Consider the following 142,662-nt stretch of genomic DNA (forward strand, 5'->3'; position numbering starts at 1 on the left):
TGATGTCTGCAGATCATTGCTGGTGGTGTGAATGGGATTACCTAAGAAAGTTCTGTGTGGACTTCGATTGATGATGTTATAGGGATTCTGTGTGATGTGTGAATGAAATGTGGGAAAATAGTGAGGTGGTGTGTGAAGATATGAAAGGAGAGATTACAATTACCAAATGTGTTGTATTTATAGAACACTAGTGTGAAGGAGGAATTTGTGAAGAATGAATATCTAAACCCCTGTATTATAAAAGAAAGAATGTAATTACAAAGACACAAAATACAACATTGATATGGACAATAATGCAGATTTTTTGGGGGGGGGGGTATACCTGTATTTTACAACTACAGTATTGCCGATTTATACTTCAGGTGTGCCTGTTTCAAGATAGGGAGCAAAAAGATAGAATGGGGACGTGTTGTAGTAAAAAACGAAAATACAAGTCGGGGCCTGCCAAAACGATGAGTCAGAAATTTGGGAATGGGGTGTTAGACCAAATAGTTAAATGGGCTAAATGGACAAATGGAGCATTCCCTTAAAGATGGGATACAGAGAGACATGTAGAAGCCAGAGAAAAACTGGAAGAGGCAGAGAAGCAGAATCGCTGAAATAGAAGGACAGAACAGTGAAAGTGTTAATGGTGACGCAAGTAGTCAAAAAAAAGGAAAGAAAGTGAGAAGGGCAAAGAAAAAAGAGAACAGCCTTTATCCAGAATTTCCAACAGCCCCACCTGAGGCACAGCCCTTACTGCAGCTGATGTGCTACAGTGGGGGAGGGAAAGAAGGAAGAGGAGGAGGAAGAGGAGCTTGAGGAAGAGGTGGAGGATGAGGGAAAGACGGGGGAGAGGTGGGAACCCGCAGAAAGAAACAGTCGGAAATGGTCGGAGGTGTTATATCTGTGGTAAACCAGGACATTTTGCCAGAGACTGCCAAGAAAATGAAGGCAGGGAGGAGTGGAATGGACCTCCCAGAAACATGAGGGTAAATGACCTTTTCGGAGACCAACAATAGGATGAGACAGAAACAGAAAATGGAGAAGAAGAAACACCCCTACAGATGTCACAACTAACTACTCTCTCAACAGAAAATCCACTAATTAACATTGAGATACTGGGAGACAAAAATCCATTCCTAGTAGACACTGATGCAGCAGTCTCTGCCCTGAAGAAATCAGCTGTTACGTTCATTGGATGAATTACACTAAGGTGCAGCGTGGTAGGCGAACATCTTACTTTATTAAAATGAACCCCGAAAAAAAAATGTATGCATCCTCATGCCCAGTAAATCTACTGTGAAGAGACCTCATGTGCTAAATTAATCTCACCCTATTGGGCATCAGCAAGAAGCCAGAAGAAAGAAACTACCTCTCCCCACCGAAGAAGTAATGGTGGTGGCTGAAACAAATGACACGATTCCATGGCTAAAGAAAGTACCAGACAAATTATGGGTCAAAGGGAAGATAGACATTGTCAAAACAAAAGGAGCAGCAACCGTGGTGAGCAAAGAGGCAGAAAAAAAAGGCATAATTCCAGTACATACAGCATTAGTGGAGGTGGGTGCTGTTATACCATGGCCAAGTTCACCTGGTAACACTCCACCTCCCAGGAAGAAAACCTCAGGGGATTTCAGATTGGTTAATGATGCTGTACATGGTCAAGTACCACTTGTGCCTAATACGGTGACCATTCTCTCTCAAGTTCTGTTGTTTTTCAGTGATTGATTTGGCTAATGCATTCTTCAGCATTCCAGTAGCTGAGGAATCGCGAGATAGGTTCTCTTTCACGTTCCTCTGCAAAAAAATGGACGTGGACTGTCATGCCCTAGGCTCAGGAAATGGCTAGAAACCTGGAGAGCTGGATGTCTCCATCAGGAAGTACGGTTATCCTGTTACTCCATGATCTGTTTCACCTGTCCTTGTGATTGTCTCCATCCCCTCCAAGTGTCGCCCATCGTCCGCAGCAGTGAGAGTGACAGCAGCGAGAGCGAGGCTGCATTGGAATCTGTTGACAAGCAAGTTGATGAGCAACATTCTGAAGTAAGATACATTGACACGGTTCCTGTTCTCCATCATGGATAGGCTTAGTCCTCCTACTCCTATGCAGTTAACAGGCAATTTAGCTGACAATTGGAAACGTTTCAAGCAGAGATTCAATATCTACCTAGCAGCTAGTGGTGTCTTCTGGAACAGAAAAATGAATGGGAATGGTCCCATGAACAGGAAAGCTGCTTCAAAAACCTAAAGAAGACAATCACAGAAGAGCCAGTGCTCAGGTTCTATGATCCAGAGAAAAGCACAAGGATTTCTGCAGACGCTTCACAGTTTGGCCTGGGAGCAGTTCTTCTGCAACAGCATGACGACACGTGGCAACCCGTCGCTTATGCAGCCAGAGCCTTGACAGGCGCAGAGACAAGGTATGCACAGATAGAGAAAGAACTACTGGCGAGCAGATACGCGTCTACAAATGAGACTTTGAAGTAGAAACCGACCACAAACCATTGGTGTCAATCATCTCTAAGCCACTGAATGATTGTCCAATGAGAATCCAGAGAATGTTGATCAGACTGCAAAAGTATGATGTGAAGATGATCTATACCCCGGGAAAGTTCATGTTCTCCGCCGACACTCTTTCTCCAGCAGCCGACAAGGAGAGCTTCGACACATAAAAAAACACTGAGAATCAGGCCTACGTCGACATGATCGTAGAATCACTTCCTGTGTCTTCTGAGAGAATGGAGCAGATCAAAAGAGAGACCGCAGCTGACCAAACAATGACAGAGTTGAAAGAAACAACACTGATAGGATGGCCTGCACAGAAAAACAACTGTCCAAGGAGAATACAGGATTACTGGATATGCAGAGCAGAGCTCACCGTTGTGGATGACATAGTGTTCAAAGGCAACAAGATTGTCATTCCCATGACACTACGCAAAGAAATGCTACAGAAAATACACAAGGGCCACTTGGGTGAGGAAAAATGCAAACGACAAGCACGAGAAGTAATGTACTGGCCAAGAATGAACCAGGAAATCAGCCAGACCACTGCTTCATGTGAACTGTGTTTCACCTACAGGCCAAAGCAGCAAGCAGAGCCGCTAATGCCTCATCCAGTACCCAACAGACCCTACTACAAAATTGTCAAAGGTCTGATGAAAAAGGCACATGATGGGAAGGAGTATTTCCTAATAAAACTGATGACCTACCGAAATGCACCACTGCAGAACGGACTTTCACCTGCACAAATGTTGATGGTACGTCGCATCAGAAACAATCTACCCATCCATGAGGACTCGCTAACACTAACACCCAGAGGTGATCACAAAGTCAAACTCGCAAAGGAAAGACAGAAAGACAAACAAAAACAGCGACACGACAAAAGTGCAAGACACTTACCTGAACTGAAACCTGGAGATCATGTGCGACTCCGAGACATCACCACAGGAATCTGGATGCAGCAAGGGTATGTGCAGAGAGAAGTTGCACCGCGATCCTATGAGATCCAAACGGAGCATGGATCACAACTGAGACGAAACAGAGTAGATCTAAGGCTGCAGCCATTCACTCAAGGGACTGAGGATCATCAGGAGGATACTGTTGAAGCGTCAAATGCCTTTAGAAATGGACAAATCAGTCAGAACACCCTGACTGACAATGAACGCTGTCCAACGGTTTCAGGAAGCAAAACAAAATTTGCAAAAAAAAATGTTTAAAAAAAATACTAAAATACATAAAAGGGGCATGTCACGCCCTGGTCGAAGTATTTTGTGTTTATCTTTATGTATTGGGCTAGGCCAGGGTGTGGCATGGGGTTTTTGTATTGTGGTGTGTTTTGTCTTGGGGTTTTGGTGTGTATATATTGGGATTGTAGCTAGTGGGGTGATCTAGCAAAGTCTATGGCTGTCTGGAGTGGTTCTCAATCAGAGGCAGGTATTTATCGTTGTCTCTGATTGGGAACCATATTTAGGCAGCCATATTCTTTGAGTTTGTCGTGGGTGATTGTCCTTAGTGTCCTTGTTCCTGTCTGTGTTAGTTTTCACTAGTATAGGCTGTTTCGGTTTTCGTTATGTTCTTTGTTTTGTAGTGTTTGTATTTTAGATTCGTGTTACGTTTTTTGTTCATTAAACATGGATCGCAATCTACACGCTGCGTTTTGGTCCGACTCTCCTTCACCACACCTAGAAACCCGTTACAGGGCACCTGGACTCAATGTTTTGTTAATGTGAAAAGAAATAGAGCCACAATAGAGTATTGTTGGACAGACTATATTTAGTTGAAACAAATATTTTATTTTTAAGGGGAAAAAAACGGTAAAGAAATGTGTGTTATTGAAAATTGCATGTTATGCAGGTTGAGTAAACAAATGTGACATGTGTAGTTACATAGAAAAGTAATTTTCTTTTAAAGGAAAGAAGATGTGTTGTTATCTGAGCCTGCCTGCCGACCTGTAACTTTGCCCCCCTGTGGATTATTGACCTCTGCCTACCCTGAACCTGAGCCTGCCTGCCGTCCGGTATCGTTGCCCCACCTCTGGTTTTCTGCCCTCTGCCCGCCTTGACTTGTCTATTGCCTGCCTTGACTTGTCTATTATTTCCCAGTGATATCGTCCCCCTGCAGCAGACAGGTGGAAGCGCTCACTGGCCGGGATTACTCATATACAAACTACCCTGTCATGATTAACTGGTGTAATGCTCCATAATTATGGAGTGGCATGTGCCCTTGATAAAATTCGAGATGTATCTTATTGATCTTAATGATAAAAAGAGTCTGGTTTTATGTGTTGATTTCGCTTACTTTTAATATGTGTTTTTATAGAACCTCCTTTAATAGTTTCAGCCATAATCTAATTCTTACCCTAAAATGTAACAATAGTTATCACAGAGTGATAAAAGGAGGGAGTGTGATGGAAATGTATTTTCATGCCTATGTAATCGTATGTCTAGCCGCTTTATTAAAACACCCTTTTCAGAGTTTCGTCAGGCTTCTATTGAGATTGTGAGCCTCTCTGGCCGTGATAGTAAAGCTTGTCTCGTTTACTTTAAGTTTGAGTCTTTAGTGGTGAATTTCCACGACACTATCTTAAATGATTTTAATGTTGTTTTTTAAATCTTACACAATACTGTAATTGCAGTCTTTGTGTTGATTGGTTAGGCACACAGTAGTAATTTATTAGAATAGCTGACGGAAGATGTACGGACATTATCACACTACTGGCAATGGGCTAGAATAAGAGGAAGTTTGCCAACATGGATCATATGTTGGCAAAGAGATATGTGAAGGTATGTAAAAAAAATTGTGGGGGGGGGGGGGCTTCCGTAAAACTTTATTTTTTTACCTGTATCTTCTTGTATTTATTTCTACATGTCTGATCTTCTGTCTGCAATCCTGACTCAGTTTCTTTTATTTTTACCAGTCATCTTTGTCGTGACTTTAACATTATTCTGAAGACTGTTGTTTATCTAATTAAATAACTATGTTTAATTGTTACCCAATTAAATTAATCATGCAACAGTTAACTAATTACGATCTGGGGCACCACGAGAGTGGATCTTTAAAGAGTTACCATTTTTTATTTTTCACCTTTATTTAACCAGGTAGGCAAGGCCATGGTGGCGAAGTAAATACAATATAGCAAGTAAAACACTGGAATTGTTGATTTGCAGTGTTTCCATTTTCAGAGATTTTTGTAGTTCGTTCCAGTCATTGGCAGCAGAGAACTGGAAGGAGAGGCGGCCAGAGGAATTGGTTTTGGGGGTGACCAGAGAGATATACCTGCTGGAGCGCGTGCTACAGGTGGGTGCTGCTATGGTGACCAGTGAGCTGAGATAAAGGGGCACTTTACCTAGCAGGGTCTTGTAGATGACCTGGAGCCAGTGGGTTTGGCGACGAGTATGAAGCGAGGGCCAGCCAACGAGAGCGTACAGGTCGCAGTGGTGGGTAGTATATGGGGCTTTGGTGACAAAACGGATGGCACTGTGATAGACTGCATCCAATTTATTGAGTGGGGTATTGGATGCTATTTTGTAAATGACATCGCCGAAGTCAAGGATTCAGTTTTACGAGGGTATGTTTGGCAGCATGAGTGAAGGATGCTTTGTTGTGAAATAGGAAGCTAATTCTAGATTTAACATAGGATTGGAGATGTTTGATGTGAGTCTGGAAGGAGAGTTTACAGTCTAACCAGACACCTAGGTATTTGTAGTTGTCCACATATTCTAAGTCAGAACCGTCCAGAGTAGTGATGTTGGACAGGCGGGCAGGTGCAGGCAGCGATCGGTTGAAGAGCATGCATTTAGTTTTACTTGTATTTAAGAGCAATTGGAGGCCATGGAAGGAGAGTTGTATGGCATCGAAGCTCGCCTGGAGGGTTGTTAAAACAGTGTCCAAAGAAGGGCCAGAAGAATACATAATGGTGTCATCAGTGTAGAGGTGGATCAGAGACTCACCAGCAGCAAGAGCGACATCATTGATGTATACAGAGAAGAGAATCGGTCCAAGAATTGAACCCTGTGGCACCCCCATAGAGACTGCCAGAGGCCCGGACAACAGGCCCTCCGATTTGACACACTGAACTCTATCAGATAAGTAGTTGGTGAACCAGGCGAGGCAGTCATTTGAGAAACCAAGGCTGTCGAGTCTGCCGATGAGGATGTGGTGATAGAGTCGAAAGCCTTGGCCAGGTCAATAAATACAGCTGCACAGTATTGTTTCTTATCAATGTCGTTTAAGATATCATTTAGGACCGTGAGCCTGGCTGAGGTGCAGCCATGACCAGTTCTGAAACCAGATTGCATAGCGGAGAAGGTATGGTGGGATTCAAAATGGTCGGTAATCTGTTTGTTGACTTGGCTTTTGAAGACCTTAGAAAGGCAGGGTAGGATAGATATAGGTCTGTAGCAGTTTGGGTGAAGGGTGTCCCCCCTGTTGAAGAGGGGAATGACCGCAGCTGCTTTCCGATCTTTAGGAATCTCAGACGACACGAAAGAGAGGTTGAACAGGCTAGTAATAGGGGTGGCCACAATTTCGGCAGATACTTTTAGAAAGAAAGGGTCCAGATTGTCTAGCCCGGCTGATTTGTAGGGGTCCAGATTTTACAGCTCTTTCATAACATCAGCCGACTGGATTTGGGAGAATGAGAAATGGGGAAGGCTTGGGCGAGTTGCTGTGGGAGGTGCAGTGCTGTTGACCGGGGTAGGGGTAGCCAGGTGGAAAGCATGGCCAGCCGTGGAAAAATGTTTCTTTAAATTCTCAATTATAGTGGATTTGTCGGTGGTGACAGTGTTTCCTATCCTCGGTGCAGTGGGCAGCTGGGAGTAGGTGGTCTTCTTCTCCGTGGACTTTACAAGTGTCCCGGAACTTTTTTGAGTTTGTGTTGCAGGAAGCACATTTCTGCTTGAAAAGGCTAGCCTTGGCTTTTCTAACAGCCTGTGTATATAGTTTTCTAGCTTCCCTAAAAAGTAGCATATAACGGGGGCTGTTCGATGCTAATGCAGAATGCCATAGGATGTTTTTGTGTTGGTTAAGGGCAGTCGGGTCTGGAGAGAAGGGCTATATCTGTTCCTGGTTCTAAATTTCTTGAATGGGGCATACTTATTTAAGTTGGTGAGGAAGGCTTTTTTTAAACCAGGCATCCTCTACTGACGGGATGAGATCAATATCCTTCCAGGATACCCAGGCCAAGTCGATTAGAAAGGCCTGCTCGCTGAAGTGTTTCAGGGAGCGTTTGACAGTGATTAGTGGAGGTCGTTTGACCGCTGACCCATTACGGATGCAGGCAATAAGGCAGTGATTGCTGAGATCAGCAGAGGTTGGTTAGGATGATATCTATGAGGGTGCCTGTGTTTACAGCTTTGGGGTGGTACCTGGTAGGTTCATTGATAATTTGTGTGAGATTGAGGGCATCAAGCTTAGATTGTAGGATGGCTGGGGTGTTAATTAAGCATGTTCCAGTTTAGGTCGCCTAGCAGCACGAGCTCTGAAGATAGATGGGGGGCAATCAGTTCACATATGGTGTCCAGAGCACAGCTGGGGGCAGAGGGTGGTCTATAGCAGGCGGCAACGGTGAGAGACTTGTTTTTAGAGAGGTGGATTTTTTAAAGTAGAAGTTCAAATTGTTTGGGTACATACCTGGATAGTAGGACAGAACTCTGCAGGCTATCTTTGCAGTAGATTGCAACACCGCCCCCTTTGGCCGTTCTATCTTGTCTGAAAATGTTGTAGTTAGGGATGAAGATTTCCAAATTTTTGTTGGTCTTCCGAAGCCAGGATTCAGACACGGCTAGAACATCCAGGTTGGCAGAGTGTGCTAAAGCAGTGAATAAAACAAACTTAGGGAGGAGGCTTCTAATGTTAACATGCATGAAACCAAGGATATTACGGTTACAGAAGTCATCAAAAGAGAGCGCCTGGGGAATCGGAGTGGAGCCAGGCATTGCAGGTCCTGGATTCACCTCTACATCACCAGAGGAACAGAGGAGGAATAGGATAAGGGTACGGCTAAAAGCTATGAGAATTGGTCGTCTAGAATTTCTGGAAACGAGAGTAAAAAGAGGTTTCTGGGGGCGATAAAATAGCTTCAAGGTATAATGTACAGACAAAGGTATGGTAGGATGTGAACAGTGGAGGTAAACCTAGGTATTGAGCGATGATGAGAGAGCTACTGTCTCTAGAACCATCATTGAAACCAGGTGATGTCATTGCAAGTGTGGGTGGTGGAACTGAAAGGTTGGATAAGGTATAGTGAGCAGGGCTAGTGGCTCTACAGTGAAATAAGCCAATAAAAACTTACCAGAACAGCAATGGACAAGGCATATTGACATTAAGGAGAGGCATGCTTAGTCAAGTGATCATAAGGGTCCAGTGAGTAGTGAGGTTGGTTGGGGTCACGGCGATTCAGACAGCTAGCCATCGATTGCAAGCTAGCATTGGATGGAGGTCTGATTTTAGCCACCTCATGCATTTCCGGCGGTAGATTAGTGGGGTTCCGTGTGGTAGAGGGGATCAATCCAATTGGCAAAATAGATATAGTTATAGTGACCCAAGACAAATTGTCTGATAGACCTATTCAGATAGCATCCGATAAGACAGCTAACGATTAGCGGACCGCAGATGGGCATTCAGGTAACGTCGCGACGGATTTCAGATTTTAGGTTATTTATTTATTTTTTAATTGGTGAGGCGGGTTGCAGGAGAGTGTTTTGAAGTTGAGTTTTTGGAAAAGAAAATATATAAAGGATATGCGAAGAAAGGTGTAAATATATATATACATGGGACACGACAAGATGAGGACAAAGGACGTCTGACTGCTATGCCATGTTGGGTAACCAACCATCTCCCAAATCAAACTCTAAAAGGTCTTTACCTATCACATCTATAAACAGTCAACCTATTAATCATAACCTTGTATCGTATCACCATTCTGAACAGTCGTAACCTCCTTGCATCTGCAAAAACCAAGCCTTACTTGTGATCCAGTACTTCACAAATTGGTTTAATTATTTATTGACTAGCTAATTAAATGGGAACACAGGATAAACATACCCACTTTACATCGGTTATTTACTGGAAACTTCACACGCTGAAAACAGGTCCCTAGCAGAACGACAACAACATTGATGCTTGTTAAAGAATCGATGGAGAGGGAGAGAAAGAGGGACAGAGACCTACAGTAACCAAATATTCCTTAATTGAATTGTATTTTTTTTCTGAATGTCAAAAGACTGAAGGAGGAGACAAGCCTAAATTTGAACCTTCACCTATGTTATTCCTTAATTGAATTGTATTTTTTTCAGAATGTCAAAAGACTGAAGGAGGAGACGAGCCTCCTTGAAGAAAAGCGGCACAGCTGGACATCAACGGCGCTGTGCTACAGGAGTGGGTTGCTGAGGTGCAGCAGTGGCCTGAAGGTATATTAGTTTCTGAACAAATAGAGCAAAAACTCAAAACGGACAACCAGAAAAAGTTTATTCAACCCACAAGCATGTATTTTTATACCTTACGACTAGGCACCACCTTGCATGTCTACGATAAAGCATCATTCTCTATTGTTAGGCAGAAACACAGTATGTTCCTCTCACTGGTAGTGTCATGACCTGCCTAAGTCTAGGACTTTCTTGGGCGTGGAAGTGTGTGTGTGTGTGTTAGTGTTTGTGTAACTGGCCTGCCTTATGAGGAACTGAAACTAAATTGTTGCTCTTTTGCCTCCTTCCTTAGAAATATTAATATTCAGCGACATGTTTTGAACAGAATGTGAACTTTCTGCACTTCCCCTAGTCTCAGTATCTTTCCATACATAAACTTCAAATTCACCATTCATTGACCTCCAAAATATACAAGTAAAGTAAAAACTATGTTCTAATATGATGACAGGACTAATTATATTTCAAGCCAGAATCCAACAGGTAGAAAAGTGAATGTTTCTGTCTCTCAACTTCATAATTGACTGATGTAAGTGGAGTTACGTTTGTAACATGCCCTATGTTTGACAACCACACTTCAGGATAGTCAGACAGGGCATCTCCAGAAGAAGACTGAGGGTGTCATGCAGGTGAAAGAGGACCCAAAAGCGACTTAACAGAAACAGAGTTTATTCAAGTCCAAACAGAAAACGACAAATCCTGAATCCTTAACAGGAAATGTCCAAACAGGGAATAACAGAAATCCTCTAGTCTGTAGAGGGGAATAACAGGAGAAGCGGCCACAGACTGCAGGTCGCTTCGGGTAGGCGCAGGCCGTAGCTGACAGAGACACCTGCTCACACGCAGCATCTGATGAAGGCAAAAACACGACAGGACAGGGCGATACACAATCACAGCACGGTGAATTCTAAACAAGGAACCGACAGGACAGGAACGGAACACAAAGGAAGAAATAGGGACTCTAATCAGGGGAAAGGATCGGGAACAGGTGTGGGAAGACTAAATGATGATTAGGGGAATAGGAACAGCTGGGAGCAGGAACGGAACGATAGAGAGAAGAGAGAGCGAGAGAGTGAGAGAGGGAGGGGGAGAGAGAGGGATAGAAAGAGGGAAAGAACCTAATAAGACCAGCAGAGGGAAACGAATAGAATGGGGAGCACAGGGACAAGACATGATAATAAATGACAAACATGACAGTACCCCCCCACTCACCGAGCGCCTCCTGGCGCACTCGAGGAGGAATCCTGGCGGCAACGGAGGAAATCATCGATGAGTGAACGGTCCAGCACGTCCCGAGACGGAACCCAACTCCTCTCCTCAGGACCGTAACCCTCCCAATCCACTAAGTATTGGTGACCCCGTCCCCGAGAACGCATGTCCATGATCTTATGTACCTTGTAAATAGGTGCGCTCTCGACAAGGACGGGAGGGGGGGAGGGAAGACGAACGGGGGTGCGAAGAAAGGGCTTAACACAGGAGACATGGAAGACAGGATGGACGCGACGAAGATGTCGCGGAAGAAGCAGTCGCACAGCGACAGGATTGACGACCTGGGAGACACGGAACGGACCAATGAACCGCGGAGTCAACTTACGAGAAGCTGTCGTAAGAGGAAGGTTGCGAGTGGAAAGCCACACTCTCTGGCCGCAACAATACCTTGGACTCTTAATCCTGCGTTTATTGGCGGCTCTCACCGTCTGTGCCCTGTAACGGCAAAGTGCAGACCTCACCCTCCTCCAGGTGCGCTCACAACGTTGGACAAACGCTTGAGCGGAGGGAACGCTGGACTCGGCAAGCTGGGATGAGAACAGAGGAGGCTGGTAACCCAGACTACTCTGAAACAGAGATAACCCGGTAGCAGACGAAGGAAGCGAATTGTGAGCGTATTCTGCCCAGGGGAGCTGTTCTGCCCAAGACGCAGGGTTTCTGAAAGAAAGGCTGCGTAGTATGCGACCAATCGTCTGATTGGCCCTCTCTGCTTGACCGTTAGACTGGGGATGAAACCCGGAAGAGAGACTGACGGACGCACCAATCAAACGACAGAACTCCCTCCAAAACTGTGACGTGAATTGCGGGCCTCTGTCTGAAACGGCGTCTAACGGGAGGCCATGAATTCTGAATACATTCTCAATAATGATTTGTGCCGTCTCCTTAGCGGAAGGAAGTTTAGCGAGGGGAATGAAATGTGCCGCCTTAGAGAACCTATCGACAACCGTAAGAATCACAGTCTTCCCCGCAGACAAAGGCAGACCGGTAATGAAGTCTAAGGCGATGTGAGACCATGGTCGAGAAGGAATGGGGAGCGGTCTGAGACGACCGGCAGGAGCAGAGTTACCCGACTTAGTCTGCGCGCAGTCCGAACAAGCAGCCACGAAACGGCGCGTGTCACGCTCCTGAGTCGGCCACCAAAAGCGCTGGCGAATAGACGCAAGAGTGCCTCGAACACCGGGATGACCAGCTAACTTGGCAGAGTGAGCCCACTGAAGAACAGCCAGACGAGTGGAAACAGGAACGAAAAGGAGGTTACTAGGACAAGCGCGCGGCGACGCAGTGTGCGTGAGTGCTTGCTTAACCTGTCTTTCAATTCCCCAGACTGTTAACCCGACAACACGCCCATAAGGAAGAATCCCCTCGGGATCAGTAGAAGCCACAGAAGAACTAAACAGACGGGATAAGGCATCAGGCTTGGTGTTCTTGCTACCCGGACGGTAAGAAATCACAAACTCGAAACGAGCGAAAAACAACGCCCAACGAGCTTGACGGGCATTAAGTCGTTTGGCAGAACGGATGTACTCAAGGTTCTTATGGTCTGTCCAAACGACAAAAGGAACGGTCGCCCCCTCCAACCACTGTCGCCATTCGCCTAGGGCTAAGCGGATGGCGAGCAGTTCACGGTTACCCACATCATAGTTGCGCTCAGATGGCGACAGGCGATGAGAAAAATAAGCGCAAGGATGAACCTTATCGTCAGACTGGAAGCGCTGGGATAGAATGGCTCCCACGCCTACCTCTGAAGCGTCAACCTCGACAATGAATTGTCTAGTGACGTCAGGAGTAACGAGGATAGGAGCGGACGTAAAACGTTCTTTTAGAAGATCAAAAGCTCCGTGGGCGGAACCGGACCACTTAAAACACGTCTTGACAGAAGTAAGAGCTGTGAGAGGGGCAGCAACTTGACCGAAATTACGAATGAAACGCCGATAGAAATTAGCGAAACCTAAAAAGCGCTGCAACTCGACACGTGACCTTGGAACGGGCCAATCACTGACAGCTTGGACCTTAGCGGAATCCATCTGAATGCCTTCAGCGGAAATAACGGAACCGAGAAAAGTAACGGAGGAGACATGAAAAGAGCACTTCTCAGCCTTTACGTAGAGACAATTCTCTAAAAGGCGCTGTAGAACACGTCGAACGTGCTGAACATGAATCTCGAGTGACGGAGAAAAAATCAGGATATCGTCAAGATAGACAAAAACAAAGATGTTCAGCATGTCTCTCAGAACATCATTAACTAATGCCTGAAAAACAGCTGGCGCATTGGCGAGACCGAACGGCAGAACCCGGTACTCAAAATGCCCTAACGGAGTGTTAAACGCCGTTTTCCACTCGTCCCCCTCTCTGATGCGCACGAGATGGTAAGCGTTACGAAGGTCCAACTTAGTAAAGCACCTGGCTCCCTGCAGAATCTCGAAGGCTGATGACATAAGGGGAAGCGGATAACGATTCTTAACCGTTATGTCATTCAGCCCTCGATAATCCACGCAGGGGCGCAGAGTACCGTCCTTCTTCTTAACAAAAAAGAACCCCGCCCCGGCCGGAGAGGAAGAAGGCACTATGGTACCGGCGTCAAGAGACACAGACAAATAATCCTCGAGAGCCTTACGTTCGGGAGCCGACAGAGAGTATAGTCTACCTCGAGGAGGAGTGGTCCCCGGAAGGAGATCAATACTACAATCATACGACCGGTGAGGAGGAAGGGAGTTGGCTCGGGACCGACTGAAGACCGTGCGCAGATCATGATATTCCTCCGGCACTCCTGTCAAATCGCCAGGTTCCTCCTGAGAAGTAGGGACAGAAGAAACGGGAGGGATGGCAGACATTAAACACTTCACATGACAAGAAACGTTCCAGGATAGGATAGAATTACTAGACCAATTAATAGAAGGATTATGACATACTAGCCAGGGATGACCCAAAACAACAGGTGTAAACGGTGAACGGAAAATCAAAAAAGAAATAGTCTCACTGTGGTTACCAGATACTGTGAGGGTTAAAGGTAGTGTCTCAAATCTGATACTGGGAAGATGACTACCATCTAAGGCGAACATGGGCGTAGGCTTCTCTAACTCTCTGAAAGGAATGTCATGTTTCCGAACCCATGCTTCGTCCATGAAACAACCCTCAGCCCCAGAGTCTATCAAGGCACTACATGTAGCACCCGAACCGGTCCAGCGTAGATGGACCGACAAAGTAGTACAGGATTTTGATGGAGAGACTTGAGTAGTTGCGCTCACCTGTAGCCCTCCGCTTACAGATGAGCTCTGGCTTTTACTGGACATGAATTAACAAAATGTCCAGCAACTCCGCAATAGAGGCACAGGCGGTTGGTGATCCTCCGTTCCCTCTCCTTAGTCGAGATGTGAATCCCTCCCAGCTGCATGGGCTCAGTCTCAAAGCCAGAGGAGGGAGATGGTTGCGATGCGGAGCAGGGAAACACCGTTGATGCGAGCTCTCTTCCACGAGCCCGGTGACGAAGATCTACCCGTCGTTCTATGCGGATGGCGAGAGCAATCAAAGAGTCCACATCTGAAGGAACCTCCCGGGAGAGAATCTCATCCTTAACCACTGCGTGGAGTCCCTCCAGAAAACGAGCGAGCAGCGCCGGCTCGTTCCACTCACTAGAGGCAGCAAGAGTGCGAAACTCAATAGAATAATCCGTTATGGACCGTTCACCTTGGCATAAGGAAGCCAGGGCCCTAGAAGCCTCCCCACCAAAAACTGAACGGTCAAAAACCCGAATCATCTCCTCTTTAAAGTTCTGGAACTTGTTAGAGCAATCAGCCCTTGCCTCCCAGATAGCTGTGCCCCATTCTCGAGCCCGGCCAGTAAGGAGTGAAATGACGTAAGCAACCCGAGCTCTCTCTCTAGAGTATGTGTTGGGTTGGAGAGAGAACACAATCTCACACTGCGTGAGAAAGGAGCGGCACTCAGTGGGCTGCCCGGAGTAGCAAGGTGGGTTATTAACCCTAGGTTCTGGAGGCTCGGCAGGCCAGGAAGTAACAGGTGGCACGAGACGTAGACTCTGGAACTGTCCAGAGAGGTCGGAAACCTGAGCGGCCAGGTTCTCCACGGCATGGCGAGCAGCAGACAATTCCTGCTCGTGTCTGCCGAGCATGGCTCCTTGGATCTCGACGGCAGTGTAACGAGCGTCTGAAGTCGCTGGGTCCATTACTGGTCGGTTCCTTCTGTCATGCAGGTGAAAGAGGACCCAAAAGCGACTTAACAGAAACAGAGTTTATTCAAGTCCAAACAGAAAACGACAAATCCTGAATCCTTAACAGGAAATGTCCAAACAGGGAATAACAGAAATCCTCTAGTCTGTAGAGGGGAATAACAGGAGAAGCGGCCACAGACTGCAGGTCGCTTCGGGTAGGCGCAGGCCGTAGCTGACAGAGACACCTGCTCACACGCAGCATCTGATGAAGGCAAAAACACGACAGGACAGGGCGATACACAATCACAGCACGGTGAATTCTAAACAAGGAACCGACAGGACAGGAACGGAACACAAAGGAAGAAATAGGGACTCTAATCAGGGGAAAGGATCGGGAACAGGTGTGGGAAGACTAAATGATGATTAGGGGAATAGGAACAGCTGGGAGCAGGAACGGAACGGAACGATAGAGAGAAGAGAGAGCGAGAGAGTGAGAGAGGGAGGGGGAGAGAGAGGGATAGAAAGAGGGAAAGAACCTAATAAGACCAGCAGAGGGAAACGAATAGAATGGGGAGCACAGGGACAAGACATGATAATAAATGACAAACATGACAGAGGGGCTTTACCTCAGTGTGACACTACCTATACTGTTTGCATGAGTTATACACATCATACCACTATCAAATGTAAGCATGGCCTATGTTATGAATTGATCTAATGTAAAACATTTCATTAAACTAAGAAATTACATCACCATAAACAGTACCTTGTGAGCCAAAACTCTGCATGGCTTGTATAATGTTATAACTGTATGACAACCAATGCTTTAGAAAGGAGTTGATTGCTTTGTACTCGCTTTGTTTGTGCCTCTATAGTAGCTCTACAACTTATAGTTATGTTACTGAGCAGCTCTGCCTGCTGTCAAGGCTGACTTGTGCTCAACAATTTCTCTGAATCTGATGCCTCCTCTTGTTGCCGTCTGAATACAATGGGGTGATTAGACGAACTGTAGATACAGATATGTTACATATTTAACATATCTGTATCTACATATCTGTATCTACAGTTCGTCTAATCACCCCATTGTATTCAGACGGCAACAAGAGGAGGCATCAGATTCAGAGAAATTGTTGAGCACAAGTCAGCCTTGACAGCAGGCAGAGCTGCTCAGTGGGTGAGCTGCTCAGTACTAACAACATTGTGGGGCCATGGGAGAGACTTGGCACCAGTAAGTATACGATTGCAGAAGCGTCTGCTAAATGACTTAAATGTAAATGTAAATGTATCTATTGTGATTACATTTTTACCTTCTCATTGCTGTTGCTCTGTTAAATACTGTACCTCAGAGTTTTACATCTCACAGGCAACCGCCATCTCGCCATCAAAAAGGCAATCTTCGACAGACTGATGTTGGTGAACGGACTGCAGGAGGTGAAGAGGCACTGGGGGAGCCTACAAAGAGCAGCCGGGAACTCTGGAGGCACTGTGCCTACAGCTGCAAGATCAGAGTAAGTTAAGGCTTATACTATTTTTGGACTGAACATTTTGTCTTGCTTTCCAAATACACTCCGCACGGTGTAGTGGAATTGTCAATAATTTAGCGCTTTACTTATTACTTTTAGGTAATGGCGGGGGTGTATGCCTCATGACTAACGAGACATGGTGTGATGAAAGAAACATACAGGAACTCAAATCCTTCTGTTCACCTGATTTAGAATTCCTCACAATCAAATGTAGACCGCATTATCTACCAAGAGAATTCTCTTCGATTATAATCACAGCCGTATATATCCCCCCCCCAAGCAGACACATCGATGGCTCTGAACGAACTTTATTTAACTCTTTGCAAACTGGAAACCATTTATCCGGAGGCTGCATTCATTGTAGCTGGGGATTTTAACAAGGCTAATCTGGAAACAAGACTCCCTAAATTTTATCAGCATATCGATTGCGCAACCAGGGGTGGTAAAACCTTGGATCATTGTTACACTAACTTCCGCGACGCATATAAGGCCCTGCCCCGCCCCCCTTTCGGAAAAGCTGACCACGACTCCAATTTGTTGATCCCTGCCTACAGACAGAAACTAAAACAAGAGGCTCCCACACTGAGGTCTGTCCAACGCTGGTCCGACCAAGCTGACTCCACACTCCAAGACTGCTTCCATCACGTGGACTGGGATATGTTTCGTATTGCGTCAGATAATAATATTGACGAATACGCTGATTCGGTGTGCGAGTTCATTAGAACGTGCGTTGAATATGTCGTTCCCATAGCAACGATTAAAACATTCCCTAACCAGAAACCGTGGATTGATGGCAGCATTCGCGTGAAACTGAAAGCGCGAACCACTGCTTTTAATCAGGGCAAGGTGTCTGGTAACATGACCGAATACAAACAGTGCAGCTATTCCCTCCGCAAGGCTATCAAACAAGCTAAGCGTCAGTACAGAGACAAAGTAGAATCTCAATTCAATGGCTCAGACACAAGAGGCATGTGGCAGGGTCTACAGTCAATCACGGACTACAAGAAGAAATCCAGCCCAGTCACGGACCAGGATGTCTTGCTCCCAGGCAGACTAAATAACTTTTTTGCCCGCTTTGAGGACAATACAGTGCCACTGACACGGCCTGCAACGAAAACATGCGGTCTCTCCTTCACTGCAGCCGAGGTGAGTAAGACATTTAAACGTGTTAACCCTCGCAAGGCTGCAGGCCCAGACGGCATCCCAAGCCGCGCCCTCAGAGCATGCGCAGACCAGCTGGCCGGTGTGTTTACGGACATATTTAATCAATCCCTATACCAGTCTGCTGTTCCCACCTGCTTCAAGAGGGCCACCATTGTTCCTGTTCCCAAGAAGCTAAGGTAACTGAGCTAAACGACTACTGCCCCGTAGCACTCACTTCCGTCATCATGAAGTGCTTTGAGAGACTAGTCAAGGACCATATCACCTCCACCCTACCTGGCACCCTAGACCCACTCCAATTTGCTTACCGCCCAAATAGGTCCACAGACGATGCAATCTCAACCACACTGCACACTGCCCTAACCCATCTGGACAAGAGGAATACCTATGTGAGAATGCTGTTCATCGACTACAGCTCGGCATTCAACACCATAGTACCCTCCAAGCTCATCATCAAGCTCGAGACCCTGGGTCTCGACCCCGCCCTGTGCAACTGGGTACTGGACTTCCTGACGGGCCGCCCCCAGGTGGTGAGGGTAGGCAACAACATCTCCTCCCCGCTGATCATCAACACGGGGGCCCCACAAGGGTGCGTTCTGAGCCCTCTCCTGTACTCCCTGTTCACCCACGACTGCGTGGCCATGCACGCCTCTAACTCAATCATCAAGTTTGCGGACGACACAACAGTGGTAGGCTTGATTACCAACAACGACGAGACGGCCTACAGGGAGGAGGTGAGGGCCCTCGGAGTGTGGTGTCAGGAAAATAACCTCACACTCAACGTCAACAAAACTAAGGAGATGATTGTGGACTTCAGGAAACAGCAGAGGGAACACCCCCCTATCCACATCGATGGAACAGTAGTGGAGAGGGTAGCAAGTTTTAAGTTCCTCGGCATACACATCACAGACAAACTGAATTGGTCCACTCACACAGACAGCATCGTGAAGAAGGCGTAGCAGCGCCTCTTCAACCTCAGGAGGCTGAAGAAATTCGGCTTGTCACCAAAAGCACTCACAAACTTCTACAGATGCACGATCAAGAGCATCCTGGCGGGCTGTATCACCGCCTGGTACGGCAACTGCTCCGCCCTCAACCGTAAGGCTCTCCAGAGGGTAGTGAGGTCTGCACAACGCATCACCGGGGGCAAACTACCTGCCCTCCAGGACACCTACACCACCCGATGTTACAGGAAGGCCATAAAGATCATCAAGGACATCAACCACCCGAGCCACTGTCTGTTCACCCCGCTATCATCCAGAAGGCGAGGTCAGTACAGGTGCATCAAAGCTGGGACCGAGAGACTGAATAACAGCTTCTATCTCAAGGCCATCAGACTGTTAAACAGCCACCACTAACATTGAGTGGCTGCTGCCAACACACTGACATTGACACTGACTCAACTCCAGCCACTTTAATAATGGGAATTGATAGGAAATGATGTAAATATATCACTAGCCACTTTAAACAATGCTACCTTATATAATGTTACTTACCCTACATTATTCATCTCATATGCATACGTATATACTGTACTCTATATCATCGACTGCATCCTTATGTAATACATGTATCACTAGCCACTTTAACTATGCCACTTTGTTTACATACTCATCTCATATGTAAATTCTGTACTCGATACCATCTACAGTATCTTGCCTATGCTGCCCTGTACCATCACTCATTCATATACCCTTATGTACATATTCTTTATCCCCTTACACTGTGTATAAGACAGTAGTTTTGGAATTGTTAGTTAGATTACTTGTTGGTTATTACTGCATTGTCGGAACTAGAAGCACAAGCATTTCGCTACACTCGCATTAACATCTGCTAACCATGTGTATGTGACAAATAAAGTTTGATTTGATTTAATGCAGTGGAGGGAGGAATGGCCTTCTCTGCCTCCTGAAGAGAAGATTGAGTGAACTGACACAAGTCCAAGGAAACACCAGGAACACCTAGCAAAAGCTAGTCCTATTGCTGAGAGCTCAGATGACAACTGCTATGCTTTCTGAAATCATTCACCACCCCTGCCTCTGCTCTCTCGGGAGCAGCCTGGTCTCCTGACGTTGACCCCTGACCCCTCACCTTCTGAACCCATCCAGAGAAAAATAATTTGCCCGGTGATGCGCTAGTGGAGAAGCAATGTGTTATTTCAGTGCATTTGTTGCCATGTTTCCTCTCCTCCCGTTTCTTCCTGTCGTAGACTATGGCGACATCATCAGCTTCTAAAATAAGTAAGTGACGTAAAGGTCTTCATAAATAAATGCATTGAGCACTAACAAGTTTGTGTGTGTGTGTGTGTGTGTGTGTGTGTGTGTGTGTGTGTGTGTGTGTGTGTGTGTGTGTGTGTGTGTGTGTGTGTGTGTGTGTGTGTGTGTGTGTGTGTGTGTGTGTGTGTGTGTGTGTGTGTGTGTGTGTGTGTGTGTGTGTGTGTGTGTGTGTGTGTGTGTGTGTGTGTTTCAATCGATTACATAGTATGAATTAATTATTTTGACATAATAAAAAGTTGATGCAGCCACTGATGCCCCTTGCAATGTCACAGCATATGATTTGATAGTTGTTTTGCCAAAATGAATTGATCTCTGTTTAATACACAGTTCACAAACTATAGCCTGCTAAGAAAGGCACCTGTACCAATGCTGATTGATATAGGTTATGAGCAGTGAGCCTATCTACTAGTTATCAGCAGTGGATTGGTCCTAGGATTGGTCCAACTTAGTAGACCTGGTGATTTTCTTGTGAGTAATGAGAAAATCATCAAAGATGGTGGGAATATTGCATTTTGAAAAGCAAATACTTAGATTGAATATGTAGGCAAATTCCGACATCAGTGGACCTGTATTAGGGGTGTCATGAAGAATTAGGGCATTTTGAGGGTGTTGATACAGTATTGCACTATTTAGGCAGCGCAGGGTTCCTGTTAACATTTGTAACAGGGAACAACTTATTAGGCTATAGCTTATTATATTACCAACTGACCTTCAAATAGGCTACAGACAATTTCTTCAACCTCATGGCTTGATTTTTGCTCTGACGTGCAAAGTCAACTGTGGGACCTTCTATAGATAGGTGTGTGCCTTTCCAAATCATGTCCAATCAATTGACTCCAATTAAGTTGAAGAAACATCTCAAGGATGATCAATGGAAACAGGATGTACCTGAGCTCAATTTCTCATAGCAAAGGGTCTGAATTCTTACAGGACCAGTCAAAAGTTTGGAAACACCTACTCATCTACTCAACTCAAGGGTTGTTCTTTACTTTTACTATTTGTATACATTGTATAATAATGGTGAAGAAATAATACTATGAAATAACACAGATGGAATCATGTAGTCTTCGTGAGACGCAGAGTAGGTGTGAATCCCACCGTGAAGCATGGAGGAGCATGGAGGAGGAGGTGTGATGGTGTGGGGGTGCTTTGCTGGTGACACTGTCTGTGATTTCTTTAGAATTGTGTCATCGGGAAAAGCCTCTATCAACCCTTGATACAGTTTGGAAATCAACTTTAGAGACTGCTTTAAAATAGCATCTGGCTTGTCCAGGGTTTGCTGCACAGAGAGAATAAAGTCTTGCATCTGAAAAATTTCCCTCAGCTCCGTCACAGAATAGTATTCTCTGGCTGCCTGACCCTGCTGAGACCCCTGTCCCAATCTGATTATCCTAAAATGAGGCATTATCCAATAATAGAATCAATGGTTCAATACATGAAATTATTTCCAGATCCCAGACTATAGCTTTAAGCTGACGCTGCTGTCCTGTAGCTACTGTAGGTCTACCCATATATTCAAGATGGACATTTTTATAATTCACAGATATTAATATACTGCAAAATTCACCTGAGCTCTGTAGACTGGTCTTCCCTGGCTGTCTGACCCTGCTGGGACCCCTATCACCATCTGATCCTGCTAAGACATGATGTTGTGTACTGACTGTGCACTAGAGGGTTGGTCGGCATCTTTCATGCTGCGGGAGGTCAAACAGATGACCTTGGGATGAAAATATTTTTGTTGTCCCGTAAATGATTTGGAAACAGTCCTCTTTCTGGATTACAATCACGTTTTTCGCATTATTCACACACTCAGAATTGGCTGCTTCAACATCAACCTCTTCGTGTTTACATTTTTTGCATGGATTTATTTTGGGCCATACTGGTACTGTCATAGCCCTATCTGTTTCCTTCCATATACTTCCTGTAATGAGGCTGTATGCTTTTTACAAAATAACTGTGATGTTCATCTCAAGCAGTCAGTCAACCACATAGAGAGCACACCCATGACAGTGAGTTGAGGGTTACATAGGAGCTGCAGCACAATGACTCTTGTGAGTAGCGTCCATATGGCTATATTTAAAGTGTATATTTTGTTGATACATTTTTTTACTAGGATCAATAACTGTTTTATTACTAAATTTAACAATTGGGACTTTCTATCTTTAGGAGAAGAGAATTGTGATTCATGTTTTAATGTAGACTAATAATAATGTAATATTGTGCCATAGGAGATCAAGGATTTAGGTTCAGGATTTATATTTATCAGCCTGTAAGGATTTGCATAAAATAAGTCTCCATTACACTTGAGGCATATAGTATACCATATGATTATTCCATATACTACCACAGCATAAACAGCATAGGCCTAGAATGTGAAGCTAGCACCAATGTGTAACTGTACCCTGAGATAATTTGGTTGATTTATAAATACATTTAAAAATATAAATAAATAAGAAGAACTAACATTGTAATTCTAATGACCAAGTAAAGAAGCTAAACAGACGCTCAACGAAAATAAATGACAGCAACTATCCAAAAGTATCACAAATGTTTTATCATTTTATCAGGCTTTTATTGGTTTATTCATAGCCGACAGTGGAGCATTTAATGTTTCTAATATGAACTAATTTAGTTTACTCATATTTGTGGCAGATTTCTCACCTTTTCCTAAATGATAGTAAAGGGAAAAAAGGGAGACCGCTCATGCCTAAGAGGAGTGAATAGCTTAAGTACTTCTAGCCAGCTATTTAAGAAGTGAGATATTTCGCAAGAGTTTGGGACAATTTCCCAGACCCAGATTAAACCTATTCCTGAATGAAGAGTACTCTCAATGTCCAGGAATTCAGCCCCATAACTTTGTAGACTCATATGTACTGAATGACTGATTGTCTTCCAATTCACAACCTGTTAGCTATACCGCGCTGGGCGGTAACATTAAAAAAAAATGTGTTCTTACATACCCGCCTGGATAAATAATGGTAATGAATCATTTAAATACTGGCAATGGAGGACATTTAATTTAACAACAGCTATGCTTTTGAAAGATAATTGTATCTCTTTTACTCTCTGTTCATATTAGTGGCTTTGTCTTCAGCAGGGAAGGCTCCTGTCACGTTCTGACCTTAGTTCCTTTTTTATGTCTTTATTTTAGTTGGTCAGGGTGTGAGTTGGGGTGGGCATTCTATGTTGTTTTTCTATGTTTTGTTCTGTCATTTCTATGTGTTTGGCCTAGTATGGTTCTCAATCAGAGGCAGGTGCCAGTCGTCTCTGTTTGGGAGCCATATTTAGGTAGCCTGTTTTCTATTGTGTTTTGTGGGTGGTTGTATTCTGTGTTAGTGTTTTCCCCATACGGGACTGTTTCAGCTTGTTTGTACTTTTGTTCTGTTGATTTATTAAATATATCATTATGGACACTTACCACGCTGCACATTGGTCTGATCCTTGCTACTCCTCCTCGGAGGAAGAAGAAACCCATTACAGCTCCTCAGTGGAGGAAGGGGAGGACTACCAAAATATATAGTGAAACATAAAAAGTGATCCTTTTTAGATAAAACGAAATAAATATAACTAAATGACTAATAATAACTAAATATAGTGCATTTGGAAAGTATTCAGACCCCGTCAATTTTTCCACTTTGAAGTCCAAGTCAAGGTAAGCTTTCGGTTTTATTAATTTATTGCCACCCGGGCCCGCCGGTGTTACTGCTACACTGTAGCGGATTTAATAACAGGTTAGTTCTAGTAGCTATTGACAATGACGTAAGCTAATATGGTGACACCGCTGTAGGGGCTGCATGAGGCGGTTGTGGTATAAAAAGTTTGGAGGGTTTTTTTGCCTGGTTACAGACAGCTGTTGTATTGGGCACTGAAGCAAAAGGAAAAACATGAGAGGAGGAGAGCATGTAGATGTGAGAAGGAATTATACAACTAGCATTCTGACGATGCTGTTTGTATGTGGCTGCTGTGAAGGATGCACTACGCAGAAAACGCTCCGCCATGTCCTGGTTGCTGAAAATCTAATAGTTATCCTAATTTCAGTTTGTGACAAAACGAAAAAGTGTAGTGTAATCATTGTACCATGTACACCGCTGTGAAATGTATTTTTCATAAACAAAAATATTGTATTTTCAGCTGTTTAAAGCTGGCGTACAAAACCGATAGTAGAAGACTCATAAGCGAAACTTGGAAACGGGAAGCGTAGATATAGCGCACATAAAACAGATCTATTGCTTCTTAAACTTGCTTTCAAGGACAGATCTATAACTCACATTTCTATATGAATTTTGTTGGGTCACCCAAAAAGTTACACATTACAGCTTGAACTCTGTGCTGGTTATCAGGGGTGTATTCATTCCGCCGATTCTGTTTGGGTGGAGGGGTGGGTAGATCTGCTTTAATATTGATGGATTGTGGCTTCCATCTAGAGTATATTTGTCTGCCTCATTTCCAAGCCCCCATATATATATATATATTTCTCCGTTTGGACACTTTGTAAAATTCTAAACCTGTTTTGACTTTATCGTTATGGAATATTGTGTGTACATTGCTGAGAATTTTTCTTATATTTAATAAATTTTAGAATAAGGCTGTTACGTAATGACGTGAGAAAAATCAAGGGGTCTGGATACTTTCCAAAGGCACTGTATATGCACGCAGTACCAGTCCAACGTTTGGACACACCTACTCATTCAAGGTGTGGCCACTAAATATTGACCCTCGGAGACAGTAGTTGATATTGCTCAGAATATAGAGTATTGGACAGTGGCCGTGTGTGTATCATATTCTAATAGTATAGGAGCTCTTACAGTGTACAGCTCTTACAGTGTGTTATCTACAGTGCACTTTTACTGATTGCTTGAATGGTAAATATAGATGACCGTAATGGTCTTTGACATTTGGTCACGATTGATGGAGTGACAATGGCTGTTCCCTCTTTCTGTCACCAGGAAATGTATCCGTGTGTGTCTCTCCTGCTCCTTCTGATGGGCAGAGGTGGTACGTTTTTAAAAAGTCAGCAAAATCACCTCTTGATTTTTTTAAAATACTCACAACTATAATATGAGTCATCCTGTGTGTGTCTCTGTGTGTGTGTGTGTCAGCCATTCCCCTAGTGCTCTCCGAGGAGGTGAAATTATGTTCCAAAACAGTGATCAACTCCTGCAATGACTGCATCAAATCAGGAGCGTACTGCACGTGGTGCAAACAACCGGTGAGGAGAGCTTTAAACAGTAAGAAGTCGGAAGTTTACATACACCATAGCCAAATACATTTAAACTCAGTTTTTCACAATTCCTGACATTTAATCCTAGTAAAAATTCCCTGTCTTAGGTCAGTTAGGATCACCACTTTATTTTAAGAATGTGATATGTCAGAATAATACTAGATATAATTATTTATTTCAGCTTTTATTTCTTTCATCACATTCCCAGTGGGTCAGAAGTTTACATACACTCAATTAGTATTTGGTAGCATTGCCTTTAAATTGTTTAACTTTGGTCAAACGTTTTGGGTAGCCTTCCGCAAGCTTCCCACAATAAGTTGGGTGAATTTTGGCCCATTGCTCCTGACAGAGCAGGTGTAACTAAGTCAGGTTTGTAGGCCTCCTTGCTCGCACACACTTTTTCAGTTCTGCCCACACATTTTCTGTAGGATTGAGGTCAGGGCTTTGTGATGGCCACTCCAATACATTGACTTTGTTGTCCTTAAGCCATTTTGCCACAACTTTGGATGTATGCTTGGGGTCAATGCCCTTGTGGAAGATCCATTTGCGACCAAGCTTTAACTTCCTGACTGATGTCTTGAGATGTTGCTTCAGTATAGCCACAATTTTCCCCCCTCATGATGCCATCTTGTCAGGATTTGGCCAGGGTTGTTCCGGTTTTTGGTCACTAGATGCCCCAATTGTGCCTTTTGACCTTTTGTTTTCCCTTGATCCCCATTATTATTTGCACCTGTGCCTCGTTTCCCCTGATTGTATTTAAACCCTTTGTTTTCCTCTGTTCTTTGCTCTGTGTTTGTATGTTATCACCCAGCCCTAGTACTCTGAGAACTCTTGTTGATCCCGGTGGACTCTTGTGGAATTCTGTTTTTTTGTTCTTGTGTGTTTGTTTTTTGAGTATCTTTTGAGGCTTTTTGTGCTTTACCTTCCACCTTGTGGATTTACCTTTTTTGTCTTGGAGGATTTCCTTTGTTCTTGTAGGATTCCTTTTGAGGTTGTGGAGTTACATGTTTTCCTGAAGAACTTCACTTTTTACTTCATTAAATACACCGTCTCAAGTATTGCTGTGTCTGCCTCATCTTCTGGGTTCTGCTGACTATTCGTGGCTCAGTTGGTTAAGTGACTGTTTCTCACTCTGGACACCCGGGTTCGTAACCGGGTCCTGACACATCTATTTTGTGAAATGCACCAGCCCCTCCTGCAGCAAAGTACCCCCACAACATGATGCTGCCACCCCTGTGCTTCACGGTTGGGATGATGTTCTTCGGTTTGCAAGCTTCCCCCTTTTCATTTACATTTACATTTACATTTAAGTCATTTAGCAGACGCTCTTATCCAGAGCCAAACAGTTATATTTTTGTTTCATCAGACCAGAGGACATTTCTCCAAAAAGTACGATCTTTGTCCCCATGTGCAGTTGCAAACCTTGTTCTTTATGGCAGATTAAGAAGCAGTCAAATCAAATCAAAATCAAATCAAATGTATTTATATAGCCCTTCGTACATCAGCTGATATCTAAAAGTGCTGTACAGAAACCCAGCCTAAAACCCCAAACAGCAAGCAATGCAGGTGTAGAAGCACGGTGACTAGGAAAAACTCCCTAGAAAGGCCAAAACCTAGGAAGAAACCTAGAGAGGAACCAGGCTATGTGGGGTGGCCAGTCCTCTTCTGGCTGTGCCGGGTGGAGATTATAACAGAACATGGCCAAGATGTTCAAATGTTCATAAATGACCAGCATGGTCGAATAATAGTAAGGCAGAACAGTTGAAACTGTGGCTTCTTTCTTGCTGATTGGCCTTTCAGGTTATGTCGATATAGGACTCGTTTTACTTTGGATATAGATACTTTTGTACCTGTTTCGTCCAGCATCTTCACAAGGTCCTTTGCTGTTCTGGTATTGATTTGCACTTTTCGCACCAAAGTACATTCATCTCTAAGAAAAGGAACAAGTCTCCTTCCTGAGCAGTATGACGGCTGCGTGGTCCCACGGTGTTTATACTTGCGTACTATTGTTTGTACAGGTGAAAGTGGTACCTTAAGGCATTTGGAAATTGCTCCCAAGAATGAACCAGACTTGTGGAGGTCTACAATTTTTTTCTGAAGTCTTGGCTGTTTTCTTTTGATTTTCTCATGATGTCAAGCAAAGTTTGAAGGTAGGACTTGAAATACATCCACAGGTACACCTCCAATTGACTCAAATTATGTCAATTAGCCTATCAGAAGCTTCTAAAGCCATGACATCATTTTCTGGAATTTTTCAAGCTGTTTAAAGGCACAGTCAACTTAGTGTATGTAAACTTCTGACCCAATGTAATTGTGATTAAGTGAAATAATCTGTCTGTAAACAATTGTTGGAAAAATGACTTGTACCATGCACAAAGTAGGTGTCCTAACCAACTTGCCAAAACTATAGTTTATTAACAAGAAATTTGTGGAGTGTTTGAAAAATGTGTTTTAATGACTCCGACATAAGTGTATGTAATCTTCCAACTTCAACTGTATCTATGTGTGATTGATTTCCAGTGGTGGAAAAAGTACTCAATTGTCATACTTGAGAAAAGGTCAAATTGGGTTTTAAATATACTTCAATATCAAAAGTAAATGTAATTGCTAAAATATACTTGCGTATCAAAAGCAAATGTACAAATAACTAGAAATTCCTTATATTAAGCAAATCAGAAGGCACAATGTTCTTGTTTTTTTTAATTTACAGATAGCCAGTGGCACACTTCAACACTCAGACATCATTTACAAACAAATAATTTGTGTTTAGTGATTCCGCCAGATCAGAGGCAGTAGGGAAGACCAGGGATGTTCTCTTGATAATTGTGTGAATTGAACCATTTCCTGTCCTGCTAAACATTCAAAATGTAACGAGTACTTTTGGGTGTCATTGAAAAAGTATGGAGTAAAAAGTACATGACTTTCTTTAAGAATGTAGTGAAGTAAAAGTTACCCTAAACTACTTAAATAGTACTTTACAACACTGCAAACAGAGCTGAGAATATGCATGAAGGTGCTAAGCCACAGCATGTGGGTGGGTGTGCTAACTGCAGTACTAAAATATATATGTGAAGGCCCATTTGTATTTCCATTTCTTGGTAACACTTCATTTGAATAATAGTCCCTTCGATCTAAATGTTCAACTAAGCACAAACTGTCAATTTATTTGTCAACTGCGGCATTGTTTGTAAACAACTACAGCGACAAAAAAATAACTAATTTTGAGTTGCTGGATATAGTTTGATATTCAGATCATTTGTAGAGGACTATCCACAGACAGTCAGACCTCTTGAAACCAACCGAGAGCGATGGACTTAACTAGGGGTCCTGCTAATTTAAAATTAACTCCAACACATTTTACTACAGATTCAGAGTGGATTACAGAGCAACTCCATCACTAGCTGCAGATTTGTAACTGGCTAATGTGATTCTCCATTTGCCATTACAGGATTGCTTCTGTTTGGCGTAGACAGAGAATTTTCAATCAGCCTTAACTTGGCGACACTATCTTTGTTCTCAAATTGGCCAAACATGTATATTCTAAAATGTCTGTGTCAAGTTGCAGGTAGTTGAAAAAGGTGACATTCTTAAAATATGTTTTTTGCTCCATGAAGTAATCCATTCATGTGTGTGCCACAAGCTTGTCTATTTCAAATCATGACAAGCGGCACTTCAGGGTGGACCCACCTGTATTAATCAATAAGAACAGATTTGAAATAGACAAGATGACGGCATGCACATAGTTGGATTACTTCATGGAGCAAAACATTCTCTCTTTTAACAACGGAGAATTGTCTAAATTCAAATGAATCACCAACATTTTAGAAGATACATGTTTGGCCGAATCACGAACGAAGATGGTATCGCCTATGCTGTAGGGTGATTGTCCTAAAAACAGTTTTTTTGAAAAATATATATATTTTTTTACTAATTTGAATAAAACACAAAACATTGCTGTGGATTGTCCATAAATCATAAAAAAATGTTTACATTGAACTGATATATTTATTGCGTATTACCGTAAAATAAATTCAAGTTCCTGTTAAAACTCCAGTCAGTTTTTGAATAGTTTTATTCACCCATGATGCATAATGTAGAAGAGTAGTCCTTAGATGAGCACAAGTTAAGTTAATTTGCTTACAATGCACTCAAAGTATTCAGTATTCAGATTTCCCACATTTTGTTACATTACATCCTTATTCTAAAATGTATTTGTTTTTTCTCATCAATCTACACACAATACCCCATAATGAGGTTTAGACATTTTTGCAAATGTATTTCAAAATAAAAAACTGAAATATTAAATGTACATAAATATTCACTCTTTACTTAGTACTTTGTTGAAGCACCTTTGGCAGCAATTACAGCCTCGAGTCTTCTTGGGTATGACACTACAAGCTTGGCATACCTGTATTTGGGGAGTTTCTCCCATTTCTTCTCTGCAGATCCTCTCAAGCTCTGTCAGGCTGGATGGGGAGCTTCGCTGCACAGCTATTTTCAGGTCTCTCCAGAAATATTAGAAATGTTTGGGTTCAAGTCCGGGCTCTGGCTGGGCCACACAAGGACATTCAGATACTTGTCCCAAAGCCACTCCTGCGTGGTCTTGGCTGTGTGCTTAGGGTCATTGTGCTGTTGGAAGGTGAACCTCAGTCTTGAGCGCTCTGAGCAGGTTTTCATAAAGGATCTCTCTGTACTTTGCTCCGTTCAACTTTTCCTCGATCCTGACTAGTCTGCCAGTTCCTGCCACTGAAAAACATCCTCACAGCATGATGCTGCCACCACCATGCTTCACTGTAGGGATGGTGCCAGGTTTTCTCCAGACATGACACTTGGCATTCAGACCAAAGAGTTCAATCTTGGTTTCATCAAACCATAGAATATTGTTTCTCATGGTCTGAGAGTCCTTTAGGTGCCTTTTGGCAAAGTCCAAGGGGGCTGTCATGTGCCTTTTAATGAGGAGTGTCTTCCGTCTGGCCACTCTATCATAATGGCCTGATTGGTGAAGTGCTGCAGAGATGGTTGTCCTTCTGGAAGGTTCACCCATCTCCACAGAGGAACTCTGGAGCTCTGTCAGAGTGACCATAGGGTTCCTGGTCACCTCCCTGACCAAGGCCCTTCTCTCCCTATTGCTCAGTTTTACCACTGTGTTCTTGGGGACCTTCAATGCTGCATACATTCTTTAGTACCCTTCCCCAGATCTGTGCCTCGACACAATCCTGTCTCGGAGCTCTATGGACAATTCCTTCGACCTCATGGCTTGGTTTTTGCTCTGATATGCACTTTCAACTGTGTGACCATATATAGGTGTGTGCCTTTCCAAATTATGTCTAATCAATTGAATTGACCACAGGTGGACTCCAATCAAGTTGTAGAAACATCTCAAAGATGATCAATGGAAACAGGATGCACCTGAGCTCAATTTTGAGTCTCATAGCAAAGGGTCTGAATACTTATTTAAAAAAGGTATCTTTTTTTATAGATTTCTAAAAACCAGTTTTCGCTTTGTCATTATGGGGTATTTTGTGTAGATTAATCAGGATTTAAAAAAAATCTGTTTTAGAATAAGACTGTAACGTAAAAATGATGGAAAAAGTCAAGGGGTCTGAATACTTACCGAATGCACTGTATATGTCTTCAGAATGATGTTCTTATTCTCAAACACCCCCTTTACCCCATGTGGCCTTCTCATTACCAAAATAGCTCAAATTGGGCAAAAGTCTGATTTAATTTGATCATAATTGTATAATTTAATTTGAAATATTTGTATTTTCAGTGTTATGTTTATCAGGCCTTTTCATTGGGGGAGCATTTTTAATTTTTTTATAGTAAAAATATGGATTTGTTTTACTTTTTTGGACATCTAAAACTGCTTCGGTAATTGGCATTTTGTGAAAATGTTGGTAAAATGTATAATATCTCATTAAAAAAACATAATAACAATTATGAAATAGATAAGTACAGATGCTCATCTCAGTGATTCAAGAGGACATTTCTTGATAAAATACACTTGAGAATTGTTTGGTTTTATGGACAGTTTTGTGAGAATGACCTTGTAACGGCTGATGGAGAATCACATTATCCCGCTGCAAATCTGTAGCTACTCCATCACAGTACTTTATTCATTGAAGCCAGTCTGTTCCATTCCCAGAACTTCATCAAACCAGGGGAGCAGGAAGCAGCTCGCTGTGACACCTGGGCTCAGCTCATAGAAAGGGGCTGCATGGAAGAAGACATCATATCTCCCAAGAATGACTTTTCTTCTTCTAAGAACATCTCCCTGTCCAACACTGCATTGGACAAGGGGGAACCCATCCAGCTCCGTCCTCAGGAGGTCAATCTGAAGCTCAGACCAGGTGAGGGTTCTCAATGGCCAAACTGGGTTGTAAAAGTGTTATGCAGGTGAATGAGGACCCAAAAGCGACTTGGCGAAAACAGAGTTTTTAATCCAGTAAGAAACTTTACAAAACAAAAAGCATAATACTACTCGTAAAGACGAGAACAGACTGGAGACTTGATCGAGAACTGCAGGTTGCCTCGGGAAGGCAAGAAACGAATAGAAGGGGAAGCACAGGGACAAGACATGATAATTAATGACAAAACATGACAGTACCCCCCCACTCACCGAGCGCCTCCTGGCGCACTCGAGGAGGAACCCTGGCGGCAACGGAGGAAATCATCAATAAGCGAACGGTCCAGCACGTCCCGAGACGGAACCCAACTCCTCTCCTCAGGACCGTAACCCTCCCAATCCACTAAGTATTGGTGACCCCGTCCCCGAGAACGCATGTCCATGATCTTACGTACCTTGTAAATAGGTGCGCTCTCGACAAGGACGGGAGGGGGGGAGGGAAGACGAACGGGGGTGCGAAGAAAGGGCTTGACACAGGAGACATGGAAGACAGGATGGACGCGACGAAGATGTCGCGGAAGAAGCAGTCGCACAGCGACAGGATTGACGACCTGGGAGACACGGAACGGACCAATGAACCGCGGAGTCAACTTACGAGAAGCTGTCGTAAGAGGAAGGTTGCGAGTGGAAAGCCACACTCTCTGGCCGCAACAATACCTTGGACTCTTAATCCTGCGTTTATTGGCGGCTCTCACAGTCTGTGCCCTGTAGCGGCAAAGTGCAGACCTCACCCTCCTCCAGGTGCGCTCACAACGTTGGACAAACGCTTGAGCGGAGGGAACGCTGGACTCGGCAAGCTGGGATGAGAACAGAGGAGGCTGGTAACCCAGACTACTCTGAAACGGAGATAACCCGGTAGCAGACGAAGGAAGCGAGTTGTGAGCGTATTCTGCCCAGGGGAGCTGTTCTGCCCAAGACGCAGGGTTTCTGAAAGAAAGGCTGCGTAGTATGCGACCAATCGTCTGATTGGCCCTCTCTGCTTGACCGTTAGACTGGGGATGAAACCCGGAAGAGAGACTGACGGACGCACCAATCAAACGACAGAACTCCCTCCAAAACTGTGACGTGAATTGCGGGCCTCTGTCTGAAACGCCGTCTAACGGGAGGCCATGAATTCTGAACACATTCTCGATAATGATTTGTGCCGTCTCCTTAGCGGAAGGAAGTTTAGCGAGGGGAATGAAATGTGCCGCCTTAGAGAACCTATCGACAACCGTAAGAATCACAGTCTTCCCCGCAGACAAAGGCAGACCGGTAATAAAGTCTAGGGCGATGTGAGACCATGGTCGAGAAGGAATGGGAGCGGTCTGAGACGACCGGCAGGAGGAGAGTTACCCGACTTAGTCTGCGCGCAGTCCGAACAAGCAGCCACGAAACGGCGCGTGTCACGCTCCTGAGTCGGCCACCAAAAGCGCTGGCGAATAGACGCAAGAGTGCCTCGAACACCGGGATGACCAGCTAACTTGGCAGAGTGAGCCCACTGAAGAACAGCCAGACGAGTGGAAACAGGAACGAAAAGGAGGTTACTAGGACAAGCGCGCGGCGACGCAGTGTGCGTGAGTGCTTGCTTAACCTGTCTTTCAATTCCCCAGACTGTCAACCCGACAACACGCCCATAAGGAAGAATCCCCTCGGGATCAGTAGAAGCCACAGAAGAACTAAACAGACGGGATAAGGCATCAGGCTTGGTGTTCTTGCTACCCGGACGGTAAGAAATCACAAACTCGAAACGAGCGAAAAACAACGCCCAACGAGCTTGACGGGCATTAAGTCGTTTGGCAGAACGGATGTACTCAAGGTTCTTATGGTCTGTCCAAACGACAAAAGGAACGGTCGCCCCCTCCAACCACTGTCGCCATTCGCCTAGGGCTAAGCGGATGGCGAGCAGTTCACGGTTACCCACATCATAGTTGCGCTCAGATGGCGACAGGCGATGAGAAAAATAAGCGCAAGGATGAACCTTATCGTCAGACTGGAAGCGCTGGGATAGAATGGCTCCCACGCCTACCTCTGAAGCGTCAACCTCGACAATGAATTGTCTAGTGACGTCAGGAGTAACGAGGATAGGAGCGGACGTAAAAGCTCCCTGGGCGGATCAAAAGCTCCCTGGGCGGAACCGGACCACTTAAAACACGTCTTGACAGAAGTAAGAGCTGTGAGAGGGGCAGCAATTTGACCGAAATTACGAATGAAACGCCGATAGAAATTAGCGAAACCTAAAAAGCGCTGCAACTCGACACGTGACCTTGGAACGGGCCAATCACTGACAGCTTGGACCTTAGCGGAATCCATCTGAATGCCTTCAGCGGAAATAACGGAACCGAGAAAAGTAACGGAGGAGACATGAAAAGAGCACTTCTCAGCCTTTACGTAGAGACAATTCTCTAAAAGGCGCTGTAGAACACGTCGAACGTGCTGAACATGAATCTCGAGTGACGGTGAAAAAATCAGGATATCGTCAAGATAGACAAAAACAAAGATGTTCAGCATGTCTCTCAGAACATCATTAACTAATGCCTGAAAAACAGCTGGCGCATTGGCGAGACCAAACGGCAGAACCCGGTACTCAAAATGCCCTAACGGAGTGTTAAACGCCGTTTTCCACTCGTCCCCCTCTCTGATGCGCACGAGATGGTAAGCGTTACGAAGGTCCAACTTAGTAAAGCACCTGGCTCCCTGCAGAATCTCGAAGGCTGATGACATAAGGGGAAGCGGATAACGATTCTTAACCGTTATGTCATTCAGCCCTCGATAATCCACGCAGGGGCGCAGAGTACCGTCCTTCTTCTTAACAAAAAAGAACCCCGCCCCGGCCGGAGAGGAAGAAGGCACTATGGTACCGGCGTCAAGAGACACAGATAAATAATCCTCGAGAGCCTTACGTTCGGGAGCCGACAGAGAGTATAGTCTACCCCAAGGAGGAGTGGTCCCCGGAAGGAGATCAATACTACAATCATACGACCGGTGAGGAGGAAGAGAGTTGGCTCGGGACCGACTGAAGACCGTGCGCAGATCATGATATTCCTCCGGCACTCCTGTCAAATCGCCAGGTTCCTCCTGAGAAGTGGGGACAGAAGAAATGGGAGGGATGGCAGACATTAAGCACTTCACATGACAAGATACGTTCCAGGATAGGATAGAATTACAAGACCAATTAATAGAAGGATTATGACATACTAGCCAGGGATGACCCAAAACAACTGGTGTAAAAGGTGAACGAAAAATCAAAAAAGAAATAGTCTCACTGTGGTTACCAGATACTGTGAGAGTTAAAGGTAGTGTCTCAAATCTGATACTGGGAAGATGACTACCATCTAAGGCAAACATGGGCGTAGGCTTGTCTAACTGTCTGAAAGGAATGTTATGTTTCCGAACCCATGCTTCGTCCATGAAACAACCCTCAGCCCCAGAGTCAATCAAGGCACTGCATGTAGCACCCGAACCGGTCCAGCGTAGATGGACCGACATAGTAGTACAGGATCTAGATGAAGAGACCTGAGTAGTAGCGCTCACCAGTAGCCCTCCGCTTACTGATGGGCTCTGGCCTCTTACTGGACATGAATTAACAAAATGTCCATCAAATCCGCAATAGAGGCACAGGCGGTTGGTGATCCTCCGTTCCCTCTCCTTAGTCGAGATGCGAATCCCTCCCAGCTGCATGGGCTCAGTCTCAGAGCCAGAGGAGGGAGATGGTTGCGATGCGGAGCAGGGAAACACCGTTGATGCGAGCTCTCTTCCACGAGCCTGGTGACGAAGATCTACCCGTCGTTCTATGCGGATGGCGAGAGCAATCAAAGAGTCCACACTGGAAGGAACCTCCCGAGAGAGAATCTCATCTTTGACCACTGTGTGGAGTCCCTCCAGAAAACGAGCGAGCAGCGCCGGCTCGTTCCAGTCACTAGAGGCAGCAAGAGTACGAAACTCTATAGAGTAATCCGTTATGGATCGATCACCTTGGCATAGGGAAGCCAGGGCCCTAGAAGCCTCCCCACCAAAAACTGAACGGTCAAAAACCCGAATCATCTCCTCTTTAAAGTTCTGGTAATTGTTAGAACAATCAGCCCTTGCCTCCCAGATAGCTGTGCCCCACTCTCGGGCCCGGCCAGTAAGGAGTGAAATGACGTAAGCAACCCGAGCTCTCTCACTAGAGTATGTGTTGGGTTGGAGAGAGAACACAATATCACACTGGGTGAGAAAGGAGCGGCACTCCGTGGGCTGCCCGGAGTAGCAAGGTGGGTTATTAACCCTAGGTTCCGGAGGCTCGGCAGGCCAGGAAGTAACAGGTGGCACGAGACGAAGACTCTGGAACTGTCCAGAGAGGTCGGAAACCTGAGCGGCCAGGTTCTCCACGGCATGGCGAGCAGCAGACAATTCCTGCTCGTGTCTGCCGAGCATGGCTCCTTGGATCTTGACGGCAGTGTTACGAGCCTCTGTAGTCGCTGGGTCCATTCCTTGGTCGGATCCTTCTGTTATGCAGGTGAATGAGGACCCAAAAGCGACTTGGCGAAAACAGAGTTTTTAATCCAGTAAGAAACTTTACAAAACAAAAAGCATAATACTACTCGTAAAGACGAGAACAGACTGGAGACTTGATCGAGAACTGCAGGTTGCCTCGGGAAGGCACTTGAACCTAGCAGACTCAGACACCTGCTCACCACGCAGCATCTGAGGGAAACACGACACGACAGGGCAAAACATAGACACAGCACGGTGAATTATAGATGAGGATCCGACGGGGCAGGAACGGAAAACAAGGAGAGAAATAGGGACTCTAATCAGGGAAAAGGAACGGGAACAGGTGTGGGAAGACTAAATGATTGATTAGGGGAATAGGAACAGCTGGGAGCAGGAACGGAACGATAGAGAGAAGAGAGAGCGAGAGAGTGAGAGAGGGAGGGGGAGAGAGAGGGATAGAAAGAGGGAAAGAACCTAATAAGACCAGCAGAGGGAAACGAATAGAAGGGGAAGCACAGGGACAAGACATGATAATTAATGACAAAACATGACAAAAAGGGCCACCGTGTAGTGATGTGACGTTTGATACCGGATATCTGAGGCATGGGTCGAAGCAAATCACTTCAAAGCAGTCTGCAGACACGTGTATCACTTTATCAGAAGTAAATCATGACGTCCGAAGATTCGTTTGATCACGTGCTTTTTCAAACCGTGTGTTGCAAAATGCGAGATCCCACTGATTTTGCCATGGTTCTGGTGCTTTCTTGGATTCCAAGCTGCTTTTTAACACCAACCTCTACTGGAACCCATACTTACAAATATAGTTTGGGTTTTGTACTAAAGGTTAGCAGGTAGGTAACTATGTAGGTAACTATGTAACATTCAGGAAAGTGAGAATATGATCCCATTGAAGACACAATATTTTGAAAATTGTTTTACGTGAAACCACACTTTCTGCACTGTTCAAATACTTTGTTTTATTTAGTATAGTTTAAACTTCTGTCTTAAGCATGACGTAAGTTGTGAAGGATAATGTAAGATGCAAATCTGGTATTCCAACTGACGAGAGGCAAACAAAGCCAATGACTTTCCGCTGAACCATGTAGATTTGAGGAAAAGAATGGAGAAAGATAAGCCAATCACACGCTGCTATTTATTGCTGACCATTGCATTGTGAACAGATAATGAAGCTCTGAGTAATTAACCATTTTTCGGCACAATTTGGTGAAATCACCAAAGCTTTCAGAAAGCCTCAGTTTCCCATCACGACCACCATGTTCTGAAAATGGCTAAAACCACACCTGTTTTAGCATGGGCAGAGCATTTTTCTTCCACCAATTAGTCAACTGGGTTGAACTTTTTATGGGTTAAATGAGGATAACAGAATTTCATTCAGGTCAGCACCAGGGATCAGCCAATTAACTAAACTCCTCAGCGAACATTTCCTAACTATAGGTGGCAGTAAATCACCAACCTTGGCTTTAAGCTCTCTATCCAACTCTATGGCTGTAACAGATTCAAAGTAGTCAAATGTAATCACGATAAAAGGATCTTAAAATGGAAAATAAACATACTCAATTTCATCATTACTGTTATCCTTGCAGTGTATGTTTTATGACAGTAATACATATTTTCATTAACTTTGTACTTTTCTCTTGGGCATTTCAGTTTTCACCTTGATGTTGCTTTTTTCAGGACTGCCTCATACATTCACGCTGGACTTTCAGAGAGTGGAGGGCTATCCTGTTGATCTCTACTACCTGATGGATCTCTCCTACTCCATGGAGGATGATTTGAGGAGCATCAAGACTCTGGGAAACGAACTGTTTAGCGCTCTGCAAGGCATCACAAGAAAAGGACGAATCGGTGACACCATCTCAGATCAGATGGAATTGTTCAAATACTATTTGATTATTTTATTTGCATTAGCTTCAGTTTGCCTTGGGTTCCACGTGGGCAGGGCTGGCACTTTTGGGACTTTTCTATTAGTTCCATTCCAACAGCACAGCTAAAGTATTTCAAATGATTTCAAATAGTATTTGCATCCAGGTCTATCTCAGCTCCAATTCCTACTCAAAATCAATGTATGTCCATGGGTGTCCATGAATCTCATTTCTATAACCATTATCTTTTGCTCTAGGTTTTGGCTCTTTTGTAGACAAGACTGTCCTGCCGTTCACTAACACCAACTCAGAGAAGCTGAATAAGCCATGCGCCGAAACAGAGATGTACTGCCAACCTGCTTTTGGCTACAGACATGTTCTTAGCATGACGGAAAACAAAGCTGAGTTTGAGAGCGAGGTCAACAAGCAGCGGATCTCTGGGAACTTGGACTCCCCCGAAGGGACGCTGGACGCCATCATGCAGGCTGCAGTCTGTGGGGTAAAAGTAGTCTAATCCCACAGGGCAAAAAAATATGTTGAATCAACATTCTGTCAACATACTGACGTTGAACATCAGTGACATTTTTGGTTAGCCTGTTGTCGAAGCAGCATTGTGTATCATAGATAAGTACATAAGTTGCCAAGTACTGTACATCAACTCCTCCATGGAGTTGAGTGCAGACTATAGTTTTTTAAATGAACCTCCGTCTCGCTACGCTTCAATACTTTAAAAATGTTCATTCTTGAACACTTACTGTGTACCCATGTTTGTCCTCTGTTGTTGCATGTCTTTCTTCATTAGTTGAATCAATACTTTTCAATAAAACGTTAGTCAAATACAACCACCGACTGTTTCCTGATTAAGATCCAATTAGCACATGCGCATGCGCACTGAGTTGCCATCTTTCGAGCAACAGCAATAAGGAAACAGTCGGTGGTTGTATTTTATTAATGTTTTATTAAAAAGTATTGACTTCACCTAATGAAGAAAGACATGTAGAGACTAGGACTAGAGGTTCATTTCAATGTAGAAGTAGTACTGTAGTAGTAGTGGTGGTGGTGGTAGTAGTAGTTTATCTATCAGACGCTTTTATCCAAAGCGACTTAGTCATGCTGTCATACATTTGATGTATGGGTGGTCCCGGGAATCAAACTCACAATCCTGGCATTACATGCTCTACCAACTGAGCTACAAAAACTATAGTCTGCGCTCAACTCTGTGGAGGAGTTGAGGTACTTGGCAAGTACAGTAGATAGGTAGCCCTATATAGATAAACAGGGAAATAGTCCATTTCTGCAACACACAATTCACACTGAGATGTAGTCGGCCTATTGTTATTCCAACAATTTTCATAATTCAATTAAATGGAGCAGAATGATGAAATATAAGGTATTTCTGTATTTTTACACAATTACAATAGGCTGCAGTAAAAAAAAAAGAGGGTACTGCTAGTGTAGCACTCGAAAGAGAAACTCAGGCCCCTAACAATGTATGATGAATACTTTTTCACCTCTTTGTCGTTCATTTTACATTTTACATTTACATTTACATTTACATGACGCCCCAAATTGTTTTCCACAGGAAAGGATTGGCTGGAGGAATAGCAGCACTCGGCTTATCGTCCTGACCACCGACGATGGCTTCCACATGGCAGGGGACGGCAAGCTGGCTGGCATACTGGAGCCCAATGATGAGAGATGTTACATGGACAATAACCTGTACAGCAAGAGCAATGAAATGGTATGTGATGACATGCAGCACACTCAGATCAGTATCATTGGTCCTCAACAAAACTATATGAAACATATCATAAGAGATGATGAGAAATATGTAGTGAATGGAAGAGCATGACTTTAGAAGCCTGCATTCCAGTCCATTTGTCCCTAAAACAATTGCATTGTTGAGGTTGTACTAGTTAAGTGTCTCTGCATGTAGGACTACCCATCTGTTGGTCAAGTGGCTAATCAGTTAGAGATGAACAACATTCAGCCAATCTTTGCTGTGACGAAGAACATGGAGAAGGTATACAGGGTAAGTGGACTCTTTCTTTCCTTCATTTTTCCTCCGTCTTTCTGTTATTCATTTGAATGTTGTCTAAAGGCCTTGGGTTTCGGCACCAATATTTTTGACACACTTCAACATATCTAATGCAGGCACTTATTAACCCTGTGGCATAATCAGCACCTTTATTCCAGGAACTCAGTAAAATGATCCCCAAGTCTGAGGTGGGAGTGTTGTCCGCTGACTCCCATAATGTCGTTGAACTGATCCAAAATGCCTACAACGTAAGACATTTATCTTTTGTTATTAACTTAACAAATCACAAACAAAAAAAACTGTACTCCAAGAAATCATATTGTAATTATGTGTGAAACTTTACTTGAGTTCAGTGGTGGAAAAAGTACTAAATTGTCATACTTGAGTAAAAGTAAAGATACTTTTAATCGAGTCATTTTCTATTCAGGTAAGTCATCCAGTAAAATTCTACTGTCTGTTTTTAAATGTACATAAGCACAGTGGGAAAAGTAGTTCATAGTCATACTTGAGTAAAAGTTTAAGTAAATGCCACACATCAAATTCCTCATATTAAGCAAACCAGACGGCACGATTGTATTGTTTTTTACTTATGGACAGACAGGGGCACACGCCAACACTCTTAATTGACAAACTCAGTAATTGTGTTTAGTGTGATATTTATAGGTACATTAATTGGACCATAATTCTGTCCTGCCTGAGCATTTGAAATGTAACAAGTACTTTTTGGTGTCAGGGAAAATGTATAGGAGTAAAAAGTGCATATTTTCTTTAGGAATGTAAGTGGAGTAAAAAAAGTACATATACCCTCAAACTACTTAAGTTTTACATTTAAAGTATTTTTACTTAAGTACTTTACACCATTTGTACTTAAGTACTTTTACAACCCTGCTGGAGTTCATCATACACTTAACTCTAGTATCTCTAGGAATAAAGTGTTTGGATTTTCTTGGGTAGTTTTTTTCTGGTGATGTAGCGTTGGTGTCAGCTCTAAGACTGTTTCGTGTCTCTGACACAGAGGCTCTCCTCCAAAGTGACGGTGACTCATGATGCTCTCCCTGACAACGTGAGAGTCACTTACACTCCACTCTGTCCTGAAGGGGGACCCTCAGGGGACAAAGGAGTGTGTAACAATGTGGGAGTGGGACAGATGGTAAGAGCTCAGCAGCAACAGACTATCCCATACCAAAAATATGGTAACACTTAACTTTCATGAATAAGCATTAATAGACTGTTGACAAAAAATTAGTTAAATTGGTATTTAATTACTTGTAAACATGTATATGCATCTAAAAGGAGTATAAAAATAATTAATATAATGGCTAATTAGTGAAATGTTATACTTTAGGAATACATTTAGTTACATGATACATAGCAACAAACATGATCCAAACAGACTAAAATTCAAAAAAAAAAATCCTCTCTTGAATTCCTCTCAGGTGTCTTTCAATGTAACAGTGACAGCGGATGAATGTATGCAGAGTGAAATGTCTTTCCTGATTGGTCCGTTGGGTATGAAGGACAAGCTGAAGGTGAGCTTGTCGACTCTCTGCAAGTGTGAGTGTGACGACTCTGTGACGGTCGATTCCCCGTACTGCAACGGGAAGGGCCAAGTCAACTGTGGCATGTGCAGGTAAGGCACGCATTGGCCCGGGATATTTAAAAAATAGCATGCACAGTATTATCATTCTTATTTTGATTTAGTCAATATTGAATTCAATATGTGATGCATGATTCACCCTCCTTCCCGCTCTGCGTGCATTGAGTCGCCTGAAAAACAAATGGCCTTCTGGGAAACATGATTGATATGATTAATCTATTTTCTATACTGTATTTTTTTCTCTTTATTCAGGGGGGTCAAAACACAGGCACCACGGTGGGAGGGGAGGGGGGGGGGGGGGCATGTAAAGTATTCACAAGCAATCTGTACATTTGGCTATTTTCCCCAACTCTGTGTAGTTGCAAAGCCGGCTTTGTGGGCCAGAAGTGTGAGTGCTCCATCGGGGAGAAGGACGAGAGCTCTCTGAGAGCGGCGTGCCGGAAGGACAACGGCACGGAGTGTGAAGGACGAGGGGACTGTGTGTGTGGCATTTGCCAGTGCTACACCTTACCAGGTGGCAGCACCTACTACGGCACGCACTGCGAGTGTGAAAACGAGAGCTGCGAGAAGTTCCAGAACAAACTGTGTGGAGGTGGAGTCTGATATATAGGAAAATACTGTATCAATTGGGTAACAATATGAAATATAGATGAAAACGTATGCGTGCATTTCTGTATAACAATAGAAAGAACACGTTGTGTTAAGGACAGTTCCGTTCTGATTTAAGCTACAATTCATAACTCTGACATAAGATCACTTCTCTTTGTTGAAGGGAACGGAAAATGCCGTTGCAAAAATTGCGAATGCAAACCCGGGTACGAGGGCACCGCCTGCCAATGCAAGAAGTCGGACGAGCAGTGTCGCACACCAAGCGGGAGTGTGTGCAGCGGCAGGGGCACGTGCAAGTGTAACCAGTGCAAGTGTATGGAGGGCTACCAGCGGCCCTACTGTCTGACCTGTCCCGCCTGCCAAACCACCTGTATAACCAAGGGGTAAAATGGCCTGGGCCCTCCTTTTCCACTCACATAACCACCTCTTTCACTGGCCCCTTGGGGTAATGTTGTCGGAGCCATTGTGTACACGTTAAAAGCCACAGGACAACGATGGCTACCATGGATCGTAAAGGAATACCTAGGAGAATAGAAAATACCATTTCTGGGTGTTGCCATCTTACTCAAAACGTAGAGTTTTTGAATCAAAGCATGCGTTTACGTGTTAATAAAGAAGAGAGGAAACGTTGAGCAATGACGTTTCTCACTATTTACCTCTTGTTCTTCTGTTTTCAGGAAATGCATTGAGTGTCTGGGCTTTCAGACAGGTCCATTCAGTAAGAACTGTTCCCAGGCCTGTACGAGTATTAGTGAATTCAAGATGGTGGAGATGTTGCCACCTGGTAAGCCTTGTGATGTGAGGGATGTGGAGAGCTGCCGGGTTTTCTTTACCATTACACAGTTGGATGGAGAAGACAACTACACCGCCCAAATAATAAAGACCAGAGGTAAGAGACATGTCTTGTGCAACTGAAAAGTATGCCCATGTTACCTTCATTGCCCACAGAGACAGAAATATGTGCCGGGGTTAATTGACCGCCCATATTGTTTGAAGGGCATCAGTCATCTTTTTAGTCAGCTTAATCTGGGTCCAGGAAATTTCCCCTACATGCAAATATACTCCATAAACTATCAGTTACATTTTTTTCCCCCAGGTAAGTGGCAACTTTGCTGATGTGGGAAAGCTAGATTTAACATGGTTAGACGCATCTTAATTGCAAGTTAACCTGCTAGAGGGAACGACGTCAAAGCGAAGTGTAACCAAGTGTTTTCACAGCAGAAACGTAAACCTGTGATAGCTTCCAGGACTGCCTAAACTGACGTTTGTTTATGTCCGTCCTAAACGTGTTAGAGTGTCCCAAGTTGCCAAACATCTATGCCATCATTGGAGGCTCCATCGTAGGCGTGACTGTCATCGGAATCCTGATCCTGCTCTTCATCAAAGTCTTCTTCACATTGAAAGACCTGAAGGAGTACCGCAAGTTTAGGAATGACGCGCAGAAAACCAAGTGGTCAGATGTGAGTGACATTTGCTTGCACATAAAAACCATCACTTTGTGGATGGCAGAACTGCACAGCAGTGGTCTACACTACACAACCTGGGGAGGGGGGGGGGCTCGTTCATAAAACACTCTTGCGAGATTTGATACGTAATTGTACAAAGTCAAAAATCCACGCCAGCGTTGTGATTTTATTAACCTTGTATGTCAGTTGCCCTAAATGTATGGCTGGCAAAAACTGCAGCTATGGTAAAACATGATGCTGTGTCTATCGCTCCAGACATCTGAGTTCCAAACATTACGGCTCTTCTGTAATTTCTCGTTTGTCCTCTCAACAGAATAAGAATCCAATATTCCAGGAGGCAACCACCACCGTGGCTAACCCTACCTTTAGTGGAGAATAACTTCAGAGAAGTCAGTCAAGACATTCGGTTGGATGCAAACGCATACATTTATTGTTTCTGTTTTAATGTGCATTTATGTAGATTAGTTCATTTAACTTATACATTGGTCTGTCTTTTTGTGTGTCCCGAGTCTGAACATTTAGAGAATGACTCGAAACTTGTACTGCTGGAGTGTTTGCTACATGATCTTATGTCTAGTTGGAGTCAATTCCATTTTAGCTCGATTAAATGCAGGAATTTGTTTAGAAAAGCACTGAATAGTTTTGTGCAAACCTGGTTTTATTTTGTTTGGGATTATAAACTGTTGTGTAAAAAGTTGGACACATTGTTCAACTTCATGAAACCTATTAAAGGCCCAATGCAGTCAGCGTGATTCTCCAGTGTTTTATATATATTCCCACACTGAGGTTGGAATAATACTGTGAAATTGTAAAAATAATGATAATGCCCTTTTAGTGTAAGAGCTGTTTGAAAAGACCACCTGAAATGTCAGCCTGTTTTGGTGGGATGGAGTTTTGGTGCCTGGTGACATCGCTAGGTGGAAAATTAGTTGATAGACCAATAAGAAATAGTAACAAACCTCTCTGCCAATAACAGCTAGTTTTCAGTATTACCACTCCCAGACAGTCCTCGCTAAATTATTGCTTGAGAAATTTCTCATTGCTAAGATTTTTTTTGGTACAATTTAAAATGAAAACAATCACATGTTACTCAGAAATGATTTGATATCGAGATAAAATGGCTGCATTGGACCTTTAAGCAATTATTTTTGCAGCTTTTATGTAGTTATCTGCAATGTACCATGACTGTACATCATCATGAATATGAAGAAGCAAGTGAATTATGAAATAAAACTCTCTTGATTTGATGGACTCCAGCTCATGATTCAAAGAAAGAGAATGTGATGCACTCTGCAGTCATCACAACAGAGCACATTTTATTAATAACCTACAAATATCTACTATTGTGTACACTAGCAGTGCTTCTCTCCCTCATTTTCTCTATATTGTTAATGTTCAAATTTAGATTATAAACAAATCTCTCATCCTCCTATTGTGGGGGGGGGGACTAGGGAGATAGGTGGGGGAGCTGGGTCTCCTACTCACGAGTGTTGAGGTTGGGTCCTAGCCCCTCCTTTGAGGGCCTGCAACAGTCCAGAGCACTTTCACAAAGGGAGAGCCATGGAGCTGAACTAACCATTCGCCCAACACCTCAGGCTTACATAAGCCTTGGGAAGGGGAGTTGAGAGTCCGCCAGCCCATGCAGCCCAGGAGGGGAGCAATCAGTGACAGCCAGTCAATGAGGGAAGCAGCTCTGAGGTGCAGGCTCTCTTTATCTCCTTCCAAGCACTTTCCAGGCACCACCACCACCGCAGCACCAAGGGGCTGGTTAATGAGTTGGAGGAGCTGGAGGGAGTGGCTGTACAGAAGGGGCTGAAGTTCACCGGCACAAGCAGCAGGTGGAAGAGTGAGAGAGAGTGAGAAACTCTGATGCACTGACTCTGTCAAGGAGACGCACGCCCTTCACCTGACTGAGGTAGTTTTTTTTTTGATGGGTGAATGTTCGTTGTTTTGTTTTCTTGTGTTTGTAGGGGGTTGTGGTGCATGGCGCAGGTGTGAACAGGCTTTGATTTCGTGAGAGGGTTGTTTAGTGAGCCAGCTGAGCGAGAGCTGGTGTAAAACCCTTCCTTTAGGGCTGACAATGGTTTCAGAGTTGTCAGGAGTGAGCAGGTGTACGTGTGTGTGTTTGCGTGAATGCATAAGTGTGTCGGTTTCTGGAAGCCTGTGTGCATGTGTGCACTGTTTGTGTGGCCCTGCTTGCATTGTTTCTATGTTGTGTATCTGTATGAGCGTACTGTGTGGGTGTGTGTGACGTGTATGCAATTACAGGTCATTATAAAGCTGAGGGGATACGTATAGTACGTATGGCCCTGCTTGCATTGTTTATGTGTTGTGTCTTTACTGTTTGTCCATAGAGGTCTTTTGGTAACCTGCCTTGCTCTGAATTTTCCAATAACGTCTCTCCTCTCTAACCAGCAAGGTTTCTCGGGGGCTCTTTATGTTGAGTTGCTGCATGACTTCAAGCGAACAAAAGTCTGAACCATTAGTGGAACAAACAGCTCCCTACTGTACCAACACATCTCCCACTTAGCATTCGCCAAATTTGAATGGTCCGTTTAGCTTGGTGAAGCACTCTGAAGGTCTCTGAAGAGCCCACCCATTCGTCATTTGACATGGTGGTCCAAATATCACCAAGTGAGGCCATAGTGGTCCGATCCTCTGGACATTGGATAGACAAAGAGGCCAGCGAACGAGGAGGCAGGACATTAGAGAAGTGAGTGGGTGGCTCAGGGAAGGGGCCTCCATGATAAAGAGAAGGCTTCAGTAATGGCCTGCATTCGATATCTGGTTCAGCTGTAGTTCAAACTGTGTGTGCGTGCAATTACAGGTCATTTCAAAGCTGTGAGGAACTGCGAGAGTTAATCACTTGTGCATTCCAAGAGTTTGGCTTGAGTGTTGGTAGAATTCACTTAATCTGAAAATCAGGGAGCTTTTAATCTCCAGACTATTATCCAGAGAGCTCTGGCTGAGGTTAAACCAGTACAATGTGGCACAACTACAACTTACATAAAACCAACAGAGGAAAGAGAACACATACTAGTTACATACAAGTTACCAAAAGAGAAAAAATGGCACATACAGGATCATTTGTATTTTGCTTCCCTTTACTGTCTAAATCCACAGAGAGACCCCTACTACATAGAAACAACCACTGACAAAAAAAAAAAACTACCATGCAACTTCATTGTTACTGAATAGAAACTTAACTTATCAGGTTCAGTTTGAAAGTAATTGATGACCAAAGCCCACTCAAACACAATACATCTAGCTCTCTGTGGTATTCACCATGCAATTGTGTTCTAAAAATATGCACATCTAGTACTTTCTTCAAAGAATTCAACACAAGACCTTACAGTGAAATTAACAATAATTTCCATATACAGTGCATTCGGAAAGTATTCATAAAATGCATTAAATAAATAAAAATCCTCATCAATCCACACACAATACCCCATAATGACAAAGCGAAACAGGTTTTTAGATTCTTTTTAAAAACAGAAATACCTTATTTACATTATTCAGACCCTTTGCTATGAGACTAGAAATAGAGCTCAGGTGCACCCTGTTTCAATTGATCATCCTTGAGATGTTTTGACAACTTGATTGAAGTCCCCCTGTGGTAAATTAAATTGATTGGACATGATTTGGAAAGGCAAGATTCAAGATTCTCTGGTCTGATGAAACCGAGATTGAACTCTTTGGCCTGAATGCAAAGAGTCATGTCTGGAGGAAACCTGGCACCATCCCTACGGTGAAGCATGGTGGTGGTAGCATCATGCTGTGAGGATGTTTTCAGAGGCAGGGAGACTAGTCAGGATCGAGGGAAAAATGAACGGACAAAGTACAGAGGGATCCTTTATGAAAACCTGTTACAGAGCCAAGACAAGGCAGGAGTGGCTTCGGGACAAGTCTCTGAATGTCCTTGAGTGGCCCAGCTAGAGCCCGGACTTGAACCCGATCGAACATCTCTGGAGAGACCTGAAAATAGCTGTGCAGGGATTCTCCCCATCCAACCTGACAGATCTGGAGATGATCTGCAGAGAATAATGGGAGAAACTCCCCAAATACATGTGTGCCAAGGATGTAGCGTCATACCCAAGAAGACTCGAGGCTTTAATTGCTGCCAAAGGTGCTTCAACAAAGTACTGAGTAAAGGATCTGAATACTTATGTAGATGTGATATTTAAGTTTTTTATTTTCAATACATTTGCTAACATTTCTACAACCCTGTTTTTGCTTTGTCTTTATGGGGTATTGTGTGTAGATTGATGGGGGAAAACAATCTAATCCATTTTAGAATAAGGCTGTAACATAACAAAATGTGAAAAAGGTCAAGGGGTCTTAATACTTTCCGAGTGCACTGTAAATACCTGGTAATTGTCTGTACCATGAAATTAAGTGTTAGGCTAAATGTATATTCTCCAAACACACAACAAGGGCAGGAGGGAAAGGAAGTACCACAAGTGTCACGGCTGTTGGAAGGAGCAGACCAAGGTGCAGCGTGGTGAGCGTACGTTTTCTTTATTAATGCAAATGACGCCAAACAAAACTATAAACACTACAAAAACAAACCATGAAGCTCACACGCAACGCTCGCTCTAAACAAAGTCAACCTCCCACAAACACAGGTGGGGAAAAGGGTACCTAAGTATGGTTCCCAATCAGAGTGTTATGCTGGTGAATGAGGACCCAAAAGCGACTTAACGGAAACAGAGTCTTTATTCCAGTTTTAAACAAAAGCGATAATCCTGGATATTATCTAGGTAAAAGCAAAACAGGAAAACTGAAATCCACTCGTCAGTAGAGAGGAATGACTGGAGACGCGACCACAGACTGCAGGTCGCTTCGGGAAGGCACTGGCCGTAGCTGACATTGACACCTGCTCACACGCAGCATCTGAAGAAGGTAAAACACGACAGGGCGGAACAAGTACACAGAACAGCGAACATCAAGCAAGGATCCGACAAGGACAGAAGCGGAAAACAGAGGGAGAAATAGGGACTCTAATCAGAGGGCAAAATAGGGGACAGGTGTGAAAAGAGTAAATGAGGTAGTTTAGGAGAATGAGGAACAGCTGGGAGCAGGAACGGAACGATAGAGAGAGAGAGCGAGAGAGGGAGAGAGGGAGGGGGAGAGAGAGGGATAGAAAGAGGGAAAGAACCTAATAAGACCAGCAGAGGGAAACGAATAGAAGGGAAGCACAGAGACAAGACATGATAATCAATGACAAAACATGACAGTACCCCCCCACTCACCGAGCGCCTCCTGGCGCACTCGAGGAGGAACCCTGGCGGCAACGGAGGAAATCATCAATCAACGAACGGTCCAGCATGTCCCGAGATGGAACCCAACTCCTCTCCTCAGGACCGTAACCCTCCCAATCCACTAAGTACTGGTGACCACGTCCCCGAGAACGCATGTCCATGATCTTCCGTACCTTGTAAATAGGTGCGCCCTCGACAAGGACGGGGGGGGGAGGGAAGACGAACGGGGGCGTGAAGAAAAGGTTTGACACAGGAGACATGGAAGACAGGGTGGACGCGACGAAGATGTCGCGGAAGAAGCAGTCGCACAGCGACAGGATTGACGACCTGAGAGACACGGAACGGACCAATGAACCGCGGAGTCAACTTGCGAGAAGCTGTCGTAAGGGGAAGGTTACGAGTGGAAAGCCACACTCTCTGACCGCGACAATACCTAGGACTCTTAATCCTACGTTTATTGGCGGCTCTCACAGTCTGCGCCCTGTAACGGCAAAGTGCAGACCTGACCCTCCTCCAGGTGCGCTCACAACGTTGGACAAAAGCCTGAGCGGAGGGAACGCTGGACTCGGCGAGCTGGGACGAGAACAGAGGAGGCTGGTACCCAAGACTACTCTGAAACGGAGATAGCCCGGTAGCAGACGAAGGAAGCGAGTTGTGAGTGTATTCTGCCCAGGGGAGCTGTTCCGCCCAAGACGCAGGGTTTCGAAAAGAAAGGCTGCGTAATATGCGACCAATCGTCTGATTGGCCCTTTCTGCTTGACCGGAAGAGAGACTGACGGAAGCACCAATCAAACGACAGAACTCCCTCCAAAACTGTGACGTGAATTGCGGGCCTCTGTCTGAAACGGCGTCTAACGGGAGGCCATGAATTCTGAACACATTCTCAATGATGATTTGTGCCGTCTCCTTAGCGGAAGGAAGCTTAGCGAGGGGAATGAAATGTGCCGCCTTAGAGAACCTATCGACAACCGTAAGAATCACAGTCTTCCCCGCAGACGAAGGCAGACCGGTAATAAAGTCTAAGGCGATGTGAGACCATGGTCGAGAAGGAATGGGAAGCGGTCTGAGACGACCGGCAGGAGGAGAGTTACCTGACTTAGTCTGCGCGCAGTCCGAACAAGCAGCCACGAAACGGCGCGTATCACGCTCCTGAGTAGGCCACCAAAACCGCTGGCGAATAGAAGCAAGCGTACCCCGAACGCCGGGATGGCCAGCTAACTTGGCAGAGTGAGCCCACTGAAGAACAGCCAGACGAGTAGAGACAGGAACGAAAAGAAGGTTACTAGGACAAGCGCGCGGCGACGCAGTGTGAGTGAGTGCTTGCTTTACCTGTCTCTCAATTCCCCAGACAGTCAACCCGACAACACGCCCTTCAGGGAGAATCCTCTCGGGGTCGGTAGAAGCCACAGAAGAACTAAAGAGACGGGATAAGGCATCAGGCTTGGTGTTCTTATTACCCGGGCGATAAGAAATCACGAACTCGAAACGAGCGAAAAACAACGCCCAACGAGCTTGATGTGCATTAAGTCGTTTGGCAGAACAGATGTACTCAAGGTTCTTATGGTCAGTCCAAACGACAAAAGGAACGGTCGCCCCCTCCAACCACTGTCGCCATTCGCCTAGGGCTAAGCGGATGGCGAGCAGTTCGCGGTTACCCACATCATAGTTGCGTTCCGATGGCGACAGGCGATGAGAAAAATAAGCGCAAGGATGGACCTTATCGTCAGAATGGAAGCGCTGGGATAGAATGGCTCCCACGCCCACCTCTGAAGCGTCAACCTCGACAATGAATTGTTTAGTGACGTCAGGAGTAACAAGGATAGGAGCGGATGTAAAACGCTTCTTGAGGAGATCAAAAGCTCCCTGGGCGGAACCGGACCACTTAAAGCACGTCTTGACAGAAGTAAGAGCTGTGAGAGGGGCAGCAACTTGACCGAAATTACGAATGAAACGCCGATAGAAATTAGTGAAACCTAGAAAGCGCTGCAACTCGACACGTGACTTAGGAACGGGCCAATCACTGACAGCCTGGACCTTAGCGGGATCCATCTGAATGCCTTCAGCGGAAATAACAGAACCGAGAAATGTGACAGAGGAGACATGAAAGGCGCACTTCTCAGCCTTCACGTAGAGACAATTCTCTAAAAGGCGCTGGAGTACACGTCGAACGTGCTGAACATGAATCTCGAGTGACGGTGAAAAAATCAGGATATCGTCAAGGTAGACGAAAACAAAGATGTTCAGCATGTCTCTCAGTACATCATTAACTAATGCCTGAAAGACAGCTGGAGCATTAGCGAGACCGAACGGCAGAACCCGGTATTCAAAATGCCCTAACGGAGTGTTAAACGCCGTTTTCCACTCGTCCCCCTCTCTGATGCGCACGAGATGGTAAGCGTTACGAAGGTCCAACTTAGTAAAGAACCTGGCTCCCTGCAGAATCTCGAAGGCTGACGACATAAAGGGAAGCGGATAACGATTCTTAACCGTTATGTCATTCAGCCCTCGATAATCCACGCAGGGGCGCAGAGTACCGTCCTTCTTCTTAACAAAAAAAAACCCCGCTCCGGCGGGAGAGGAAGAAGGCACCACGGTACCGGCGTCGAGAAAAACAGACAAATAATCCTCGAGAGCCTTACGTTCGGGAGCCGACAGAGAGTATAGTCTACCCCGAGGGGGAGTGGTCCCCGGAAGGAGATCAATACAACAATCATACGACCGGTGAGGAGGAAGGGAGTTGGCTCTGGACCGACTGAAGACCGTGCGCAGATCATGATATTCCTCCGGCACTCCTGTCAAATCACCAGGTTCCTCCTGAGAAGAGGGGACAGAAGAAACAGGAGAGATAGCAGACATTAAACACTTCACATGACAAGAAACGTTCCAGGATAGGATAGAATTACTAGACCAATTAATAGAAGGATTATGACATACTAGCCAGGGATGACCCAAAACAACAGGTGTAAAAGGTGAACGAAAAATCAAAAAGGAAATGGTCTCACTGTGGTTACCAGATACTGTGAGGGTTAAAGGTAGTGTCTCACATCTGATACTGGGGAGAAGACTACCATCTAAGGCGAACATGGGCGTGGGCTTCCCTAACTGTCTGAGAGGAATGTCATGTTTCCGAGCCCATGCTTCGTCCATAAAACAACCCTCAGCCCCAGAGTCTATCAAGGCACTGCAGGAAGCAGCCGAACCGGTCCAGCGTAGATGGACCGACAAAGTAGTACAGGATCTTGATGGAGAGACCTGAGTAGTAGCGCTCACCAGTAGCCCTCCGCTTACTGATGAGCTCTGGCTTTTACTGGACATGAAATGACAAAATGTCCAGCAGAACCGCAATAGAGGCAAAGGCGGTTGGTGATCCTCCGTTCCCTCTCCTTAGTCGAGATGCGAATACCTCCCAGCTGCATGGGCTCAGTCTCTGAGCCGGAGGGAGGAGATGGTTGAGATGCGGAGAGGGGGAACACCGTTAACGCGAGCTCTCTTCCACGAGCTCGGTGACGAAGATCTACCCGTCGTTCTATGCGGATGGCGAGTGCAATCAAAGAGTCCACGCTGGAAGGAACCTCCCGGGAGAGAATCTCATCTTTAACCTCAGCGTGGAGTCCCTCCAGAAAACGAGCGAGCAACGCCGGCTCGTTCCAGTCACTGGAGGCAGCAAGAGTGCGAAACTCTATAGAGTAATCCGTTATGGATCGATCACCTTGACATAGAGAAGCCAGGGCCCTGGAAGCCTCCTTACCAAAAACTGAACGATCAAAAACCCGTATCATCTCCTCTTTAAAGTTCAGATAATTGTTAGAACACTCAGCCCTTGCCTCCCAGATAGCTGTGCCCCACTCCCGAGCCCGACCAGTAAGGAGTGAAATGACGTAAGCGATCCGAGCTCTCTCTCTTGAGTATGTGTTGGGTTGGAGAGAGAACACAATATCACACTAGGTGATAAAGGAGCGGCACTCAGTGGGCTGCCCAGAGTAACATGGTGGGTTATTAACCCTAGGTTCCGGAGACTCGGAAGACCAGGAAGTAGCTGGTGGCACGAGACGAAGACTCTGAAACTGTCCTGAGAGGTCGGAAACCTGAGCGGCCAGGGTCTCAACGGCATGACGAGCAGCAGACAATTCCTGCTCGTGTCTGCCGAGCATTGCTCCCTGGATCTCGACGGCAGTGTTGCGAGAATCCGTAGTCGCTGGGTCCATTCTTGGTCGGATCCTTCTGTTATGCTGGTGAATGAGGACCCAAAAGCGACTTAACGGAAACAGAGTCTTTATTCCAGTTTTAAACAAAAGCGATAATCCTGGATATTATCTAGGTAAAAGCAAAACAGGAAAACTGAAATCCACTCGTCAGTAGAGAGGAATGACTGGAGACGCGACCACAGACTGCAGGTCGCTTCGGGAAGGCACCGGCCGTAGCTGACATTGACACCTGCTCACACGCAGCATCTGAAGAAGGTAAAACACGACAGGGCGGAACAAGGACACAGAACAGCGAACATCAAGCAAGGATCCGACAAGGACAGAAGCGGAAAACAGAGGGAGAAATAGGGACTCTAATCAGAGGGCAAAATAGGGGACAGGTGTGAAAAGAGTAAATGAGGTAGTTTAGGAGAATGAGGAACAGCTGGGAGCAGGAACGGAACGATAGAGAGAGAGAGCGAGAGAGGGAGAGAGGGAGGGGGAGAGAGAGTGATAGAAAGAGGGAAAGAACCTAATAAGACCAGCAGAGGGAAACGAATAGAAGGGAAGCACAGAGACAAGACATGATAATCAATGACAAAACATGACACAGAGACAACGATAGACAGCTGTCCCTGATTGAGAACCATACCCGGCCAACTACAAAGAAATAGAAAACATAGAATGCCCACCCCAACTCACACCATGACCAGACAAAAATAGAGACATAAAAGGGATCTCTAAGGTCAGGGCGTGACAACAAGTGAACATGAGGAGTCTATAGACTAAGGACAATTCCACAGAAACAGAATGACAATGAGACTCCAGTTTTTCACTTTAAAAGTACACCAAACAAAAAACATTGATTGCAAAGTTAAACAAACCAACTCTATTTCCCACTTTTAACAATTTCCACAGAAAATTTTACAAAAACACATTTACTCAAAGAACTGTGCAGGAGTAAATCTTGGTAACAGAATGTAGGTAAAATCTCCCTCAGGTTTTGTGACCACGTTTTTTTAAAAACTCTGTTATATCTACTTTGAATTAAGAACGGGGTGTCAGCTATGATATGACACCTTGAGTAAAAAAATATATATGTTTAAATGCTAATTGAAGTACAGTAATAAAAGTGGTTTAACATCCGGTACAGACTGACATCATGGGTCCCCGAATTGTACTATACAGAAATGCATAATTCTCTTCACGGTTATGTATCCTGAGTAGGTACACAAAGGTAGAAAACTTTAATATCCTCCTTTGCATGTTTGGGTATGATTCTACACACTGGCTATTATTCTAATGAGCTCTACCCCCAACAAGACCACATTTGGTTTAGTCCAGACCAAATCTCTACCAATCATAGACTATGTTTCACAAGTTTGGACATCCCAGTACAGCGCAGTAGAGTGGAGTCCAGTACAGTATAGTACAGTACAATACAGTAAATTATACTTTACTCTACTCTAGTGTGCTCTAAGGTACTCAATGACTGTTTATGAATGGCCAAAGCCATCGATCACGTAACATCCTTCATTCCTATGTGAAGATTCAATGGAGCATTTGAAGCCAAGGATGTCAGTTAAGGTGGTGTTTCATGGATACATAACATGCACAGTTTGAGCTACTTCAAGAAGTGACGTTGCAGGGTAGCTCAGTGCTGCCCCTTCTCATTGAATATCTCAAGTTGATGGCCGACCAGAGTACTGCAGGCTGCCATTAGCAACTAAACTATCCTAACTTCTTAAATATAAATAAATATATGCCATTTAGCAGACGCTTTTATCCAAAGCGACTTACAGTCATGTGTGCATACATTCTACGTATGGGTGGTCCCGGGGATCAAACCCACTACCCTGGCGTTACAAGCGCCATGCTCTACCAACTGCTCTACCAACTGAGCTACAGAAGGACCTCCCATAAAAGGCATACTTCCCATAAAAGGCAAACAATTGTACTGCAGGTCGTGTAACAAGACTGTTCCACTCTATCTAAAAACCAAAAAGAAAATATCCACAAAATGCCCATTTCTGAAACCATTACTGTTTAAATTGGCTTTATATGGCATGCTGATCTGTAGCTAGTCCCATGCATTATGCAGTAGCTGAGTGGGTCAGAGCAGATATAGCACATAGACAGCGAGCATCTCTGCACCAACCTAATGAGAGCATACACTACATTCCATAATGCATGTGGTCATTCTGGACACCGGTGCATTCTGTTCAATTCCTGCAAACTTGGCTGAACAATTTAGTCAACCAACCCTGATCACTAACAGCGGTGAATGCACACACCATAATGTGGCGAGCGATTCCTTTTCATTTATTGCAAAATTGTGATTTGAATATACTGTAACTACGTGATCTTTAATGTCTTTCTGGAGAATGAATGAGAACACTTTCACTGGAGCTTAGAGCACATCATTTAGAATGGGTGTAATGAGAAAGCATGAGGGAAGGCAATTAACATTTAAAAGAGGGACCCGGCTCATTCGTAATGGGGATGATGCTACGGCTCCTGTGTGCCTTGGCACTCTGGAAATGTTTAACAAGGTCCTGACTAAAATGGATGAAGGTAAAGGGGTAGACTGACATCTCATGTCTACGACTGAGGAAACAGCCTGTCTATATTCCAAACGGTGTATTGTGCTTGTTAGTAGCTAATGGATGCCCATCTTGTCATATGAAAGCTGCATTTATAGGGAAAGGAGGTAAGGGAGTCATTTCATTTTCATACAACAAAAATATAACCTGAAATAAAAGATCCCAGAAAAGTTCCATATGTACAAAACGGTCAAATTTTGTGCACAAATTAGTTTACATCCAGTTCCTGCCAATATTCTTCTGTGTGCGATTTTAAAATAATCAGTTCGAGGACATACATCTGCTGTAATAGAAGCAATTATTGGTTCCTTGATTGTCTTCTAAATATACATATATTTTTTACACAAAGATCGACATTTTCCAAGTCACTATAATGGGGAATCCTGTTTTCTGCTAAGAATACCTGCAGTACCACGGGTCGGCCTTGAACTTTGTGGCTTCGATGAGAGGGGTCAGTGTTCTTACCTGACTGTACTGCACTAAACTTTACTCTAGTGTTCTGTTCTGTACTGTTCTGTATTGTATTGACTTCTACTCTACTTGACAAAATGTCAACCACTTTTCAACATCCATTGACGTCCGGTGTCGGTCGGTGCTCAGTGGGTGAGAGGGCTGGTTACAGTACAAGGAAAGAGAGGGGGCTCATGGGTAGGTGTCAGTAAGAGCCGGGAGAGATGACATTAACTGAAGAGAGAGAGAGAGAGAGAGAGAGAGAGAGAGAGAGAGAGAGAGAGAGAGAGAGAGAGAGAGAGAGAGAGAGAGAGAGAGAGAGAGAGAGAGAGAGAGAGAGAGAGAGAGAGAGAGAGAGAAGAGAGGCAGAGAGACAGAAGATGGGGTTGTCCAGAATGTTTTCACACTTTCTTTGACCACCAGATGACAGGAAGTGAAAGAAAACAGTTATGAGCTGAACATAACAGTTATGAGCTGAACATAACAGTTATGAGCTGAACAGTGGAACAGTGGCCAGTGGAAAGGAGGACAGTAGCACTAGACCCAACTGCGGTTTGTGACTACTATGAATGTTCATTGTAGCTAATTCATGCTGCTATTCTGTTCCTCATTTATCTGTCATTCTGTTACCGGTTTGGTAACAGAATTAAATGTTTTAATCTGTTAATAAATTACAAACCAAATTGTTATCAGTAAAATGAGGGAGAGAAATGGAAAATATCTTAAAGATATGTGGCTTTTTGGTAGAGTTTTTGTGCTCTATTTGTTGTGCTCCTATGAGCTTTTTACATGTCAATGCCCATAAACATTGTGGGGTCTAGGAACAAGGTCGCTCGTCACTAGATAAGAGAAGGCACACACCTGTATGCATATCACCTCTCTCTTTCCATATATGGAGGGAGGGAGAGAGGGAGAGAGAGCGCAAAGTTCAGGTGCTGTAAATCGCATGGTGAGATGTACAGGTAGTCTGCTGCTGCCTGCTAGATCCTGACACATCTCGCCCTCTCCTCTCCACTCCTGTTCCCTCCACATCAGGTGAGTCCTTTGTACAAAGTAACAAGCTAACAGTCGGTTCCTGTGTGTTTTCGCAAAGACGTCATGTAGAAAAGGGGCACTTATGCTGCATGAGCTCTATTGATGTGGACAATTAAGGACGAATGATGTCTTGGTCATTGTGGAACCATGGGAGGTTAGCCAGGGAAAATGGACGTATCAGATGTAGATATTAGCTAAAGTAGTAGAAATGTCTGCCTGCAAATGTATTGATATTGGTTATAGGAGAATCATTTATTTGAATGGAAATGGGATTTGTTTGAACAGCATATTGTTACAACAATATGTCTAAAATAAGCCAAATCAAAAAGGGTCGTTTTGAGATATTAATATTTTAAATGTAATTTATACTCCTTAATTTAATGAATCTGAAATTTGCATTACAGAATCTAGACATACTCCATATTTGAGAGAACACTATAAAGAGTATAATGACATCAAGATGTTGTCTGTATGGTTGACAGATTAATAGGGTTTTACAGGAGGCATGTATAGGTCTAAAAAATGTCGTCATGATTTTCAATACAAAATGTGTGATGCTTCCTCCCAATGAAGTTCCTATGTGAGAATTCATAGCGGTGGGAAGTAGTGGTGCTGAAGGGAGCTGCAGCTCCCCCTGATAAATCAGAATGAAGAAATTACAAAACACAATTTTACAAAAATCAACAACAACAAAAATGATGTATATGGGCCTTTATTACACCTGTATGAGCGGCCAAAAATAGTTACCAGTAGCACAGGGATAAAGAAAATGTCTTGGCACCCCCATCTCTAAACATTGGCTTTGACGCTAGGCAATATTTCCTATACTTACAGAAGGCAAATGTTGATATTAGTTGGCAAGGGTCTTATTACAACATTATTGTGTTTTGATGTACACTATATATACAAATGAATGTGAACAGATTTGGCTATTTCAGCCACACCCGTTAAACAACTGGTGTTTAAATCGAGCACAACAGACCCTGAAATCTCCATAGATGAACATCGGCAGTAGAATGGCCTTACTGAAGAGCTCACTGACTTTCAACATTCCACCGTCATAGGATGCCACCTTTCCAACAAGTCAGTTCGTCAAATTTATACCCTGCTAGAGCTGTAAGTGTTGTTGTAAGTGTTGTTATTGTGAAGTGGAAACGTCTAGGAGCGGCAACGGCTCAGCTGCGAAGTGGTAGGCCACACAAGCTCACAGAATGGGACCGCTGAGTGCTGAAACACTCACTACCGAGTTCCAAACTGCCCCTGGAAGCAATGTCAGCACAAGAATGGTTCAGCAGGAGCTTAATGAAATGTGTTTTCAGCTGCACACAAGCCTAAAATCACCATGCGCAATGCCAAGCGTCAGCTGGAGTGGTGTGAAGCTCGCCACCATTGGACTCTAGAGCAGTGGAAACGCGTTCTCTGGAGTGATGAATCGCGCTTCACCATCTGGCAGTCTGAAGGATTAATCTGCGTTTGGAGGATGCCAGGAGAATGCTACCAGCCCCAATGCATTGTGCCAACTGTAAAGTTTGGTGGAGGAGGAATAATGGTCTGGGCCCGTAGTTCCAGTGAAGGGAAATCTTAACGCTACAGCATACAATGACAAACATACATACATACAATGACATTCTAAACGATTCCTACTTTGTGGCAGTTTGGGGAAGGCTATTTCCTGTTTCAGCATGACAATGGCCCTATGCACAAAGCGAGGTCCATACAGAAATGGTTTGTCAAAGTCGGTGTGGAAGAACTTGACTGGCCTGTGCAGAGCCCTGACCTCAACCCCATCAAACCCCTTTGGGATGAATTGTAACGCCGACTACGAGCCAGGCCTAATCGCCCAACATGAGCGCCCGACCTCACTAATGCTCTTGTGGCTGAATGGAAGCAAGTCTCCACAACAATACTGCAACATCTAGTGGAAAGCCTTCCCAGAAGAGTGGAGGCTGTTATAGCAGCAAAGGGACGGACCAACTCCATATTAATGCCCATGATTTTGGAATGAGATGTTTGACGAACACGTGTCCACATACTTTTGGTCATATAGTGTATTTCTAATCCCTTTTAAGACTTTTTATGTTAGATGTATTGTAAGACCCCTTTCCCATATTTGACCACAAATCTAAGCATTTGCTCATTCCTAATTTTCAGGATAGAAAATGGTTGAAAAATGTATATACCTTAATTACTCAAAATTATAGACTCTTAGCCTTCATTTTACACCAAAGTTGATATGCTCCTATAAACTTCACATGTTAGTGCTCATGGGTCTTTTTACATGGTACACACTGTGGGGTCTAGGAACAAGGTCGCTCGTAACTAGATAAGAGAAGGCACACACCTGTATGCAATATCACCTCTGTTTGCCATATATGGTCACTAAAGTAATCGACAATCAAAAGTGTGCGTGTGTGTGCGTGTGTGCGTGCGTGCGTGCGTGCGCGCGTGTGTGTGTGTGTGTGTGTGTGTGTGTGTGTGTGTGTGTGTGTGTGTGTGTGTGTGTGTGTGTGTGTGTGTGTGTGTGTGTGTGTGTGTGTGTGTGTGTGTGTGTGTGTGTGTGTGTGTGTGTGTGTGTGTGTGTGTGTGTGTGTGTGTGTGTGTGTGTGCGTTAGAGAGAGATGTTAGAGAGAGAGAGAGACAAAGTTCAGGTGCTATAAATGGGTTGGTGAGATGGGCAGGTAGTGACACATCTCACCCTCTCCTCTCCTCTCCACTCCACTCCACTCCTGGTCCCTTCACATCCGGTGAGTCCTTTGTACAACGTACCAAGCTAAGAAACCATTTCTGTGTGTTTTCGCAAATAAGTGATGTAGCAAATGGGAGTTCATGTGAAATGAGCAAATGGGTGTTTATGTGGAATGAGCAAATGGGTGTTTATGTGGAATGAGCTCTGTGTTGAGGTGGACATTTAAGGAGAGATTATGTCTTGGTCATTGTGGAACCTTGGGAGGTTAGCTAGGGAAAATGGCCTCAACACGTATCAGATATATAGCTATCAGCTAAAGTAGTGACATTTGCAAACGTATTCATATTGATTATAGAAGAAACATTTATTTGTCTGAAAATGTGTCTGATAATGTGTATATTGTTAGTAACAATATGTCTAAAAATAAGCTAAATCAAAAAGAGTAGTATATTAATATTCATATTGTTAAGGTTGAATAAATGAATGTGAAATTTGTTTTACAGAATCTAGACATACTCCATATTTGAGAGAACACTATAAGGAGGATAATTACTCTGAGATGTTGTCTGTATCATGTACGGTTCACAGATCATAGGGTTTTACAGGAGGCATGTATAGGTCTAGAAAAGGCCCATTTCATCATGATTTTCAAAGAAATTGCATGTGATACATATTTAAACACCATGTTAAACATCCTTCTTCCCATTGATGATCCTATGTGAGAATTGCCCGTACAATCTGAGATAGTAAAAATATTTTCCGCCCTACTATCCAATCATGACACAGGCAAGATAAGTGTCGTTGTGATGAATCATTATTGTATTACTCAACAGACCTCTGAACAGCAGTTATGGGAGGAAAAAATGGTGCTGATAAGTTGACTCAAAGTTATTGTTTTATGATAAGCAAACACGCATTTATACTGTGGTTACTCTACAAGTAGAAAGGCTCATTATGAGCGCAACAGTCTGACTTATCGTCAATTTGAAATGAACATTTTGTGAACAATCACTCACTTGGTTTTATTCCATTTGACAACTTACAGAAACGAAAATCAAATAGTTTTCAAAATCATGAATTTGGCTGGGATGTGCAAATCAGAGAGAGTGTTTTTGAGGACATACATACACTGCATGGCACAGAAAGGAAAGATAAGCTATAGGTTTAGCAGTGATACACATTTAAACAATATACACACACAAACCTACATGTACAAATGACCCCGACTAACCTGTAGCCCTGCACATTGACTCGGTACCGTTACTCCCTGTATATAGCCTCATTATTGTTTTTTTATCGTGTTACTTTTTATTCTTTTTTGCTTTAGTTTATTTGGTAGAAAATGGCATAACTCTTCTTGAAATGCACTGTTGGTTAAGGGCTTATAAGTAAGCAATTCCCTGTAAGATCTACACTGGGTATACATGTGACAAATAACGTTTGATTTGATTTGAAACCAGCATGGAGCAACTACATAGTAACGAGTTGATGAAGCTGTGAATAGCCTATCATGGGTCTTTGTAATTATGAGCCTTATATTTATTATTGAATCTCCCCAGGGTGTTGGGGTGGGTCATTTGATTGGTTGACAAAACACTCAGGCTACAAACGGCACAATGTAATAGGCCTGCTAGTCTGTTTCAGCGATGGCTGCTGTTTGGTTTAGAAGCCATATGGAGATGAGTCTGTGGTTACAAGAAACAGACAGAGTGCAAACACAGCACAATATTAGTTTATGGTCCACTGATCATAAACTGAACTGGGCTTCCATGGTCTATCAGCAGCCAGCCAACTAGCCAGCACGCCAGCCAGTCAGCCACACAGTATGCTGTTCCAGCCGGCCCTCTCATTCTCTAAATGAAGATTCTATTAATCGGGAGAAATAGTTCTGTATAGTGGATGTTTTGCTCCTATATGTTGTTGGGGACTATCGCTACTTAATATTCAATTAAAGCCTTTTCACAGTGGACATTTGAATAAGAGTAGCCTACTCTGTGTCCGAGAAACCAGTCCTAAAGGTTTAACGCCTTGACAAGACTACAGTTCTCTATCTCTCCCTTAGATTGATCGAGAAATTATATTCGCATTATCATAAAAACTTGGCTTCGCCTCAGCAGCCAAATGTACCAACTAAATGACAAGCGATAAATGTGTCAATCCCTGTATTTACAGCATGCTGTACAATGGAATGGACCACAAAATTAAGCACAAGTTAGACACATATCTATTCATAATTCTGTCAGGTCCTCGATACAAATAAGGCATGAGACCGTGATGCAAAAGTTGACATTCAGCTATCTGTCAATATATACCAATATAGCAGTATAACTGTAGACACTGTAGTAAGGCACCATGTGTTTTGACACTCAGAAAATTGGAGACTGCTGTGTTTAAGACTGTGGTAACAATTGGGAGGTACTGAGACATTCACTTCCTGCTTTGTGGCAGCTGTTTACGCTCCCCCTGCAATGGTGGCTTCAAAATATGTTGTTCCTTTTGTGTAGTACAATGAGCACAGACTTAGACACTCTTGAGCAGTTACCATTCTGTGACCTGAGATAGGAAATACTCTACTGAGGTCACATCCAGGAGTGAAAGTAAGGCAGTACGGTCTGGTACGGCATGCCGGCAAAATAAATAGTGGGGGTATGGCATACCGGTAAAACATGATTAAAACAAAATAATTAAAGAAAAATGCCAAGAAAACTGTAGGCTATTACACTATTATGTATCATTGCCGCATGAAAAATGAGCAAATGGGATTGAAAATGTGTAGTATAGCTTATGCTCCAAAATGTGATGTGGTTCTACGAAAACACTCACACTTTGCCAAGGCAGGGAGAGATGAGTGGCAGACAGCAGTAGACGTACTGTATAAATTCTGGCCTAATGACAATTGCCAAATGGCGTTACACTTTTTGGTGTTTTGTGTAACAGATGTCTTTTTCCATTCACCACTGTTTGGAGTCTGGAAATATGCTGCGAGTGGATGAACATGTGCGGTTGGCCTAGTAAAGGAGCTCTTTGAAGTGATTGTTTGACAATCAGATGACAACATCAAGACTGGTTGTGTTTATGCCACAGTAAAAGGTCATACATTTTAATAGTTCAATGAGAAATCTTTACGGCTTGGCCCACAGAGATCCTATTGAATCAATGGGGATTCTGTATGGAATTCTATGATAACCCAACACTAAACAATACATTAATTGCACTATAACAGTGACAAACGGTGCCCACAAACTGTTAGGGCCTACATAAAGCTGACCCAACAGCAGTCCCAACACCTTACCACTGCTACACTTGGCTTTCAACGGAGCCTTGTCTGGCAGCGAAACAGTTAATTCAGCCTCATGTATTGCCTTTAAAAGAATCTAAGCTGATATGGCTGACTTGCTTGAACAAATGTGGTTTCTACTGATGAATGCGATGTACAAAATATGGCATAAGGGGACGACAAGCGGATAAGAGGCCATCCGTAATTCCGATTAAGACATTAATGAGCGAGCAAAGACGAACGTCGTCAATATAACTGTTTGTTCAGCACTTTTGAAATGTACAGCGACAGAATTCAGAACATGGGCAGTTCTTACAGTGTACTCCCTGTACAACAAGTCAGAACCGTAGGATAAATAAAGGGGGCATATAAACAGACAATGAAAGCTCTTACAACATTCAATGATTACATTTCTCTAAAACAGGTTATAGGCTACAGTTCATGTGCGCCACCAAGTTAGAACAGTAGGTGAAATTAAGAGGTGAAATAGACGTCAAATAACACAATTCTATTATAGAATGTTGCGTGTGCTGAATTTTCATGTGCAAGCCAAGTGCCACCACTACTATCAGTGGCACTGTCAAAGCTGTACAAAAAAAGTTGGCAAACAAGCACACAGCTACGAACTATGTGTTTACAAAACCGCGTTGGTGAAAGTAGACCAAATTATTAGGTTGAGGCACATGAGCTACTAACAGCGTATTACATAACATACACTTAGTATTACTTTCTTAGCTACAGTATACATGTCTCCCTGGCATATTACATCGTTTATGCAGCAGCATACAAGACATTTTTGGACTCGCGGCAGTTCTTTGTGGGCAAATTTTGTCATGAAACTTTGTCATTAGTCCGGCATACTCTGGATTTATCGTGGGAACTCTGAGAAAAAAACACACAGCCACTCCACTGAATAGCAGGCTAACATTAGTGATTGCTTTGCTTGAGGTTAGCCACTGATTCCTTCCAAACGACTCATTGTTGAATTTGCGATTTCCAGCTTGTTGTGTAATGTTTATGTTCAATGACCGATGAGCACTGATACGTTTTATCTGTAATTTCTCTTCATTATTCATCTTTATATGACAAGGATTAAAAAGGAGTTGCCTGTAGATTGTCGACTTGATTCATGATGATGACTGCTAGCTTGCTAGCTAAGACGTTGAAAGTAAGATATTGACATGATCAGTCCAATCAAAGCTACTGTGCATATAACGTGATTTGACGTGATTTTATCTGTGGCCAATGACCTTGATCCTTCTTGAAAGGGAATCTGTAATATAACTCTATGTCAGGACCCAAAGGGCTGAAATTCTGGATGTCTACCCTTACTAAGGACTTAAACTTGGTGATGACGTACTGTCCCCATGAGTGACAGAAAACTGAGCCAATCAAGGCGCAATGCTCATATTTTCTGCTGGCTCGCCCTACCACAGAAAGCACTGAGCTAGGCTGAAACACCTGCATTTTGGAGCTGCCTTACTTAAGAAAACAAAAAAGGGACCATGTGTGTATGCAGCTTTATTAACTGAATTATATATATACTTCTTTATACATTGTTTGCAAACTAATATGAGACATGTATTAATGCCAAAATAATGACTGAAAAACAGACAAGCCACCCCCCCCAAAATAAAAAAATACATTTATTTATTTATTTTTCAAAAGATGTGGGGCTCAAAACAGGTGGGGCTCTGATTAGGCCCACACACAAGCGTGTGCACACAAAGGACATCCAGTACAAGGAATACATTGAATCTACTTTCACCCCTGTCACATCATTGACTCTGCCAATGATCAACTCATTGACTTATGGATCAGCTCCTCCCCTTAGCCAGTCATGTGAGGTAGCAGAGCAAGATAACACTAGGCAACAGTATAGATTATAGAGTTTGTGTCTGTTTTGATGATGTTTTTCGGTATTCCAAGCCCTTTGAATCGTTGTCTGGAATACTATTGAACATGTAAACAACAGAATATGAATAGGTTAGCTTCATTAATAAATAGTGAACAACCACTAACTTACGCATCCCCCCCCCCCTTCCCTCTAGGTATCTTCTCCAAGCTGAATCTGGCACCATGCCACAGATCGAGGTCAAAACCCAAGTTGCAAAAGTCCTCAATAAAACCACGCCAGGGCTGCAGATATGGAGGATAGAGGTGAGAGAACAGCACATATTTCCTTTGTCATCACTACATAATGAATATGCCGAACATGTAAATAACAATTTAGGTTCATTATCAAACTTTTTCACACAATGAAATGAAATGCAATTGAATTGGTTCCAATTTTCCAATTGGTCAGGCCTTGGAGATGGTGCCCTTCCCTTCTAAAGCATATGGAAATTTCTATGAAGGAGACAGCTATATCATTCTATACGTAAGTAATCAATGCACCGTTATGATGCACCCAAAATAATACATACATTGACATCCCAGTAACATCATGTCTCTCTCTGTCTGATCTCGTAGACCAATAAGATGAACAGCTCATTCACCTACGACATCCACTTTTGGCTCGGAAAGGACACCTCCAACGACGAGCAGGGGGCGGCGGCCATCTACACCACCATGATGGACGAGCACCTGGGGGGTGTGGCTGTGCAGCACCGCGAGGCGCAGGGCTATGAGAGCGACACCTTCCGCGGATACTTCAAACAGGGCATCATGTGAGCTACGTAGTCCACACCCTACACCTGCCTACTGCATGGAAAGAAAAGGAACAACTCTGATACAATGATTCCCATTGAACACAGACAAATTATTATTATTATATTATTATTATTATAAATTAGCAGCAGCTCACATGTATCCAATGCAAACGTCACTATTTACACTAGAGACAAGCAACTTGAGTTCCTCCAACTCATCACTCAAATAAGCCACCATGTTGGCTTAACCTCAAAGTAACACACCCAAACACCCATAAAAATACATCTACCCAACACCCACACACAGTGTAGTGGCACTGTCAATGAGCACAATACCAAAAAGCCTCAAACCAAGATATTTGGAATGATTATGACGCAATGAAAGACAGTGGCAAGAGAAACACCTTGTTGATATAGAGGTGACAATAGGAGGAACCAGAATCCTGAGAAAAAAGGTAGGTACTGGTATTTCTGTAGCCATCATCGGTTTTGTACCGTAAATCATAGTGAAATTATATCACCTCCCCCTCTCTACAGCAAAAGGCCATTTCCCCTTGTGGTGACGTACCTAACATGTAATGGTTTTCATAAGCATCAGAGGTGTATTCACTAGGAAACGGAGTAGAGACAAACAGGCTGAAACGGGAAGGGATCTACCTGAAGATGTCCAATAAGAAAAACACATTTTTGTTTCAAAACCTTTTGCTGAAATTTGCACTAATGAATACAATCCTGGCAATTGCCAAATAACAACAGAAATGGTTTCAGACCATCATTCGTGGCTGTCATCTGACAACATTTCTTGCATGTTTTTCTGCAGCTACAAGAAGGGCGGAGTGGCTTCTGGGATGAAGCAGGTGGAGACCAACACCTACAACATCCGTCGCCTGCTCCATGTCAAGGGGAAAAAGCATGTGGTGGCTGGAGAGGTGAGAAAGCTCAAGCCAACGTGACCCTTGTGGAATATACTGCCTTCACAGCCTCTGTTCTGCCCCTGACTAGGATGTCTACTTCAGTTACTATATTTTCTTCTTCAATTTGACTTGACTAGAAACAGCTCAGCCGGTGCATGTCACTTCCTTTTCTGCCTCGGAACAAATGCAAAACACGTCATGTACAGCGGAATGAATTTAAGTTCAAGTGCATCAATTATTAGTCACATTTGCTGCGCCACTGGGTACCGTGTAGCTCTTCACTGACATAATCACAAGAAAGCCTATCAAGAGACTACACTGACGTGCCTTATCCATTACAAAAATTCCAAGGTTAAAGGTTGACTCAGCCAAATGAGATTGCGACAAGCAGCACCTGAAATATTGAGATGAGCGAGATGCAACACTTAGCGCTCACATGGTCACACGCAGTATCTGTGCATGCGCACGGTTCGCTTCACGCTGTGTACAGCGGGACAAAAACAGCAGAGAAGTTGAGCCTATTAGTTGTTTTCGGAAATTGACCCATTATGCTGTTTATTTTCTGCATCTATGTCATATCGCTGAGTCTACCTTCAATGTTCAACTCAGACGTACTACTAATTGTGAAAGCTGAGTAGAATAAGGAAGATATTGTTAACCCAACGAGTACCCCATAATGCCGGTGCGTTTTAGACTTCTAACCCCTTTTTCAAAAAAAATGTAGCTACAGACTTCTGGGTTGTACCATTGGATTAGTCTAGTTCATCTGCATCCACAGATACCAACCATTCTGTGCGATTAACGGGGGCTGTGCTCGAGTGGTGTTTGTGAAACAAGGGAGTATTCCAAAGGGTCCTGGTGCCAGGTCTTTTTACAGAAACATCTGTGTCCAAATGATTGGATCTACAAACTATTCAAATCTATCTATAAAAAGCTGAGACTCCCACGGATATTCTACGATGCTAACGTGCGACACAAGAGTCTTTAGAAGATAAGGTTTCTACATAAAATATCATAGGAAATCCCAGGACATAATGTCTGTAATACTGTAATAATCTCACAAAGTCACTGTCACAAACTCCAAACTCCATACAGTTGTCACTGACTAGTTGGATATTCAATTCCCAGTGAGCCAACAATTTCCCTACTTATAGCATTTATATTCATTTTTGATCAGATTTATTAATCAACATTATTATGGAATTCATCTGTGTTTTTTCCATCCCTATCAATCCCCCTTCCATCCCTATCAATCCCCCTTTCCATCCCTATCAATCCCCCTTTCCATCCCTATCAATCCCCCTTTCCATCCCTATCAATCCCCCTTTCCATCATCATCATCATCCCCCTTTCCATCCCTATCAATCCCCCTTCCATCCCTATCAATCCCCCTTTCCATCATCATCATCATCCCCCTTTCCATCCCTATCAATCCCCCTTGCCATCCCTATCAATCCCCCTTTCCATCCCTATCAATCCCCCTTTCCATCCCTATCAATCCCCCTTTCCTCCCTATCAATCCCCCTTTCCCTCCCTATCAATCCCCCTTTCCATCCCTATCAATCCCCCTTTCCATCCCTATCAATCCTCTTTCCATCCCTATCAATCCCCCTTTCCATCCCTATCAATCCCCCTTTCCATCATCATCATCATCCCCCTTTCCATCCCTATCAATCCCCCTTTCCATCATCATCATCATCCCCCTTTCCATCCCTATCAATCCCCCTTTCCATCCCTATCAATCCCCCTTTCCATCATCATCATCCCCCTTTCCATCATCATCCCCTTCCCATCCCTATCAATCCCCCTTTCCATCATCATCATCCCCCTTTCCATCCCCATCAATCCCCCTTTCCATCCCTATCAATCCCCTTTCCATCATCATCATCATCCCCTTTCCATCCCTATCAATCCCCCTTTTATCATCATCAATCCCCTTTTCCATCCCTATCAATCCCCTTTTCCATCCCTATCAATCCCCCTTTCCATCCCTATCAATCCCCCTTTCCATCATCAACATCCCCCTTTCCATCCCTATCAATCCCCCTTTCCATCCCTATCAATCCCCCTTTCCATCCCTATCAATCCCCCTTTCCATCATCATCATCATCCCCCTTTCCATCCCTATCAATCCCCCTTCCATCCCTATCAATCCCCCTTTCCATCATCATCATCATCCCCCTTTCCATCCCTATCAATCCCTCTTTCCATCCCTATCAATCCCCCTTTCCATCCCTATCAATCCCCCTTTCCATCCCTATCAATCCCCCTTTCCCTCCCTATCAATCCCCCTTTCCATCCCTATCAATCCCCTTTCCATCCCTATCAATCCCCATTTCCATCCCTATCAATCCCCCTTTCCATCATCATCATCATCCCCCTTTCCATCCCTATCAATCCCCCTTTCCATCATCATCATCATCCCCCTTTCCATCCCTATCAATCCCCCTTTCCATCCCTATCAATCCCCCTTTCCATCCCTATCAATCCCCTTTCCATCATCATCATCCCCCTTTCCATCCCTATCAATCCCCCTTTCCATCATCATCATCATCCCCCTTTCCATCCCCATCAATCCCCCTTTCCATCATCATCATCATCATCATCATCATCCCCCTTTCCATCCCCATCAATCCCCCTTTCCATCCCTATCAATCCCCTTTCCATCATCATCATCATCCCCTTTCCATCCCTATCAATCCCCCTTTCCATCCCTATCAATCCCCCTTTTATCATCATCAATCCCCCTTTCCATCCCTATCAATCCCCTTTCCATCCCTATCAATCCCCCTTTCCATCATCATCATCATCCCCCTTTCCATCCCTATCAATCCCCCTTTCCATCCCTATCAATCCCCCTTTCTATCATCATCATCATCCCTCTTTCCATCCCTATCAATCCCCCTTTCCATCATCATCATCATCCCCCTTTCCTTCCCTATCAATCCCCCTTTCCATCCCTATCAATCCCACTTTCCATCATCATCATCATCCCCCTTTCCATCCCTTTCCATCCCCTTTCCATCATCATCATCCCCCTTTCCATCCCCATCAATCCCCCTTTCCATCATCATCATCCCCCTTTCCATCCCTATCAATCCCCCTTTCCATCCCTATCAATCCCACTTTCCATCATCATCATCATCCCCCTTTCCATCCCTATCAATCCCCCTTTCCATCATCATCCCCCTTTCCATCCCTATCAATCCCCCTTTCCATCATCATCATCCCCCTTTCCATCCCCATCAATCCCCCTTTCCATCATCATCATCATCATCATCATCCCCCTTTCCATCCCCATCAATCCCCCTTTCCATCCCTATCAATCCCCCTTTCCATCATCATCATCATCCCCCTTTCCATCCCTATCAATCCCCCTTTCCATCCCTATCAATCCCCTTTTATCATCATCAATCCCCCTTTCCATCCCTATCAATCCCCCTTTCCATCAACATCAATCCCTCTTTCCATCACCATCCATCCCTCTTTCCATCCCCATCATCCCCCTTTCCATCATCATCAATCCATCCTTGAGAACAGGTGGACATGAGCTGGAGCAGCTTCAACAAGGGGGATGTGTTCCTGCTGGACCTGGGCAACCTCATCATCCAGTGGAACGGACCCAAGAGCAACCGCATGGAAAAACTCAAGGTAAGGAGACATTTTCGAACACAGCCATAGAGATATTACAGCAATACTACTTTAACAGAACTTTACGGGTGACATTTTCGTTGTCTAAACGCTGCGAGCAAAATGGACAGATCTCGTCAGAGTTTAGTACCTGTCTGTGCTTCAAGATTTTTTTATTTAACCAGGCAAGTCAGTTAATAACCAATTCTTATTTACAATAACGGCCTAGGAACTGTGGGTTAACTGCCTTGTTCAGGGCCAGAACAACAGATTTGTACCTTTTTAGCTCGGGAATTCGATCTAGCAACCTTTTGGTTACAGGCCCAACACTCTAACCACTAGGCTACCTGCCACCCCAAACTGTGGAGCGGTGGTATTTTGTTTTTACTTTGGTGCATCATGAATGAGAGATAAGTGAAAGCAGGGGTTCAACCACATTGCTTTCACACCTCCAAGCATGTCAGGTCAGTGATAACCATAAGGAAGAGAAGTGAGGACGGGTGCATTTTTAAAGTATTCAAACAATGTAGGAAGACCTCTGCCTCTAAACCTAACCCTTCCAGCATGGAAAGTGTAACAGTATAGCTTCCGTCCCTCTCCTCACCCCTACCCGGCCTCGAACCGGGGACCCTCTGCACACAGACAACAGTCACCCACAAAGCATCGTTACCCATCGCTCCACAAAAGCCGCGGCCCTTGCAGAGCAAGTGGAACCACTACTTCAAGGTCTCAGAGTAAGTGACGTCACCGATTTAAACGCTATTAGCTCGCACCACCGCTAACCATTTCACATCGGTTACGCTCAACCCCCTTTTCCGCAGCAACCAGTGATCCGGGTCACGGCACCAATGTAACAGTATAGCTTCCGTCCCTCTCCTCGCCCCTACCCGGGCTCGAACCAGGGACCCTCTGCACACAGACAATAGTCACCCATGAAGCATCATTACCCATCGCTCCACAAAAACCACGGCCCTTGCAGAGCAAGGGAAACCACTACTTCAAGGTCTCAGAGCAAGTGACGTCACCGATTGAAATGCTATTAGCGAGCACTACCGCTAACTAGCCAACCATTTCACATCGGTTACAACTAAGGAAGGAGTGTGGTTCCAATGGCTCAATAAGGTAGAGCGTGGTGGGTTTGATTGTAAAGTACTGCCCCTGCACTCAAGGTGCTTTGGATAAAAGCATCAGCTAAAAACTAGCATTCCAGAGCGCCCTAGTGGTGGTGGTATGATTGGTGGATATTGTCACGTTTGTTTTTCTCTGCAGGGGATGACTCTCGCCAAAGACATCCGTGACAGGGAGAGAGGGGGACGGGCACAGGTGAGCGTGGTGGAAGGGGACGACGAGAAGTCTTCAGAGGAGGCCATGAAGCTGATGAAACAGCACCTAGGAGAGACAAGACGGGACATCAGGGACTGCATCGCACCTGACGACATCGTCGACCAAAAGCTGAAGTCCAGCGTGAAGCTCTTTCAGTGAGTGATGACCACTGACCTGACCTCAGGGATATCTATAACCTCCTTATGACCTGTCATAGACACGATAAGCTCTTATGACCTGTCATTGACATGTACCGTAGCAGATGTGAACTAGCTACTGAGAGCTCGCCATTTTTCTTACAGATTTTTTTTTTAAATGATGTGTAACATTCTGTTTGTTCTGTGCAGTATCTCAGATGCCGAGGGGAACCTTGTGGTGCAGGAAGTGGCAGTGAAGCCTCTGACTCAGGACCTGTTGAATCACGAGGTGATTCCCCAATCAGGGAAAGGGGAGGGGGCATGTTAAAGGAGAAGGGGTTTAAAGTGCACTTTGTTGCCACTTGTCTACTCAAGCAAAATTGTATCCAGAATTCAAAGTACAGTATTTGGGCGTGTGCTATTAAATTATATTGACTGAGCTTAAGCCTAATAAAATGATCAGGTTCATACAAGAATGAGAAGATGATAAGGATAATGATAAAGATCCTTCTGCGAAATGTGTAAGCTGAGAGAGATAAGTATGTGTAAATTTTACACTAGTTCTGGGATGTTTTAATGAGAACTGAAAGAGAGACTATTTCGGCCCTGTGACACCGAACAGAGACAAACATGCTTCCCCTTGAGGGCTTGCATGTGGTCTCAACAGTCAAAATTAGCCAAACTTCTAATACTAATACATCTAGATTACAAGGGGTACACAGAAAATAAATCCGCTGTCTGTCTGTGTCTAAGTATTTCAGTAGCCAACACTGATGTGGTTTAAAACCATGAGAAATTAGGCTCACATGAAAATTGAGGATTACAGTAACTGGTTCTCATAGTAATTGGTTCTCATTTTTAGCGCAGTGAAAATGAATCTGTTGGGATTGTTACAGACATTCTCGGTATGCCACATAATAATTGTCCCTATGTACAGAAGTGAATAATGCAGTACTGGCACTCAGGAAAACAGTAAACCTCTTTACTGAGCAGTAGAGGTATAAATGAATGTAATTTCATACATGAGACATCTAATCTATATCTACTAATTTCACAGGACTGCTTTCTGTTGGATCAAGGTGGTACACGAATCTTTATCTGGAAAGGAAAAAAGGCTTCCAAGACAGAGCGGTCTGAGTCTTTGGATAAAGCAGAAGTGAGCCGCGCCTCGACACATATTAGTTTCACAATGGTTTTGATACCCCTTTGCTGTCCCCTATAGGCTTTTTAGGGGAATTCAGACTGACTGTTATATAAAATATCAGACACCCTCGGTTTGTACATCCCATATAACAAATACCCAAACAAGTTAACCCTGAAAACCAGCTGAACACCTGAGACACTTATTCTGGTCCTGGATCTAAGCTCCACTCAATGATTTACCCACTCTCTCTGACACCCATATATCTATAACATTCTAATGTATGATGTCTAATGTCCTAGCAAAAGAAAAAATAAACAAAGCACAGGAATTACATTCCATGTGATCCCTACCGATGTACAATTTTAATTTGAGACAGTTTGGAAAATAATCCTGCAGCAACAAGAAATGCGAACTATTATGTGGATTGTAATGAATGCAATGATTTTAGGGGTTGATACATTTTCATCAACAAAATAGTGATCAAATTAAGATCCCACCTCTGTATTTTAAAATCTAAAATCTTGGAATTCTAGGCATACAAGAAGGCGAAGGGCTACCCTATCTCCACCTACATCGAGACGGTGAATGATGGTGCTGAGTCTGCCGTATTCAAGCAGCTTTTCCAGAGGTGGACCGTGAAGGGTCAGACTGTGGGGATGGGCACCACAAGCAGCACAGGGAAAATTGGTGAGCAAGTCACACTGGATATACACTCAATGCACAGTAAAACTCAAATGATGTCAATTAGCCTATCAGAATCTTCTAAAGCCATGACATCATTTTCTGGAATTTTCCAAGCTGTTTAAAGGCACAGTTAACTTAGTGTATGTAAACTTCTGACCCACCGAAATTGTGATACAGTGAATTATAAGTGAAATTATCTGTCTGTAAACAATTGTTGGAAAAAATGACTTGTAATCATGCACAAAGTAGATAACCCACTTGCCAAAACTATAGTTTGTCAACAAGAAATTTGTGGAGTGGTTGAAAAATGAGTTTTAATGACTCTAACTAACCTAAGTGTATGTAAACGTCTGACTTCAACTGTATTTCTCAACTCGACTAATGAAACTAAGCACTCAGTATTCACTGGTAAAAAAAATGTGTTTTCTTGACAATGCAGCCAAGGTTGAGCAGATCAAGTTTGATGCAACTTCCATGCATGCAAGGCCTGACCTGGCTGCCCAGCAGAAAATGGTGGACGACGGAACAGGCGAAGCAGAGGTTGGTTGGTAACAAGAATTCTTCTGTCACATCCTGTTATAACCAGCTTTGACACAATAATGATTCATAATCCTCCCCTTTAAACTATACATCCAATGGACACCAATATGTCCTGTTTTCCTCCAACCAGGTGTGGAGGTTAGAGGACAGTGAGCTGGTGCCTGTGGACAGGAAGTGGTTGGGCCACTTCTATGGAGGCGACTGCTATCTCATCCTCTACAAATATGAAGTCAGCAACAGGAGTCACTACATGCTATACATGTGGCAGGTCAGAACACCCTGCTAGCCACCATTCCCTGTATGACATAGCACTTTTTTTGCTTGGCAATCAAGCTTTTGTTAATACCAGAAAATGTTGATACGAGAAGAGTTTAATTTCATTACTTAGTCTCTGGCTTGCTTTCTGCAACCTATGCAGATAGATAACTAGGATGTGTTTGATGTGTGCAATATAGGGTCGTCATGCGACCACGGGAGAGCTAGCTGCCTCTGCTTTCCAAGCCGTGAACATCGACCGGCAGTACAACGGGGAGCCAGTTCAGGTCCGAGTGCCCATGGGGAAAGAACCACTCCACCTCATGGCCATATTCAAGGGCAAGATGGTGGTCTATGAGGTAAGCCCTCCACGTGTTCCTTTGTCAATTACTTTTCAAGGAAATTCTTGAAATGTTTCAAATCTATAGTCTTAAAAGATTCTCATTGGAATCTCATAACGATTGTATGTAATCATTCGATTGTAATCATGGTTTGCAGGAGGGGAGCTCCAGAGTCAACTCTAAACATGTCCAGCCGGCAGTTCGTCTCTTCCACATCCACGGCACCAACGAGTTCAACACCCGCGCCATTGAAGTGCCGGCACGCTCTTCGTCCCTCAACTCCAACGACGTCTTTGTGCTCAGCACTGACACTTGCTGCTATCTGTGGTACGGAAAGGTAAGCAGCAAAAATGCCATAACCTTGTAATCCAGGTTAAGCAGAGTAACAGGTCTCCAGCTAAGCATTGATGAGGAGAGTAAAAGCAGTGGCGTCATGCCCAATGGCACGTGCCCGCTCAGATTTTCCCAGTTTTTGAAAACTTCTGATGCTTTTTAGATAAGCAAGAAATGACTAAATGTACTAAAGTTTCTTGGGTTATGATACTATATACTAGTGTGGCAGTTGTACTAAACTCCTAAGTCATAAAATATCCTAAATAATCAATGTGCATGATTAATAAAAAATTAAACAGGTATATACATATTTTTACATAGAATTAGGCGATTATGGCTCTAGATTGAAGGAAAAGGATGATTCAGGTGTTTGAAAATATGCACATACTTCGTGCCCCCTCTAACATAATGGGTGTCTGATGTCCCTGAGTTCAAGGGCAGTACTTTACCTAGTTATGTGACAGGTATGACTCTCATCCCTTGCAGGGCTGCAGTGGCGATGAGCGAGAGATGGGCAAATCCCTGGCAGACATCATCTCCAGGAGGGAAAAACAGGTCATTGCAGAGGGCCAGGAGCCGGCTCACTTCTGGGTCAATCTCGGAGGCAAGTCCCAGTATGCCGACAGCAAGAGGTACTACACTTGATCCCTTGGTTTTATAGTTACCTAAGGGCCCTGTTCATCTGAATTCAGTTAGCAGATTTGAACTTGTTTTATTAATGAACTCAGAAAAACATTGTTTACAACTGAAAATGACATCCCTTTTTTGATGCCTTCTTCCTGATCCGTCTGTGGTCTCTGCCAAGGCTTCAGGAAGAGCACACAAACATCACCCCACGTCTCTTCGAGTGCTCCAATCAGACAGGCCGCTTCCTGGCCACGGAGATCACCAACTTCAACCAGGACGACCTGGACGAAGATGACATCATGTTGCTGGACATATGGGACATGGTGAGGGCCTGTCTTTTTAGCATTTATTTGTATTTATTAGGGATCTCCATTAGCTGCTGCCAAGGTACTCTTCCAAGATACTCTTCCAAGGTACTCTTCCAAGGTACTCTTCCACTCTTTCATTAAGGCATTTACATTACAAATTAAACAAAAGATAAAACAGTACATCATATAACATTACACCACTACATATCTACGATAGAAAATGTATAATACCACCATACAACAATATTGCAATGAACGTGTGTGTAGAGTGAGTGTGCTAGCGTTTGTGTGCGTATGCCGTGTGTCTGTACCTGTGTGTGTGTCACTTCACAGTACCTGCTTTTCCATAAAGAGTGACAATATTGTCCTCTATCATCCTCAGTAATTTCTATCAAAATTGTCAGATCCCGGTGGCTTGTCATTGTTGATAGACAAAAAAAAATGTGATCACCTCTTCTGCACTCACTTAATAGAATTCAAAATTGCAATGCTTGTCTTTCATAATTTGTTCGGTTATACTTGAATGTGTAGAATCAGCATTTGTTGCTGGCATGTCATGCCTAAATTTGCTAATCTTGCCAAAGAAAAAAAAACATTTTAAAGTAGTTGGCAATATCAGTGGGTTTTGTGATGAATGAGCCATCTGATTCAATGAATGATGGAGCTGAGTTTGCCTTTCTGCTCAACATTTCATTTAAAGTGCTCCAAAGCATTTTTAATATCACTCTTTACATCATTTATATTTGTTTCATAGTATAGTTTCTTATTATTTTTTTCAGTTTAGTCCCCTGATTTCTCAATTTGCAGTACAACTTGCCAATCGGTTGTGCCTGGAGTCCAAACTGATTTACCCTGTTTCCCCATGGTTACAGTTTGGGTTCCAGGCTACTACTGTACTGTCCTTTGGTGGACACTATCAATCTACGGTCTGGAGGTCTGGTTCTTGTAAAACACAAGCCGTCCTGAGAGGACATCCTTCCTTACAAACCCTTGACCTCTTCTTACTCAGGTGTTCCTGTGGATCGGCAAGGGAGCCAATCAAATAGAGAAGGACAATGTGGTCCCCACAGCACAAGAATACCTGAAGTCCCACCCAGGGGGTCGGGATGTAGACACCCCCATCGTGATGATCAAACAGGGCTTTGAGCCTCCCACCTTCACTGGCTGGTTCCACGCCTGGGACCCACACATGTGGAGTGTATGTAGCAAGAATGAGTCATTATGAGATAATAATACACATTGTCGCAGGGTCATGTGCTTATAACAAGTCTAACAATGCATTATAACTGCATCATAATGCATTACACCTGTTGGTTTCAAGTATTACCAAAATGTGTTTACTCGGGGCACAAAATATTGATTTAAACAAGCTGATTATTATGTCCACAGGGAGGGAAGTCCTACCAAGAATTGAAGGCTGAGCTTGGAGATGCCACTGACATCATCCAGATCACTGTGGTGAGTGTACTCTCTCTCAAGCGCACTAACATAATCTGATTTATGAAACTGTTCTCATGTAAGCATTCTTTACAAATGCAGTGCATCTACAGTATGCAACTGGAAATGTATTTAAGTGTTAGTGTTAATCTGACTCACGGAAAACAATGTCCACCAACAGAGTTGCCGAAAGGTAGAGCCACCAGTTGACCTGGTGTTTAAACCTAGCCTAGCCATTTAGGAAAAATGATGGCATTGTCACAGAAACCAGTCAGATATGATTTTCTGCAACGGTTAAAGGAATGGCCTCTGTCTGTTTGTGGCTACAGGAGAGAACCACATCCAATTCCACTCAGAATAACTCCAAGAACACTGGAATACCACTGTTGCAACCTACGGTTCAGGCCACATTCCCTGCAGACAAGCTGTTGAACTGCCAGACAGAGGACCTGCCCGAAGGGGTTGACCCCACCAAGAAAGAGGTAAACTACACCGTTGGAACTCCATGATTGGTCTCTCTTCAATCTGTATTTCAGAGTAGCTGCCAGCTAAATGCATGCTTATCGTTCTCACTCATCTATTGGAACATGTACTCTACCATACCTTTATCTTTTCCAGGAGCATCTTTCCAATGATGACTTTGCTCTGATCCTGGGTGTGTCCAGGGTAGACTTCTACTCCATGCCCAACTGGAAGCAGCAGAATTTGAAGAAAGAGAAGGGTCTATTCTAGAAGGAGTATATCTACACTGTGGGCCTCATTTTGACAGTGTGTAATAACGGCACTGTTGTCAAATCTTCTCAAACTCTATTTCAAAAGGAGTTTGGAATGCAAGCGTTTGAAATTCTGCATCTTCAATCTGCACTGTTTTTTTTAATGAGCCCCACTAAAACAAAAGTATATGGAGTATTTCAGACATGGTTGACACTTTTTTTTTGCGTTTTCAAAATGAGGCCCCTCGTGTTTTGTCATCTAGCCTTGCACTTCTACTCTTAGCCAAGAGAGTGTGTGAATGAGTGGGTCGTTCTCAAATAACTGTAAACAACATATTAAAGTGCCTTTAGGTTTAGTCTTGCAAATAATCTATGATTTGTTTTCTTGCTTCTGAAATGTCACTGTTAAAATTTAGGCAATCGAGTTATGAAGATGACATTTGTAGTTGATAGAAAGGATTCTACACATTCTATTATTGGAGATTTAGCATAGGCTTCATTTGCAGCACTTTCCCCCTGAATTGCTAGTTGTGTCACAGAACTATATCTGGATATGTAATGTGGCTGTCAGGAATTTCAAAATAAGTAGAATATGATGTTGGTTCTATACTTTATGTCCACGATTAGCCTTAATATTGAAAACATATCTGCAAAAATATATTTGCAATCTTCAGAGGACCACAAGGGCTTAGTTTATTAGTAGGTACTTTGTGTTTCATAATATACATGTTGAGATGTAACGTATCAATGAAATTATGACTGTCAAATGGAGATATCTATTGGGGTATTTTGTTTTTTGCTATGTTGGTTAAGCAGATGAATACATCTCTATGAAGATCCTTCATTTGCAATGCTACAATGACAGTCAATAAAGACCCTATTCCCCAGTTTGTGTTTTCAATACCTTCAGCAAATCATAATGAATCATACTGATATGTGCATCAAATTTGAATGTGAAAACAAATGGCAGTGTGGCATATCTAATTGGGATCCAATTAATATATTCATCCCACAAAAAATGTATTTGTCAACAACAAAAAAGGTGTCATTTAAAATTACAGCTAAGGTTTCAAGTTACACGAAAAAAGGAAAAAGGTCATTACATTATGAGTCAGGCAATCTTAGTATGCTAACCAATCCCTAAAAGAAAGAACTGATACTGTGACATACAACTACAATTACAAAGCACTTCAACTTTAACACAATCGCATGATGGTGACCAAAGTCCACAGCTGAATCCATAGTGGCGACATTCATAGTGGCTAATGATTTCAAGCAGCTGCTTACTAGATATCGAAAACAATTCATGGTAATTTAATCAGTATTAGTAACCTGCTGACAAGCTAGAGTTCTTAGTAAATGAGGCATTTTGTGTATCACTCGTTAGAGGAATCGGGGCTCACTATTGGCGTAATGGTCAATGAGTCTTTGTGCTTCTCTGATGCCCGTCATGTAGGCCCCATGAGTGGTGGTGTAGAAGTTCACGTGGGTGGCCTCGCCAGCAAACAGCACCTGAAGAGGCTGAACATACAGAGACCAGAGTAGAGGTCAATTCGGGGAGTAAGTTGAAATTCTATTCATCAATTGAAAAATCTTCATAGAAAACAATGGATAATTTCCATTTCATGAATATCATTTTAATTCACTGAATTGACTGACTAAATTGAAAACTGAATTGACCCCAGGACTGACAGACACAAACACACAACTGACAGACACAAACACACAAACTTTGGTCCCTGAGTATTATCTTTACTGTAAATCACGTGTATATTGTGCAATTCTACAACGCATCGTTACAAAAAGAGAGGTCACAGTCTACAAAGCACCACCAACTCAGTTGGTATTTGGTATATGATATTGGCTTCAATTGCAGATACTGAACAAAAATATCTCCTGCATAAAATCTGATTAAGGGTCAGCTTGCCGACCATAAAATGAATATTGACTGAGATCATTCTGAGTGATACCGTGGCTTAATTGATGTCGTCTCAAATGCAAGTTAGCTAACTTAAGAGACATATCGCTGGTTCATACACTTACAAACTTGACTGTGTGTGTACCAATATTAGCCATGTCAAACTACTGTACATGCTTACTAACATGTTATTAGGAAGTAGGTATGTCAAAGATATTAGTTATTGCAATCATGAGCAGTTAGAAGCATGCTTAATGTTACTAGAAGCTATCTTCATTTTAAAGTGTTGCCAACTGTACATGAAAGTTGTTGTCAGAATCATGTGCGCTCCGGAAGGGTTGTGAACGTCATGTACTGTACCTTTGCCTGTGAGTATCCAGCCTCACAGGGCAAAGGAAGAGGGGCTGCCAGGGCTGTGTGTTCCCTCACAGCGTCCACTCCTGGAGGGGGGTACGTATATGACCCACGGACAAAACGCTCACTCCCCCACTTGGACATCAGGACCTGGGCTGGCTCGGGTACTGACCAGCCAGTGAAGGACCTGAGCATTCTGTCAAAACACAAGCCTGATTGTTACTCATCCTAAACATTCTCACACAGTTTGCCAAAAGAATAGCTGACTAATGATGGGATTAAAAGTGATGACTGTGTGTTTCTGATTTAATTCTTCATGCATGCATTCTCACAGTTTTTTTTGCTTTGTGAGCAATAGCTCATGCTTGAATGTTGCAAAATAGGTTGTTTAAAAATAAGAATAGCTTATTTTACTTAGAGTTTTCGTCATAAAGTCACTTTTGTCATCAAGCACAAAACAATAGCAGAATAAAATGTCCTTAAATATTAGTGTGGTAAACCATTGTAGGGTATTTAAGGGCATTAAAAGCATGGAATCTGAGGCCATCTACAGACACCACCTTGAAGGCAGGGTGAAAGGTTCAACATGAATGTCACATATCTCAGTGATGAGATATGATGGCCACAACTCTCTCCCACACACTTGATGATTGAACCTTTGACCTGTGCACCTGATTGATAAACAGACCTGATACACACCTTACACACACCTCTCCCACTATCTTCTCGTCCAGGCTCTCCATGTGTCGGGCCTCCCGGCCTGTGATCCAGCCGCAGAGGACTGTGGGATGGCGGGCCACCGTGTCAAAGCCACAGATCTTCTTATACCACATGTCTCTCCAGGCACCACCCTCTGACTGAGAGTGCTGGTATACCTCCTCATCCTCGGGCCCAGCGTCCCACACCAGCTGGATTCCGGCACAGTCCTGGGGCCAGAACCTGTCCTCGAACCGCAGGTAAATCTTGTCCACTGTGCCGAAGCCCAGTCTCTCAATGGCGTCGGCCTTGGACTTGGGGAGGGCTGGCTCAAACATGGCCACTGCATTCTCTTTAAGGAAGCCTAAAGGGACGGTCACGATGACGTGGTCTGCCATGAAGCACTGGCCCCCCTGGCACAGCACTCTGACTGGACGGGTGTGGTTCTTCTCCTCCTGCAGGGCCCAGTGGATGCTGTGTACTGGCCTGTCACACAGCAAGGCTCCAGGCGGAAGGTTGTCCAAGAGGGTGTCTGCTAGGGCCTGATAGCCTCCGGGGCCCAGAGAATTGAAGAAGCCCCCCTCCAAGGCCACATAGTGACCCAGCTGCGAGGCAGACACCTCATAGAGGGAGGAGCTGGCCTCATCCGTGCATTCGCTCCTCTTGCACCACTCGAATACCCTCGGGCCGTCCTCCAAGGCCGCCAGGGGTGACTGGGCAAACTCCTCGTCCAGGTAGCCCCCCAGGCTCTGACTGCTGTGCCTAGGCTCCAACTCTGATTCGAAGGCCCTGGAGGTGAGCCCGCTGAAAAAGGAACACACCTGCTCCACCTCGTCCACCGGAAGCTGTCGCCTGCTTTCCCGGAAGAAGTAGTCCCTAGGGGTGACAGAGCCTGGCAGGCACATGATGCTGGCTGAGCCTCTCTCCTCCAGCAGCAGGCCCTGCTCCTGGGCTAGCAGGAAGAGAGGGTTGGCCTCCTGACCGTGGATCCAGTTGGCCCCCAGCTCAATTACATTCTGGCCAAAGGGTCTTGTGGTGTAGACCCGGCCTCCGGGCCTGCCCATAGCCTCTAGGACTTGGATGTGCCGAAAGCCAGCTTTCACCAGGGTGGAAGCTGCAGATAAGCCTGATAGACCAGCACCAACCACCACTACTCTGGCAGCACTCTGTGGACTCATTCTGCAGTGAGCTGTCTCCTGAGGGAAGGAGGTGAGAAGGGTACAGTTTTTGCCCTGTCACCATAGAATTGCTTGGGACACATTCCTTCACCAAAAACTAAACCTTCCAATTGCATGCTGTATTTGTGCAGCTGTTTAACAACAAATAATAGACCATTTCAGTTGCTCAAAAGTTTAGCCAAAAATGTAAGGTACAGTGGGGTAAGTCATGCGAAAGGTTTAGTTGAGTCACTCTTTGTTTCTGGGAAACTATACACAAAATTAATCATGTGACCAAATATTTAAGAAGATGTCATCATGTTATGGAGTCTGTGAAGGAAGAAACCACATGGAAGAATTGAGGTAAAAAAATGTATTAATCAAGTCCAATGAATGTATTGTGTTATAGGTTTCATGATGCTTGTATCTAAGCCAAAATACATAGTCTTAAAACTGTTTCATACATTAGTTGGGAGTCTCTATAAGCTACGAGATGAGGTCCTAAACCTATCACGAAAGTTTATCCTTGTAGCTATGTGGGCTAATATAGTCAAAATGGTTGCTTTGGGGTCAATTGTGCCCTTTGGCGAGTTGAGCCAATGGCTAATCAATATAACCCATACAAATGAATACATTTTGTTCGTTTTATGCATAATATGAATAGTATTTTGAAGACACCTCGCATTTGTTTGATTCAAGTTGCCTCTAAGCCACACTTGAAGTGTTTTATTCCCAGGCATAATGCAAGGCATTATGGCTGGGATATGAGTTCACACCCGGGCCTGAGCCTATGTTAAAAGTGTACAAAAAAAATACAATTTATCGCCGAGACCGAGCGCTGAGTGTCCTGGTGGGCGTAGTTCTTCCTGATGTCGTATTACCTCTAGGTGTCGACTCAGTCTGCTCAGATTGCAATACACTATTTTGGTCAATTCTGTTTTCCCGGTTAAATTTGTCCTGGTTTTCGAGTCTTCCTCGTTTTTTCATGTTTTCACTCTCAAAATCACAACAATGCTTAAAACCACATCAGGAGCACGTTTGAGTTCTGGGAACAATCAATACAGTACATTTGGAGGGTGTAGTTGCCCTTTAATTCAATTGCTCGCTTAGCGAGAACGGGTTGTGTTTGGCTAGCGATGTTTTTGAACTCTACAATGTACAGTGTGTCAATTTCTCTCATACCTAGCGCCGAGACTCCTAGTGGGCATAGTTCTTCCTGATGTCGTACGCTGTCAGCCTCGACGGTAATACACTCGTGTCCCCTCCATGGACTGACATACATAAAGCATCCTTCATTCTGTCTGCGAAGGCATCGGTTTCCTCCTTAACTAGATTTAATAGCTCGTCTATGGAACAAAATATGGGAAATTTGCGTACTATACTGTTAATAAAACACACATGTTCACCACCATGTATGTGGCTAATGCTACTTCCTGATGTTGTGGTGCGTGTTCAGCCAGTGGTAAACAAGACTCACGAGGTGTACAACATCCGGAAGTTGTCAGAATTTTTTAAAAAAAAATTAACCGAAAAGCCATTAAGTCTAGTTCAGAAGGAAACCGAAGCAAGTTTTCACAACCTTGTACGTGGCTTGATTCATTGCGTCCTTCACAAAGACAAATCTTCCCGATTCCAGCCTTGCTGAAGCACCCACAGATCGTTACCGATCCTCCACCAAATTTCACAGTGGGTGCGAGACCTGGAGAGGCCTACATACAAGCCACAGTGTCTCACACCCACTGTGAAATTTGGTGGACGAAGAAAACATGCTTCCTTCTGCTCTGGCAATATTTGGGATAAATGTTGTCAGTAGTTGATAGAATAAAATGTAAATGTTAATTTTACCCAAACACATACCTATAAATAGTCAAATGCAGTGGTCTCTTAATTCTTTCCAGAGCTGTGTACTTTTCATAGTCATGGTACGCTTTGTATAAAATTGAAAGTAAAAAATACATTTAAAAAATAACTACATTTCAACAACAAACAAAAAGTGAATTTTTATCCATCCTCCCCGATTCAGAATATATCATTTTCATCGTCATGGCAAGCTCTGTCTAAGAGCTAATGAAGATTAAAAGCCGGAAAAGAAAACATATCAACATTTCCATCCCAAAAAAGCAATTAATCTTGTTCCCTACATCTTAACCCTACAGCACACAATGGCATTCGAGACGATTCTGTGCTTCCAACTTTGTGGCAACAGTTTGGGGAAGGCCCTTTCCTGTTTCAGCATGACAATGCCTCTGTGCACAAAGCGAGGCCCATACAGAAATGGTTTGTCAAGATCGGTGAGGAAGAACATTACATTACATTACATTACATTTAAGTCATTTAGCAGACGCTCTAATGACTTGACTGGCTTGCACAGAAACCTGACCTCAACCCCATTGAACACCTTTGGGATGAATTGGAACACACAGACTGCGAGCCAGGCCAAATAGGCCAACATCAGTTTCCGACCTCACTAATTCTCTTGTGGCTGAACAGAAGCAACTCCCCGCAGCAATGTTCCAACATCTAACTGCATGTTAGGGACTGAAAGAAAACAGACAGCCTGTGAGCTTTGCACACTCTTGGCATTCTCTCAACCAGCTTCACCTGGAATGCTTTTCCAACAGTCTTGAACGAGTTCCCACATATGCTGAGCACTTGTTGGCTGCTTTTCCTTCCCTCTGTGGTCCAACTCATCCCAAACCATCTCAATTGGGTTGAGGTCGGGGGATTGTGGAGGCCAGGTCATCTGATGCAGCACTTCATCACTCTCCTTTTATGTCAAATAGCCCTTACACCGCCTGGAGGTGTGTTGGGTCATTGTCCTGTTGAAAAACAAATGGTCCCACTAAGTTCAAACCAGATATGATGGCAGAATGCTGTAATAGCCATGCTGTTTATGTGTACCTTGAATTGTAAATAAATCACAGACAATGTCACCAGCAAAGCACCATCACATGCTCCTCCTCCATGCTTCACGGTGGGAACCACACATGCGGAGATCATCCATTCACCTACTCTGCATCTCACAAAGACACGGCGGTTGAAACCAAGCATCTCAAACTTGGACTCATCAGACCAAAGGATAAATTTCCACCAGTCTAATGTCCATTGCTCATGTTTATTGGCCCAAATAAGTCTCCTCTTCTTATTGGTGTCCTTTAGTAGTGGTTTCTTTGCAGGAATTCGACCATGAAGGCCTGATTTATGCAGTCGCCTCTGAACAGTTGATGTTGAGATGTGTCTGTTACTTGAACACTCTGTGAAGCACTTATTTGGGCTGCAATTTCTGAGGCTGGTAACTCTAATGAACTTATCCTCTACAGCAGAGTTAATTCTGGATCTTCTTTTCCTGTGGCGATCCTCATGAGAGCCAGTTTCATCATAGCGCTTGATGGTTTTTGCAACTGCACTTGAAGAAACTTTCAAAGTTCTTGAAATATTATGGATTGACTGACCTTCATGTCCTGAAGTAATGATGAATTGTTGTTTCTCTTTTCTTATTTAAGCTGTTCTTGCCATAATATGGATTTGGTCTTTTACCTAATAAGGCCATCTTCTATATAACCCTACCTTGTCATAACACAACTGATTGGCTCAAACACATTAAGAAAGTAAGAAATTCCACAAATTATCTTTTAATAAGGCACACCTGTTAATTGAAATGCATTCCAGGTGACTACCTCGTGAAGCTGGTTGAAAGAATGCCAAGAGTGTACAAAACTGTCATCAAGGCAAAGGGTGGCTCCTTTGAAGAATCTCAAACATAAAATATATTTTGATCTGTTTAAAACTTGTTTGGTTACTACATGATTCCATATGTGATTTTAGAGTTTTGATATTTTCACTGTTATTCTACAATGTGGAAAAATAAAGGAAAACAGTGGAATGAGTAGTGTGTCCAAACTTTTGACTGGTAACTTTATTTTTCCTAGCATCTATGCGGAGCAATACTGGTAAGGGAGAACAGGAGCGACTGGAGAAGAAAAGGAAATAAGGAAGAAAGTGGAGCATATTATTAAGAAACATTGGAGTGGAGGATAACACAGGCCTTCTAAAAGACCTAGTGAAGGAGAAGATAATGGACAAGAAAAAAAGGAAAGCCGTGGAAACGTTTGAGGGAATATGGAATTCTTTAAAATAAAATGTAACCTTTATTTTACTAGGCAAGTCAGTTAAGAACAAATTCTTATTTTCAATGACAGCCTAGGAACAGTGGGTTAACTGCCTGTTCAGGGGCAGAACGACAGATTTTGTACATTGTCAGCTCTGGGATTTGAACTTGCAACCTTTCGGTTATTAGTCCAATGCTCTAACCACTAGGCTACCCTGAATGAGGGATTTCACAGAACTTTTGGAAGAACTTTAGGAAATGGAGTAGGACGAGTGTGAAGATGAATTAGATGTGGTGGCAGGTGCAGTGATGACTGTTGAGAAGAAGTTGAGTGTAGAGGGAAGCAGTGTGACAAGGAAGGTTGGTTTCATGTACAAAAAAAGGGATAAGTGTTTCAGTAGCTCAGTGATGGGCCCTGACGAGAGTGTGGATGAAGTTCCTGCAGTGAGGACCACCAAGGTCGTGTCCGAGGATGTAAAGGATGATTCTGGGCCAGCGCGAGTGATATTTGTGTAGAGAATGGTTGAGTGGAGAAGAGGTTCGAGACTGTTGAGTTGGTGAAAGTAATTCGGAGTGGATTAGGGATGATTTGTTGTGTTTCTTCAGCCCAGAGGGAGCGGGTGCTCCGGGTCACGCGATTAGAGACAATAAATGTGACTTGCTTTGATCTCCAGAGCAGGGCACCTTTGAAAGGAGTGATAACGTGGTTAGCATTAAATGTTGGGGAAGATCAGTTGAAAGTGAAGATTCCCGGTGTCTGTTCGCTATTTGTTGCGACCAAGGTTGGGTAGGTGACTTTCTAAATGTAATCTGCTAGTTACTAGTTACCTGTCCAAAATTGTAATCAGTTACGTAACTTTTAGATTATCCAAACTCAGTAACAATCTGATTACATTCAGTTACTTTTAGATTATCCTCCCCTTTAGAGGCATTAGAATAAGATAAAAATGTATGTTACCAATTGAACGACACCTATCGCAGAATAAATCAATGTTCAAGTTTACATAGCTGGCCATATATGGATGTACAATTTTACTTTATTGGTTGGTTATGTAGGCTGCTTTTAACCCATTACCTTCTACATAATACGATTAAATTATAAATTACATCTTTACATTAAAAACCAAAGTCTATCAGAATTACAGTCATTCCAGTAAATGTTATACCCCTTGATCTTCAAGAATAGGACTTGGAAATATGGAAGTATAGATTATCCAAATTGCTTTACCTGAGCATAACCCCAAAACTAAGGACTTATTAGCCAGGCCTACTCTGTTGCATATGATTTTGTTGTCATGGAGGACTGATTGGCCTCACTGGTTCGAGTTGAAAAAAATGCTGCGCTCATGGAATGGCATGCTTTGGGCACTACTGAAAAGTGCTATTTACATGTGAAAAATGAATGCCATGTGCTGCATTTGCTACAGGCCTATTGTTTATCTTTCTGTTGGTGACACTTTGATATCTTGATAATATGCAGCTGTTTAAAGGGCAAATCCACATATGAAGCCCTGACCTCAATCCTTTAGAAAATTTGTGGACAGAACTGAAAAATCATGTGCGAGCAAGGAGGCCTACACACCTGACTCAGTTACACCAGCTCGGTCAGGAAGAAGGGGACAAAATTCACCCAACTTATTGTGGGAAGCTTGTGGAAGGTTACCCGAAACGTTTGACCCAACTTAAACAATTTGAAGGCAATGCTACCAAATACCAATTGAGTGTATGTAAACTTCTGACCCACTGGGAATGTGATGAAAGAAATAAAAGCTGAAATAAATTATTCTCTCTATTATTCTGACTTTTCACATTCTTAAAATAAAGTGGTGATCTAACTGACCTAAAACATGGCCTTTTACTGGGATTAAATATCTGGAATTGTGAAAAACTGAGTTTAAATGTATTTGGCTAAGGTGTATGTAAACGTCCGACATCAACCGTTGTAGCTCCCTTCAGTAACCACGAGCACAACCGTTCCTTGATTTTAACTGGCGGCTTTATTCTGTAGTTTTAGTCAGAATTATCACCTTCCGTGAGAACTATAAAGTAAATGAAGAATACAGTTAAGCACACTCTTACAACCTTATCTTACGAGTGACTTATTAGCTTGGTATAACTCTGAAGTGCTTACATACATAACAGTTTAACCGGCGTTATAACGGGTTCAGATTAAACACATGAATAAAGGAAAAAATACCTCATTGGCTGCTTATTACAGAAGGGAGGAAATCAAACTTCACACTTATTATTCCTGGCATGAATTCACACTTCATCCTAACATACACTCTTCAACCTTTATGAACTACACCCGATGACATGAAAACTTAACTAACGCTAAGGATCGCCTTCTCTCCAAAAGTGTGTTGCTACAATAAGTATCCCCGTTACAACAGTATTAGCTACGTAGTTCCGCTTGTATTATCATTTCCCCCACACAGCGGACACATAAACAATTCAAACAAAAGACAACGACATAACCTGTAAGTCTAACTGTCAGTTACACTCCCACCAATCACCGGTGATTTCTGTGAAAGGGGTCTGCAGGTTTCTTGATCGGCTTCCAGGAGGGTGACTGTCTTATGGATGGGCCTCTCCAGATAGGTGGGTTTGGTGATGCGTTTACCTCTCTCATCTAGGGTTGAGTCGCTGATCAGTAACTTGAATCTTCTCACCCGGCCATCCTGTCCTGGGTACACTTCTGTAACCTTTGCCAATTTCCACTGGTTGCGTGGTGCAGTATCATCTTGCAAAATGACAATGTCATTAATCCTTGCGTTTCTTCTGTCTTTACTCCATTTCTGTCTGTGTTGGAAATTTAGGAGGTACTCTTTCTTCCACCTTGTCCAGAATTCATTGGCTAAGAATTGTACTCTGCGCCATCTCTTGCGGAGATAAAGATCTTCCTTGATGAACTGTCCAGGTGGCGGTAAGATAACTGTGGACTTCATTGTTAAGATGTGATTTGGCGTGAGAGGTTCTGGACCTAATGGATCATTCAGATATTCCGTAGTTAGGGGCCTACTATTTAAAATCGCCATGCATTCATAGAGAAAGTTACGCAGAGAAGCGGTGTCGAGTCTTCCGTCTGACTGATCAAGAGTGGATGTTAAGACACTTCGTATCGTGCGGATTTGCCTTTCCCAAACACCACCCATGTGACTTGAAGATGGGGTGTTCATGATAAACTCGCATCCAAGTTCCTTCAGTCGTCTTTGATCCATTTCTTTCAGGGCGTCCACAAACTCGCGTCTTGCGCCAATGAAGTTGCTGCCTTGATCACATCTGATTTGACGAACATTACCACGTATGGCAATGAATGAACGCAGGGAATTGCTAAAAGCGTCAGTGGTTAAGTCATCAAGCATTTCAATGTGAACTGCTCGGGAGCCCATGCAAGTGAGTAGGAGCCCATAACGCTTTAACTCTCTTCTTCCGTCCTTGGCATAGAAAGGTCCAAAGCAGTCCATCCCGCAGTATGTGAAGGGAGGCGTGGTCTCCATGCGTTCCTTCGGAAGATCTGCCATCCTTTGCCCTTCTGTACATCTTCTGAATTTCCTGCATTTCACACATTTGTAGATGTGAGAGGAAACTGCATTGCTGCATCCTAGGATCCATATACCGTTGGATCGCAGCTCATTGATCGTCATTCCACGTCCTTGGTGTCGTACTCTTTCATGATAGTGCTTGACGAGCAGCACTGACAAGTGGCTATCTCTTGGCAGGATTGCGGGATGCTTCACATGGGAATGAAGAGTTGCATGAGCCAAGCGACCTCCCACCCTGAAGATACCTTGCTCATCCAGAAATGGACTCAATTTATGCAACTTGCTTGCTTTATCTTTGGTCTTGATGTCTTTCTGGTGCCTAAAGTTGTGTATCTCATTGGAGAAGGCTGCTTCTTGAACCATCTTTATAATGGTGAGCTCTGCCTCTCTCCTTTCTTCTATGCTTGTAGCTTCACTGGACCTCAATTTTAAGCCTATGGCTTCCTTGACACGTCGTTTGAGCCTGGCAATAGCTTTTACCACTCTTGCCCAGTCTGAGAACTTATGAAGGTGATCTAGTAATGATCTTTCTTCCTTTGCTTGGGTATCATGGACCAGGGATTTCAGCTCTGGATCATTGTCTGAGAACTCTTCCCCCTTGACTTGTCCTTTGGGAAGTTCTTCATGCCAAAGAAAGTCTGGACCTGTGAACCAGTTGGAAGCCATGAGCTGTTCTGATGTGAGACCTCTGGAAGCATGATCCGCAGGATTCTCTTCAGAGGTCACATATCTCCATTGTTCGGGATCTGTGCTTTGCTTAATGCGTTGAATACGGTTAGCTACAAAGACGTGGAATCTTCTGGCTTCATTGTTGATGTAGCCAAGAACTACCTTCGAGTCTGTCCAGAAGTATTCCTGTAGACCTTGTATCTCTAGCTCCCTTTTGAGCATGTCACTTGTTCGAACAGCTACCACCGCTGCTGAAAGTTCCAGTCGTGGTATGGTCGTAAACTTGGAGGGGGCGACTCTCGACTTCCCCATAACTAGGGAGCAATAAACTTCTCCTGCGGTGCTGATTGTTCTGAGGTATGAGTACTCTCCATAACCTGAGGTACTAGCGTCAGAGAAGTGATGGAGCTCATAACTCTGCACCTCCTTGAAACTTGATGGCAAGTAGCTTCGTTGGATCCTTACCTCAGACAAGTTTTGTAGACCTTGGAGCCAGAATTCCCACTGAGAACGTAGGTCATCTGGAAGGGGGTCATCCCAGTCGATTTTGTCACGACACATCCGCTGCAAGATCTGCTTCCCCGGCAGGACAAAGGGTGCCACACACCCAAGCTGATCATATACAGAGGCTACTGTAGACAACACTCCTCTTCTTGTGAGTGGGCGTTCCTTGACAACTACTCTAAACTGGAACTCGTCTGATGCGACACACCACAGTACACCAAGCGCTCTCTCCATGTGTGGTTCACCCAGAGCCATATCCAGGTCTTTGGCACCCTTGGCACGTTCTTCCTTTGGAATTGTGGCTATAACTTCCTTGCTGTTAGAGATAAACTTGTGCAACCGAAGTTTGCCGATGCTGCAAAGCTCTCTTGCTTCATTCACCAGCTGGGCCGCTTCAGCTTCAGACGATACGCTCGTCAACCCATCATCAACATAAAAGTTCCTTTCTATGAACTGGATAGACTTCTCGCTGAAGCTTCCTCGTCCTTCGGCAGCAAGATGTTTGAGACCATAGTTGGCGCAACCAGGAGATGAAGCTGCGCCGAACAAGTGGACCTTCATACGATACACTGAGGGTTGAGACTCTAGATCTCCGTTCTCCCACCAAAGGAACCGTAGATAATCTTGGTCTTCTGCTTTCACATGAAACTGGTGGAACATGTGCTCTACATCACACATGATTGCAACTGGACCCTTACGAAAATGACAAAGGACGCCCAGCAATGTGTTTGTCAACTCTGGACCTGTAAGGAGATGATCATTCAAGGACGTCTCTCGAAACTTAGCTGAGCAGTCAAAGACGACTCGTATCTTCCCAGGCTTTTGTGGGTGATAAACCCCATGGTGCGGGATGTACCATGCTGGATGCTTGTTAATTTCCTCTTTAGAGACCTTCTCAGCATCTCCACAAGCTATAGTCTCTTCCATAAATGCTGTGTAGTCCTTGTAGTACTGCTTGTCTCTCCTTAGCCTCCTTTCCAGGCACTTGAGTCGTGAACTGCACATGTTTTATTGTTCGGCAGATTGGGTCTTTCTTCCTTAAACGGCAGCGGCATCTCATAATGTCCATTGTCCTTACGTCTGATGCCCTCTTTCATTTTCTTCAGGAACCGGATATCCTCTTGAGATATGAGGTCCTCTTCTGCAGCTCTCTCGTTGAAGTCAGATTCAAGCGTCTTGATAATGTCCAGTGTTGTGATTACCTCTCTTACACGTGTTCTACAAACATAGTGTACTTGATTTGTGAGGTTGGAAGAAGATTGAAGGCTTGGCATCACCTGTCTAACGATAACCCGATGACTCACTCCAATAGGGTCGCCATAGTCGATACATGGATTTCCATAGCCGACTATGCTCCAGCCAAGATCTGTTCTCTGAGCAAAAGGCTGATTTCCCTTACCAGACACAATTTCTCTTGGAAGGAGAGCCTGGGAGCAGTTGTAGCCAATTAAGAGACCGAGATCACAGCTCTGTTGAGGAGCAATCTCCTCTGCAATGTGTTCAAGATGAGACCATGCTCTTGCAGTCTCTGGAGTAGGAATATGATCTCTGTTTGCAGGAATAAACTCTCTCGAGTAGGTCGTTGGCAGAGGGATTTTCTTCTCCAAGTAAAGCCCTCTAACCTGCAAACCAGACAGCTTCTGGCAAGGCACAATGGTATTCCTTGAAGCCATTGTAGAGAGTTTCAGTTGGACTGGCTTCTTCCTTGTATTGAGAGCCTTTGTTGTCTCTTCAAGAATAAAAGTGGTGTCGCTCTGGGTGTCAAGAAGTGCATACACAAGAACTTCACGATCTGGCTCACTTGTGGTTGATACCCATACTGGAATGATTGTGGAGGTGTGAGTGTTGTTAATGTCCCTTACGACTCTGTTAGATATGGCCTCACTTGACGCTCTTGTCCCCTTATCTTGTGAGGTCTTCCTATCCCTTAACCTTTCCTTAGTACGATCTTCGTGCAGGCAGGATGGATGCCTCCTCTGACACGTGTCGCAGGTGTTCCTGTTATCACAATCTTTCGAGCGATGCCCAGGCCTTAAACAGCCAAAGCACAATTTATTCTCTTGAACAAACTTCTGTCGCTCTGCGGTGGGCTTATCCATGAACTTCCAGCATTTGTGGAGACAGTGACCTGACTTCTCACAGAAGACACAACTAGTAACCGTATCTTTCTCATCAGAGTTAGTTGCTAATACCCTTGCTCCGGGGCTTTGAATCCTTGGCGTCTTAGGTTTTCCATCTTTGCTTGGTTTCAAAGCATGAAGGGATGTCACAGGATTTCAAGCGATCTTTGCTTCTCTCGTGAGAAACTTCACACTGAAGCTTGGAAAGATCTCAGTTTCTTCTAAGATGTCTATGACCTTTCTATTCCATCTTGAAGTTAGCCAATCTGGAAGTTTAGCGAGGATCTTTTGGTTTTCATTACAGTCATTAAGCACCTCCAGGCCCTTATTCTGAGACATAGCAGCCTCACAGCTGCGAAGAAAGTCTACAAGGTCTCTAAGTTCAAGGCTGTCCTTGGATCCTATCTTAGGCCATGCATTGAGCTTATCTCTGAAGGACTTGGCGATGAGGAATTTGTTTCCGTACCTTTCTTCAGGAATGGTCCATGCAGCATAGTAGGCTGACTCTGTTCCTAACATAAAGTAACTTTCGATGGCATCCTTGGCAGGCCCACCAATATATTTTCTCAAGTAATATATCTTCTCAGTTGCTGGTATGTTCTTCCTAGACCTTAGTGCTGCTTTTGATACCATCGATCACCACATTCTTTTGGAGAGATTGGAAACCCAAATTGGTCTACACGGACATGTTCTGGCCTGGTTTAGGTCTTATCTGTCGGAAAGATATCAGTTTGTCTCTGTGAATGGTTTGTCCTCTGACAAATCAACTGTAAATTTCGGTGTTCCTCAAGGTTCTGTTTTAGGACCACTATTGTTTTCACTATATATTTTACCTCTTGGGGATGTTATTCGAAAACATAATGTAAACTTTCACTGCTTTGCGGATGACACACAGCTGTACATTTCAATGAAACATGGTGAAGCCCCAAAATTGCCCTCGCTAGAAGCATGTGTTTCAGACATAAGGAAGTGGATGGCTGCAAACTTTCTACTATTAAACTCGGACAAAACAGAGATGCTTGTTCTAGGTCCCAAGAAACAAAGAGATCTTCTGTTGAATCTGACAATTAATCTTAATGGTTGTACAGTCGTCTCAAATAAAACTGTGAAGGACCTCGGCGTTACTCTGGACCCTGATCTCTCTTTTGAAGAACATATCAAGACCATTTCGAGGACAGCTTTTTCCCATCTACGTAACATTGCAAAAATCAGAAACTTTCTGTCCAAAAATTATGCAGAAAAATTAATCCATGCTTTTGTCACTTCTAGGTTAGACTACTGCAATGCTCTATTTTCCGGCTACCCGGATAAAGCACTAAATAAACTTCAGTTAGTGCTAAATACGGCTGCTAGAATCCTGACTAGAACCAAAAAATTTGATCATATTACTCCAGTGCTAGCCTCTCTACACTGGCTTCCTGTCAAAGCAAGGGCTGATTTCAAGGTTTTACTGCTAACCTACAAAGCATTACATGGGCTTGCTCCTACCTACCTATCTGATTTGGTCCTGCTGTACATACCTACACGTACGCTACGGTCACAAGACGCAGGCCTCCTAATTGTCCCTAGAATTTCTAAGCAAACAGCTGGAGGCAGGGCTTTCTCCTATAGAGCTCCATTTTTATGGAACGGTCTGCCTACCCATGTCAGAGACGCAAACTCGGTCTCAACCTTTAAGTCTTTACTGAAGACTCATCTCTTCAGTGGGTCATATGATTGAGTGTAGTCTGGCCCAGGAGTGGGAAGGTGAACGGAAAGGCTCTGGAGCAACGAACCGCCCTTGCTGTCTCTGCCTGGCCGGTTCCCCTCTTTCCACTGGGATTCTCTGCCTCTAACCCTGTTACGGGGGCTGAGTCACTGGCTTGCTGGGGCTCTCTCATGCAGTCCCTGGGGGGGGGTGCGTCACCTGGGTGGGTTGATTCACTGTTGTGGTCAGCCTGTCTGGGTTGGCGCCCCCCTTGGGTTGTACCGTGGCGGAGATCTTTGTGGGCTATACTCGGCCTTGTCTCAGGATGGTAAGTTGGTGGTTGAAGATATCCCTCTAGTGGTGTGGGGGCTGTGCTTTGGCAAAGTGGGTGGGGTTATATCCTTCTTGTTTGGCCCTGTCCGGGGGTGTCCTCGGATGGGGCCACAGTGTCTCCTGACCCCTCCTGTCTCAGCCTCCAGTATTTATGCTGCAGTAGTTTATGTGTCAGGGGGCTAGGGTCAGTTTGTTATATCTGGAGTACTTCTCCTGTCCTATTCGGTGTCCTGTGTGAATCTAAGTGTGCGTTCTCTAATTCTCTCCTTCTCTCTTTCTTTCTCTCTCTCGGAGGACCTGAGCCCTAGGACCATGCCCCAGGACTACCTGACATGATGACTCCTTGCTGTCCCCAGTCCACCTGGCCATGCTGCTGCTCCAGTTTCAACTGGCCTGGGCCCTAGGACGATGTCCCAGGACTACCTGACATGATGACTCCTTGCTGTCCCCAGTCCACCTGGCCATGCTGCTGCTCCAGTTTCAACTGTTCTGCCTTACTATTATTCAACCATGCAGGTCATTTATGAACATTTGAACATCTTGGCCACGTTCTGTTATAATCTCCACCCGGCACAGCCAGAAGAGGACTGGCCACCCCACATATGCTCTCTCTAATTCTCTCTTTCTTTCTCTCTCTCGGAGGACCTGAGCCCTAGGACCGTGCCCCAGGACTACCTGACATGATGGCTCCTTGCTGTCCCCAGTCCACCTGACTGTGCTGCTGCTCCAATTTCAACTGTTCTGCCTTATTATTATTCGACCATGCTGGTCATTTATGAACATTTGAACATCTTGGTCATGTTCTGTTATAATCTCTACCCGGCACAGCTAGAAGAGGACTGGCCACCCCACATAGCCCGGTTCCTCTCTAGGTTTCTTCCTAGGTTTTGGCCTTTCTAGGGAGTTTTTCCTAGCCACCGTGCTTTTACACCTGCATTGTTTGCTGTTTGGGGTTTTAGGCTGGGTTTCTGTACAGCACTTTTAGATATCAGCTGATGTACGAAGGGCTATATAAATAAATTTGATTTGGTTTGATTTGATATCAGAGTCTGAAAAGAGACCTTCCAGTCAGTGAACGAGAGTGGTTCTCCATTGAATGTTACTGGCTCTGGTATGGGGAGGCGGCTTTCACACTTTCACTGATTCCGCTAAGTAACCTGAACATGGTCTTGGTGCCATCTTCTTGCTGTGTGCTTGTCACAGCATGTTGTGGTGAGAGACTGTGAAATGAGCTACTTCTGTGCATGACTTCTTTCACAGATTTGCAGTTAGAGAGTAGTTCTCTCTTCTCGTCCTCTGAGTTTTCATCTTGCTCATACACTTGCATTCGCGCCTTGGCAGCATTTCCAGGCGCTCTAACTCTCTACGCTTGTCTTCTAGTGTCCTTCGTCTGGCAGCATTTTCTACCTCTAACTTGACTCGCAGCCTAGCTTCTTCTAAGCTGCATTTCACAGCCTCAGCTTCTTGCTCCGCTGTCCTCTTCTTATCTTCATCTTCGAGTCGCTGAAGCTCTTCTAGTTGGCGTTCTTGCTTAACCATTACTTCTAAAGCTGCTTGGTTAGCAGCAACTTCCGCCGCAGCCTCTTGTCTCTTGACAGATGACACGCTTGAGCGTCTGGAGTTGACCTTTGAGTTGCTTTGAGACTGGGAGGAAGCACTTGAGGGCTGATAATTGAGACTTGACTTATGTGTGAGTTCGGACATGCACAAGGAATTGCTGTCCTTCCAGTGCAACTCTATCTGGTTACTTTGACCTTCTTCCCTGCCTTTTAAATGACACCTTACAGTCTTGATAATAGACATTGTAACTGCTTCACAAGTATCAACTCTGCGTCATATATCGATTTGACGCAAATGTACATAGACAAGGTTTAGCTCTGTAGAGGTATGGCTAATCTTGTTTAAGAGGTCTTCTAGTAGGTCTTCAGAGCAACAGCCTGTCAGTGACAGTTTTGCTTCCTTTACCAGAGCCTTCCACTTCTCATAGCTGACCCTGAAACGATGTTCGAGCTGTCTCCACCTTTCGTCGCGCAGTTCTCTACCCTTTTCAGTTAACCTGCGGACCCTCTCACCTTTTCGTGGCTCTTGTTGTGCTATCTCATTAGCAGCCTCTGTATCATCATTCACTGGCCGAAGTGACTCCACACCAGTCTGGGCCTCTTCCTGCTGTTCTGTTTGTTCTGATGAAGGCTCAAAGTTTGCGAGGTGTTGCTGCAGCTGCTCAACTTGACCCACCCCATCTCTATCACCTTTAGTGAAATTACCTCTTTCTGACATTCTAAATCAAGTCAAATCAATTCTAGCTAAGGTTTGGATAAGTGAGTAGGTAATTTATAATCTAATTCACTGTAATTTAAACCTCAGTACGTGGTATAAACATGTATAATGCTTGTAACAAAGGCTTGAACAAACACCTTACCAAACAATTACACTATTAACTTACAGGTGAAAATATAATTAATAGGTGTACGCTGACCCTTAATGTTTGTGACTATATATTTTTAGTAAGTATCAAATAATATTTTTTCAGTAATACACATACCAGCGATACATTAAGATAGAAAGAGCAAATGCATAATATCAGAGTCTTTATGAAATAAAGACTCCAGTCCTTACGAGTTGTAATCTTAAAGTCTCTTATTAGCTGTTCACAAGGCTAAGACCACCTTCAAACACCTTGACTTGTACTTGCGTGTCTGACTCTCCTGTTAGTCTTGACCTTATGTTGCCTCACGATGTTTCCTTATGTGGAGATTTTCTTCTTAGTTTGCAGGTAGCTGCAAAACTCTTATCTGGCAGATGACAGGGTCTACCAGGATTTGGGAATCTTGTAGACATATTACAGCTGGATGAGATTCTTCTTTCTCTCTTGCTCGTGAAGAGCATTGAGTTCTCACTGCATTGAGTTCTCACGGCAGTTAAAATCAAGGAACGGTTGTGCTCGTGGTTATTGAAGGGAGCTACAGTGAGAACTCATTGGCTGCTTATTACAGAAGGGAGGAAATCAAACTTCACACTTATTATTCCTGGCATGAATTCACACTTCATCCTAACATACACTCTTCAACCTTTATGAACTACACCCGATGACATGAAAACTTAGCTAACGCAGCGCAGGATTGCCTTCCCTCCAAAAGTGTGTTGCTACAATAAGGATCCCCGTTACAACAGTATTAGCTACATAGTTCCGCTTGTATTATCATTTCCCCCACACAGCGGACACATAAACAATTCAAACAAAATACATATATATATATATATATATAGAGCGAGAGAGAGAGAGTCCAAAAATGGATGTAGCAACTACAGATTGCCCCTATAAATGAATCATCAAAACTGGGGGTTGTTGCTAATGTTTCCATTAGGGCTATGGATTTAAAAAAATATCAGCATGAATTAGATTGAGCAAATAGACATTTAGATTGGTGAACAGTCATCCACAACAACCACCATAGCTAGGCGCAAATAGCTAAATGAGAGAGCAGCAGTGTGATTCACATCAATGTGCTATGTAGATATCAATAATAAGTGATATCCGTATCACCTTTAGACTACACCACTGCTGTTGTCCTTACCTCCAAGTATTTATTCAAGTTGATGAATCTTTAGATGCCAACAGCAGTCGCACCACTGTAAGACGTAGCTTGGACTGTAGCCTGGTTACAAAAACCTATTCCTGATCTGTTCCAGCAATCCATCAAACATATTTGGTGTGTCATCATGGTGGTTTCTGACTTGTGCTCAGACATGCTCAAGTGGAACAAACTTAAACTTGAACCTTTTTTCAATGTTGATTTAAATGTCATTGAGAAAACAAAGAAGTGTGAAAGCATTTTTAATACGCTACTCCCCAACCCTGGTTGCGACACAGATCCTGCCGGAGAGCGTTGGAAAATAAGTTGTCTGTTCTGTTGAGTTTTGTTGTAATCTTTGGCAGATAAGGTTAGGGTAGGAAGTGAGAGTTATCCCGTGAAATACTTTGGTATTTAATGGGTCAAATTTATGGGCATGTTGCAGCAGTAAGTAGGAGGGAGAGTCCTAGATGTGAGAAGTGTGCAAGAGCGCATGAGATGATGGAATGTGTAGTTTGGATGTTAGTTGTAGTACAGATAGTGTCTTATGCGGAAGTGGTGAAGAGAGTGGTAGAGGAAGATGGGTACAGGGTGAGGGATCCTGAGAGGATTCCTGCGATTAGGCAGAGACTAATAGAGAGTGATGGGAAGAATACTGTATTTGCTTCAGTAAGGTAGGTTTCTTGGCATTCATAGCTATGGTTGCCAATTGTACTGCATAAATTATTTTATTTTTTAAATCACATTAAATAAAAGGTTGTTGGCAGCAGCAGAGAAATACTTGGGACTGCGAAGTTTTACTGCATAACAGTTGCGGGGGTGTTGAGTGGTAGTGTTATGACTTCACAGACGTTGGTCTGGAGTAGGATTAGATAGGTTAAATAGTGGAATGTGGTGGTGTGGTATAGAGGACTATTTTCCCTATGCTAAGTAGACTAGCTAAAGATGTAGTTTAGAATGTATTGGGCTGTAAGCTAAGGTTTCAGTCAAACAGGCTATACATTTAAGCAATAAGGCACGAAGGGGTGTGGTATATGGCCAATATACCACAGCTAAGGGCTGTTCATATGCACGACGCAATGCGGAGTGCCTGGATACAGCCCTTAGCCGTGGTATATTGGCCATATACCACAATCCCCTGAGGTGCCTTATTGCTATTAGAAACTGGTTACAAATGTAATTAGAGCAGTAAAAATACATGTTTTGTCATATCTGTGGTATACAGTCTGATAGACCACGGCTGCCAGCGAATCAGCATTCAGGGCTCGAATCAAGTTTATAATTGAAAACAATTGCAGCCTACCTGTGTTGATTTCGATAGCATATAGCCTAGGCAGGCTGGGCTGGGAAACTCAAGGACTCAGATTTCAAGAGAGAATACTGTTATGTAGGAAGAACAAGACTAAAGTCTTATAAACTGCTTGGGTGTGTCTACAACTCTCCTCACATTGTTGAGCTAACATAACTGGTTAGTTAAAGTATGGTGGCTCCCGTAGGACATTTTAAGTTGAGTAAAAAGGAACACACAACAATAATATACAAGGGCTACATAGCGACCATAACAAAAACCATAACAAAAACAACTGTTTATATGGATTCTCATGATAATTCAAATTGGCATACGCTACGCACTGTATATGGATTGATGCTCTCTACTCTCTCACGCAAATTCTGACTCCGTTGACAACGCCTCTCCATGTGGTTTCTGCTTTAAATTCTGGACTAAAATCTCACACTGGGTAGGCTAGCCTTTGGACCCATACAGTTTAGCACAGTTAGAACAAGGAGGAGTTCTTCGAATGTCTTCGGTAGTCCTCTTTATAACATGTTATAAAACGCAAAATAAAATGTATCTTGCAGTGGCATCTTAAGAACACTCTGGGATTCTATTTTATTCATTTGTGCACTCCATAATTTGTACATTCATGCATATCCAGACCTCATTACAACTAGCCGAACATGTGTAGCTACAGCAGCTGTTTGACAGCATGATTTTCCTGGTGACTGTTATGCTACTGACATCTTCTGGACATAATTAGAACATTTTTTGCAACATTGCCAGGTACCAATGACTGATTTTATTACTGATAGGGAAATGGAAAAGGGGATACCAAGTCAGCTGTACAACTGAATGCAATCAACTGAAATGTGTCTATTGCATCATTTAACCCAACCCCTGGGAATCAGAGACGTGAGGGGGGTGCCTTAAACGATATCCCCGCCCAGGGAGCAATGGGTTAATTGCCTTGCTCAGGGGCAGAATGACTGATTTTTACCTCGTCGGCTTGGAGATTTGATCCAGCAACCTTTCATTCTATGTGGTATTGGTGCACGATGGCATGCTGACTGAACAAAAGTCCACCAGAGCTATTGCCAAAGAATTGAATGTTCTCTTCTCTACCATAAGCCACCTCCAATGTTGTTTTAGATTTTTTTTTAGAATGTCCAACCAGCCTCACAAAATGCAGACCACGTGTAACCATGCCAGCCCTGGACCTCCAAATCCGGCTTCTTCACCTGCGGGATCGTCTGAGACCAGCCACGTGGACAGCTGATGAAACTGAGGAGTATTAAAACTCATTCTGATTGGCTGCGCTTGGCTCCCATATGGGTGGGCCTATGCCCTCCCAGGCCCACCCATGGCTGCACCCAGTCATGTGAAATTCATAGATTAGGACATAATTAATTAATTTCAATTGACTGATTTCATTATATGAACTGTAACTCAGTAAAATCATAGAACTTGTTGCATGTTGCAATTATATTTTTGTTCAGTATATTTTCTTGCTATTTCATTACCTTAACAAAACATTTCCTAAAAGTATAAGATGGTTACATTTAATTTCAATTTTCTTAATTTTCTAGGAATGTTCTCCAACTGGTTTGACATTGGGAATGTTCTCAAATAGTTTTGAGAATGTTAAGAAACAACATTCTTCTGTGGGAATTTCCTCATGGTTCTATTTTCCTCATGGTTCTCATGGTTCTATTTAAAGTCATCTTCTCAAATTGTTCTGAAAAGTTTAAGAAAACTTTCCATAAAAACCACAAGAAAACTCTGTCAAGTTGGAAGTTGATTATTACTAGACAACGATCTTCAAGTTTTGCAATAGATTTTCAAGACGATTTAAGTCAAATCTGTAACTAGGCCACTCAAGAACATTTGATGCTGTCTTGGTAAGCAACTCCAGTCGATATATTTGGCCTTTCCTGCTGAAAGGTACATTTGTCTCCCAGTGTCTATTGGAATGCAGACTGAAATAGGTTTTCCTCTAGGATTTTGCCTTTTGTAAGCTCAATTCCATTTATTCTTATCCTAAAAAAGTGCCTAGTCCTTTCTGATGACAAGCATACACATAACATGAAGCAGCCACCACCATAAATATGAAGAGTGGTACTCCGTGATGGGTTGGATTTGCCCCAAACATAACGCTTTGCATTCAGGACATAAAGTTATTTTATTTTCCTCATTTTTGGCAGTTTTACTTTAGTGCCTTATTGCAAACAGGATGCATGTTTTGGAATGTTTTATTTTGTTCAGACTTCTTTCTTTTCACTCTGTCGTTTAGGTTACTATGGTGGGATAACTACAATGTTGATCAATGTTATATTTTATCCAATCACAGCCATAAAACTGTAACTTTTTAAAGTCACCATTGGTCTCATGGTGACATTCCTGAGTGGTTACCCTCCTCTCCGGTAACTGAGTTAGGAAGGACTCCTGTATCTTTGTAGTGACAGGGTGTATTGATACACCATCCAAAGTGTAATTAATAACTTCACTATGCTCAAAAGGATATTCAATGTCTGCTTTTTTTACCCATCTACCAAAGGGTGCCTTTCTTTGCAAGGCATTGGAAAACCTCCCTGGTCTTTGTGGTTGAGTCTGTGTTTAAAATTCACAGCTCGACTGAGGGATCTTACAGATACATCGTATGTGTGGGGTACAGAGATGGGGTAGTCATTTAAAAATCATGTTAAACCATATTATTGCACACATTGAGTCCATGCAACTTACGTGACTTGTTCAGCACATTTGTACTCCTGAACTTATTTAGGCTTGCCATAACAAAGGGGTTGAATACTTATTGTCTTAAGACCTTTCAGCTTTTGTTTTTTAATTAATTTGGAAAAAATATAATGAGACTTTGGCATTATGGGGTATTGTGTTTAGTACCCGCAAAACACCAGTCTCAACATCAACAGTGAAGAGGCGATACCAGGAAGCTGGCCTTCAAGGCAGAGCTCCAAAGAAAAAGCCATATCTCAGACTGGGCAATAAAAATAAAAGATTAAGATGGGAAAAAGAACACAGACACTGGACAGATGAACTCTGCCGAGAAGGCCAGCATACCGGAGTCAGCTCTTCACTGTTGACATTGAGACTGGTGTTTTGCGGGTACTATATAATGAAACTGCCAGTTGAGGGTTTGTGAGGCATCTGTTTCTCAAACTAGACACTCCAATGCACTTGTCCTCTTGCTCAGTTGTGCATCGGGGAGTAGTACACAGTGTTGTACGAGAGCTTCAGTTTCTTGCCAATTTCTCGCATGGAATAGCCTTAATTTCTCAGAACAAGAATAGACAGACGATTTTCAGAAGAAAGTTATTTGTTTCTGAATGTAATTTGTTTCTGGCCATTTTGAGCCTGTAATCGAACCCACAAATGCTGATGCTCCAGATACTCAACTAGTCTAAAGGACAGTTTTATTGCTTCTTTAAAACAGAACAACAGTTTCAGCTGTGCTAACATAATTACAAAAGGGTTTTCTAATGATCAATTTGCCTTTCAAAATGATAAACTTGATTAGCTAACACAACGTGCCATTGGAACACGGGAGTGATGGTTGCTGATAATGGGCCTCTGTACGCGTATGTAGATATTCCATTTTAAAAAAACAAATCAGCCGTTTCCAGCTACAATAGCCATTTACAACTTTATCAATGTCTACACTGTATTTCTGATCAATTTGATATTATATTAAATGGACAAAAAAATGGTGATGGTCATTAGTAACCTACCAAACTTGCTAACTGCCTGGTACTCAGCACTCTATTGTCCCTCTAATCACTTTGATATCAATTGACCGTAATTGACCGTAAACCTTTGAACTGTAGTGTACTTTTAATTACATTCAGTGATAGATATTGTAGGCTGCTTGGTGACAAATGGCTATCACCTGTCTTTAACATATCAAAGGGCAGCTTTGTCCGTCCTCTCCAGGAAGTGCAGATTGACTTGCCTGTCTGCTACTAAGACGGAGCGATTGAGAGCTTTCACCTCTCTTATGCTGGGGTCCGGTCTGATTTCAAATAGCTTGATTATCTGGGGGAGAGAAAATATAATTTTCAGTCATTGTCAGGGTCTCTCCAGGAGTATTCATGTTCAAAAAACATTCCTGTCCTATCGGCTTCCTGACAACCACCAACCGCTTTGAGTTCTAGATCTAGTAGTAACTGAAGTAATCCTACAGATCAAGATGCCTTTATATATTCACTAAGAGAGAATAGGCCTAAGTCGTCCACCTAAGCATCAAGCAAGACTCCTGGCCAGCGTTTCCTTTTTAGGAGGGTATTTTCCACAATTTTCAATACCCTGTACAAACCTTTAACTACACAGTCTTTCTTGAGGAGGAAGTATGTCTGTGAAATCTTCATATTAAACACTATTGCAGTCAATTGCTTTTTTCGATAGATATTCTCATTGTTCAACTCAAAGTTGGATCAGTTTAATATCAACCAACATCTATAATGATGTATGTAGGCCAATACTACTATTATTCAACCATGCTGGTCATTTATGAACATTTGAACATCTTGGCCACGTTCTGTTATAATCTCCACCCGGCACAGCCAGAAGAGGACTGGCCACCCCACATATGCTCTCTCTAATTCTCTCTTTCTTTCTCTCTCTCGGAGGACCTGAGCCCTAGGACCGTGCCCCAGGACTACCTGACATGATGGCTCCTTGCTGTCCCCAGTCCACCTGACTGTGCTGCTGCTCCAGTTTCAACTGTTCTGCCTTATTATTATTTGACCATGCTGGTCATTTATGAACATTTGAACATCTTGGTCATGTTCTGTTATAATCTCTACCCGGCACAGCCAGAAGAGGACTGGCCACCCCACATAGCCCGGTTCCTCTCTAGGTTTCTTCCTAGGTTTTGGCCTTTCTAGGGAGTTTTTCCTAGCCACCGTGCTTTTACACCTGCATTGTTTGCTGTTTGGGGTTTTAGGCTGGGTTTCTGTACAGCACTTTGAGATATCAGCTGATGTACGAAGGGCTATATAAATAAATTTGATTTGATTTGATTTGATTTGAATACGTAATTCAGAATGACTATATAATCTTGATACTCAGAATAATATTTTTTTCTTCCTTTTAGCCACTTTGATTTTTAGCCACTGATGCTATTAGCCTTTGCAACACCTGTGCCATTGTTCCCTTCTCCCTGAGTGCTGCGGGCTCTCCATCAGGTGATCGGGTCTTTCTAACAGGCTACAAGTGAAGACAGACACTTCGGGGATGCAACAGCGCCCGTCCTTATCCAATTCCGAGGTGCATATTGAATATATTGGAAAACTGTCCACATTTACTTTTCGTCAGCCAACAAGATGGCCTAACAAACAGCAAAAGCACTAGCCTAGGTCAATCTACTATCTCCCATAGTGGCGGTAGGTAGCCTACTGGTTAGAGTGTTGGGCCAGTAACTGAAAGGTTGCTAGATCTAATCCCCTGACAAGGTAAAAATCTATCGTTCTGCCCCTGAACAAGGCAGTTAACCCACTGTTCCTAGGCTGTCATTGTAAATAATAATTTGTTCTTAACTGACTTGCCTAGTTAAATATATATTTTTGTTTTGACAAAAGTTGACCTATTCTGTGAGAAATAAATATTCCAAACAGTCTGGGTCAGTTGTAGCACGCGATAGATACCAAATTAATATAACCACTAGCATAACAACATCTTTTTTACACAATGAGGCAACAGATCAGAATGTTAAGCTTAAAATGTGACAAACTATTAGGCTATTTCTTCACATTATAAGAGCAGCAATGTGCACACGGCAGTAGTCTATAAGCACGAATGTTCCATTAGCGGGAAAACACCATTATCAAAGGTGACCGCAAATGTGATTATGCATGTAATGCTTTTATTATAAAGGTACACTTTTATGGTAAATTATCTTCCCCAAACTTGACTCACAGGCTGCATATGCCAGTTAGGCTCTACACCCCTTGTAAAGCGGATTAATGTGCTTAATTTTAAGAAGTTATTTGGTCATTTTAGTTGTGATACCAACCTTACCAAACATATATGTCTATGGGCTAGGTTACATGTGTGCGACTATGATTCGAAAAAGTCGCCCATCAGACTAATATTGTCACCCATCAGACTATTCTTGATTTAATCTTGTCTTTACATATATGTGTGAAATTTGTTTTTATTTAGAATGGACCATTATCATGCACCTGTCTCAGAACAGGGGCAGGGGAAATATACATGTCATCTATGCACTTAAATAGTCCTTCTGTAGCTCAGTTGGTAGAGCATGGCGCTTGTAACGCCAGGGTAGTGGGTTCGATTCCCGGGACCACCCATACGTAGAATGTATGCACACATGACTGTAAGTCGCTTTGGATAAAAGCGTCTGCTAAATGGCATATATATTATTAATAGTAAATGGAGGATGCTTTTCCCATGGTTAATTTTCATGCCAGCCAGGTACCGTAATTGCTGGACTATATATAAGCCGCTACTTTATTCCCACGCTTTGAACCTCGCGGTTTATACAATGACGCGGCTATTTTATGGATTTTTCCCGCTTTCACAAGATTCATGCTGCCAAAAAACTGAGCACCGTCACATAATGTGACGTAAAATCGAGCGCGCTCAAACTTCCCATCATTCTGATTACGGTAGTAATTTTGTCACCCTCATCATGGCAATGACACAGAGAAATGCATATGATGCAGCTTTCTAGTTGAAGGTGATCGATCTGGCTGTTAAAAAAGGAAAGAGAGCTGCTGCACGGGAGCTTGGCCTTAATGAGTCGATGATAAGACGTTGGAAACAGCAGCGTGAGGAGCTGACTCAGTGCAAAAAGACAACAAAGGCTTTCAGAGGGAAGAAAAGCAGATGGCCCAAAGTATTGCAGCCACTCGACATCAGTGTAAATCGTGCATTTAAGGTGGCGCTCCTTGTTCAGTGGGAGTCTTGGATGACAAGTGGGGAGAAATCCTTCACTAAAACGGGCTGCATGCGAAGAGCAACTTATGGTCAAGTCTGCCAGTGGGTCCTGACAGCGTGGAGCATTGTCAAAAAATCCACTATCATCAACGGGTTTCGAAAAGGCTGGACTCCTGCGTGTTGAAGGGGCAGCATGAGCTCAGCGGGGTATTTGCCTCCGGATGAAAGTGACGAGAGCGACAATGAAAACGATCCAACATCGGATGAAGCAATTCTGAGGCTATTCATCTCCGACACCGAACGAGATGACTTCAGTGGTTTCAGTGCACAGGAGGAGGAAGATAATGACCAAGTTAATTTGTTTCAATGTACCGGTAGGCACCTGCGGCTTATAGACATGTGCGGCGTATTTATGTACAAAATACATATTTTTTTATAATTCAGTGGGTGCGGTTTATATTCAGGTGCGCTTAATAGTCCAGCAATTACGGTAGTCTATACTCATTTTGTATATATAAGCAATGTGCTTAATATTAGGAAAGTTGAGAAATAAATATAGTAGGCCTAGCCTTGATGGGATCCTCCTCTCTTTAATAGAGGCCATCACTCTGTTTTCTCTCGCAATTGCATAGCCTATATGAAGTGTTTGATTAGATTTTAGATGACATTTGCATTGATATCAAAGTGATTAGAGGGACAATAGAGTGCTGAGTACCAGGCAGTTAGCAAGTTTGGTAGGTTACTAATGACCATCACCAACATCAGAGCTTGGAGAAGCCTAATTACCATGACTAAACGGTCACATGGAATTTGACTGCCCTCATGAATCGTGACCGTAATAAGGTCACCGCAAATCAAATATTTTTTTTTTGTCAAATACACATGGTTAGCAACAGCCCTACCTAAACCCTGAAAGCTCTGTATTAAAACTTTTACTTCGACTGGATCCTAGAACGCAAGTTTCCTCTTTAACAAGTCAACTGTGCTACTGTAACAGTATAACTTTAGACCGTCCCCTCGCCCATACCCGGGCGCGAACCAGGGACCCTCTGCACACATCAACAACAGTCACCCACGAAGCATCGTTACCCATCGCTCCACAAAAGCCACGGCCCTTGCAGAGCAAGGGGAACCACTACTTCAAGGTCTCAGAGCAAGTGACGTCACCGATTGAAACGCTATTTAGCGGGCACCACCGCTAACTAGCTAGCTATTTCACATCCGTTACACTACTACAAAATCCACTCTACACAATCTATTGTTGGTTGAAATAGTCTCGTGCAATTCATCTGTAAACTGCTCTTACCCGTGACAAAGCCAGGTACATCTCCAGTTCAGCTATCCGACGACCTACGCAACCCCGAACCCCAAAACCAAATGGGATAGAGCCAAAGGGGTTTGGCCGGACTCGGCCGTCCCTCAACCATCGTTCAGGCTTGAACTTCGATGGTTCTGGGAATGTCTTTTCATCTTGGCTGATGGCGTAGTGGCACATTGTAAACGAAGTCTACAGACACAAAACAGCAGAGAGGGAAATAATTGTTACAGCACTATACCAACAACGGCATGATTTACATGCATTCAAATGTTGTTATGTTTTTATGGTTGGGTCAGTTTTAGGCCAGTAAAGTGAAGATGTACTTGAAAGTTGGTTGTTTCCCTAAAGAGAGATTAACCTTCTTGGGGAAAAAATGTCCGCCAATAATGACATCCTTCTCTGCCATGATGCGTGAGTTCAGGGGGACAACAGGGTACATTCTGAAGAACAGGAAGTACATCAGAAATGGTGTTAGAGCAAGATAAGGGAACTTTCAAGAACTACATCCTTTCCAAAGTGACATACACGACCACTATTCACATTTCTTACCTTAGTGTTTCCTTGATTACAGCCTTGAGGTATGGCATGCAGTTGACATCTTGAGCAGATGGAATGTTGTCTCCTGGTACACAGCGTGACACCTCCTGATAAAGGGTGTTCTGCACATTGGAGTCCCTGGACAGCAGGTACATCGCCCACATCATGGTATTGGATGTCTTAAAATATGACAACAACAGCTGTAGTGACACAGGAGGCTACTGCCGGGAGAACGGCTCATTATAATGGCCGGAGGAAAGCAAATGGAATGGCATCAAACACCTGGAAACCATGTGTTTGATGTAAATGATACCATTCCACTTATCCCGCTCCAGTCGTTAACACGAGCCCGTTCTGCCCAAATAAGGTGTCACCAACCTCCTGTGGTTCGTGAATACATGCCCTTATCATACAACACACTGGGGCCATACTTGTGAACTTTTGGTTAGAACATGGTTTAAATCAGTGGTGTCCCCCCCTTCCCTCAGTTAGGCATTCAACTTTCTCTTCAAAGTTGTAATAGAAGAATGCAGAAGGTGCCATGTCGAATTTGGACAGTGCATAAGCAGTTTTGCTAATGTAATGTCAGTCATTACAGACCTTAGATCATGTTTATATTGTCAGAAATGTCCAGATCACCTAGCCCATGTCAGGTAATATTTTTAGCTAGGTTTTTATAGCCCATTGATTTTGTTGTAATGTTTGAGTTACTCAGACATGAAATCTGTGTTCATTTTGTCAACAAAAATAGTGACTAAAATATTTGTCTAACACCTATTTTTCAGTGGCAATTGACGAGACTATAACTGACTAAATAGAGCCAGAAAAATATATTAACTATTATTTTTCAGTTCAATAAAACGAGACAAAATGATGTCTGTGACTAAAATCGTACTACTATACTAACTGGACAAAGGTTTTTGGAGTGATGGAGAGCTTTTCAGTGACAAACACAATTAATATTAGCAGCACAGATGAGCAGCAACACAGCCTTCATCAGCTGGTGAGCTGCTGGGAGCAAGCAACTAGTGTAGGCAGACAGGCTCTGCTCCAGCTCCGCCTCCGATTATACACATCGGGCAGGTGACCCTCTTGCTTCACTTTAGCTAAACAGTCACCACCAGCCTTCTAGTTCGCTACTCTTTGCTTGGTTAAAAAAACACAAGCTGCTTTACGATATTAAAGACAATAGCAGCATTGAGTTTAATAGTAGAACAATAGTCTAGCTATGTTTTTCTCCCACTTCAGTAGGCTTTAGAAAAGTAGGCTGTCTTTGAATTTGTAGTCTCGATCAATCCTTCCACATTTCTCACTGAATTTCATATACAGGTTCTGTATCCAAGTCTCCATCTTTTCTTCAGAGAAAACGTCTTGATTCTAGCCCCTAGGCTACCATTCAAAAGGCTTGACTCATGAAAGGGCACTACGTTTTTTTCTTTCTATCATGCATTGGCAGGCCGCATTTTACATTCATAAAGCATATCGTGGGCTGTTCTAAAAACCAAACATGCTACTTTTGGACTGGGCCGTCAACCATTTGTTTAGGCTACACCTTGCTCAGGGATGTTACCTCATTACCTCATTAGCTAGCTATAGCTAACAACTTGGGGGAGCGTTCAGCAGGGCACGTTTTAGAAATATACTATGAAGAACAAACAACTTAATTCAAGAACATTTTTCAACTGAATGTGGCCCTAGTAACATTACCAATATGCAAACATTGTGTGGCACAGAAAGAAAGGAAAAGGGATAGCAAACAATTTCATGACAACAGTGTCCAAAAATAGTGTTGATATATGCTAGTCCAGCTACTAACACATCCATGACAATGACATTCGCCAAAGTAATGAGACTGGGTGTTTAAATTTTAGAAATATCATTCACGCAAAAACTGGGTGTGTAAGTATGCCTCCAGGACAATATGGTGAAGTTGGCCTCATGTATAGACCCCCAAACAAATAAATAAGGCCAAGGACATCCAAAATCCACCAGATTAACAGTTTTTAATGAAACCAGTCTGATGGCCTGGAGATTGAAATATAGTTTGTCTCTTGGTACAAGCTTTGATGCACCTAAACTGCCTCCACCTTCTAGATGGTAGCGGGGTGAACAGGCAGTGATTCAGGTGGCTGAGGTCCTTAATAATCTTCTTGGCCTTCCTGTGACATGGGGCCGTGCTCTCTCTGCTGTCTCCTGTAGTCCACGATCAGCTCCTTTATTTTGTTGACATTGAGGGAGAGGTTATTTTCCTGGCACTACTCTGCCAGGGCTCTCACCTCCTCCCTGTAGGCTGTCTCGTCATTGTTGGTAATCACTACCACGTTTGTGTCGTCAGTAAACTTGATGATTGAGTTGGAGACGTGTGCGGCCACACAGTCATGGGTGAACAGGGAGTACAGGAGGGGGCTGAGCATGCACCCCTGTGGGACTCCTGTGTTGAGGATCAGCGTGGCAGAGGTGTTGTTGCCTATCACAACTTGGTGTCAGCCCATCGGGAAGTCCAGGACCCAGTGGCACAGGCATGGGTTTCGACCCAGGGCCCTGAGCTTAGTGATGATCATGGAGGACACTATGGTGTTGAAGGCTGAGTTGTAATCGATGAACAGCATTCTGTAACACTTCACTTGACACCTAGCGTCACAACGTTTTGACACAGTCCAAACCATGTCATAATATTTCATAACAGCTGACATGACCATATTATGACCGGTTACGACAAGTTATGTCAGCTGTTATGACACATATATTTAGCCCTACTGTGACATATATTGCATTATTTTATGGCTGTTTATGACACCTACAGTACTGGTCTAAAGTTTGGACACCTACTCATTGCAGACTTTTTATTTTTTACTTTGTAGAATAATAACACATATGGAATCATGTAGTAACCAAAAAAGTGTTAAACAAATCGAAATATATTATGTGTGTGAGATTCTTTAAAGAGCCACCTTTTGCCTTGATGACAGCTTTGCATACCCCTTGGCATTCTCTCAACCAGCTTCATGAGGTAGTCACCTGGAATGCATGTCAATTAACAGGTGTGCCTTGTTAAATGGAATTTATTTCCTTCTTTATGCATTTGAGCCAATCAGTTGTGTTGTGACAACGTAGGGGTGGTATACAAAAGATAGCCCTATTTGGTAAAAGACGAAGTCCATATTATGGCAAGAACATCTCAAATAGAAATGACAGCCCATCATTACTTTAAGACTTGAAGGTCAGTCATGAGGACCGCCACAGGAAAGGAAGATCCCAAGTTACCTCTGCTGCAGAGGATAAGTTCATTAGAGTTACCAGCCTCAGAAATTGCAGCTCAAATAAATGCTTCACAGAGTGTTCAAGTAACAGACACATCTCAACATCAACTGTTCAGAGGAGACTGTGTGAATCAGGCCTTCATGGTCAAATTTCTGCAAAGAAACCACTGGAGCGGCAGGTAGCCTAGTGGTTAGAGCGTTGGGCCAGTAACTGAAAGGTTGCTGGATTGAATCCCCGAGCTGACAAGCTAAAAATCTGTCATTCTGCCCCCGAACAAGGCAGTTAACCTACCGTTCCCGGGTAGGCAGTTAATGTAAATAAGATTTTTTTCTTAACTGACTTGCCTAGTTGGGTTAAATGAAAAAAATACTGAAGGACACCAAGAAATACGAGCAATGGACAGAAAGAAATTTGAGATTTTTGGTTCCAACCGCTGTGTCTTTGTGAGACGCAGAGTAGGTGAACGGATGACCTCTGCATGTGTGGTATCCACCGTGAAGCATGGAGGAGGTGGTGTGATGGTGCTTTGCTGGTGACACTGTCAATTATTTATTAAGAATTCAAAGCACACTTAACCAGCATGGCTACCACCACATTCTGCAGCGATACACCATCACATCTGGTTTGCACTCAGTGGGACTATCATTTGTTTTTCAACAGGACAATGGCCCAACATACCTCCAGGCTGTGTAAGGGATATTTGACCAAGAAGAAGAGTCATGAGTGCTGCATTAGATGACCTGGTCACCACAATCACCCAACCTCAACCCAATTGAGATGAGTTGGACCGCAGAGTGAAGGAAAAGCAACTTAAAAGTGCTCAGCACATGTGGGAACTCCTTCAACACTGTTGGAAAAGCATTCTAGGTGAAGCTGGTTGAGAGAATGCCAAGAGTGTGCAAAGCTGTCATCAAGGCAAAGGGTGGCTACTTTGAAGAATCTAAAATATATTTTGATATATTTTTGGTTATTACACGATTTCATGTGTGGTATTTAATAGTTGTGGATGTCTTCACTACTATCCTAAAATGTAGAAAATAGTATATTATAGCATCTCGAGTGGCGCAGTGGTAGCTGTGTGTTTGTCACGCCCTGGTCGAAGTATTTTGTGTTTATCTTCATTTATTTGGTCAGGCCAGGGTGTGACATGGGTTTTTGTATGTGGTGTGTATGTAGTGGGATTGTAGCTTAGTGTGGTGTTCTAGGTAAGTCTATGGCTGTCTGAAGTGGTTCTCAATCAGAGGCAGGTGTTTATCGTTGTCTCTGATTGGGAACCATATTTAGGCAGCCATATTCTTTGGTTGTGTTGTGGGCGATTGTCCTTAGTGTCCTGATGTCCTTGTTCTGAGTTAGTTGACACAAGTATAGGCTGTTTTCAGTTTTCGTTACGTTTATTGTTTTGTAGTGTTTTGTATTGATTCGTGTTACGTTTGTTTGATTAAACATGGATCGCAATCAACACGCTGCAGTTTGGTCCGACTCTCCTTCACCACATGAAAACCGTTACAGTGTTGGGTTGTGTTTCGGAGGAGTTGCAGTGATGAGGCAAGACTGTAACTACCAATTGTATACCACGAAATTGTGGAGAAAAAGGGGTAAAACATATTTCAGAAAATTGTCAAAATAAAGAAAAATCCTTGAATGAGTAGGTGTCTAAACCTTTTTTTTACTGTGTTTTTTGGGTTTTCAAACACCATATTTACAAAATAATTGCACTTGTAAGTTATTTGGTAGTAATATAAAACAACACATCAAGGACAACAATACAGCAAAACAAAGAGTGAGACAGAAATAACAAAAAAAACAAAGACAAAAGAAAGATATTTTGATAGTTGTTACATAGTTGTTTCCATGTATACACATACCAGGCCGCTTACGTCACCGATATATAAATATACATCACTCTGGAACTGCAGGGAAATCATTTAACATAAGAAAAGAAGGGAGCCCACAATGCATAGAATTTGTCTATAGACCCATTGAGGGGGTGTTACATTTTTTCCAACTTTATGCAATTCAAAATGGATTTAATACAAACAGCATGAGAGAAGGGAGTGCAAAGGATTTCCATCTAAGTCAAATGAATCGTCTCGCTAACAAAGTGACAAAGGAAATTACATCCTTATTCATTTTGGCCAGTTGTATTGTGGGAAAGGAAACCCCAAATACTGCAATAAAAGGGTCTGGTTCGATCTGTGTGCAGCTTAATTCTGAGAGTGCATTAAAGAGGTCTTTCCAGAAACCAACAAGAGATGGGCAACATCAAATTATGTGTACGTGATTAGCAGGAGACTGGTTACATCATACACAATTAGGGTTCACATCCATTGTACATTTTGAATAATCTCGCTTTGGTCCAGTGAGCCCTATGAATGAGTTTGCATTGAATGAGATCGTGCCGAGCGCAAATAGAAGAGGTATGTACACCCTTTTGAGTGCCCCTTCCCATAGCTCATCAGATATTTCCTCACCCAATTCCTCCTCCCATGAGGATTTAATATTGTTTGATTAGGTGGTTTGTAGTGAGCAAATTTGGCTATTGATTATTGACCAGATGCCTTTCAGAGTAGGAAGTGGGATAAGAAATGTGTCAAACTGTGTTTCACCAGGAAGGGTGGGGAATCGGGGATCTATTCTGTGGACGTAACTCCTGATTTGTAAGAACCTAAATAAATTATGTCTGGGGAGACCAGATTTAGTTAATAATTATTGTTCAAACGTGTCGATCGTTGCAAAAGGAAGCAATCTGATTAGTGTTATTAGTCCTGACAGAGGCTTGAGGGGATGAGTACAGAAGTCTTATCCAAGTAATGAATTTGGAGCCAAAGCCAAATGTATTTAGTGTAAAAAAGTATTTCCATTCCAAATGCTTTCTCCACATCCAGGGATAGACTGGCTTCAGAGGCATTGGTGACAGAGGGATTACATATAATATTACATAATTGAAGAATGAGTGTCTATTTTGAATAAATCTTGTTGATCCGGAGAGATAATTGATGGGAGGACTGTTTCCAGAAGTTTGGCTAGAATTTTATAGTCGACATTTAGCAGACTAATTGGACGGTATGATACACTGTCGGGTCTTAGACAAGTCCCCAATTGGGTTTTATTCTTTTTTTTAAAACTAAGACAAATGGTTGCCTGAGTGAAAGCACCATTTACAAATGCTTCGTACATTTTGTACTATTTTGGAGAGAATATTTTTATTAAAAACATTTTATAAAAAAAGCCCAGGCCCTGGGCTTCTCCTGGATTGAAGGTATTTGACAGCCTTAGACAATTCTTCAACAGTGATCAGCTGCTCTAATTTTTTAACCAAATCCCGGCTGACAGAAGGCACAGCAAGTCAGTGGAAAAAATTATTGACGTACAGTTGAGTGGTTAAAACTTTTTGGGGATCGGTGTCCCTTCCACGGGACGGTTGAGCTAACATAGGCTAATGCGATTAGCATGAGGCTGTAAGTAACAAGAACATTTCCCAGGACATAGACATACAGTTGAAGTTGGAAGTTTACATACACCTTAGACAAATGCATTTAAACTCAGTTATTCACAATTCCTGACATTTAATCCTCGTAACAATTCCCTGTCTTTGGTCAGTTAGGATCTCCACTTTATTTAAGAATGTCAAATGTCAGAATAATAGTAGAGAGAATAGTTTATTTCAGCTTTTATTTCTTTTACATTCCCAGTGGGTCAGAAGTTTACATACACTCAATTAGTATTTGGAAGCATTGCCTTTAAATTGTTTAACTTGGGACAAACGTTTCAGGTAGCCTTCCATAAGCTTCCCACAATAAGCTGGGTGAATTTGGTCCATTCCTCCTGACCGAGCTGGTGTAACTGAGTCAGGTTTGTAGGCGTCCTTGCTCGCACACACTTTTTCAGTTCTGCCCACAAATGTTCTATAGAATTGAGGTCAGGGCTTTGTGATGGCCACTCCAATACCTAGACTTTGTTGTCCTTAAGCCATTTTGACACAACTTTGGAAGTATGCTTGGGGTCTTTGTCCATTTGGAAGACCCATTTGCGACCAAGCTTTAACTTCCTGATTGAAAAGATGTTGAGATGTTGCTTCAATATATCCACATAATTTTCCTGCCTCATGAAGCCATCTATTTTGTGAAGTGCAGTAGTCCCTCCTGCAGCAAAGCACCCCCACAACATGATGCTGCCACCCCCGTGCTTCACGGTTGGAATGGTGTTCTTTGGCTTTCAAGCATCCCCCTTTTTCCTCCAAACACAACGATGGTCATTATGGCCAAACAGTTCTATTTTTGTTTCATCAGACCAGAGGATATTTCTACAAAAACGGTGATCTGTACTGTGCAGTTGCAAACCGTAGTCTGGCTTTTTATGGCGGTTTCGGAGCAGTGGCTTCTTGTTCTGAGATTGATTTGCACTTTTCGCACCAAAGTACGTTCATCTCTAGGAGACAGAACGCGTCTCATTTCTGAGCGGTATGACGGCTGCGTGGTCCCATGGTGTTTATACTTGGTACACCTCCAATTGACTCAAATGATGTCAATAAGCCTATCAGAAGCCACAACATAATTTTCTGACATTTTCTAAGCTGTTTAAAGGCACATTCAACTTAGTATATGTAAACTTCTGACCCACTGGAATTGTGAAAAGAAATGCACCCTGATGACAAATGGTCGAGGGGGTTCTCCATCCCGGGGTCGGCTACACAGGGTGCGGTGGGCCCAGTCTAGCTGCAGCTTCTCCTGCAGGCCGAGCAGCTTCTGAAGCAGCTGGGCCATGAACTCCGTCGGTTTTGGGCCCTCCACTCCCTCTGGTATTCCCAGAAGATGAATGTTGTTCCTCCGCATTCTACTTTCCATATCTTCACATCTATTGTCGAGGTATATCACCCTAGTTATTAATGAGCCAACGTTAGCCTCTAGCTCGCTAATGCGAGTGCTGTGGTCTGTAGCACCAAGCTCCAGCTCCGATAAGGCTGCTACGTGTGTCGAGCTTATTCTGTATACTCTCTATAGATTGTTTAATATAGTCTTTTTTTTAAGCTCATCTTTGACCATTGATATCTCTGACCTGAGATCGGTAAAATTGACTCTCTCTCCACCAAAAATATCAGTTTTGAGGGTGCCCATCACGGATTGTAGCAGCTCTACTGTCAGTGTTCCCGTGGGACAGAGTTCCTTCTCCTGATTTAGCGGCTGAATCCACGGCTGAATCAGGAGAGGGCACGGGCTTGCTGCGGCTTGCTCTTTCAGACTCCGTTTTTGGCTGGGTAGAAAGCATTACAACATTTCTCAGACTTGATCTGAATTGTTTAGAGGTCTCTTCAGACACCTGACCAAACAGAAATACATACAATTTGTCCTTCTGTAGCTCAGTTGGTAGAGCATGGCGCTTGTAACGCCAGGGTAGTGGGTTCAATCCCCGGGACCACCCATACGTAGAATGTATGCACACATGACTGTAAGTCGCTTTGGATAAAAGCGTCTGCTAAATGGCATATATTAGATATTGGATTTTCAAGGTAAAATATATACATTTGGTCACTAACTAGGGAAATGCGTTCTACATCCTTAGCTTCCAACAGCACCCCCCGTGTGTCCAAACTTTTGACTGGTACTGTACCTGCAATAGGCTACTTTATTATAAAGGATCCCCCCCCCCCCCCCCCCCGGTTGCTTCCCCTAAAACTGAGACGGTAGTTAAAGCTCCGCAGATTTACTTACCGTATCAACTCCAGCCAATAACAGCTCAGCGACGCTGCCGTACACCTCCTTATTGGTCATCTTTGTATTGGAGAGGAGGTACGTTAAGTATTCTCCCTCAACTTCCTGGTTTGTGTCCACTCGCTTCTGAATTGCCTCCATCTTCATTTCAATAAACTTCACAGCTGAAAAAGAAAATCATTATCCATCTGTACTAATAGGTAATCAAATGAATTCCAATATCAACAATGCACACTCCAATCCAGTGCTCTTAAATCCTTGAGATGTGCAGAAGTGCACAGAATGTCTTATGCTGAAGAATTCACAGAATTTGAAGATGCCCTCCCAGCCAGCGATGTAGCGCCCATAGAATGGCAGGATGTTGCGGCTCCACTTGGGCAGCATGGCCACCGGCAAGCTGTAGGAGAACATCTGAGCGATGGAATCGATGAAGTGCTGCGTCTCCACCGGGATCTCTTCCTCCAGACAGCCGATCCGAGTCTCAAACAGGATGGAAGAGATTCCTGAAGAACAGAGATTTAAAGTTTAAGATAAACTTTTGTCTGCACGTGAATGGTGAAGCCATAGACTTATGGAGCACAGACACCATCACTGCTGATACTGTACATATGATGCAAAGGGACAGATTAACAGCAAAGTCATCACTATCATTTGCTCAGCTCAGCAGCACGGAGAGAGAGTAAACACAGCTTTAACTACCTGTTGAAAACATTTTGACCCAGAGGGACAATTAGATGTCTCTGACCCAGTTCTCCAATCACAGCTGCAGTGCAGGCGAGGCCAGCAGAACTCCACATCAGGCTGGTCAGAGGTTCTAAACAACTCTCCATGACACCAAACTCTTTTTGTACGTCCACATATAGGAGCCTGAGGGAGTGCACTGCTCACCTCATCCAGAGTGAAGATTCTATAGGAGATCAGAATCTTGCTCACTAGACTGGTCATGTTGTGGAACATAATGTCCAGTGCTGGCTGCATGATGAGGTCCACGTTCATTGGCGTCAGATCCCTCAACTGCACTAGTGTTCAGGTCAGTCATGTCCACAAACTCCTGCAGGGAGGGGATGTCGTGGTAAGCTGTAAGGCGAAGCCTGGTGTCATGACTTTGCCCTCTTTGAGTACAGCGAGCACCCTCCCCCGCTCTCTGCTTCTACAACCAGACTGCTGTGGTCAGAGGTCCTAAATTCCTAAGAAGACCTCATGGACACACAGTTATAGAGTAGTTTTTCATGGAGAAAGGAAATCCTTCCACCACACAGAACTTGAGGTACGAACAAATTTCATGTTCCAGAGAAAGTGTAAAAGATTGGTGAAGAATCCAGCTACGAACTGGTCCGTTTGGCACAACTTGGTAAACTCAAGAGAGACGGTGTGGCCACATTACCATAACGCTGTTTATATAATAGCATCAGTTATGAGGTTTACATCTAATTGTTATATAAGATGAATGAGAATGATACCTTTTGTATAATATGATTGTGGACTTTTTAATGAAGAAAAATACAATTCCCTTTCTGATTTGAACTAAATCAGAGGACCGCCCCCTGAGCCCAGTTAGGGCAAGACATCCTGGGACAGCCCTTTTCTGCCATTCCGAATAAAACCCAACTTTGAGAAATTATCACCAGACCAAGCTTACCTCATTTATGAGAGGGCTAAAGGTGTAGACCATTGCTCAATCTTTTTAACCATACCACGTGGTTAAACTCTTAAACTATCGATACCGACAGAATAAGAACAAGTCTTTGATATTGATTACTAGTCTGCAGCTAGGAATTCGGCATCATTGAACGCGAAGAATGACAACCACCGAAACATACATTCTATAATGAATGTCACTCTGAACAATCCCCTCTCACCACAACCGAGAGAGAGGGAGAGAGACGGACAATTGTGCAAAAGAAATGAACTTTTCACCAGCGATAAAGACGACACACTGAGCGTAAATATACATATTGATTGCAATTGTTCCCGACTGAGTGAGCGTTCATGTGTAAGGATTAGCATTTCAATTATAATTATGAACTCTGTAGTGATTTTAGTCGACCCCCACTCCCCTTTTGTCAAACAAACCATGATGCCGGTTCAGCCCACTAGGGCACATTCTATCATTTCATGTAACCATAATTACTGTTTGTTTATGCATTTCTGTGAATTACTTAGTTAGTTATAAACAAATGATTTAAGACTATTGATGAATGGATGACTCATAGTGAAGACTGGGTTCGTACAGATAACCAACAATTTACGACATTTGGAATGAGACTAACGTGAGGTAAAATAAATAAATAATTATAATCAGAAGACTATTGTTCAGATATGAAAATATCTGAAAGGTTATATTGGGAAATTATAACTTTGTAATCTGAATATTTTCCCTCGGTGCCCCAACTTCCTAGTTAATTACATTTACATGATTATTCAGTTTAAATCGAGTCACTAATTACAGAGAATCTTTGATAAAAACGAAGTCTTCAGTATAATGATAGTAAAGACACAACACAGCAACTGTCACTGCCGAGGATGTTGATGAGAGTAAACCAGGAGCAAAGTTCATGTGAATCAGCCCTTGAAGACAACACCAAATATGTTTGTCAGATTCACAAAGTCTACTTTCTTCAGCGAAGTGAGGAGGATGAATGCAGACACTTCAATGTGTACAAGTGGGTTATTATGCAGGATTAGTGTTTCCAAGCTGTGCAGACCAAATGAACTGTTCTTTGTAATCATGTTTTTATCCAAGCAAGAATCTAAATTTACCCAGTCCCTTAAATGTAAAGTCTACAATAGTGGTGACTTTATTAACAAATAAATCCAGCCGCTCGAGATTCATCAAGCAACTCTGAAGTGATGTTTGTGATGTGTAAATTACTCAAGGAAAGTCTCCACAGCAACGTGGCAGGACTCGAGTGTTATAAAACATACCGAGCTCAGGTGCGCATGTTAACAGTCATGTCTGTTAGAGTCTTCAAAGAATGGATCAATGTGAAGTTTACAGTGCCATAACCTTAAAGTTGTATTACATTTATACCCTGGCAGTTTCTCAATGCAGATGTGTAGTTGTACCTACATTTAGGAAGCTTTAAGACCATTTTTGTAATTAACGGTTTGAGTACTGTTTTACAAATGGATTCAGCTTCATTTTCCCTGTCAAAGGAAAATGATATATTCTGCTGATTCCAGACTACAAAAGCTCTATTTATAGGTTATCAATATTGGACAAAATGAGATACAATATCATTTCAAAGTATTGGAATGCTCCTTTTGCTATATGACGTGAATTAGGAACAGTAAACATTACCTCTTGAAGATGATGGGAATAAGGTAGCTGAAGAATGACTGAGCAGTTTTGGTGTCTCAAAATGACTATCCCCTCTGACTCAAAGTCCAGGGTTGTCAATGACTAACATATTGACTATGCTACATAGCAAATCAGAAATATCCCGTATACAGCTGATGATTGTGAGTTTCTTTTAAAAAAGGGATCCCACCCAATGCATCTCACTTCCTCCTAGCCTCTGTCTACTTCAGAAAGTGATCTTGACTCAGAAAAGGTTGGTGACCACAGCTTTACAGCATCCAGGTATGAGGCATTAGGATGCAGCTGTAATGCATAGCAAGACTAGCATGTATGACCCCATTATAATGTCGTATAATCATCTCATAATGAGCCGGACTAAATAACAGCCAGTTTGAGACCGTTGAAAATGTTAAGCAACGAGATAGCCCACATGACATTAAAAGCCTGGTTATTATAAGACATTTCAAGCCTAGTAATGCTTATAACAAGTTAGAATTATATTATAATTATACCTGGATGCTTTAAGGATCCAGTCAAACATGCAACTTGACCCAACTTGATCAAATCATTGAACTTAAAATGAACTGTAGATATAGTGAAGAGTGAAAGAATCGCCGTCCCAACCCATAGGCAGAATTTCCCACGTACCCTCCAGAGAGAATCGGTAGAGCTCATTGGACAGGTTTTCCACCCGGTCTCCCGTGGCACTGGTCCGGCGTAGGTGGTAGATCCTCTTGATCAGGTCGCTGACCACCTCGTTGACCACGTCTCCGTACTGCACCGAGTCTTTAGGGTGCAGCATGCGCTTGTTCAGCACAGTCCTCAGATTGTACCACTTCACCCCTTCCCTGTCAGGAAACATATACTGTATCAGGAAACATGCATGACACATTCACAACAATAACATTGATGATGCATTCATTAATTGGTACATGTTGGAATTTAGGTAACTTCATATTGAATTCAAGCAGGATAAGATGGGATAAAGCTTTAACTTCAGCTTCTGTGTAAATTGCATACAGTATGTAACAATAGTGTATTACTACTCTTACGTAAACGGCTCGTTTAAATGGATGTACTGTTTTTGAGCATCCGGTTTGATTAACGTGACTGGACCTTGACCTACAAAGCCACGCAGGGTGTTGTGCTGGTCTTGCAGCACTTGGAGTTCACGGAACACAAAACCAAGGAAATAAATCAGAATGACTGCACTGCTTTTCGATTTGAAGCATATGTGTTGATATACATAGGAAATCTCACAAAGCTAGATGGGTGCTAAGTAAAAATACATGTAATCTCATACAGTTTGATAGTTCTAAAAGGACACTCCCAGTGCAAACTGTGCTGTGTTCGTCCATAGTTCACGTTTCCTGCCTTGCACACACGCATGGTCTATAGAAATGTGTAATGACAGCCTTTTTTGAATCACTGGATCTGTAGCATTTTCTTTCATGACAGAGCACTAGTGTATCAATGGCATCACTGCAGTGATGTGTAGTCCAGGTAGGCAGGGTAGACAGTGCTTACCCTGTGATATATATAGAGATATATATATATATATATAAGTGCCTTCAGAAAGTATTTACATCCCTTGATTTATTCCACATTTTGTTGTGTTACCGTGTGGGATTAAAATGGATTCATTCATCATTTTGTGGCAACAATCAACACAAAATATTTACAAAATGTTAGAATTGATGAAAATAAAACACTTATTTATCTTCCTTACATAAGTATTCATCCCCCTGAGTCAATACATGTTGGAATCACCAGTCTTTCTGGATAATTCTAAGAGTTTTGCACACCTGGATTGTACAATGTTAAAATTCTTCAAGCTCTGGCAAGTTGGTTGTTGACCATTGCTAGACAGCCATTTTCAAGTCTTATCATAGATTTTCAAGCCGATTGAAGTAAAAAAAAATGTAACTAGGCCACTCAGGAACATTCAATGTCGTCTTGGTAAGCAACTCCAGTGTATAGTTGGCCTTGTGTTTTAGGTTATTGTCCTGCTGAAAGGTGAATTTGTCTCCCAGGGTATGTTGGAAAGCAGACAGAACACGGGTTTCCTCTAGGATTTTGCCTGTGCTTAGCTCTATTTCGTTTCTTGTTTTAGTTTTTTTTAAAACTCCTTAACGATGACAAGCATACCCATAACATGATGCAGCCACCACCACGCTTGAAAATATGAAGAGTTGTACTCAGTAATGTGTTGTGTTAGATTTGCCCCAAACATAACGCTTTGTACTCAGGACAAAGTTCATTTTGGGCAGTTTTACTTTAGTGCCTTATTGCAAACAGGATGCATGTTTTGGAATATTCTTATTCTGTTCACGCTTCCTGCTTTTCACTCTGTTATTTAAGTTAGAATTGCGGAGTAACTAATGTTGTTGATCCATCCTCAATTTTCTCCTATCACAGTCATTAAACTCTAATTGTTTTAAAGTCACCATTGGCTTCATTGTGAAATCCCTGAGCGGATCCCTTCCTCTCCGGCAACTGAGTTAGGAATGACGCCTGTATCTTTGTAGTGACTTGATGTATTGACACACCATCCAAAGTGTAATGAATAACTTCACCATGCTCAAAGTGATAATCAATGTCTGCTTTTTAGAATTTTTACCCATCTACCAACAGGTGCCCTTCCTTGAGAGTATTTGAAATTCACTGAGGGACCTTGTGTGGGGTGCAGAGACGAGGTAGTCAATCAAAAACCATGTTAAACCCTCTCACATTCTGAAATTGCATTTTTGTCCCCCCCCCCACCCAGTTTTATAATTGTGCTGTGACACAAAAATGGCATCAGTGTGCTTTAGGAGTATGTAGACGCCTCTGAGCGGCTGGATTTAGGGCTGTGCAGACAACACAGCACATGTGGACAGGCTGTGTGAAGGTAAAGCTTCCAAAAAGCTGGCTTAGGAACGGCACAGGGGAGTTGAACAGATGTAGCTGTTGTCAGTGTGTATGTGTTGCGCTCTTTCTCCAAGTTGTTACAGATGCACTGAGAAAGTTATAGATACACAAATATCATACCCCCAAGACATGCTAACCTCTCACCATTAAAATAACAGTGGAGGTTAGCATTTTGGGGGGGATACGATATTTGTGCCTATGTAACTTTCACTCATTATTATTTCAGAGTCATTCAGGGATATACTGTAATCATGGTAGGATCCATATTAATGTAGAAGTGTTTAGAAAACATTATATTATTATTTACAATAAAAGTGACCCAAAATGTCACAATACTTGATTTACCATTGAGTTTGAGTTAATTTTGTTTTTACAGGGACAGTGCACATTAATCAACGTTTCAGTAAAAGTGCCGGTTTCAGCCAGCCGGCTCATTTTCAACCACAGTCCCTGGGCAGGTTATTAAAAACAATTACAATATAGACAATCATTGAGCAGTGAGCACACGCAGAGCAACATAGGACAAGTAAGACGTAGCATACAGACAGAGCAACCTAGAACAAAAAGCAGCAAGACAAAATTCATAAAAGCAACAAAGTGTTTCCACACCTCACAAGCTACAGACAACATGGAAATCTGACTGACCTTTAGCCATGTCTTCATGCATTTTGTGAAAGTTTGATATGTGGTGCAGTTGTGTGTGTCTGATGGCAGTGTATTCCAGACATGGGAAGCTCTCACAGAGAAAGTGGATTTACTAAAGGTGCTTTTCTTTAAGGGAACTATACAGTCACCTCTCATGGCAGACCTTGTGGATCTGCTGCCATATGTTTGGGTTTTCTGTTTAACAAAAATACTGAGTGGAGGGGGAGCCAGGCCATTTACGATCTTGAATACAAGACATGCGTCGGTGTATTGCACAAGATTTTCCCAACTCAGGAGCTCATGCTTTCTGAGGATGTAACAGTGATTATGGCTATTGGGCTTCCTATCAAGCACTTTGAGAGCCTGTTTGTAGACAGACTGAATAGGTTTTAATGTTCTACAGCAAGCTTGGGCCCAGCTAGTAAAGCAGTATGTTAAGTGGGGGAGTATCATAGATTTGAAGTACAGTTTTGCTACCTCTGTAGTCAAACAATTTCATATAAATAGGAAATTAGCTAGGTTGAATTTGGTTATTTGAATGAACTTTTTCACATGCTATGATGCCAAGGTACTTAAAATCAGATACCACCTGGAACTTCTCCCCTGACACATAGACATCTGGCTCAGTAACATCTGTTGCCCTCTTTGTGAAGAACCTGCAAACAGTTTTTTTCACATTGAGATGCAAACATGAGTCACTGAGACACTTTGTAACCTGGACCATTACAGTATTGGACCATTACAGTTCTTGTGCAGCTTGTTGTTTGCTCTTTGCATGCACATATCACTGTATCATCTGCATAAATTTGAACTTCAGACCCAGTACAAACAAAAGGCAGATCATTAATGTACAGGCTGAACAGGAGGGGCCCCAGTATTGACCCTTAGGGCACGCCCACATCATAGCTAAGAGTGGGCGACAGCTCATTGCTCACTCTGACACACTGAGTTCTGCCTTCAAGGTATGATTTCATTCATTTCTATTGGGCGTAAAATAATCAGCAAATGAATCCAACAAATGTCTAGAGTCACAAGCTTGATGTAGTTATTGCGTGCTATGAATATGGGACCAAATAAATGAACGTTTTACTACTTTAATGCACATACACTACCGTTCAAAAGTTTGGGGTCACTTATAAATGTCCTTGTTTTTTAAAGAAAAGCACCTTTTTTGTCCATTAAAATAACATCAAATTATTCAGGAAAACACTGTAGACATTGTTAATGTTGTAAATGACTATTGTAGCTAGATTCTTTATACTTGTTGAGTATCTGGAGCTTCAGCATTTGTGGGTTCGATTATAGGCTCAAAATGGCCAGAAACAAAGGACTTTCTTCTGAAACTCGTCAAGTCTATTCTTGTTCTGAGAAATGAAGGCTATTCCATGCGAGAAATTGGCAAGAAACTGAAGATCTCGTACATCGCTGTGTACTACTTCCTTCACAGAACAGCGCAAACTGGCTCTAAACAAAATACAAAGAGGAGTGGGAGGCCCCAGTGCACAACTGAGCAAGAGGACAAGTATATTAGAGTGTCTAGTTTGAGAAACAGATGCCTCACAAGTAATCAACTGGCAGCCTCATTAAATAGTACCCGCAAAACATCAGGGATGCTGGCCTTCTAGGCAGAATTGCTCTGTCCAGTGTCTGTGTTCTTTGGCCCATCTTGGCCAGTCTGAGATATGGCTTTTTCTTTGCAACTCTGCCTAGAAGGCCAGCATCCCGGAGTCGCCTCTTCACTGTTAACGTTGAGACTGGTGTTTAGAGGGTCTTCTTGGCAGAAAAAAAAAACCTGACAAATGTACACTATTGTACCTCAAACAATAACAGGCAACCACCGTCTCCCTCACTGCTAGCTGTCGGGCAGGCGAAACAGTGAGTACTGGAATGTCCACTAGTCTGAAACGTCATTACCAAATAACACTTATGTACTAAGCTAACATATGCAATTGTTTTAAGATGTTCGAATGCATCATTTAGCCATTTGATTTAGAGTTTTAGGACACCTTTAGGTATTTAAAAAATGGCCTTTACTACTAACCAATGGAAACACATTGAATAACAGGTTCATAAATGGCAAAACAGGCCGTCAAAAAATAAATCATCAAGACTAAGGTTTTAAGTGTCTGTCCTATATCTAGGAGATAAGAAAGCTCGGGAATTTCATTTTTTGTTAGCACAAAACTACCTCTGTACTGCCTTTCATTCCTTTGTATGGATTGCCTTCAGACCTTCAGAGTAAAACGGAGGACAGCATCACGTTTGTGAGTGTCACCGGTCTATAGAGTGGTCATAAGTTTGTAGGACGTTCGAATGCTGCAAACCTTTTTATGAGAAGACATTTTCGGGATGTCTCGTGGTCTGAAAAACACTGCTGTAGCTCTGCCACCTTCCACCACAGGTGTGGAAGGCCACCACAGGCAAATGCGGTGGATTTAGACACAGCCCATGCAAAAAATACAGTAACTCTAGCTTGCTTCTGACAGATGTTTATGGGGATTTGTTTATTATGTTACTTACATTGACGGACAGGTGAGTCAATAGAGGAATTTAATAGCCTATGTCACTCTGGTTGTTGGAGCTTCATCAAGGTTTGTAAGTAAATCTGGCTTTCATAAGAGCCCGTGCTTACCCAGCCACCGACCTCACCGCATCACTGAGTGTGATCATAAGACATACTATATATGTACAGTATATTCTAACGTGACTGCTTTCCCCTTGCCACTGCTATATCCCTCTTTCATGTGATCTCATCACTTCCCACCAACAGATGGCATCCCTGGGCCTTACTCAGTGAAGGGGCCGTAACCAATGCCCCTCAGGTCCCGGTAGTCTGTCCAGAGGGACATGTCTCCTCGGCTGGGGAACCTCTCATCCTTCCTAAGCAGCTCCTCCAGTAGCTCCACACTGTTGAGAGCAACGGAGTTAATGCTGCCTACGCCTATTTTGTACATGGGGCCGTACAGCTGCTTCTCATACACCTAGCACACAGAGGGAAAGTGAGAGAGAGAGAGAGCAACGAGCTGGGTTACATATAGTATAGGCCTACTTTGTTGTGCACACATCTAATATTCAATCTTTTCCACATTGTTATGTAACTGAAAAGCTGGATTGATATTAGTGAATGGGGTCAACAAATCTTTCAACATGCATTCTGGTACAATAAATGTAAACCGCTGTACTTTGGTAATCCCTGCTGTGTCAATGGGGATTGTATTTCCAGGGCAAGACAGCTCTTGGAGAAGGTAAACAACACTGCACGTCAGCAGAGACTGCCTGTTTTCCTTAAGTTGCACTCCTCTGCAGGTTATTACGGGAACAAATATAATATATATATATATACTGCTCAAAAAAATAAAGGGAACACTAAAATAACACATCCTATATCTGAATGAATGGAATATTCTTATTAAATATTTTTTTCTTTACAGAGTTGAATGTGCTGACAACAAAATCACACAAAAATTATCAATGGAAATCAAATTTATCAACCCATGGAAGTCTGGATTTGGAGTCACACAAAATTAAAGTGGAAAACCAGACTACAGGCTGATCCAACTTTGATGTAATGCCCTTAAAACAAGTCAAAGTGAGGCTCAGTAGTGTGTGTGGCCTCCACATGCTTGTATGACCTCCCTACAATGCCTGGGCATGCTCCTGATGAGGTGGCGGATGGTCTCCTGAGGGATCTCCTCCCAGACCTGGACTAAAGCATCCGCCAACTCCTGGACAGTCTGTGGTGCAATGTGGTGTTGGTGGATGGAGCGAGACATGATGTCCCAGATGTGCTCAATTGGATTCAGATCTGGGGAACGGGCGGGCCAGTCCATAGCATCAATGCCTTCCTCTTGCAGGAACTTCTGACACACTCCAGCCACATCAGGTCTAGCATTGTCTTGCATTAGGAGGAACCCAGGGCCAACCGCACCAGCATATGGTCTCACAAGGGGTCTGAGGATCTCATCTCGGTACCTAATGGCAGTCAGGCTACTTCTGGCGAGCACATGGAGGGCTGTGCGGCCCCCCAAAGAAATGACACCCCACACCATGACTGAACCACTGCCAAACCGGTCATGCTGGAGGATGTTGCAGGCAGCAGAACGTTCTCCACGGCGTCTCCAGACTGTCACGTCTGTCACAGGTGCTCAGTCTGAACCATCTGTGAAGAGCACAGGGCGCCAGTGGCGAATTTTCCGATCTCTGTGTTCTCTGGCAAATGCCAAACGTCCTGCACGGTGTTGGGCTGTAAGCACAACCCCCACCTGTGGACGTCGGGCCCTCATACCACCCTCATGGAGTCTGTTTCTGACTGTTTGAGCAGACACATGCACATTTGTGGCCTGCTGGAGGTCATTTTGCAGGGCTCTGGCAGTGCTCCTCCTGCTCCTCCTTGCACAAAGGTGGAGGTAGCGGTCCTGCTGCTGGGTTGTTGCCCTCCTACAGCCTCCTTCACGTCTCCTGATGTACTGGCCTGTCTTCTGGTAGTGCCTCCATGCTCTGGACACTACGCTGACATACACAGCAAACCTTCTTGCCACAGCTCGCATTGATGTGCCATCCTGGATGAGCTGCACTACCTGAGCCACTTGTGTGGGTTGTAGACTCCGTCTCATGCTACCACTAGAGTGAAAGCACCGCCAGCATTCAAAAGTGACCAAAACATCAGCCAGGAAGCATAGGAACTGAGAAGTGGTCTGTGGTCACCACCTGCAGAACCACTCTTTTATTGGGGGTGTCTTGCTAATTGCCTATAATTTCCACCTGTTGTCTATTCCATTTGCACAACAGCATGTGACATTTATTGTCAATCAGTGTTGCTTCCTAAGTGGACAGTTTGATTTCACAGAAGTGTGATTGACTTGGAGTTACATTGTGTTGTTTAAGTGTTCCCTTTATTTTTTGAGCAGTACATACATACATACATACATACATACATACATACATACATACATACATACATACATACATACATACATACATACATACATACATACATACATACATACATACATACATACATACATACATACATACATACATACATACATACATACATACATACATACATACATACATACATACATACATACATACATACATACATACATACATACATACATACACACACGCTGTTTATTTCTAAGATCACTTTAGCACCGCCCTAAAAAACCCGATTCAAATTCAACACAAACCTTCAAATAGGTATCTAAAGACACATTATATAAACTCTTTATCGTGTTTTATTTACATTTTAGAGGCGATAAGGTGATAAGTTGGACAGATCGAGTGAAAAAAAGCAATTTTCCCACAACATCTCTCCTTCTCACTATCACGCATTAGTTTCACTTCCTCACCCGCCATTTTTAAAAAGACCCGACGGGGCTCATTGCCTGCTTGAATTATGCAGAAACGGGCAGTTTAAGTCATGTAATTAATTGAGGTTCCAGTTATAAGGTCTAAAACACATAGCAGATCCGTACCACGTTGGGTGAGGCGGGTTGGAGGAAGGTATATTTAATTCGAAAATGAAAAGAGATTGAAATGTATATAGAAAAAAGGTGAATATTTACAAGGTACAAAAATAAACATGTCTTGGGTTAAATCCACGGTCTCTGTGGGTCAGCTGTTGCTCAATACAAAAGCTCACCCTGGCTGACACAGATCTCATGTTTCAATGTGTTCGTAAATATCAGAAACACACAGTAAGATATTGGAAACTTACAGGACCCAAAACATAGAGAGGGGTAAATATTTGCAGCAAGCCACCTTGAGTACCAAAGAAAACATAGAGAGCCCGCTTAGAATACACACATTTCCTTTTTTCCTGTACCTGTAGCTCATGTAGACGCTTGTAGTAGCCTTGGACATACAACCTGTACAACATCTCCCTGGTTTTAATCCTGGGGAGGTCATCCTCGGTCCGAATCTTATCCTGGGAGGTGGACGGTTGGGCGACTGAGGGAGAAGGGGTGCCTCCTGCAGCCCTGGTGTAGACCAGAGACAGGGCAGTAGGGAACGGCAGGAGCCAGCGGCCGCTCCTCTGCACCATACTCTGGGCCAGACAGACTACCATGATGGGAGCAGTACAAGGACTGTCTAAAAACACAGGGCTTCTGTTTCACTAGTGAGACTGGGGAGGGGCCATATCCCTGGGATCCTAAGGAGGTTAACCCTTCAGCTCCAACACTGGAGAAGTGGAATAGAAGGAATGTCCCCTTGTTGAAGAGAAGCCCTACAGAAAGTAATGCTTATTGGAACAGAGAAATAACAAAAGGCCACTGTCACTGTCTCTGTGTTGAGAAATTAAAAATCTCAGATTAAAAAATGGCTGTGGGCAGTGTTGGGGAGTAGTGAACGACATGTAGTTCAACTAGTACTTTAACTACATTTTGCAGTAGCTTTGTGGTAGTTGAACTAAATTCAAAGCTTGGTAGTGTTCGAGTTGTTAATGACTTTTTTTGCCAATGTAGCTGTCTAGTTAACTACTGGAACTACACACTACTTTCTTTGCAAAAACTAAAAGAAAGATTTAATACCCATTGACTTTGTCATGTTTGTCATTTATTATCATGTCTTGTCCCTGTGCTCCCCATTCTGTTCGTTTCCCTCTGCTGGTCTTATTGGGTTCTTTCCCTCTTTCTATCCCTCTCTCTCCCCCTCCCCCTCTCACTCTCTCGCTCTCTCTTCTCTCTATCGTTCCGTTCCTGCTCCCAGCTGTTCCTATTCCCCTAATCATCATTTAGTCTTCCCACACCTGTTCCCGATCCTTTCCCCTGATTAGAGTCCCTATTTATTCCTTTGTGTTCCGTTCCTGTCCCGTCGGTTCCTTGTTTAGTATTCACCATGCTGTGATTGCGTTTCGCCCTGTCCTGTCGTGTTTTTGCTGTGATTGTGTATCGCCCTGTCCTGTCGTGTTTTTTGCCTTCATCAGATGCTGCGTGTGAGCAGGTGTCTCTGTCTACTACGGCCTGCGCCTACCCGGCGACCTGCAGTCTGTGGCCGCTTCTCCAGTTATTCCCTCTACAGACTAGAGGATTTCTGTTATTCCCTGTTTGGACTTAAATAAACTCTGTTTCTGTTAAGTCGCTTTTGGGTCCTCTTTCACCTGCATGACAGAAGGAACCGACCAAGGAATGGACCCAGCGACTTCAGACGCTCGTTACACTGCCGTCGAGATCCAAGGAGCCATGCTCGGCAGACACGAGCAGGAATTGTCTGCTGCTCGCCATGCCGTGGAGAACCTGGCCGCTCAGGTTTCCGACCTCTCTGGACAGTTCCAGAGTCTACGTCTCGTGCCACCTGTTACTTCCTGGCCTGCCGAGCCTCCAGAACCTAGGGTTAATAACCCACCTTGCTACTCCGGGCAGCCCACTGAGTGCCGCTCCTTTCTCACGCAGTGTGAGATTGTGTTCTCTCTCCAACCCAACACATACTCTAGAGAGAGAGCTCGGGTTGCTTACGTCATTTCACTCCTTACTGGCCGGGCTCGAGAATGGGGCACAGCTATCTGGGAGGCAAGGGCTGATTGCTCTAACAAATTCCAGAACTTTAAAGAGGAGATGATTCGGGTTTTTGACCGTTCAGTTTTTGGTGGGGAGGCTTCTAGGGCCCTGGCTTCCTTATGCCAAGGTGAACGGTCCATAACGGATTATTCTATTGAGTTTCGCACTCTTGCTGCCTCTAGTGAGTGGAACGAGCCGGCGCTGCTCGCTCGTTTTCTGGAGGGACTCCACGCAGTGGTTAAGGATGAGATTCTCTCCCGGGAGGTTCCTTCAGATGTGGACTCTTTGATTGCTCTCGCCATCCGCATAGAACGACGGGTAGATCTTCGTCACCGGGCTCGTGGAAGAGAGCTCGCATCAACGGTGTTTCCCTGCTCCGCATCGCAACCATCTCCCTCCTCTGGCTTTGAGACTGAGCCCATGCAGCTGGGAGGGATTCGCATCTCGAATAAGGAGAGGGAACGGAGGATCACCAACCGCCTGTGCCTCTATTGCGGAGTTGCTGGACATTTTGTTAATTCATGTCCAGTAAAGCCAGAGCTCATCTGTAAGCGGAGGGCTACAGGTGAGCGCAACTACTCAAGTCTCTCCATCAAAGTCCTGTACTACTTTGTCGGTCCACCTACGCTGGACCGGTTCGGGTGCTACATGTAGTGCCTTGATAGACTCTGGGGCTGAGGGTTGTTTCATGGACGAAGCATGGGTTCGGAAACATGACATTCCTTTCAGAGAGTTAGAGAAGCCTACGCCCATGTTCGCCTTAGATGGTAGTCATCTTCCCAGTATCAGATTTGAGACACTACCTTTAACCCTCACAGTATCTGGTAACCACAGTGAGACTATTTCTTTTTTGATTTTCCGTTCACCGTTTACACCTGTTGTTTTGGGTCATCCCTGGCTAGTATGTCATAATCCTTCTATTAATTGGTCTAGTAATTCTATCCTATCCTGGAACGTTTCTTGTCATGTGAAGTGTTTAATGTCTGCCATCCCTCCCGTTTCTTCTGTCCCTACTTCTCAGGAGGAACCTGGCGATTTGACAGGAGTGCCGGAGGAATATCATGATCTGCGCACGGTCTTCAGTCGGTCCCGAGCCAACTCCCTTCCTCCTCACCGGTCGTATGATTGTAGTATTGATCTCCTTCCGGGGACCACTCCTCCTCGAGGTAGACTATACTCTCTGTCGGCTCCCGAACGTAAGGCTCTCGAGGATTATTTGTCTGTGTCTCTTGACGCCGGTACCATAGTGCCTTCTTCTTCTCCGGCCGGGGCGGGGTTCTTTTTTGTTAAGAAGAAGGACGGTACTCTGCGCCCCTGCGTGGATTATCGAGGGCTGAATGACATAACGGTTAAGAATCGTTATCCGCTTCCCCTTATGTCATCAGCCTTCGAGATTCTGCAGGGAGCCAGGTGCTTTACTAAGTTGGACCTTCGTAACGCTTACCATCTCGTGCGCATCAGAGAGGGGGACGAGTGGAAAACGGCGTTTAACACTCCGTTAGGGCATTTTGAGTACCGGGTTCTGCCGTTCGGTCTCGCCAATGCGCCAGCTGTTTTTCAGGCATTAGTTAATGATGTTCTGAGAGACATGCTGAACATTTTTGTTTTTGTCTATCTTGACGATATCCTGATTTTTTCTCCGTCACTCGAGATTCATGTTCAGCACGTTCGACGTGTTCTACAGCGCCTTTTAGAGAATTGTCTCTACGTAAAGGCTGAGAAGTGCTCTTTTCATGTCTCCTCCGTTACTTTTCTCGGTTCCGTTATTTCCGCTGAAGGCATTCAGATGGATTCCGCTAAGGTCCAAGCTGTCAGTGATTGGCCCGTTCCAAGGTCACGTGTCGAGTTGCAGCGCTTTTTAGGTTTCGCTAATTTCTATCGGCGTTTCATTCGTAATTTCGGTCAAGTTGCTGCCCCTCTCACAGCTCTTACTTCTGTCAAGACGTGTTTTAAGTGGTCCGGTTCCGCCCAGGGAGCTTTTGATCTTCTAAAAGAACGTTTTACGTCCGCTCCTATCCTCGTTACTCCTGACGTCACTAGACAATTCATTGTCGAGGTTGACGCTTCAGAGGTAGGCGTGGGAGCCATTCTATCCCAGCGCTTCCAGTCTGACGATAAGGTTCATCCTTGCGCTTATTTTTCTCATCGCCTGTCGCCATCTGAGCGCAACTATGATGTGGGTAACCGTGAACTGCTCGCCATCCGCTTAGCCCTAGGCGAATGGCGACAGTGGTTGGGGGGCGACCGTTCCTTTTGTCGTTTGGACAGACCATAAGAACCTTGAGTACATCCGTTCTGCCAAACGACTTAATGCCCGTCAAGCTCGTTGGGCGTTGTTTTTCGCTCGTTTCGAGTTTGTGATTTCTTACCGTCCGGGTAGCAAGAACACCAAGCCTGATGCCTTATCCCGTCTGTTTAGTTCTTCTGTGGCTTCTACTGATCCCGAGGGGATTCTTCCTTATGGGCGTGTTGTCGGGTTAACAGTCTGGGGAATTGAAAGACAGGTTAAGCAAGCACTCACGCACACTGCGTCGCCGCGCGCTTGTCCTAGTAACCTCCTTTTCGTTCCTGTTTCCACTCGTCTGGCTGTTCTTCAGTGGGCTCACTCTGCCAAGTTAGCTGGTCATCCCGGTGTTCGAGGCACTCTTGCGTCTATTCGCCAGCGCTTTTGGTGGCCGACTCAGGAGCATGACACGCGCCGTTTCGTGGCTGCTTGTTCGGACTGCGCGCAGACTAAGTCGGGTAACTCTCCTCCTGCCGGTCGTCTCAGACCGCTCCCCATTCCTTCTCGACCATGGTCTCACATTGCCTTAGACTTCATTACCGGTCTGCCTTTGTCTGCGGGGAAGACTGTGATTCTGACGGTTGTCGATAGGTTCTCTAAGGCGGCACATTTCATTCCCCTCGCTAAACTTCCTTCCGCTAAGGAGACGGCACAAATCATTATTGAGAATGTATTCAGAATTCATGGCCTCCCGTTAGACGCCGTTTCAGACAGAGGCCCGCAATTCACGTCACAGTTTTGGAGGGAGTTCTGTCGTTTGATTGGTGCGTCCGTCAGTCTCTCTTCCGGGTTTCATCCCCAGTCTAACGGTCAAGCAGAGAGGGCCAATCAGACGATTGGTCGCATACTACGCAGCCTTTCTTTCAGAAACCCTGCGTCTTGGGCAGAACAGCTCCCCTGGGCAGAATACGCTCACAATTCGCTTCCTTCGTCTGCTACCGGGTTATCTCCGTTTCAGAGTAGTCTGGGTTACCAGCCTCCTCTGTTCTCATCCCAGCTTGCCGAGTCCAGCGTTCCCTCCGCTCAAGCGTTTGTCCAACGTTGTGAGCGCACCTGGAGGAGGGTGAGGTCTGCACTTTGCCGTTACAGGGCACAGACGGTGAGAGCCGCCAATAAACACAGGATTAAGAGTCCAAGGTATTGTTGCGGCCAGAGAGTGTGGCTTTCCACTCGCAACCTTCCTCTTACGACAGCTTCTCGTAAGTTGACTCCGCGGTTCATTGGTCCGTTCCGTGTCTCCCAGGTCGTCAATCCTGTCGCTGTGCGACTGCTTCTTCCGCGACATCTTCGTCGCGTCCATCCTGTCTTCCATGTCTCCTGTGTTAAGCCCTTTCTTCGCACCCCGTTCGTCTTCCCTCCCCCTCCCGTCCTTGTCGAGAGCGCACCTATTTACAAGGTACATAAGATCATGGACATGCGTTCTCGGGGACGGGGTCACCAATACTTAGTGGATTGGGAGGGTTACGGTCCTGAGGAGAGGAGTTGGGTTCCGTCTCGGGACGTGCTGGACCGTTCACTCATCGATGATTTCCTCCGTTGCCGCCAGGATTCCTCCTCGAGTGCGCCAGGAGGCGCTCGGTGAGTGGGGGTACTGTCATGTTTGTCATTTATTATCATGTCTTGTCCCTGTGCTCCCCATTCTGTTCGTTTCCCTCTGCTGGTCTTATTGGGTTCTTTCCCTCTTTCTATCCCTCTCTCTCCCCTCCCCCTCTCACTCTCTCGCTCTCTCTTCTCTCTATCGTTCCGTTCCTGCTCCCAGCTGTTCCTATTCCCCTAATCATCATTTAGTCTTCCCACACCTGTTCCCGATCCTTTCCCCTGATTAGAGTCCCTATTTATTCCTTTGTGTTCCGTTCCTGTCCCGTCGGTTCCTTGTTTAGTATTCACCATGCTGTGATTGCGTTTCGCCCTGTCCTGTCGTGTTTTTGCTGTGATTGTGTATCGCCCTGTCCTGTCGTGTTTTTTGCCTTCATCAGATGCTGCGTGTGAGCAGGTGTCTCTGTCTACTACGGCCTGCGCCTACCCGAAGCGACCTGCAGTCTGTGGCCGCTTCTCCAGTTATTCCCCTCTACAGACTAGAGGATTTCTGTTATTCCCTGTTTGGACTTAAATAAACTCTGTTTCTGTTAAGTCGCTTTTGGGTCCTCTTTCACCTGCATGACAGACTTATTCCACATTTTGTTGTGTTACAGCCTAAATTCTAAATTGATTAAATATATTTCTCTCATCCATCTACACACAATAGCCCATAATGACAAAGTGAAAACATGTTTTTTGAAATGTTTCCTAATTTATTGAAAATGAAATAATACAGTATCTCACTTACATAAGTATTCTCACCCCTGAGTCGATACTTTGTAGAAGAAACGTTGGCAGCGATTACAGCTAAAAGTCTCTGGGTAAGTCTCTAAGAGCTTTCCACACCTGGATTGTGCAACATGTTCCTATTATTATTTTCAAAATTCTTCAAGCTCTGTCAAATTGTTTGTTGATCATTGCAAGACAACCATTTTCAGGTCTTGCCATAGATTTTCAAGTAGATTTCATTCAAAACTGTAACTCGGCCACTCAAGAACATTCACTGTCTTCTTGGTAAGCAACTCCAGTGTATATTTGTCCTTGTGTTTTAGGTTACTTTCCTGTTGAGAGGTGAATTCATCTCCCAGTGTCTGGTGGAAAGCAGACAGAAAACGTTTCTCCTCTAGGATTTTGATTGTGCTTAGCTCCATTCCATTTATTTTTCATCCTGAAAAAATCCCCAGTGTTTAAAGATTACAAGCATACCCATAACATCAAATTAAATCAAATTGTATTTGTCACACACACATGGTTAGCAGATGTTAATGCGAGTGTAGCGAAATGCTTGTACTTCTAGTTCTGACCGTGCAGTAATATCTAACAAGTAATCTGACCTAACAATTTCACAACAACTACCTTATACACACAAGTGTAAAGGAATGATTAAGAATATGTACATAAAAATATATGAATGAGTGATGGCCGAACGGCATAGGCAAGATGCAGTAGATGGTATAGAGTACAGTATATACATATGAGATGAGTAATGTAGGGTATGTAAACATTATATAAAGTGCCATTGTTTAAAGTGGCTAGTGATACATTTATTACATCCATTTTTCCATTATTAAAGTGGCTAGAATTGAGTCAGTATGTTGGCAGCAGCCACTCAATGTTAGTGGTGGCTGATGGCCTTGAGATAGAAGCTGTTTTTCAGTCTCTCGGTCCCCGCTTTGATGCACCTGTACTGACCTCGCCTTCTGGATGATAGCGGGGTGAATAGGCAGTGAACAGTGTTGTATTGGATTTGCCCCAAACATTACACGTTGTACTCGGGACAAAAAGCTCATTGTTTTACCACCGTTTTTGCAGTATTACTTTAGTGCCTTTTTGTAAACAGGATTCATGTTTTGGAATATTTGTATTTTTAAAAAAACATTTATTTCACCTTTATTTAACCATAATTCCACTTTGACACATATGGGGTATTGTGTGTAGGCCAGTGACAGACAAATCTAAATATAAGCAATTTTAAATTCAGGCTGTAACATAACAAAATGTGTAAAGGGGTGTGAATACTTTCTGAAGGCCCTGTATGGGTGAAATAGGCAACAATTTCCTTCTTTTTTTCAGACCACGCTTGAAATATAGTTTGGTTTTTAGTAGGCTAAATTAGATTTTATTTTTTATTTTTTTACATCTGACTCCAGATTGTTCTTGCAATTTGTAGGACATTTCAGATTAAATATGATAATTTATCACTAAGGGTGACAGGGCCTGAACTGACCCTACTTCTGTTCACTGGCTTCCTCTGTTGTCTGTATTGATGTCAGCCTAATCATTGAAATACTGGCCCCTCCTCTAACCCCTCTCTGAGGGTGTGTTGGTAGTGCACTGGGCCTTTATTAGTATTAGCGGACTGATATAGACCTCTGTATCACGGGCAAGAAATATTTTTCAGCATCTCTGCTTTGGCAAAAAAGGTACTTGTATAATTAAGGTATCTTGCAGGATTCAATAGGTGGAATTGTAAGATTTGTTGCCCTGTCCCTTTATCTGTGATCTTCATTCTAATGGAATCCAGAAATAACTAAATCCTGCCCTCAAACATTTTCATCAAAAGGTGCCAAGTTATGGGCAAAGACCCGAAACACCCACATTAAATTTCATATATTTCTTGATAAGATCATGGAAAAGAACCACTTTTTGTGCAGTATTAATTTAGCATCCTTACAAACCACTTAATGAAAATGTATATTACTGTATAGTACATAGGCTGCTCATCTAGGTTTGTACCTGTAGACTTTCCATCACCATGAAGAAAAACAATGACCAATACAGTAATTGAGTACATTGAGACATCAAGTGGCTTGTGGTGTGATGTGGCTCAGATGCTAGAGCATGGCGCTTGCAATGTTAGGGTTGTGGGTTCGATTCCCATGGGGGACCAGTATGAAAATCTCACTACTGTAAGTTGCTCTGGATAAGAGTGTCTGGAAAATGAATGAACAAACCAATTCAGTTTTTAGGGTTCTACCTGGAACCAAAAGGGTTCTTCAAATGATTATCCTATGGGGACAGCCGAAGAAACCCTTTAGGTTCTAGATCGCACCTTTTTTTCTAGGTGTATGACTCTGTTTTACCTGAAAAGGGCATCTTCAGCACAGAGTAAATTGCATCTGCATGTGGTGGATTAGTCTGACCTAACATGTAGAATAATTGAACAGCATTAGAAAGACAGTAATGATCCCTCTACTCTTTAATCCAGTATATTCGCTATTAGAAAATGCAGGGGGCACTAACAACCATGCATAATATGGCGTCATGGATCAGTTGATTCCTTAAAGCTGGGAAGGTCTGCAGTGTATGAAGTCTGTCCATCCCACTTACACTACTGTTTTGAGTAATTAACTATTGATTTAATAGATCAAGGTCTTCCACAATCATGTTTAATCAATCGTGTTATAGCTGATCTGGGGGGGGGGGGGAACTCCAGGATCAGATTTGCCCACCCCTGCCTTAGAATATTACTAATCTATTCAATAATTAAATGTGATAATTGATTACATGGGAGGCTAATTGAGAAAAAAAAACATTTACATCATCTTCATAGCTTTACATGATTCATAGAGTACATTAGATCAGACCTTGAAGTGAGAAGAAACAAGCGGACTGACCATGTGGACTGACCATTTTTAGTAGGCAGATAAGCAGCGCCAGTAGATCAACGGCCATGATCAGTACCACAACCACTCCCACGGCAATTAGTGTAGTAGAGGGCCTAGGGGCTGGAGACTCTGAAATAACAGACGTGCAATTGTAGTACAAGTTTTAAATGGACGTTAAATATATGTGGATTTGGATCAATGAGAACTTTGTGTACAAATATAATGTCTTACCTTTCCAGCTCTCTGGTGATTCTCCAGAGCCTCAGTATTTACACTTGTAGAAGCCCTCATCAGTCTTTGATGCTGAGGGGATGGTCAACTCTCCTGTAGTCTGGTTCCCGATGGAGTGATCCATCTTTATAAAATGTTGGGATGGAATGGGAGGGAGTAGTCTTATTTCTACAGCAGAGTCACACATATCTCCAAGGTCACATTACCACCTGTACAACTGCAGAACAATCATATTATGCTGTACATCAACCCCATTATTATACAATTGGAAAGTAGTTATTAAACTACTACTTAACATGATAATGACACTATTACCATAGTAATTACAGCTGTACTACACAGGTATAGAGCAACTTTGTCAAACGTTAGCCAACTCAGGTCGACACCCTGTCACTTCTCCTGACTCTGTCGTGAACCTCTTCAATCTCCATCCATTAAGACTTTCCTTAACCTCACAGCGCAGCGAAAGACTCTGGTTCCTAATGTGTTGAACTCTGTCAGGATTCATCTTCAGCAAGGTTAGGGGAAGCCCATATGAAACCAATAGGGACTAGGTCAGACTGACCTGCTAACCAGAGAAACTGAGTTTTGCTGTCTCTTGTTTAACAGTCACCTCTCCCAGCTTTACACTTGTATCTTTTTCTATCGGTTAGTTTAACAGAGCTGAAATTGTAGCAGGACCCAGGGGATTCATGGGAAGAATCTTGTCCCAGACAAACTTGCAGCCTGTAGAAGAGCCCTCAACCCCACAGCTCAGTCACCGAGTCTCCTACATTCAGCCACCATTTTGAAACATTTGCTACAGCTCTGGGCCTCTCTGTAATGGGGAGATGCATTGGAAATATTCACAATGTACTTCACAGCTGAGCATCTTATATCAGCCTTACCAGTCCTTCTAAAACATCCTAATGTCTGTGTTAGATAAACTTACCTGACACAGTAAGATTAATAGCATTGCTTACAAATCAAATTTGAAGCTGCGAGCGTGCATGTGTATAGTTTGAAAATGGCATGTGTATATCCTGCTCTTTTCACACCAATACAAGTGTAGACATCCATGTAAACTGCTGAAACAAAATGGATTCTGTATTCATGATCTGTATTGGAATTTACTGACGTATCATTCAATCTCCATTTATAGTCCCAGTCAGTGGCTCATCCATCTTCTGTCATATCTAAAAAATGACCGTCTCTCTTTTGAATATCTGAGTCCAGTTTGGCTGCAGGGTTAAGAGCAGCCACACGTCTCTCTGGCAAAACATAACTTATTTCAGAGAGAAAAGATATTGTAACGGAATTCAATTAATAGTGTGAAACTGAAATACGGCAAGACATCAGATGAAAAGGATGGATGGATAGAAGATCAAGGTCAGTTTTTTGGTCAATTGCACATAGGTCCAACCGAAATTACATCCACTTTTAACCCAACCCCTCTGAAAGACACACATACAGGGGAGTTCATTACTTTTGTCAATGGCACAACGGGAGGCAATGGCATGTAGGACTTGATACGAGCAACCCTCCGGTTGCAAGCTCACTTCCCGCAAGATTTTCCCCATCGGAACCAGGATTCAAACTAGCAACCCTCCGGTTGATGGCACGCTCTCTAACCGCTAGGCTACCTGCCGCCCCATAAACTGGAGATATGAAGGGATGGAGAATCTGACTTTACGACAGAACATCCCATTGGGCAATCAGCTTAGCCCGCTGGGTAATTGTTGGGGGGGAAAAAATCCTTCATCTTGACTGTATCCAGAGTAGATGAATGTAGAGTAATTAGTACTAAAACACAAAGAAATGTCATTAAATGACACAACAACTCATCTAAAATAAAAAACGCAAAGTATACAATTATGTTGTAAATCAAGGAGAAAATACAATAGTGATAAACCCAAATGATTGGCACATACACTTACAGAAGCGACCCTATCTCCATTCTGTCCAAACAGTGTGACACCTATGTAAACTGCTGTATATATATATATATATATATATATATATATATATATATATTGTAGACCTCCTCCACTTCCTAAATAAAGTCAGCTAGGTTGCATAAGACACAGAGCAAAGAATACAGAAAAAACGTTGCATGTATTAACATTTGATCTCTACTCAACATATCTTTCTGTGGAGCTTACTCTTACAAAGAGGAGGTAGAGGGGCTTAACTTTACATCTTGGACCTGTTCAGAGTTTGTCAGTTACGAGCAATGACTGTTAGTACATTATATAATTACTGGATTAGTTTCTACAGTAATTATATCGTAATATTGCAGTACTTAGTTTTCTCCCAATCTCAAAACTCAGTAATACAGGTACCAACCGACCTCAAATTAATAACATTGTATAAGCTAGGGATATCAATACTTAAGCAGTTGCAACACACAGATTGTGACAGACTTCTCAAACCAAC

The 142,662-nt window shown here is 43.4% G+C and overlaps 4 protein-coding genes across 14 annotated transcripts; 2 read left to right on the top strand and 2 right to left on the bottom strand.

Annotated features, from left to right (window-relative positions):
* The first annotated feature begins 22,252 nt into the window (after positions 1-22,252).
* LOC124041732 (integrin beta-2-like) lies at positions 22,253-45,225 on the top strand. 6 transcript variants are annotated; one of them, XM_046359687.1, is made up of 16 exons: positions 22,253-22,347; positions 25,243-25,291; positions 25,396-25,505; positions 31,666-31,870; positions 38,077-38,247; positions 38,522-38,763; positions 39,847-40,005; positions 40,201-40,296; positions 40,461-40,550; positions 41,318-41,452; positions 41,739-41,932; positions 42,259-42,491; positions 42,672-42,891; positions 43,186-43,397; positions 43,802-43,968; positions 44,288-45,225. In XM_046359687.1, exons 1-16 carry the CDS (start codon positions 22,339-22,341, stop codon positions 44,351-44,353), a joined length of 2,358 nt encoding a protein of 785 aa, XP_046215643.1. In that variant the 5' UTR covers positions 22,253-22,338; the 3' UTR covers positions 44,354-45,225. The 6 variants fall into 6 exon arrangements, with proteins under 6 accessions (XP_046215643.1, XP_046215653.1, XP_046215662.1 ...); XM_046359697.1 differs by having other exon boundaries at positions 22,261-22,347; positions 25,243-25,288; XM_046359669.1 differs by lacking the exon at positions 22,253-22,347 and adding an exon at positions 24,166-24,204.
* Positions 45,226-45,840: 615 nt separating this feature from the next.
* vil1 (villin 1) lies at positions 45,841-79,397 on the top strand. Of its 3 annotated transcripts, none has more exons than XM_046359750.1 (20): positions 45,841-45,889; positions 65,525-65,633; positions 65,779-65,853; positions 65,946-66,142; positions 66,945-67,053; positions 70,579-70,689; positions 71,938-72,146; positions 72,339-72,417; positions 73,186-73,284; positions 73,806-73,959; positions 74,396-74,496; positions 74,627-74,764; positions 74,952-75,110; positions 75,250-75,429; positions 75,912-76,057; positions 76,231-76,375; positions 77,370-77,558; positions 77,750-77,818; positions 78,127-78,279; positions 78,416-79,397. In XM_046359750.1, exons 2-20 carry the CDS (start codon positions 65,553-65,555, stop codon positions 78,527-78,529), a joined length of 2,508 nt encoding a protein of 835 aa, XP_046215706.1. In that variant the 5' UTR covers positions 45,841-45,889; positions 65,525-65,552; the 3' UTR covers positions 78,530-79,397. The 3 variants fall into 3 exon arrangements, with proteins under 3 accessions (XP_046215706.1, XP_046215685.1, XP_046215695.1); XM_046359729.1 differs by lacking the exon at positions 45,841-45,889 and adding an exon at positions 57,392-57,510; XM_046359739.1 differs by lacking the exon at positions 45,841-45,889 and adding an exon at positions 60,216-60,254.
* On the bottom strand, positions 79,180-100,626 carry zgc:66484 (uncharacterized protein LOC327557 homolog). 3 transcript variants are annotated; one of them, XM_046359777.1, is made up of 4 exons: positions 100,477-100,626; positions 81,482-82,674; positions 80,789-80,978; positions 79,180-80,031 (listed from the first exon to the last, which is right to left on the bottom strand). In XM_046359777.1, exons 1-4 carry the CDS (start codon positions 100,495-100,497, stop codon positions 79,894-79,896), a joined length of 1,542 nt encoding a protein of 513 aa, XP_046215733.1. In that variant the 5' UTR covers positions 100,498-100,626; the 3' UTR covers positions 79,180-79,893. The 3 variants fall into 3 exon arrangements, with proteins under 3 accessions (XP_046215733.1, XP_046215752.1, XP_046215741.1); XM_046359796.1 differs by lacking the exon at positions 100,477-100,626 and adding an exon at positions 99,177-99,563; XM_046359785.1 differs by lacking the exon at positions 100,477-100,626 and adding an exon at positions 83,818-84,131.
* A 3,496-nt stretch (positions 100,627-104,122) lies between these two features.
* On the bottom strand, positions 104,123-131,142 carry LOC124041765 (sterol 26-hydroxylase, mitochondrial). Of its 2 annotated transcripts, none has more exons than XM_046359760.1 (9): positions 130,875-131,142; positions 127,835-128,025; positions 122,138-122,337; positions 118,494-118,691; positions 118,189-118,352; positions 109,232-109,398; positions 109,041-109,122; positions 108,671-108,871; positions 104,123-104,499 (listed from the first exon to the last, which is right to left on the bottom strand). In XM_046359760.1, the coding sequence occupies exons 1-9, from the start codon at positions 131,115-131,117 to the stop codon at positions 104,368-104,370; spliced, it is 1,578 nt and encodes a 525-aa protein (XP_046215716.1). In that variant the 5' UTR covers positions 131,118-131,142; the 3' UTR covers positions 104,123-104,367. The 2 variants fall into 2 exon arrangements, 1 of the variants encoding a protein (XP_046215716.1); XR_006839983.1 differs by having other exon boundaries at positions 104,361-104,499; positions 109,006-109,122.
* Between the last annotated feature and the right edge of the window lie 11,520 nt (positions 131,143-142,662).

The sequence above is a fragment of the Oncorhynchus gorbuscha genome, linkage group LG01 (genome assembly GCF_021184085.1).
Source record: "Oncorhynchus gorbuscha isolate QuinsamMale2020 ecotype Even-year linkage group LG01, OgorEven_v1.0, whole genome shotgun sequence".
NCBI lineage: Eukaryota > Metazoa > Chordata > Actinopteri > Salmoniformes > Salmonidae > Oncorhynchus > Oncorhynchus gorbuscha.

Coding starts and splice junctions, on each gene's coding strand:
- LOC124041732 (XM_046359669.1), top strand. CDS start 24,181: ATGAGAGGAGGAGAGCATGTAGAT. Junction 24,205..25,242: donor GAGGAGGAGAGCATGTAGAT/GTGAGAAGGAAT, acceptor TTCTGTCACCAG/GAAATGTATCCGTGTGTGTC. Junction 25,506..31,665: donor GCACGTGGTGCAAACAACCG/GTGAGGAGAGCT, acceptor TTCCATTCCCAG/AACTTCATCAAACCAGGGGA.
- vil1 (XM_046359750.1), top strand. CDS start 65,553: ATGCCACAGATCGAGGTCAAAACCCAAGTTGCAAAAGTCCTCAATAAA. Junction 76,376..77,369: donor TGCTGGACATATGGGACATG/GTGAGGGCCTGT, acceptor CTTCTTACTCAG/GTGTTCCTGTGGATCGGCAA. Junction 77,559..77,749: donor GGGACCCACACATGTGGAGT/GTATGTAGCAAG, acceptor TTATGTCCACAG/GGAGGGAAGTCCTACCAAGA.
- zgc:66484 (XM_046359777.1), bottom strand. CDS start 100,497: ATGCTATCGAAATCAACACAG. Junction 82,675..100,476: donor TGCTATCGAAATCAACACAG/GTAGGCTGCAAT, acceptor TCCTTCCCTCAG/GAGACAGCTCACTGCAGAAT. Junction 80,032..80,788: donor CTGGATACTCACAGGCAAAG/GTACAGTACATG, acceptor CTGTATGTTCAG/CCTCTTCAGGTGCTGTTTGC.
- LOC124041765 (XM_046359760.1), bottom strand. CDS start 131,117: ATGGTAGTCTGTCTGGCCCAGAGTATGGTGCAGAGGAGCGGCCGCTGG. Junction 109,399..118,188: donor TATTGGCTGGAGTTGATACG/GTAAGTAAATCT, acceptor TCATATTTTAAG/ACATCCAATACCATGATGTG. Junction 109,123..109,231: donor GTAATCAAGGAAACACTAAG/GTAAGAAATGTG, acceptor CCTGTTCTTCAG/AATGTACCCTGTTGTCCCCC.